Source organism: Acipenser ruthenus, chromosome 10 (genome assembly GCF_902713425.1).
Source record: "Acipenser ruthenus chromosome 10, fAciRut3.2 maternal haplotype, whole genome shotgun sequence".
NCBI lineage: Eukaryota > Metazoa > Chordata > Actinopteri > Acipenseriformes > Acipenseridae > Acipenser > Acipenser ruthenus.
Genome location: NC_081198.1, coordinates 30,507,970 through 30,652,148, shown reverse-complemented (window position 1 = coordinate 30,652,148; position 144,179 = coordinate 30,507,970). Strand labels below are relative to the sequence as shown.

Sequence of the window (144,179 nt, the reverse complement as noted above, 5' to 3'; positions counted from 1 at the left end):
CCTTTTTTTTATAGCTTCACCACATTTCTGAGTCAACATAAACTCCTAGGTCTTTTTCATAGATTCCTTCTTCAATTTCAGTGTCTCCCAGATGGTATTTGTAATGGACATTTTTATTGCCTGCGTGCAGTACCTTACACCGTGGTGGTGTGGTGTGTATAGGAGCTTGCTTGTCGGTGTTCACAAGTGTAGGAAAAAAAAAGAGAAAAGAAAGGTAGTGTAAACAGGTGTGGTTTTGTTTTGTTTGAGAGTTTTGTTTTGTCACAGGTAAACAGCTTAGCTGTCCTGTTTACAGTTAGGTTCCAGACCTGTGTGTTAGTTATTGCTCAGAAAAGAGCTAGGTGTTTAGTTTGTGTTTTGTTTTGTTTGTTTATTAAAAGTAGCGCGTCAGCTCAGTTAAAAATCCATTTCCTGAGTCCTGGGTGTGTTTTAAAGGGGAACGAACTGCGGAGAGGTGCAATTCTGTTACATAGGATAATCTTACATAGATTTCAAAACTGCTGCATTCACGATTCACACGCACTGTCCTCATAGGGGATAACGTGATCACGCCCTGTTCGGCCAAATCTATAACAAACGTTGTTATGGATGTTTGCATTTTATTGCCATCAGTAGCTCCATCCACAATAATTCTGAATGTTTTCATTTCAAACTGAAGCATTGAACTTGTGTTTTTGTGGTATGGCAATTTTGTTTGGCATAATTATTTACATACCACAGTTTTCTCGTCCGGTTCCTCAAAATACTTCCAAATATGGCTTCCTTTGTTTAGATATGCCATTTTAAATATAGAACATACTGAGAAAAAAAAAAACGCTTGTCATTAACGTTATTTAACCGTGGAATTGATACCATACCACGCCTACTACAGGCATAAACACACACAGTGCACCAATGAAGTGCTAGATCGACCAAGAATAAAACCCGCCCCAGTGTCAATCTCTCTGTTGTACCAATTAGAAAAGCTACTTGGAGGCAAATGCCAAACCCCTTCCTTTTTATAATATCTACCCTTACTGTGGCACGAGCACTCACATACACAACAGACTATTGATGGTAAATTACTGAAATGAATGCATAAAAAAATGTGTTTGGTGACATTTGTCACATGGCCAGTTATATGTCTAGCATATTATTAAACGTTTTACCACTTCTTTAGAGTTTATACGTTTAAATGTTTAAAATTCCCATCCCTACTTACTATACAGTTATTACTGTAGATTAGGATGAGCAGAGGACCTAATACTGATCCCTGTGGTACTCCACTAGTTATCTATAATAGAAAAACGACCTATTATTAAAAAAAAAACAAGTAATTTTAATGAGTATTCTACACATAAATGAATGCAATATACCAACTATGTCAAATATTGAAGTAGGTTATATATTTATAGTTTACTGGTTATTTAAAGTTTGCAGCAACAATAATAACACTACTATGACTACAACTACGACTAACAATAATGAGCTTGTTATGTGAATGTTGGGTAGAGAGTCGTTCAATTTACTTCAAAACAAATTATATGTTTATTTTGTAAAACAAACAAAAAAGAAAATGACCATATATAGCATTTACATTAATAAAGAATTTATTGATAAAGAATATTATACAGCAATATTTCAAGCATTCACGGTGTTAGTTTTTTTCCTTTGCTGTGGAGAGTGGCTCCTGCAGGAATAATTTAATATGTTGCCTTGTTTTATTACATTTTTTGGTGGCGGTGAAATTTAGATTTTTGCTGCCTCATCCACAATATTACCGCCTTCTAAAGCGTTCCTTTTTCTATTCTTTAATTATCCAAGTTCTCTGTATATTTCCTGCCTTAAAAGTAATCTATTTCTTGCGCTGAAAAAAAAAACCCTTCTCTCACAGCAAAAGTAAAGGCTCTGAAAACTGAAAGGCTGTCTGTCTAAAGCCATATCCACACTGGACGCAAACGATGCAAGCAAATAATTTAGAAGTCACTGCAGTCAAATGGGAGTATCCACACCAGCAGCGAGTGACCTGTTTCTATTTTTTTTTTTTTTTTTTTTGATGCACGGCTAGAATGAAACTGACCAATCAGATGCAAGGTTAACACCCTTGACCCACGTCAAACACGCCTCAAAACACGTCACTCCTGAAAACAAGTCAATCATGGACAACGAAAAGTCAATTTATGAGGTGATTATTATATGATTGCAAATTGAACGACTACAACGACACCCAGAAGAAAGACAATGCCTGGGTGGCTTGCAGGTGGTGCATTTAGCAGCACCAAGACATTTTCTTTCCGATTTATGTAAGTTGTATAAAAATAGGTTTATTAATAAGCAAAAACCCGCACCCGAATCGCAAACCCGACCCGCTTTTGCAGGACTCTAGTTTGCGTAGCAGAGTGCAGTGATTATGCTGTGACTTGTGTAAACCACGTTAAACTCTTGAAGGAGCTGGAGTCTCCTGGTTTTTCAGGTTGCTGTTGCTGTTCTTCAGCTGAACACTAGCAAATCTGAACTCCTTCTAGTAGGATCTAAAACTCAACTTAAGAATCTCAATGTAGCTGCCCTGAACCTCGGAAACTGTCTGGTGCTGCCTTCCCCCACCGTACGAAGCCTTGGTGTACTTCTTGACAGCAACCTCTCTTTTGATTCCCAAATCTCCTCCGTGGTCAAATCTTCCTTCTACCATCTTCAAAACATCTCTAAAGTCTGTCCCTACCTTTCCCTCCCAGATGCGGAGATACTTTGTCATGCATTTGTCTCCTCTCGACTCGACTACTGCAACTCTCTATATGGTGGTCTCCCGGCACGCACCATAAACCGACTGTAGCTAGTTCAGAATGCTGCTGCCAGGATCTATACCAGATGTAAAAAACGTGATCACATCACCCTTCGTCTTGCCCAGCTGCACTGGCTACCTGTAAAGTTCAGGATTATTTTCAAAACTCTCCTGCTCACCTACAATGCCCTTCATCACACAGGTCCCGAGTACTTCCTCAGCTTGCTGACCCGCTATGTCCCTGCCCGCAAGTTGAGGTCCTCTGACTCTGGCCTGCTTGTTATCCCCAAGCAAAAGTGCACCACACTTGGAGAACACTCGTTTAACTTCATGGCTCCGACTCTTTGGAACTCTCTCCCAGCTTTGGTGTGTGATGCTCCCTCCGTCGCTCGCTTTAAATCAACTCTCAAGACCCACCTGTTCTCTCTTGCTTTTCATGCTCTTTAAGCCTGATATCTGCTATTAGCTGCTGTGTTGCTGCAACTATTTCATGTATTATGCTACTATCATGTATTATGCATTTTCCACTGTATTTAATGTATTATGCATTTTTTTTTACTGTTTATCATGTATTATGCATTTCTCTGTATTTAAAGTATTATGGATTTTCTTGTTGTTACTGCATCTTGTAAAGCGCTCTGGGATGGTGGTCCACTATGAAAGGCGCTATATAAAATAAAGACTGATTGATTGATTGATTGATTGAATATTGCAGATGCCTTGCCTTGTGATAAGATGTGATTTCATTATTTTTAATTTCATGTAGAAATAAAAAACAGCGACTCGTGTTTAGGAATAAAAAAAAAGAGCAATTGACTCCTATTTTAAATTATGTATTTAACATTTAATCATAATGTGATGTGATTTCATTCTTTTTCTTGTCATTTAGAAACAATGTGTGCTGAAGATCGTCTCAAATGCCTCTCGTTTAATTGGGACAGCCGCTTATTCGGGATATTTTTACTTCTCCCGAGGTGTCCCGATAAAGCACTGATTGTACAGGCCAATTAAATATGCTTTTTTCAGATTCTTGGTTATTATTTTCTGTGATGCTCATTTAAGCAATATGACACTGAAGGGGTGTGATTAACATGGAATAATCACACCCCTAAAGACATTATGCTTTCAAATCAAAAACATATATTTTAAAATGTATATTTTGTTTGTTTTATTTTCTCAATGTGTGAATGTACCTAAATGCAGCTGTTTACCCTCTGTTGCTAGCACTGTGGTGGAGAAACAGAAATGTTACCTTTTACTTTCAATATTTCTTGCTCATCATCCACTTCATACAGGATAAATAATATCGGAGCATAGAATAGTTGAGACATTATACTAAAACAATAAATACTGTGAGCAGAGAGATTTCAAAGCTTAGCATAACTACATGTAGCTTGTACTTGTCTTTCTAGATCTAAATTGTGTTACTGTCCCACTGTAGCAGCAATTTGTAGTAGCCTAGCAAAGCCATTCAGTGTGCTAGAATCGATCATGAAATTGAAGGAGTCCCCTTTCATATCTTGGCTGCAGTGTTTATATTATAAGTACAATGCAGTCGTCCGAATGGTGCTGTTCTGACTCACAGCCACTCAATACGTCCCTCTCCTGTGTCAATCTCAGATAATAAAAGTCAGGAATGTATACAGTGTCGCCTAACATGTGCAAAGCAAAGCACAGACCTTTAGGATTAAAAAAAAAACACATCATTGCTTTAAAGTGACAGAATACACCAGACCTAGAGCAAGAATGTATATTTTAAAAGTGTGCTTAACCCCAACCTGTAAGACAAATGCTATACGCCTATACTCTACTTTACATTAGTGGCAACACATCTTTCTTGATTAAGCTAACAACAGTATTTTTAATCTTGGCATATCGTTAAAGTACTAAAACATATATTTTTTTATTTGTCAAGTTTATGAAGGAATTAGTGATTTCTTTAGATATGCAAATATCAACAAGAACACCTATTTCTTACCATTTCCACATACCCCTGCACCTGAAGAAGAGATGTTTAATGTCTTGAAAGTCAGTGCTTGTAAATCACTGTTGGCTCTTATTAATGCAATATTAAACCTGGGTGCTATGAAGCAGTAAGACCGGAACGATAAAGAATTGCACTATTTCAAAGTGCAGGGAAAGCTCTGGCTGAAAGCGGTATAGACAGCACAGTAATTCTCATTCTAGATATGTTTAAAAATTTAACAAGCTTTGCTGAATGAGAATGTCAGCAGTCAGGGTAAGTGGTGTCTAAATTTCAATTTCACAATCTAAATGAATCATGTTATGGGCTACAGCCTCTAATTCTGGATCTGATTCTACTTTATCCCAGCACAGACAGTCAGCAGCAGTGGTTCTGCCAGCAGCCAACTTTTGTGCATTGGTTATTATCTTTCTTTCTTTATTTTATATAGCGCCTTTCATAGTGGACCACCATCACAAAGCGCTTTACAAGATGCAGTAACAACAAGAAAATCTTAATACTTTAAATACAGAGAAATGCATAATACATGATATACAGAAAAAAAAAAAGCATAATACATTAAATACAGTGGAAAATGCATAATACATGATAGTAGCATAATACATGAAATAGTAGCGACAACACAGCAGCTAATAGGAGATATCAGACTTAAAAAGCAAGAGAGAACAGGTGGGTCTTGAGAGTTGATTTAAAGCGAGCGACGGAGGGAGCATCACGCACCAAAGCTGGGAGAGAGTTCCAGAGTCAGAGCCATGAAGCTAAACGAGCATTCTCCAAGTGTGGTGCACTTTTGCTTGGGGATAAGAAGCAGGCCAGTCGGAGGACCTCAGCTTGCGGGCAGGGACATAGCAGGTCAGCAGGTTGAGGTGGTACTCGGCACCTGTGTGATGAAGGGCATTGTAGGAAATATATTAGAATTGCCCTATTATATTGTTGTTAAAATATTTAATCCAACAGTTAATCCAATACTTAGAGAGAAAAGTTGTGTTTGCTACTGCAACAGAATCCAGAACCAGTCAGAGAGATTGCAAACACCAAGAGATGGTAAGGGAAGAATTATAAAAAAAAGAAAGACATTTTAAACGAATTAGTAATTTATGTTAATATAGCACAAACAGAAATTATGGTGTCTACAGTAGGCCGTGGATCATCTACATTTCTTACTGGGGAGGCAGTGTATTGTTTGGCTCCATTCGTTTTACTTTTAAAATAAAATAAAGATACCAGCACCTTTGTTGGCCCTTGTGGCCCAGTAGTTTTTTTTTTTTTTTCCGTTTAGATAAACACATTCTAGCTGTTGTCACGGAGATAACCACGATACAATTTCATTTTCTTTAGATAATCTATCCTTGCATCATATTAGAAAACAAATACAATTTTCTAAAAATGAATCTGAAATTCTGGGATCTTGTTTTTTCCAGGAGACCCCTCAGTTATCTCCATGCTGAACACAGGAGATCTCTTTAATTTCATTACGCTGGTTTGTTTGTCAATGAGAATGCTACATTTTTTTGTAATGCTATTATGATGTGCTAGATTGTTAAATGATCTTGGCAAGGTTCCTCAGAAACTGAGAGACAGCAGCTCCTGTAGTTTGGGGACAATCAAGTATTATGTCATCACTGGGGGGGGGGGGGGGGGGTATTAACACTCTGATGATATGGGGGGGGGGGGGGGCTGAAGCTAGCTTTGATGGCGTTATCAAAATAATTAAATTATAAAATGTAATTGTTTTATTGTTTCACTTTCTACATATTTAAAAACATTGGTTTAAAATCATATGCAAGATTTATTCAGTACTGTACTGTTTGTAATACTATTTACATATGAAATGTAAAAAAAGTGAAATACAGTTAATTTTTAACTCTATAATCATTTAAACATGTGCCATCCTGTGTATTGAATCATCTTATATATTTTTTCTTTTTATTACCTTATACATCTCTGTAAACCAGCACAATGTAAAATCCAGCACAATATTTGAAAATTGGCCAAAACATCATTTGTAAAACATATTTAACAATTTCCAGTGCACACCGTAGTGTACCCCTAATAGTGGAAATTCCACCTGGCTGGTGACTTTATTAAACTTGCCAAATATCCATGAGGACTGAAAAAACTGCTGATGAAAAACACATACAATGGGTTAATAAACAGATATAAAAGACAATATAATTCAATTGCAGAGGGTTTAAAGTATGTTGTTTCAACATACATACCTACAGAATAAGCCCTAATGACCCCTTAAAAATAATGACATTGATTTGCTATGCTTCTGCATACGCTTGCAGTTTGCTCCTGAGGTATTAAAATAAAAGCAAATCATTTCAGGATCTTCAGAACGCTCAGGGTCTAATTCCCAGGGTGCCCTCAAAGTGACGATTCATCAAACATGATAGACTTATAATTGGAAGCAAAGTGCCAGTGCTTCCTTCACCGACATATCGGTGTGCACAGTATAAAGATTCCTATGGAGTAATTGTGTGCGCTATAAATAGCTTCTGTAAGGAATTGGCGATCAGGATATTGTGCTTGCTATTTTTCCCAAACCTGTGTGTTGGTATGAGGGTGGAGAGTAGGAAAATATTTAGATACTTTATTGGGATGCTATAAGTTATATAAAAGAGTAAGTAGCTTCGAATTAAATTTAATTCGAAGTTTTGTTTTTTATTGTACACTGCCCCCATACCTTTTGTTTCTGTTTACATTCATTCTGAGGAGATTTTATTGCAATAAATCAATCCTGTGTTTTTTATTTTTTAATTTATTTTTGATGTCCTGTGTAAAGTGTTTTTGGCTATGAATTAAGGAGCTACTCTTCTATTCTAGAGACCTGCCATAGACATACAGTGGTAGCCATGGCCAGCTCTTCGCGAAAGTGTCGCAGTGAATCAGCTGCCCTTCATTAGTCCTTCTACCAGGTGGCAAAAGAAAGCAGAAAATGCATTAAACAAAACAGCAGGGAGCGCTGTGGATTTAAAGACTAAGCTTTAAAGACAATCGTGCATTTTGTCAGAGAGCAGCTAAACTGTACATGGTTTGGAGTTATGCTCTGACATTAATTGATTGTTCACACTCGTTCAAATATCATATGGGAGATACTAAAATTGAAGAAGGAATCTATGAAAAAGACCTAGGAGTTTATGTTGACTCAGAAATGTCGTCATCTAGACAATGTGGGGAAGCTATAAAAAAAGGCCAACAGGATGCTTGGATATATTGTGAGAAGTGTTGAATTTAAATCAAGGGAAGTAATGTTAAAACTTTACAATGCGTTAGTAAGAACTCACCTAGAATATTGTGTTCAGTTCTGGTCACCTTGTTACAAAAAGGATATTGCTGCTCTAGAAAGAGTGCAAAGAAGAGCAACCAGAATTATCCCGGGTTTAAAAGGCATGTCGTATGCAGACAGGCTAAAAGAATTGAATCTGTTCAGTCTTGAACAAAGAAGACTATGCGGCAATCTGATTCAAACATTCAAAATCCTAAAAGGTATAGACAATGTCAACCCAGGGGACTACTTTGACCTGAAAAAAGAAACAAGGACCAGGGGTCACAAATGGAGATTAGATAAAGGGGCATTCAGAACGAAACTAGGAGGCACTTTTTTACACGGAGAATTGTGAGGGTCTGGAACCAACTCCCCAGTAATGTTGTTGAAGGTGACACCCTGGGATCCTTCAAGAAGCTGCTTGATGAGATTCTGGGATCAATAAGCTACTAACAATCAAACGAGCAAGATGGGCTGAATGGCCTCCTCTCGTTTGTAAACTTTCTTATGTTCTTCTTATGTTCTTAAATCTGCAGCGTCCTTATTCATGTACATATGTATGTTACAAAAACTGTTTAAGTACTTTTACATAGAGCTAACAAATTAATTCTGTTAAATCTTACCTCATATGTATAAGGAGATATTCCTAAATAAAACATTTACTCCACAGAGTAAATTACTCTGCAATTCAATTATATTATTATTTTTATTTGTTTAATAATCCAGTGTATGTGTTCTCCAAGCTGTATAAAACATAGCTAGGGGTTTCTCTTTCTGTATTCATGGTCACATTTAGTAGCATGGGGAATTAGTCATTAATATCACATTACCAATATGCAGTCCCAATAGGATTTAGCTTTTCTGGGTTTCATTGTTAAACATGCACATTTAAAATTAAAGGAAACTGTGTAAAGCTTAACAAAATAAATTGCTCGCTGCCAGCAATAATTTCTGAAATTTATCTATTTCAAGCCATTAATTAATTATTAATTTGATATGAGAAGTATGTTTGTTCTAATTCTAACACGGATTAGAAAAACAAATATGTTCCTATCTCTCATTTGCAGAACAGCATTTTTGTTTTCCAGACTTGTGTTTTTCTTTTGACTCAAGTGAAACCCACTTATCCTGTCACAAAACTACAAGTGATTATAATTAATGGATTACCTCTCTCCAATGACCTCCCAAAATATGAAGCAAACCAGGTCGTAAACTAACTTCATTGATGTTTGTGAAGCATAGTTTGAGAGGAGGATAGCCCCAGCGATACCTCACTCTTATTAGTGTATAAATTCCCTGATTTACAGCCAGCCTCTTGTGTTTGCACTAGCATCAGTCTCCTAACTCCCCCTTCTCCATCCTTTACAGCTCCCTTTAGATTAACATGGGGGTCTCTGAATCGCTATAAAAATAAATAAGAGAATGACCAGCAGGCATTTGTAATCTTATGGAACGTTTGTTATATTGCCATGAAATTATCAATGCAACTGTAGCCTTTGAATTAGAATTTTGCAGACGTACATTATATGACAGCTGACATCTACTGTAGATTTTATTTGAATTATACAACTGAAATCTTGGTATAGAAAACGGCATATTAGATATTACAATAAAGTTTTCTTAGGTGATTGTGGATTTGCTTTTAACACCTGTGTCTTACCCACACAAGAACAAGGACACACAGCGATGCACTAAGAATGTGATCGAGGTCATTGACATGGAATTTGCCTAAACGTATTTAATGTTGTCAGACTTTATGTACAATGTACACTTTCACCTTCACACGTTTGTATGCATAGGAAATGTTCTTATAGTACTGTAAGTGTTCGGTGGCTAATCATGTTGGAATTTATTTAACGCGGAGGCCAAAGAGTAAACAGAAAATGCATGATAAGAGGAATTCACCAAACAATTAATTATAAACAAATTGTGTATTGGGTTGGGGAGTTCTATTGTAATTTTAAAAGCTTAATAAATATATAATGAAGTGTTCATACATGCGATACATGTATAATAACTAACAACTACAAACACCAATGACACCTGAAACGTATGCAATTGTACATACTAAAATACAGACAAAAGTTGATGTCATCATAAGAAAATAAATTCCAACCAATATACATAGATGTCTTACGATATTATTTTCTTTTTAACCAAAAAAAGATTTCAAAATGCACATTAAAAGAGTTGTATATAGTAAGCTGTGGCAAAATATCTTCCCGAATGAGGGTAAATGACTAATGGGGTTTCATTTTTTTTTTTTAATCCATGCCGTCCGATTCTTACACGCCAGATAATCGTAAATCAGCATTTTATATGTGAAGTGTTCTACATAAATGTACATTCTGCATGACAAAATGCACAATTTTAAATGAAGTTTACAAATTATACACAAAATAGATATTCCCATTATTTATTTCCATTTGGCTGCTGCTCGCTGGTGGGAGAGCCGTCTCCCTGCACGCTAGTAGTTTCCATAGCAGTGAATTATGCTTCATCCATTAATGTTCTTGATCTCGTTAACATGAATTTTGATTAATGAGTTCCCCTTATCAAGGCATTGAGACAGGAAGTGATGTATGTGACCTGCGACAATTAAGCTTTTTAATGAGATATGCTTTCATTAACCCTTTGCGGTCCTATGTCTGTCCAGCTGCCTGTTACTGAATCAGCGCACAGAGAACACAGACATTTGCAGAGCTTTTTTGAGATGTTATAGTAATAAAATAATGACTTGGATCGCATTATTGAGGAGTTTGGTGATAAAACGAGTGATCAGGAGATGATCGATCGGTATGTATGACTATTATTATTATTATTATTATTATTTATTTCTTAGCATATGTGAAAGCTATAGCGAATGAAAGGGTGGGGCGGGGCTGGAGATGCCTAGTGAGTGCTTTGTTGATATGCAGGTCCTTTTAAACCCGTTTGACTGTGGAAAAAAAATACTTTTAAACAACGCGTCTAAAATTAACTGCGCGTGTGAAAATAAATTGGACCTGACGCGCCTGACACGCACTTAATAAATGGACTGCAAAGGGTTAACAACCTCATCGACTCAATTTCAAAGCATTAACGGATTGATTTAATTAACGCATTTCGTTTGAAAATCACTTGCTACTAAATCTCTCGTTACTATACCACGAGTTCGATACAGTAACACTGGTTTTTGAAAATCCTGCTCATATTGTCTTGATCTTCTGAACTTTCTTTTAGCTTGATTATTTGCCTTGTCCTGTTTCTCTGGCATCTCTGAATTCCTCAGTAAGGGTTTCTATAGTCGATTCAAAAGAGGTATTTGTCAACTAACACATTTACTGTTTTAAAATATGAGCTAATGTCCTGAACTACAGTTTTATATGCATGCTGTAAAATTCTGAAATGGAAAGAAAAAGGAAGATCAGGCATGCACTCCTATTTATCTCTTCATATTAAACCGCACCCTCCATCCGCCTTCACCAATCCCAGCCATGCCATCCGAACCCCAATCTCCCGCCAGCATTCCAGGAGTACAAATGCGTGTCCCGGATAGGTGAACCCAGACAGACTGGCAACCAACACCCACCCCCCTGCTAGTTAGTGGCATGACACAGCAAAACAAAAGAGAAACAAACGGGACAGTCAATAAATCCTGCAACGATGGAATTGCCAGATCGTTACAATACTGTAGCGTTGAGCATGCTGTAGGTTCTACTAGGATGCAGTGCAGCTGGGACAGCCCCAAAGGTGCAACATTTAAATAAGCAACTAATCTTTAATAAAGTTTTATAATATATATTTTTAAAGCTGGCTACTCTTTATTATAATCACTATTCGTAATTGTATTAACATTAATGCAGTCACTTAAATGATTTAAATGAGAAAGTAAGGACGCGGAGGATTTAAAAGCCCATTTAATTGTTTCACAGCCAAACCCTGTAAATTAAACTGACTGTACTATTATTATTACAGTATTGTTATTACAGTATACCTTTTATTTATATCACGGTCTGGTTTTACTAGTAGAACACCCTTAGTGCTTTTAATCTGCGATTATTGAAACACTTTAATTTGTTTCTGAAATAAAAGGTATACTGTATTAACAATACTATAATAATAATAATAATAATAATAATAATAATAATAAAATCAGTTTAATTGACAGTGTTTTGCTAAACCACTAAATGGGCTTTTAAATCCTCCAAGTCTCCAGACACATTTGCACAGAATCGTAGTCATCCCACCACATTTTGGTGTTCTGCAATACTTGCTTGTCCAAGCATTCCAATCTGGGTGTATCCTGCACAAGAGTGTTTCCAAGGAGTTTCCAAGAATAGAACATTCATTAGATGGTTAACACCCTGCTCTAAGAAACCCCAATGGAAAACAAATTCCTTTTTACAGTGAATAACTATTTAATTATTATAACTGGGTGTCCTTTATTTGGGGTCATTCTTTTCTTTTCCTTTGGTTAGCAACCGGTTTCCAGTAGTGTAGTAGAAGGTATTAAGCGTACACCTGAGACGAGTACGGACAAGTACGGATCCCTGGGAATACTTACCTGGAGAAGCATACTTAACCTCAACGCTCCAAAGAAGCTCAGGACTGAGAGTCTGACAAGCCCTCACCATAGGAATTCCTGTTACTGTGGTATAATTACCAGTCACCCTCACCCTACTGTTTGTCGTGTGTTGTACTTCTTTTTACCTGGTGAAGGCTAGCTTCAGCAGGGCTAGACAGGGAAAAAGAACAACAGTTTATTTAGTGCCCAATGGGCAGGTTTTTGTTTTGATTTATTGTTTTCAATTGCCAAACTGAACTGTGAAATAAATCAAATTTACCTTTGGTTCAGTACTTCTGGTGTTCCGACTCCTCTCTGCGAAGGCAAAAATTTGGCCACCTGTGGCAATGTGCCCCGCCCCTGTGTGCATTTCTGTGTTGTATGTTGCGTGTAGTGTGTTAATGTTGGTGTATAGAGATGGCTGCACGGGATATAAATGGGTGTGTGCAGCACGAGTTATTTAAAATGTATAATTGTATTTAGGCACGGGATTGCACATCACTTCACGTGCATTTAAAGTATTTAATATGTGAGCACAAGGTTGCACGTAATTAATTCACGTGCTGGGATTCAAGTGAATAATTAATTAGTAATTGAATCCCAGCACAACAGTATATATATAGACACATTTCACTCACTCGGGGTTGAGTGTTCGGTGAGTGGAGAACGGGATTGGAGACGGAGGTAAAGAGAAGAATAAGAATAATAATAGTAATAATAGTTATTATTATTATTTATTTCTTAGCAGACGCCCTTATCCAGGGCGACTTACAATTGTTACAAGATATCACATTATACATTATTTCACATTATACAGATATCACATTATTTTTACATACAATTACCCATTTATACAGTTTTTTTTTTTTTTTACTGGAGCAATCTAGGTAAAGTACCTTGCTCAAGGGTACAACAGCAGTGTCCCCCACTGGGGATTGAACCCACAACCCTCCGGTCAAGAGTCCAGAGCCCTAACCACTACTCCACACTGCTGCCCAGTTAAAGTATCTGCTCACCGTGTTTGTTCGTTTGTCTGTTTACTGTTTAGTCCGTTTTTGTTTATATATTTATTTTGGCGTAAGTGCCTGTGGCAAAGTGGTAATGAAGTGCAGGTGAGTGCAGTGCAGAATAATCACACAGACAGACGTTGGTACAGGTGCAAGGGTGTTTATTTAATTTAATAAATGTCCAGAGCCTCAAGGCAAAACCTGTAAATAATAATAGTGCTGGAAGTGATACAGCGGCGTGTATCACTTCTAATTGTAATCCTACGGGTTTGACCCGCAACCCCAAAGTCCCGTTCCGACACCCACACTAAACACGAACACAAAGCCAGTGCGTGATACAAGTGTTAAAAGGTGCAAACACAGAGACAGTTCCGAAAGTGAGACAGGTGAGTGGTGAAGTCCGGGTTTTCGCTGGCCTGCGGCTGCAGCTCCGGATCGTGCTCAGTAATCTTAGTGAGACAACAACACACAAGACACACAGTGTTAGGACACAGACACAAAACACTCACGGTCGCTTTCACGTTTCGGGCTCCTTCTCGGTTATATGTTTTAACCATATGCAAAGGAACAGATCACTCAAGCCATGCCCCCTATTTATACCCTCGCCCATGACCCCGAGGTTAACGAGCGCATCCGCTCCTCCAGTCCTCGGATGCCACGCCGCTTACCGTCTGGGTCACTGAGCTCGGGTGCCATGGCTCCGCCCCCTTCCGAACTGACCGACTTCCATCTACCCTACGGAATAAATTGTCGTGCCATTTCATTAAGGGTACAGAAGACTGGCTCTACCTCCGCTACGCTCCCCTGCCTCCCGAGCCCGCTCCTTCTCCACCCTTGCTCCGCAGTGGTGGAACGACCTTCCTACAGATGTCAGGACTGCCCAGTCCCTGACCACATTCCGGCGCCTCCTTAAGACTCACCTCTTCAAACAGCACCTGTAGAACTCCTCTGTTGTATCCTGGGACACTATCACCCTTCATTTAAATATGCTTTATTTTGCTCTTATCTGCCCCCTATTTTACTGCATTTAATCCTGTACCTCAGAATATTGTAATCTCCCAAGTGTTTAATCTGTAGTATTTTGTACTTAATCATATCCTGATGTAACTATCACTACTTAATCATATCCTGATGTAACTTTCACTATTATCTGCTGTATTATTGAATTGTGGTTTGTCACACTTGAGAATTATTGTATTTCTTGTTCTTATTGTATGACTTATATTGTAACACTTGAATGTATTTGTATTTGCTTGCGATTGTAAGTCGCCCTGGATAAGGGCGTCTGCTAAGAAATAAATAATAATAATAATAATACTCTGTTCCTCGTATACCGTGCTCTCACAGGTCGAGAGGGAGATCTAACACTAAGACTCATTCGATCTTTGTCACAGTGCCGTGTCCTGTTTTGTGTTCTGTCTGTTTAAACCTTTTATTTCGTTTAATAAATGCTGAGTGCCACCATTGCACTTAGCATTACTCACCACCAACGTCTGTCTGTGTGTTTCTTCCGGGTCTGACGTGTCACCACTCAGACAGCCTTGTGACACCACCACACACCAAATACAGAACACATCATTCACTATATATACTGTATATATATATACTGTATATAGTCTGAAGCATATTAAGTCATTAAATCTAAATTTATCTATTTAATCAGTTTATATAGAATGTGTTGTTGTGTACAGGTTCAGAGTATATCTTTGTTTTGCCAATGACATTCTGAGTGCTAGATCTGTAAGTGTAGTTGCTGCTAATAGGTTGCAATGGGGACATGACATAATTTGGTTTGGGAATGCCGTTACGCACCATCATGAGCTCCTCAGCACTTTATAAAAGATAGTGATATAAAAGAAGACATACATCTTTTCAAAACATCTAATTTAATAACCACATTTCTTTATTGAACTATTTTAAAATAAAAATCACAGGAGCAATTTTTGCAATACATATTGTAGAAATGTTTGTTTGTATGCTATAAATGGCAGCTGTTCCTGCTCCTTGTTTCTATAAAATTTACATTGCAAATGTGGAGTTAGTAAAGGAATCTCAGACTTCAAGATGTGGGTCAAAAAATCCTGCCTTGAAAGAATTGAGAAAGCTTGGGTCAGAACAGCAAAGGATTCTGAAATGTCGCAGTTTAATTCAAGGGAGAATTACTAGACAGGTGGCACATTAATGAAGTAAGAAGGTTCCAAATTAGTTACAGATTACCCAGTAACAAAAATAACCATTTATTGCTTGAGGGGTTTATTGAAAATTACATCTGTAAATGGGCACATCCATCACCGGGGAAGACATGCCCATCGCTGATTCATTATTATTATAATTTATTTCTTAGCAGACACCCTTGTAGCAAATCCCATGCTACATAATGTGGGTGTAAGTCTCACCCACCTGTCCCTTTAATTAGGGTCAGTAGCCTGGCCAGGTTAAAACTTAATTTCCCTTAGTTCCTTGCAACCACCCTCTGTTCATCCTCTCTCCCCATTGGCTCATTCAGATTTCCACCCCTCCAATCTCAGAGCTCCTTAGTAGCCAGCACTTGTATTAAAGCTGGCTAATCAGGCCTGAGGGAGACTCCCTTTCTCAGAGGAGTCCATTAACCTACAGCATTTTCTTTACTTAAATTTCAGTGAATCCATTACCATCCTTAGATAATTCCAGTGCATCCGTTCATTTTCTTTTGTTACTGCACTTTGTCTAAACTCCTCTTATTGTTTTCACTGTTACTTGTTTAAGTTTAGCTGTTTTTCTAGGTCTGTTTAGTGTTTGTTGCTTTATGTGTGACAGCCTCAATTTTTTCCTGATCCTCCTGATTTTTTCCAAACAACTGTTCACCATTCAACTCAACACTACTGGACAGTCTCAACAATTTCAACATACTCAATGTTTTCAACCTTCTACAGTCACCATCATTTTGGGACACTTTGCTGGACTGCCTTATTTGTGGGTGAGATCATTTCTTTTTTGTTTGGATTTTTTCTACTTTAATTTGCTACTTTGGTTCCTGTATTTTTTCTGTTACTTTGTTATTTTGTTACTTTGTATGGATTTCAATTACCCTGCTATTACTGGACTTGTTGGGCCTACCTGTCATTCTCCCACCATTGCCACAGAGACTGTTAAATGTAATTGTTTCCACAAGACACTGTTTTCATCCGTATCTATTTATTCATCTTTTGTCTATCTGTGTGGGTTGTGTTTGTGAGTGTGGGTTTATTGGAAACCCTCCGGACACCATTCATTTCTACTTTGTGAATCTGTTTAGCCTTCTGTTTGTCCCTACATACTTATCTATACCATCTTATTTCTTACCTGTTACCTGCAATTATTTGAATTCCTGTCTTATCATTATTCTTTTAATTCAGTTGTTCATTTTTTCATTTGTTGACATTATTGTTCACAATAATAAACCGATTGTTCGTGAAATTGACACCTCTGACGTCCCTGCTTTTGCTGTCTGTCACTCTTGCTGACTTATTTAGCTATAGGAATAGGGCCAGTAGTATCTCCTTAGGGAGGACAGTGCAACTGCTTCTCAGTTGTGCAGCGTGATCGTTACACCTTTACCCAGGGCGACTTACAGTTGTATACAAAATAAAATACATATCAAGAATTACAGTACAATTAAGAGCAATATACAAAATACACTGACTTCAGTCCTAATAAGAGCAAATACAAAACACAGTATGATTTGATATCGGGGCAGTTCAAGGGCAGATACCAGTGTCGATAGTTACATCAGGGTTAGATATGAGTGCAAGTGAAATGCAAAATACTACAGATTGGATTAAGTGCAGGATTAAATACAGAAAATAGGGAGCAGACAACTGCAAGTTAAAGTGTATTAAAGGCAGAGTGCTATATAGTCCTGAAGGGAAGAGTTGAGTTTTACAGGTGTTGTCTGAAGAAGTGTGTCTTGAGGAGGTGCCGGAAAGTGGTCAGGAACTGGGCAGTCCTGACACCCATAGGAAGGTCGTTCCACCACTGCGGGACGAGAGTGGAGAAGGAGCGGGCTCTGAAGGCTGGGGAGCGTAGAGGAGGTACAGCCAGTCTTCTAGTGCAGACGGAGCGGAGAGGTCGGTGGGGGTGTAGGGGGAGATGAAGGTCTGGAGGTAGCTGGGTGCAGTCTGGTCAAGGCATCGGTAGGCTAGTACAAGAGTCTTGAACTGGATGCGAGCGGTGATCAGGAGCCATAATGCCTTTATAAATATGTGCAGACATCAATGTGAGGAAGAAAACAACAACACTCAAACCTGTGCCCTGCAGCATCTCACAATCCAGCCTTTCAACACATATGTACAAGTCTGTGGGGTAGCCCTCTATTGAAAGCAGTTCAATTATCTGGGGTTTGGCTCTGCTATCCTCATCTTCTGGCACTAGTTTCCAGCTGGCAATTGGAAGTCTACTACAGCTCATAATTGAAGTTGGGACCCTGCTTAATTGGATCCCTACGTTGTAGTCTATTTTTGTTTTGTGTCACTAGTTATGCACCTGTTTGGTTTACTATTGGTCGTTACAGTTAACCCAGCGTTTTTTAACTTTTTTTGGTCCCTTGCTAGAGAGGTTTCACTGTATATCTGTATCACCAATGGACATCACAAGGTTAAATAGATTTACCACCCTAACTATTTTGTAATCATTAAAACAGGTAGATAAATGGGACTTACCTCTTCGCCAGACTACTGACAACTTCCCCCTACTCTAGAATGTTGCTGACTTTTTACAGGGTAATGGCATTATAATGTCACGTCTCTAGGGATTCAGTCTTTACGAGCAATGATGTCACTGCACAGAGATGACATTTCATTCAGTCAATAGCAATGTGCTGCAGTCAGATTTGTCAATCTTCTTGGTTTTCTTCATTCCATCTATTCAGTGCATTTCATAAACCTGCAAATGAAAAATGTGATTGTATTTAGGGTAGGGATCATTGTGATGTTTTGTGATTGTGATCTTTTGGGTTGATTCAGATTTCCGATTTGCCATATGTATGCTCAGCAGATATCAATTGTTTACATTTTTTAATCCTTAATGACCAACGTGGAAGTCCTTAACTATCCTATTTCTATATCGCTGTCATGATTTCATGAATTCCTGAGACACCTGATGGATAGAGGCCTCGCTGTTTCATCTATTAAAGTCTATTTATCTGCAATCTCTAGCTTCCTGCCAGGATGGGCTGGTGTATCAGCAGAATCCCATCCACTAGTGAGTAGGTTCTTCAAGGGGCTCCTACATCTGAGTGTCTCTTGTACTGAGGCGTCTCATGCATCCTCCATTTGAGCCTATGGCATCAGTCGATATGAAACACCTCACTTTGAAAATGGCTTTGCTGACTGGGATTATATTGGCTTGCCGTGTCAGTGAACTGCAGGCTCTAGTCATTGATCAGCCATACATGCAGGTTTTTTTTTTTTTTTTTTTTTTTTTTTTTTAAATTTAGTCGTTGCCAATTAGTTTTTTTTATTATTTTCTCCCCAATTTGAAATGTCCAATTATTTTTTTATTTTTTATTATGCTCAGCTCACCGCTACCACCCCTGCGCTGACTCGGGAGGGGCGAAGATGAACACACGCTGTCCTCCGAAGCGTGTGCCGTCAGTCGCCCGCTTCTTTACACACTGCGAACTCACCATGCAGCCGCCTCAGAGCTACAGCGTCGGTTAGGACAACACAGCTCTGGGCAGCTTACAGGCAAGCCCGCAGGCGCCCGGCCAGACTACAGGGGTCGCTGGTGCGCGGTGAGCCGAGGACACCCTGGCCGACCTAACCTTCCCTCCCCCCCGGGCGACACTCGGCCAATTGAGCGCCGCCCCCTGGAAGCTCCCGTCCATGGTCGGCTGTGGAATAGCCTGGACTCGAACTCGCGACGTCCAGGCTATAGAGCGCATCCTGCACTCTAGCGAGTGCCTTTACTGGATGCGCCACTCGGGAGCCCCATACATGCAGTTTTTTAATAACAGGATCGTCTGCTGACCTAATCCTTCTTTTCTTCCTAAAGTGGTCTCAGAGTTTCACAAGCAATAATCATACCAGAATTTTATCCTCCACTTCATCAGTCAGAGGAGGATAAGACATTGCATCTGCTGGATGTCAGACGGGTGCTATAGATCTACATATCCAGGACCAAATCCCTTTGGAATAGTGGTCAGTTGTTCATGTCATTTTCCCCTCTCCTTAAGGGCAGGGGCAAATGACATGAAGTGACAAAACAGACGATAGCAGCATGGCTTAAGGACTGTATCAAGCTCTGTTACGAACTTGAATGAAGACTGCTAGTGAAGCACGTCCAGGCTCATTCTCTCAGGGGCGTGGCTACTTCCTGGGCAAATATTAGGAATGTTCCTATTGCTGATATTTGTTTAGCAGCAACTTGGTCTTCCTTTCACACTTCCATGAAACACTATAACTTGGATGTTTCCACCTCTCACCAGTTTGCTCACACGGTCTTATCCATTGTAGAAGATAAGTCTTAAACAGCATTCACATTTCTCCTTTTCACCTCCTTTTACCTGTATTTTCCAGTTCGGAGTGGACTCCAAACCTGCCTTCCCACCCACCTTCCCCCACGTTTTTTTAGTGTAAAGATAAAATACAGGACATTTGACCCTTCTGTGTCATTTCCCTTTGTATTACTGGGTGGGAGTGGTGTTATGATGCATGGATATAAAAGACCTGAGCGGTTTGTCCATGTTTTTTTCCTAGCCAGACAGCGGAAAGGTTCTAATGTTGTGTGGAGTCCACTCCAAACTGGAAGAAACAACTGTATGTCGCCCTGGGTAAGGGTGTCTGCTAAGAAATAAATAATAAACCCATTTACATGTAAATTCCGTCATATATAAAAAAAATGATTTCCATTACACGAGAGTAGATGTTAAAACTTCATGCTGATTTGAACTCGGCTCTCGCCAAGATAAGCACCAACTAAGACGTAGCTTTACAGTAAACTAATGTGATCCATATGCGTCTCCATCCATTTACGTTTCCTTCCATATGATGATGTAGATATCCTTCTGTCTGGTGTTAATGGCTGAAGTGTAATGCTGGCTCCAGGGATCAGCTTATTTTGCCTCCCTGGCGCATCAGCACACACAACGGCTGCGATGCTGGCTCCGGGGATCAACCAAAGTGCGGCCTCCCCAGCGCATCAGCATGACAACCGTCTGGATTGAGCTAAGTAGGGTACATCTCTGGGGTTTTCAAGTGGGCACCTTCCATCCTCAGTGTTTCGTCGACTAGCCCACGACACCTCAAGAGGGCTCGACGGTGATTCTGGCGTCCCAGCATCACCCCCCTCCGTCCCCCACTCAACTCAGCCCAGCTTACTTACCTGTCCCCAGCCAGAATCTTTCCGTCTCAACCACAGCCAGCTGCTGCTCCTTTCTGCTGCTTCAGATAAGTTCTTCACTGTGCGACGCAACTCTTGGCCACTGAATCCGACGTCTCTGAGAAACCGGGTTGTAGAGTGTGCCACAAATCCTCGACAACCCACTTCCACTGGGTAAACCCGAACTCTCCATCCTCGCTGTTCCGCTTCAGTGGCTAGTTGAGCATACCGCAGTTTCTTCCTCTCATACGCCTCATCTACAGCATCCTCCCATGGCACTGTTAACTCTACCAGGTGAACAAGGCGTGCTGATCCAGACCACAAGACAATATCTGGTTGAAGGTTAGTGGTGGCAATCTCAGGTGGAAAAATAAGCCGTTGAACAACATCTGCCAGCATTTTCCAGTCTCTAGCAGCTTCCAGTTGTCCTGGGCGAGAATTGGTTTTAACACCTTTTCTTGGTGGTTGCTCTCCTGGGCGGAGGAATGTTGTCTTTTGTGTGTAATGTTTTGATGGGACAGGTGACAACTTATTGGTCATGTTACGCTTGTCTTCCAATGCTAAGGCCAAACATCGCAGCACCTGGTCATGGCGCCAAGTAAACCGTCCTTGGCTAAGAGCCACCTTACATCCTGTCAAAATGTGCCTTAATGTTGCAGGTGATGAACACAAAGGACATGAGGGATCCTCTCCTACCCAGAGGTTTAGGTTCTGTGGTGATGGGAGAACATCATATGTTGACCTGATGAGGAAACTGATCCTGCTCTGTTCCATTGACCATAGGTCTTTCCAGCCAATCTTGCGTTGTTCCACACTCTCCCATCTCATCCATTCTCCCTGCTTGGCCTGGGAAATGGCCTTTATACACCTCATCCTCTCCTCCTGCTTTTGCACCTCGTTGACTACCAGCTTCCTCCTTTGAGCTGGGGCCGCCTTGTGCCATGTAGGAGGAGATGAACTGAAACCAAGACCCCCTCTTCCATGCTGAACTTGCCCCATGATATCACCAATTCGAAGGGCAGCCTTTGCATCTTCCACAGCTTTCTTTGCCGCCCACTTTCTTCCAGTTTTCAACACAGGTGCTGCCTCCCTTACGCATTTATCGCGTGACTCTACTAAAGTCATTTCCAGTCTGACCTTGGCGCACTTAAACTCCTCGGTTATAGCAGAGACTGGTAGCTGCAGTATTCCTTTACCATAAAGTCCCACTCTGCTGAGGCAGCGTGGAACTCCCAACCATTTCCTGATGTATGAACTGATTAAAGCTTCCAGCTTCTCTACTGTTGTCAAAGAAACCTCGTACACAGTCAGTGGCCACAGCAACCTCGGCAGTAGACCAAACTGAAAGCACCAGAGTTTTAGTTTACCTGGTAGAGCGCAGCTGTCTATGCTCTTCAACCCTTCCACTGCTTGTTGTCTAACTTCTCCCACACAAACTGTGTCCTTTAGATCCCCGTCGTACCATCTCCCAAGACTCTTCACTGGCTTCTCAGACACTGTTGGTATTGCCTCACCATTAATGAAGAATGTTTTATCTACTACTTTGCCTTTAATTATAGAGATGCTCCTTGATTTAGTGGGCTTGAATTGCATTCGTGCCCATTCAATGTTATTGGTTAATTTGCCCAATAATCGATTAGTGCAGGCTACTGTTGTAGTCATGGTTGTCATGTCATCCATGTATGCTCGAATTGGTGGTAGTCGCATTCCAGAAGCCAAGCGCTCTCCTCCTACTACCCATTTTGATGCCCTAATGATTACTTCCATTGCCATGGTAAAAGCCAGTGGAGAAATGGTGCATCCTGCCATTATTCCAACCTCTAGGCATTGCCATGTAGTGCTGAATTCTGAAGTTGAAAAACTGAATTGCAAATCTCCAAAATAGGCTTTCACTAAATTTGTTATTGTCATCGGTACACTGAAAAAATCAAATGCTGCCCAAAGTAGTTCATGTGGCACTGAACCATATGCATTAGCCAAATCCAGGAATGTCACATGGAGCTCCTTCCTCTCCTTTTTAGCTGATTGAATTTGTTGCCAGATCACATTGATGTGTATATATATATATATATATACTGTATATTAGAGGTCAGCACGGGTAGAAGATACGGAACAAAGTACCCGCCATGAAAGACCTGGGTATCCAGGTATTTTTTTCGGGTAATGATTAAAAATAAATACACACATATATTAATGTTTTAAGTGTGTGATACATATTTAAATACTATATAGTACACATACATTTAGAAAAAAGAGTGGGTGAGACAGCATCACCCCCCAACCCTAGGTGAAGCTATTGCTTTGGAAGCGTACGAAGATGCTGTGGACATTGCAACCCCGGAGCCCTCTCCTGCCCCAAAACCTACTATCACCATGGCCTTCAGTAACAAGCTTACGCCTAAAAGGGAAAATCCGGCTCCAAAACCATGACCAAGACCAGCAGGACAAACCCTTCTTGTCCCCTTCATCGACACCTTTTGGGCCCCATTTGTTTTATGTGTAGGGAGCCAGGACACATCATACGGGACTGCCCCATGATGGAGTGCAACATTGCAGCACGATCCTGGGCTCAGGCAGAAGGTAAGCAAATGGGTAATTGTTAGGAGGGCCCTTATTTATTAAGTACAAGTTGAACACCGGAGCACCCACGTGTTAGTGGACTCAGGACATGTGCAAACATTAATTCGGAAAAGTCTTGACATTACCCTTCACTAGGATTACGTGAGCGAGACAGAAGTCTCTTTTGCTTTTTATTGAAAAAATACAGTTGGAAGTGAACTTTTAAAAAGTATATATTGCAAATGAACTGCACTTGAAACCTGTGTATTCCATTCTGATCACTGGCATTTAAACTACAAAGCAAGGCGTCCTCAACATCATGACATTGAGCTAATCAGAAACATTGACGACTTGCATCCACAGTTTGTCGTTGATAGGCCTGTACAATTGTATCACTATTTTCAAAATGGTTCAGAAAGTGCTCGCAGGAATGTTGAAATCTGCAGCAGCATCTTTCTATTTCTTGTGTGGTGGTGCATCATCCACCGCTTTCAACACTTCCACTTTTGTCTGCAAGGACAGTGCATGTTTTTGTGCTGCTTCATGGAAATGGCATTGATGTGTGAGCACTATGGCAATTGACTGTGTATTAGCTTGAGTTCTGTGTAATTTTTTTGGTGTTTCCCATGAAATTCAGTATCCCCTGAGCCTGAACAATAATTACACATGTTTTACTGTCTTGACATGGCTTAAATGAAACTAGCTATTTTGTTTCTGGTTAAATTAGTTTTATGTCTACAGTAAATGAATTATAACCTACCTGATCTATTCAAGTCAATTAAACAGTGATGGAATTACAACTGTTGTTTAAACCATTAAAACAAGTGGAGTTAATGAAAAGGTGATGAAACAGAGATTACACAATCTGAGTGTCTTTAGTGTAGAAATGTCATCGAAAGTAAGTAAAATGCCAGGATAAGTATTTTATTATTTAAATGGTGGTGTTATTTTTGATAATTGTTTCATTTTTCTTCATATTTAATATTTCATTATGTACACTCCAGCATGTGTATATGCGCCTGTTTCTATACCATTGTTGGTACAGTCACGTGTCTCACCTCACCCTAGGTGCTACCATTCCAAAGAACTGTGCAACGCATAAATAAATCTGTGCATCTGAATGGTGTGGTCAAGTGCAACAGCTGTGTGCCTCCAGTCTGTCAGTGGATAACCCACACCACTTTCACACTCATTTAGTACCAGATACCATGTTTTGAAATGAATATACATGTTTGCTGTAACATGTTTCTTTCAAAACTGCACATTTGAAACCTATATAATCAATGGATGTGCAAGGCGGAGAAATGTTATGCAACTATTTTGTTAGCTATAATTACTTTAATGGTGTAATTATTTGTCCAGACAGTGTATATCCTACAACTAGGCATGGCAGGTTGGCTACAGAATTGATTACCAGCTGCACAGTATGGGAAACATTCATAGCTAGTGGACGTTTTGCAGTACCTGAATTTAAAGCCTTATCAAAGCCGCTGAAGATTAAGTCAACATATTAGCGGTGCAGGTCTATAAACAATTGATTCCTTTACATAGCAAGCAAACTCTCACATCAGCTGTCTGCCGGAGTGGAACGAGCTGTGGTGCATTTTGCTTAGCAAAGCTACAGAGTTCCAGGTGTTTGTTCTTAGTGAAAGTAAAAACCCAAGTAATATATCTCAGCTTCCCAAGGACCAAAAATGTAATTACAGTTTTAAAAGATTAACAACCCCGCCACACCGATTTGTATTGATTGCTGCTCACACACATTTAACTTGTATGACAGATAATAAGTTTAAGAAAACGCAGGCATGCAGAGAAGGGGAAGCAGGTAAGAAGATTGCCTTCCATGTGGTGAAATAGGTGAGCTGTGAGGTTTAATTGCCTCATTCCCTTACTGTTGAAACAGCTATTTGTGGAGCTAGGTGGTATGGATTTCTTGATATGCATAGCTGGCATAGTTTTTTATACAGTTACTTCTTTTTTTTAACCAATTTAAAGGCTCTATTAATTACTTTTTCAAATAAAAATACACAATTCACAGTATAAATATACACAGAAAGAGCAGTTAAAAGGTAAATGATGGCCATATCTTATTTTTTAAATATAATGCCTAATTCTTTCCCACAATCATTTTGTTTCATTTTCTCAACCATTAAAATACAGAGGGGTATATTTTCCTCCATTCTTTAAGTATCTCCTAATTAATAAAATAAAAAAACAAACACTTGGAAGTGCTGAAGAGAACTTGGATTCCATTACTTTTTTGTTTGGTTCTACTTCTGTAAAATTAACCAGTGTTCTACCGCTTTTAAAAAATATGAGTTAAAGACTAAAGGGAACATTTTTTTAAAATGGCCCAAAGTATCTCTATATCCAGTCTAACTCTATAGCTAACCTTTATAGGTAGGTGGGGGGAGGTATCTGGAGTTAATATGCGAAAGGTACTCTGATGTGTAGATTGTTCATAGCCTAGCCTAGACATACCATTTTGGGCTACAGTTATAGCGTTGTAAACCATTGGTCTTTATAAGGTACGATGGCTTTGCCACATTTCCCAACATTTCTCACTTTCCTTTAAATAGGGTACATCCATTGTGTCCCCTAACAATTCTAATTCTATTGTTAGCAATAATTTCACAAGGAGCGTCATACTGGCTCTGGTGCTCCCATGGGTTAGGGAGGCAAAATTGGTATTGACTGTTTCTCCTCATCGCACTACAGTAGACCTTACTGGCCAGGTGCCTAGTGAGCTCAAAGCGGGCACCTGGAGGGCTGTCCTCTAGGGACTGGTAGCTCCTAGGTGTAAAGAAATAATGGACACCGAGATGTGGTGGGGAGTTCTGCAGTGAGGGAACATAAATGGACATTCTAAATTGGGGAGAAAAACAGGGGTAACATAAATGGGAACAATCAATTTATTTATGAAATAAAAATGCTTTACGGCTCACAAACTGTGTTACAAGTATAAGGACTGCCCTTATACTTTCATGGTAATTTTTTTTCAACTGGCAGAAGAGTCTGTGCATCTCCTGCTCTCTGCCATTGTGCATGATTCAAAGCAATCACTCCATCTCTCATCAGCAGCAACAAGCATGCTGGCAGTTTTGTAACCGTGGAAATCCCCTAAATGTCACTTGACTTCATTCAAAGAAGATTTTAACACTAGAATGGCCAAGGCGGTCATTTTGAACGTTTTTGGAATTTAAATTTAAATTGCTGTGTGTGTTTTAACCCTTTTCAGTCAATTTATTATGTGCTCGTCAGGTCTAATTTATTTTCACACGCGCAGTTAATTTTAGACGCGCTGTTTAAAAGTATTTTTTTTCCACAGTCAAACGGGCTTAAAAGGCCCTGCATATCAACAAAGCACTTACTAGGCATCTCCAGCCCCGCCCCACCCTTTCGTTCGCTATAGCTTTCACATATGCTAAGAAATAAATAATAATAATAATAATAATAATAATAAAAATAATAGTTGTACATACCGATCAATCATCTCCTGATCACTTGTTTTATCACCAAATGCCTCAATAATGCGATCCAAGTCATTATTTTATTACTATAACATCTGAAAAAAGCTCTGCAAATGTCCGTGATATTCTCTGAGCGCTGATGCAGTCACAGCCAGCTTGTTTCCTTATGGCCTCCATTATCAGATGGCAGGGGCAAGTATGACTATTCATAAGATACGCCCTTTTTTTTCGGCTTGTCTCGGCTCCTGTCACTCCCACTCGGCCAATGAATGGTTTTCTCTGCTTTTTCCGGAGAAAAAACGACTAAAAAATAGTTTTTTGCGTCTTTTTGATGAAAAGGGTCAGGGACAGGGACCTGATAGGAATAATTGCAAAACCGCAAAGGGTTAAGATAAGGAGCTATGCTTTCCTGACTTTAAGTAAATATATGTACTAATTCATCTGACAAAGAAATAATCATGTAGCTGCAGAAAATTTGCAAAATAAAATACTGTCATACCTATTACGACCAGGCCCGGTCAAATTGACTGATAAATGTTATAACTATTAACCCTTTGTGGTCCTATGTCGGACCTGGTCCGACATTGCAATTTTCCTTTTCCGGTCCAATGACGGATACTGTCCGACATCATCAAAAAGGCGTAAAAAACAGTTTTTTTCTCTGGAAAAAGCCGAGAAAACCATTCAATGGCCAAGTGAGACCGATAGGAGCCGAGAGAAGCTGAAAAAAAGGGGCGTATCTCATGAATTCAGATAGCCACATAGATAACACAGACATAAACAAACAAGATAGCTGCTTCTGCATCCAGCGCTCAAAGAATATCACAGACATTTGCAGAGCTTTCTTTTAGATGTTATAGTAATAAAATAATGCCTTGGATCGCATATGTAACTGAGATGGATTTGCCAGTGAGCAGGAAGATGATGGGAAATGTAGTTCTGAGAGGTCCATGCAGGTACATGGGAAGCCATCTTGAGGCAGGGAATGCAATTTAAAAGTTTAAAAAAGTAATCAAAATGTTATATATATATATATATATATATATATATATATATATATATATATATATATATATATATATATATATAATATAAAACAATACACACACCTTACGTAAACAGTTGTAGCAACACATGTAATACTCTAAAATAAAAAGGTCCTCATGTACCCTTTAATCTTCCTATTCTACACCCACAAGTATCAACTACTCACATTATTGGCCCATGTGTCTCATCTCCAGTTGCTCAGGGCTTGAGTGAGAAGGGGTGATCTAATGCAATTCTATGCAAATAACAGCACTCTGTATGGATTATATTTTTCAATCAAAGAAATGTATCACTTTGCAAACCCAATGAACAGTGAAAAGAGAGTTTTTAAGTGTTGACACAGAAAAAAGTACAACGGCGAAAGCACCGAAAACAAACCTAAACCAAGAATGATACAAACTCATTACAGTTTTACCGCATACAAATTAATCCAAGAATGTGCTGCTACCAATTCACAAATTAAAATCCAATTCTCTGATCTAAAAGCGATTACTCACATAACAGAACACATTCGTCAAGTCTTCTGTTACATGAGAAAAACACATTGAAAACAGCCCAATAACCTTCGATTAAGAGAGCACAAATATGCAGTTCTAACTGAGCGATCTGAATTACAATCACGTCTAAAAGTCTAATCCTATTTGAAACAAGTCATATTTTTATCAATGTGTAATACTCATACTCAGAAAAATCATTATACTCATTACGGATACCAATATTATATTTGTTACTCGGCACACCCCTAGTAATGAGTATGCTGTTACAATATAGCACTTCCTGACACAAATTATTTAAAATAATACTTTATAAATAGTTTTACTTTAACTTAATTTATGCATCTTTTTTTAAGTTTAAACATCAGAAAGTACTTTAAATGAGACCTCTGGTTACTCTGTACCTGTATCCTTGTTCGATTTCTGTCCTCTAAATACAGTACTTGGCCAATCTTACCTCGCTACTGTCAGTACTGTACTACTTAAAATTCACAGCACATGGTATTCCACTACAATTTGTATACCAGTTGATTTTGTATCCTGACCAAAGCCCCAACAACCATAAAAAAACACTGATGTATAGTCCAGAAATATATAGAAGAAAAAGGTAATGTAGGTACACCAAAATGTGAATAATTGATCAATTATTTTTGATTTTGCACCTTTCGATACACAGCAGTTTTCCTTTTTAAAATGTTATATATATATATATATATATAATATATATATATATATATATATATATATATATATATATATATATATATATATATATATAGTGGTAACGTGACTGGCGGTCAAGACTGGTCAGCAGCAGAAATAGTAAACCAGATACGGAATTTCAGTTTAAAGAGCCTTGGCGCACTTTATTTCACAGACAAAATAAACAAAACACAGAAACAAAACAAAAGCCTAACTCCTTCTTTGGAGTGCTAACTAAACTTTTCCCATACGAGCTAAACTATCAGCCATTTACCGGTTACAAAAACAAGTTACACCCAGTACACATAATATTCACAGTACCTTTCTTCAGGTCTCTTCACAGGCCTCCACACAGACTTTTAGACCTGGTCTTATACCTGCCTGCTTAATTACAGGCAGGTGTTTCTCATATATATATATATATATATATATATATATATATATATATATATATATATATATATATATATATATATATATATATATATAAATATGGACTGAAGAGAAGGGCTATAGTAGAAATGTATTGACCCAAGGGAAGACAGTTGTTACCGACGGGGGGCTATGATGCTCGAAGTCACAGGCTGAGGGCATTGCACCCTGGAGGGGCATTTCATTTTCCGCTATGGCTGAGTCTGCAGTACATATTTAATATATGAATCAGTCAAGAAAATAAGTGAGGCAAGGTTGGATAGTAAATACAACGTGAAATATTTTGTTTAAATATAGCTGATACAGCATACGTAAATAAATATTGACTTATATATTTAGTTTAAATATAGCTGATACAGTAAATAAATAAATAAATGACAAATAAATAACAGAATGTTTTTAAAGTTAATACCGTATAGATAGCAACATTTTTCTCCGTCTCTGTCTGGTTTACTGACTGCTGCATAATCCAGTTTGATAAGTTAGCATTTTTTCAAATATAATATTCAAATTCAAGATGTTTACCTGGGATATAAATCCAAATGAGCTGGAATACATATGACAGTAATACAATCTGTCACGCTGTGAGAACCCTCAAGTTATCCATGCATTAAATACAGTACAACCGGAAAGGCCCTACTGTTGATGCCAATGTCTATCAACTGGATGGTAATAGGGTTGTTATTTGTGGTTCTTTAGCAGTCATTTCTCCAGTCGCTGGAGCAGCTGGTGCTAATGGGCTCAAACCACATTTACTCTCCACTGACTTACATAAGAGAAAGAAATATACTTTTTTTACAGTATTGCTGGTTATTTTTTTATCATTTAAAGATGCGCTTTCTCATAGAACAAGCCGTAACTAAAACACAATATCATAATTCCAAAGTCACTAGTGACTTTTCATTACAGAGCCATTCTCACATAATACATAAAATGCAATTACCACTGAGGAGTGCAGATAGGGTCATGATTACTATGGAACATATATAGGGACTCATATATGCTCTATTCAAAAATTGCTTGAGATTGTCTGAGAGTAATACAACAACTGTAACTGTATTAAACTAGTAAGAGTGTTGCAGGTGTGGAATGGGTGGAGGCTGAGTCGTTGGGATCCTTTAAGAGCCAGACAGACATTTAATTTACTTATGTAATTTGTCACATTCTCATTGCTAATTCAAGGTGGCTTACTCTCGACTGCATTATTATTTTCGTTTTAGCCATTTTGGTAGCACACTGGCATTAAAATAGTCTTATAATTATTTTATTCTACCTTAAACCTAATTGAGAAACTTAGATTAAATCCTACATGAAATCCACCTTTAATACCCCTACCATGCTGGGATATGTTGTAAAGCAAATTGAACAAACAGCGTGTTTTTCAAACTCCCACACTATGTATCCTGCAGTATATGTTGTCCTTATTTTTTGATGGCCTGCCAGCAAGGTATTGCAATCTTGAATATTTTAAAGGTTGAAGCACAAGGAAAATAACATATTACATCGAATAGGCTACAAACCCATTGCATGTTTGTACGACAGTATTTCAAACAGACCAGTTTTATGGACCCTTCCTTATCTAGACAGGTGTCTGGTTGTACTACAACCCCCAGTCAATACAACCACAAAAGATAAACTGTTCCCAACAATATTTACCAATGATACAGCAGTAAAGTACTCTGTGTGGATCCCTTGTTCTTATATGGCAGAAATATTATGCTTATGTTCAGTTGGTTTAGTATAAATCTTACACCCATTTCTCATATCTGTTTGAAGATGGTTGGGTTTACACTACAAGAAAAATATGTTCTAAGAATTAAGTCTACATTTACTGTAGTTTGAGGCTGGCTGTATTAGGCACTTAACCCAGTGTTTGGATAAATGACTGACATTGCACTAAATACTTCATTCATGCTTCTGGCATCTCCCAATCCTCATAAGCAGCTTTGGTAAATCTGTTTAATAAGAACTTTCTTTATCTGGCTGTCTAGAATTGTGATCACAAACCGAACAAGAATTGTACATTCTGGTATCTGTGGCCATTTATTAGATTTATGTCATTTGCAAGGAACTGTGGGAAAGGTATGTCAGCATCCTTAACACAAAGAAACATTTGTGAAAATATTTCTATAACTCACATATGAGAACCCCTTTAATTATCCTGTCTATAGATGTCATCCCGTTCATACAACATGCAACATCTTTTTAAAATGTTTCTAACAGTAGTTCTTGAGTACAATCGTTATGTAATTTTATAATAAGGTAATACTGTATCTCATGTGTAGTGGGTCTCTAATGGATTGAGAACCAGAAATGGGTAGCTTCTCTTTGTAGTCCTCTCACCCAATCTGCACAAGATAACATGTCCTATAAAAATAAGAGATACTCTGCACACAGCACATTACTATGAGGTAGAGACTGAGGCTCAAACCTGGTCTTTAGGTTCAGTGACCAGCTGCTGAGTTCCAGAGTTTAATCCAGGGCTCTCCAAACCTGGTCCTGGAGAGCCCCAACTCTGCATGTTTTCTAGGTGTCATTACATCATCAGTGGCTAAAGATCTGGAACACCTGTCTTCACTAAGTAAGCTAATAAATGATCAATTAAGTAATTGAGAGATCGGTTGAAATGAAAACCAGAAAACAACTGTAGCTCTCCAGGACCAGGGTTGGAGACCCCTGATCTAATCCATGGCCCATTGCCAGTCATGAGCAGCACAGTATGGGACGTATTTCTAATTAATGACCAGCAGAGGTCAGAGTCTTCACCTATTGGCTTCCACTTTAAGGGGAATCTTAACTAGCTGAAGAATTTAAGAATCTGTGGAACAAACACAAATGGAGGTAGGAAACTGTTTTCTATTTATAATAAGGTGTTTACATATCCTCATTTAAATTGTGGACTCTTATGTACTTGATGTCTGTCTATCTATCTACATGGTGTTTCATTCATAACTAAAACTTTCAATAGTGGTACACTTTAGTATTTAATGACATATGTTTGGACTATAAGTCTGTGTTAATGTCTTTTAGCTGTTTATCATTGAATTCTACAAAGGTTCTTTTAGTTCTTTTTAGTTCTTTGAAATATCTGCATGTTGAACGCGATAACTACTCTCTGTGTCTGAATATACTTATTTTTTAAACCCAAAGTAAAAAAAATAAGGCGGCCCTATTTATTTCCAGGGTAACAGGAAAGTGTAGTGTGTCCTAACAAACCTGTTCAAGGTCATTCTGTAAAAACATTTTTGGAAAAGATGGAGTGTCTGTGTAGAGTGAACAATGCGGGTCACTGTACTCGGCTTCATAAAATAAATTGATTTTTGAAACGGAAGGAGAGACAGTCTAAAGTTTAAAGCATTCATTTTCTGAACCTTTCTTTAAATGACCTGCATTGTTTGGTCTATTTTACTTTTCTATGGCCATCACTTCATCATTTCCAAATCTGTTCAAAGGATATTTATCCCCATTTTTCACTGTACTGTAATAAGTAGGGGTCTACTTAAATAGCGGTAAATTTACATATTTTTTCGGGGGTAGGTTATATGAATTAGGATTTTGCAGACATTTCGTGGACCTGTATAAACATTAAATAAACCTAAGTAGACAATACTTCAGAGCACTATAAAAGCCTAAAAATAGTGGTATTTGCTTCCTTACTAAAACAGAGTGCTGTCATTTGTTAACCCTTTGTGGTCCTATTTCGGACCTGGTTTGACATTGCAGTTTTCCTTTTCTGGTCCAATGTTGGACCCTGTCCGACATCATCAAAAAGACGCAAAAAACAAGTCTCTAGTCGTTTTTTCTCCGGAAAAATCAGAGAAAACCATGCAATGGCCGAGTGAGATCGATAGGAGCCGAGAGATGCCGAAAAAAAAGGGGGGCATATCTCATGAATACAGCTAGCCCCGGCATCACATAGATAACACGGACATAAACAAACAAGATAGCTGCTTCTGCATCCAGCGCTCAAAGAACATCACAGACATTTGCAGAGCTTTTTTTTTAGATGTTATAGTAATAAAATAATGGATCACATTATTGAGGAGTTTGGTGATAAAACGAATGATCAGGAGATGATTTATCGGTATGCACTACTATCAAGAGGTATGTGAAAAAAACAGCGAACGAGGGGTGGGGCAGGGCTGGAGATGTAGTACTGAGTGTCCTGTTGATATGCAGTGCCTTTTAAACCTGTTTTACTGTGAAGAAAAATACTTTTAAACAGCTCGTCTAAAATAAACTGCGCGTGTGAAAATAAATTGGACCTGACGCGCCTGAGACGCGCTGAATAAATGGACCGCAAAGGGTTAAAGACAGGCATGCAACATCCCCCAGCAGTTGCTGCCGACATTCTCTGTCTGGTGTGGACTTGCCCATACATTGAGACTGCACATTCCTCATGCACTGGATTAGTTGGAAGTGTAAGGCAAAGTTATACAGATGTGGAAATCGATTAGAAACAGTCCCAAAACTCAGTTACCCAAGGGCATCGAGCATACTTTAATAAAGGCAATATATGCAGCACTTTGTGGTCATGTTATTTGACCCATCAAATAATTAATTTTATTAGTACCGAGTCAAAACAAAGAAAACGTGCCTATTCGAGTCTAAACTTCTAACTGCGTTTAAAAAGTAAGCAGCAGGTTGTGCTAGATTGTACCTGTAGTACAGATTTAACTTGGCTATAACCGACAGGAATACTTTTAGTCTACGCTGACTTTCCAGTTTGTTTTCTGAAAGTTGTTTATTTTATGTTCTGTTCAGCAGCCTCTGTAGTAGCCTTTCGTTTAATGTGTGATTCTGAAGCAAAATAGCGATTGATTGATTTTCTCCAAAGACACATTACAAGATGTGCAAAAAAATTATTTGCATGTACAGTTTCTTTGGGAAATATCTTGACAGATCATCAGCCGAAATATACTTTGCTTTTTTTGCTTTGTCATCCATTTCTGGCATTTTACCGCTAAAGCTGAAAACTAGACTGTAGCAACCTAAATCAAAACAATGCAGCACTGACTTTGTCCCACCCACTACTGTACAGTACAGCAGGTCACAGAAAAGCCAGTACAGATGCACTGATAGGCTGATTAAAACATCATTGTCATTTGAATAGTAAACAAGAACGTTAACCGCTTTGGAGTATTTTTTTCTGTAAATGTTATTTGTCTAAGGACGTTTCATTTTTTTTTTGGCCTAAGTGCAATACACACAGGATGATGAAGGAGTACAAAAAAAAGCCTATCTACAGAAGGAAGATAGTTTGCGTCACTTGCTTTGTGCAGTAGTTCATTTAAATGGTTTATTTTTTCCTCTCCGTACTTGTCCGGTATGCATTGGCCCCTCAAAGAGGTGAATTTTGCGGTGACCCCTCAATTTCCTGATTTCTGTGAAATCGTGATTCATGTAGACCCCTAGTAATAAGACATTACTTATTTCACTTAGTAAAGTCAAACGCTGTAATATCACTGTAATTACACATTATTTATATTGTCACACAACGGGCCCTGACACTGCCCCACCCACACAGAAAAAAAGTAAAAGCAGAAGACATTCTTGACCAGGAGGCACAACCCTGGTGCTTTCATTCAAACCAGCATCAAGAAAATAGTAAGTGCAGGCGACATCCCCATGATTTCATTTGAGCGGGCTGCATTACAGTGCTTTAGACCTGGAGAGCATGGGTCTATACTCCACCTACCAGGCTTATTCTTTCCATTTGTATTGAATCCTACATAGACCCACTTGTGCAATATTGCCAAATTTATGGACACACTTTATTATGTGGTTATTAAACAATATAATCTTTCATATTCATCACATCTCATACTGAAGTTGTTTAAATATGGCACTCACAAAAAAAATGGATGCAAAATGTTACCTAAAAACTAGCAAAATTGCACAAGTGGACCCTCAAAGGATTTGATACGCATACAGTGCCTTGCGAAAGTATTCGGCCCCCTTGAACTTTGCGACCTTTTGCCACATTTCAGGCTTCAAACATAAAGATATGAAACTGTAATTTTTTGTGAAGAATCAACAACAAGTGGGACACAATCATGAAGTGGAACGAAATTTATTGGATATTTCAAACATTTTTAACAAATAAAAAACTGAAAAATTGGGCGTGCAAAATTATTCAGCCCCCTTAAGTTAATACTTTGTAGCGCCACCTTTTGCTGCGATTACAGCTGTAAGTCGCTTGGGGTATGTCTCTATCAGTTTTGCACATCGAGAGACTGAAATTTTTGCCCATTCCTCCTTGCAAAACAGCTCGAGCTCAGTGAGGTTGGATGGAGAGCATTTGTGAACAGCAGTTTTCAGTTCTTTCCACAGATTCTCGATTGGATTCAGGTCTGGACTTGGCCATTCTAACACCTGGATATGTTTATTTGTGAACCATTCCATTGTAGATTTTGCTTTATGTTTTGGATCATTGTCTTGTTGGAAGACAAATCTCCGTCCCAGTCTCAGGTCTTTTGCAGACTCCATCAGGTTTTCTTCCAGAATGGTCCTGTATTTGGCTCCATCCATCTTCCCATCAATTTTAACCATCTTACCTGTCCCTGCTGAAGAAAAGCAGGCCCAAACCATGATGCTGCCACCACCATGTTTGACAGTGGGGATGGTGTGTTCAGGGTGATGAGCTGTGTTGCTTTTACGCCAAACATAACGTTTTGCATTGTTGCCAAAAAGTTCGATTTTGGTTTCATCTGACCAGAGCATCTTCTTCCACATGTTTGGTGTGTCTCCCATGTGGCTTGTGGCAAACTGTAAACGACACTTTTTATGTATATCTTTAAGAAATGGCTTTCTTCTTGCCACTCTTCCATAAAGGCCAGATTTGTGCAGTATACGACTGATTGTTGTCCTATGGACAGAGTCTCCCACCTCAGCTGTAGATCTCTGCAGTTCATCCAGAGTGATCATGGGCCTCTTGGCTGCATCTCTGATCAGTCTTCTCCTTGTATGAGCTGAAAGTTTAGAGGGACGGCCAGGTCTTGGTAGATTTGCAGTGGTCTGATACTCCTTCCATTTCAATATTATCGCTTGCACAGTGCTCCTTGGGATGTTTAAAGCTTGGGAAATCTTTTTGTATCCAAATCCGGCTTTAAACTTCTCCACAACAGTATCTCGGACCTGCCTGGTGTGTTCCTTGTTCTTCATGATGCTCTCTGCGCTTTAAACGGACCTCTGAGACTATCACAGTGCAGGTGCATTTATACGGAGACTTGATTACACACAGGTGGATTCTATTTATCATCATTAGTCATTTAGGTCAACATTGGATCATTCAGAGATCCTCACTGAACTTCTGGAGAGAGTTTGCTGCACTGAAAGTAAAGGGGCTGAATAATTTTGCACGCCCAATTTTTCAGTTTTTTATTTGTTAAAGTTTGAAATATCCAATAAATTTCGTTCCACTTCATGATTGTGTCCCACTTGTTGTTGATTCTTCACAAAAAATTACAGTTTCATATCTTTATGTTTGAAGCCTGAAATGTGGCAAAAGGTCGCAAAGTTCAAGGGGGCCGAATACTTTCGCAAGGCACTGTATAAAACATAACGTGTCAGTAAATAAGTTAATCTCTGCAAATATACACTATGGTAGTTCGGTTAAAGATGAAATAACTTCCATAGTTAACAGAAGTTGACTTGAACACTGTGCTTTAGACTAGGCCATGTTGTCTTCTTAAATTTCTGTTTTATTTGATCTATCCGAACTTGGCTTGAGTCACGAATTTGGATTCTGTCTTTCTAGTGGTCATATGAGGTTATTACACATGTCAATTTATTCAAACAAATGGTCTCCCTTAGTTCATTTCTTTCCCCACAAGTAAATCCATCCTCATTTTACTATGTTTTGCCTTTTTTGCAGACTTTGTGACTGCCAAAATATCCTCAGAGATGTACATACTGTTTCGCTGTCCAGAAATAATTTCAATGTTGCTGAAGCAACTGGAACAGCTGTGGCAATACCCTAGACTTCTCATAAAGTTCTGCCCTGTAAGGTAGTCACTGTTGTTTTCCTGCATTTTCAAACTTGGCTGGCTTTGTTACCCTGACTCCCAATACAGGAAGGAGGGATACACTACAACAGAGTGAATGGACTGTTGGACAGTGCCATACGCAACACCTAAAATGAGAGGCATCTGTCTGTTTTCAAAGTCACAGATATTTGTCATAATAGTTTTTTTTATATTATTGTTTTGCCCAGGATGTAAAATGAAACCCAATAAATCACAGAGCATGCCCTGATATGATTCATATGTGGAGCAGTTTGGATCGAGCAGGGCTTATTAGCGCTGTCTCCAATGCAATGAAAAGGTGAGTTATTGTAATGGAAACACGTCCTCTTCCTGAGGCAATTCATAAGAGTATCAAAAGTATCAAGAATCTCAGTATGAAACAGCATACATTTTACACCACGGCATACATTCCTACCTCGTCTCCCTTTTTAAATAACAATTTGTCATTTAAGATCTAAATAAAACATTTTCTGGACTTATCCCAGGACTTAAAGAAATGAGCTACAAAACTAGGTTAAAGGAACTAAATCTGTTTAGCCCAGAAGAGAGAAGAATTAAGGGGGACTTCATTTCATTCTTTAAAACCTTAAAAGGAGTTGACAAAGGCCCTGTCCACACTACATAACCGATCTGGAGAAACGTACTCGAAACCGTTCTAATTAATCCAGCTCAAAGCATCCACACAGAAGTACCATTTCATGTTTAGTCAGGATTAATGTGTCCACACACTATTGGAATAGTTTGGGTACAATTCCTAGCAGCGCAATGAACAGTGGAAATTAATACGATAGTATCCCACCATGCACTGTATTTTATTTTAAAATTTACCCCATATTAACAGAGGTCCATATTGCTAAAAAGAAATAAAACAAGTATTTTGGAAAAAGTAAAAGCAAACACACACACAAGTAGGGCTTGAAGTTTTCGGGTTTTATTTTTTAATCAGGTGACATCCCTTTAAACAAACTGAGCTGATTCTGTTTCATAATTAAACTCAGAAAAAGCTGGTAATTACAAAACAATCTTTGTTTTTACCTTCATATCTTGCCTGAGCCTAAATCTGGTCCCCCTAATTTAACGCTGTGCTTTTGTTATTTTTCCCACTAGTTTAACAGAGATGTCCTGACAGATTTTTTTTAAGCATAAAAATGAATACCTAGTGCGGTGTGTACACTGATAGCAAGTCCTTCCGGCACCTGTTCTGAGTATTTCGCCAAACATACAACAAAGCATTTTGGGATATTTGTACGGTATTACAGCATCCACCCTTCTGAAAAACCTCAACCTGATGCGATCTAATTAGAACCGGACATAGTGTGGACAGGGCCAAAGTCAACCCTAGTTTTAAGCTCTGCACGGAAACCAGGACTAGAGGACATACAGTAGTTAGAAATTAATTTGGACAGAGGGGAGGAGTGTTGAGAGTATGGAAGGGGTTACCTAGCCATGTTGTTGATGCTTTGAGATCAATCATCCACAAAGAACCGGACAAGCATGGATGAGCTGAATAGCCTCCTTTTGTTCATAAATGTTCTTATGTTCTGTTGCTTCAAGTTCAAGTTATTTATCCTAGATAAAGACTAGTGAGATCTGGACAATGCAGGACACCAGCAGAAGATACAACATTTATCTGTAGGCATAGTAGACATACATTTAACAATAATACATTTAAAAAAAAAAAAAAAAAAAACCCAAAACATTTATAACGACTATTGATAGAATCATGCAAAATGAAACAGGTAGATTATTGCTTAGTCATAGAATCATGCAAAATGAAACAGGTAGATAGTTGCAAGTAGGAGATTGGCTTGACACAAGGTCGTCTTGAATTGAGCAATTCATAATCACAGAGTCAAAACGTAAGCACTAAGTGACACCATCGATTAACACTGTGGCAGCAGAAGTATATTGTGTTGGAAACAGTGCAAGATGTTATTTAAATGGGTAAAAGCTTGTGTGAATTCCACTACCAGTTATCTCCATCGGGTAATTACAGTGGAAGATAACAGTTGTATTACATTACAAAATGATTGAGTTATATTATCTGTATCCTGTTCGCTCCTCTGTAGGGAACTCATTCTAAATTGTGTTAGTCACACTGCTATGGGTGTTGTTTTAAGTATTCACAGATATTATAGCCAGCCAGTAACATGCTTAGATTTTCTCAGAGTAGGACTTAGAAACTTTCTTTAACCTAATCTAGTACGAGATAAAAATGAAAATACATTTTTGCTATGACAAAACTACACATTTTAGACCCATGTAGATATGGAAGTCTAAAATGATTTTGGTAATTTCCCACTGGTTAACCAATGCCAGACCATAAGGCACCACAGCCAAACAAAGTACACATTATCATTGTCAGACTATGACTTTTCAGAACATGGCAATACACCACAACCAGTATAAACACTCAGGCTTCACACACAGGATTGTGGGTCATCAATCAATCAATCTTTATTTTATATAATGCCTTTCACAGTGGACCACCGTCACGGGATATCATGGGGCTATGTGGAGCACGAGTGATTTAAAATGTATATTTGTAATATGTATTTAGGCACGGGGATTGCACAATCACTTCACGTGCAGATAAAATGTTTATTAATATGTGAGCACGGGGAATGCACAAATTAGTTCACGTTCTGGGATTCAAGTAAATAATTAGTAATTGAATCCTGGCACAACTGTACATATAGGTGCACGTTTCACTCACTCGGGTTGTGTGTTCGGTGAGGAGAGAACGGCAGAGAGAGGAGAGAATTTAAAATAATAATTTGTAACAATTGCTATTGCGTTCTGGTAGGACCAGCACCATACTTGTTTGTTTATTTCTACTCACCATGTTTGTCTGTCTAGGTTCGTTTAGCCATTGTGCCCTTTATTTTGAGTGTTTTGCTTTGTTCAACCTTTTATTTTATTTGCAATAAACCGGTGCAAGCAAGCACCTTCACCATTTCACCTTGCAGTACTGTGTGTTTCTTCTGGGTCTGACATCACCACTACAAGCTATCCTGTGACAGGGTGCCACTGAAAGAATTGTACAATCTCAGAAGTTGTGAACCCCACACTTATGCATTTCCAGCTCAATCGAAACACAACTGGAAACTGGAAACAGGAAACAGTACTGGCTTCTGCCTATCAAGAGCAGGAACGCCTGCAGCTTTTCTCAGTTGAGCAAAGGTCACAGGGTTATTTTTCCCCTAAAACATTTTTTTTTTCTTCCAGATTTATTATTCAGTTCTTTATAATTGTACTCAAAATGACCACAAGGGGCCACTGTTGTTCAAATTATGCAGAGCTCTGAAGATTCTAGCCAAGCAACCAGGAAAGTGCATGATGAGACTGCTTGTCTGTTAAATCTAACTGGGACCAGCAGCCTGGGCTTTTAGCACAACAACTGTCAATATTTGCCATTTTTATTCATCTAAAAACTGCATAGTGCAGCCCGAATCAATCCAACGGCAGACACATGTCTTAAAGGGGCCAGGCGGATCAAATATATTTTGAAATGGGTATTAACAGAATAGAAAATGACATTTAAAGCATGTATATCTGAGATACAGTAATTAGACATAGCTACCCAGACATCAGGAACTCTTAAATTCCCAGGAGCTGAAATATCCATCTAATGAAAGGAATGCTAGCCAAGGGTTAAAATCCTCATACGCATAAGCAGTATTATCACTGGTACCTTTTTATTCCTATTGCAGATCTTTGGGTTCTTTGCTTTTTTAAAAAAATTTCAGTTTGCACAGGTATTCCAAAGACAATGCTATAGGTATCCTTTCTGTTAGTGGGTGAGGGAGCAGTTCAGTCTTCATGCCACAAACCTGCCCTGGACTGGAGGGACCACCCTTTCTCTTGGAAAGTGAGGTAGTATTTCCATTATTAAAGAACACCAACTTAAGACCATTATTTGGGCCTTGTGTATTACGAGACTTTACATCACTGCCCTACCTCTCACTCTGCTGAAGGTATGGTAACTCTGAAACTCAATTCCATGCTGAACGTTGGCATTAGCCAGCCAAGCCATTTTAAAAGATGTGACTACTTAGATATCGGGGCCTAAACTGAATCTGCAACCTCAGAGCTTTTATCCACCAATCAGGAAGCACCACTGCAGGGCAGAACCACATGACAGAAGACCACAGAACACTGAGATAGTACGCCCTGCTTTAAAAAGAAAAACAGAAAGAAATCAAAAACACCAACAGGTAAATAAAAACTCATAAGTGGAGGGATACCTAAAGAGAACAGCTTCATATAAAAAAAATAGAAATGAAATATTATGCTGATGTCTGTGCTACAGCAAAATAAAAGGGCAACACTCATGCCTTGCAGCAATAGCACTCTGAAGCCAAATTCCATGGTTTGTATGTGGGTCTCTTTGGGGAGAAATTACAATTTTTATGAGTCACACAAACATCAAACTTCGCCTGAAAACAAACATCTGGCAGATTGTTATGTTGCCAAATGTGCCTTCAAGCTAATCAAGGGAAATAAAAACAAAAACAGAAAAACATCAACCCTGTTTTTTATAACTGTTGCCTGTTAACTGTAAAAGCAATTATTATTGTATATACGTGAACACTGGGGGCAAAGGGGCTTGTTAATTTGTTCCATGGAGCGTAATTTGTGTCTGCTACTGTCAGATTGTATTCTTCATATTCCAATGGAACAGCTAACATTACTAAGCATGATTTGTTTTAGTCACCCTTGTCGGTACTCACTATGTGGCTAAGTCGTTCTTGGCATGTCTTATATTTTTCAAATGTAATGTTGTAACTAGCATTGTGGACAAAAAACACTTGTCCATTTCTGACCCAATTGCAGTCTCATTTAGATTCTACTGGGTTATTTCAAGTACATTGACCTAACAAAACAATTCTAGTAAATCTCACCCAATATGTATTACCATCACTTCTTAGATCTCCCACTTTCCTGTATGAAAGATGTACACATTATATATTTCATTTGATTTTTTTTTCTACTGCTATTAGTATTTGAAAATTGGCGAACGTCAACGCACTGTTTTCAATGCTGCACGTCCCAGAAGCTTCATGCATTGGCAGGCCTTCCCAGCACCAATGGCTGCTTTTCCTATGACTGGATTTACTGTGATGTACTTTGATTGTAATCATGCGAGATCAAGCTATGCGGATTAAAATGGAGACGCTGCTGGATACAGTAACGCCAGATTTTCCAGCAGTCTGTTTAATCCAGTTAATCGTGTTAAATGTTTAAAACACATTTTACAAATCGTCATTCTTACAATGTAATTCGAAAACGGCATCCAATATCTGTATTTTCTAACTGCACTAAGTGTTGTTGCAATGTTATAATAATTAAAGGTTAATGGGTATATCGTTTTTATAAACATTCTCTTTCTATAATGTTTACTGGTGGTTCCAAGTTGGGGGTCCTCTTTGGCACACCTAGTAAAGAGTTTGTGGTGTGATTAATCATTTTAGCGTGGTTTGAATGCCATTGGCACCAAATTGCTTGGCATGGGGAGCATTGTATTGGAATAGGCACCCAGTGAATGCACAAGGAGGCTAGGTTCAGCAAAAAGAGACATTTGGCTTGACTCCTGATAGTTAAACTGATTTCAGCAATGATGCGACATCCAAGCCAGGCATTTTTAATAAAAAAAAAAAAGATCTGTTCCCTTTATAATGTGAAAAGGGTTTTGGGGGCTCCTGAGTGGCACATCCAGTAAAAGGCACTCCACCTGGAGTGCAGGATGCATCCTATAGCTTGGAGGTTGCTAGTTCGAATCCAGGCTATGTCACTGCCAACCGTGGCTGGGAGTTCCCAGGGAGCGGCGCATAATTGGTCAAGCGCTGCCCCGGCGTGGAGGGTTTAGGTTGGCCAGGGTGCCCTCAGCTCACTGTGCACCAACGACCCCTGTAGTCTGGCCGGGCGCCTGCGGACTTGCCTGTAAGCTGCCCGAGAGCTGCGTGGTCCTCCAATGCTGTAGCTCTTGGGTGGCTGCATGGTGAGTCCGCAGAGTGAAAAAAAGCGGTCGCCTGACGGCACACGCTTCGGAGGACGGCGTGTGTTCGTCTTCACCCTCCCGAGTCAGCGTAGGGGTGGTAGCGGTGAGCTGAGCATAATAAAATAATTGGCCATTCCAAATTGGGAGAAAATAATAAAACATAATTGGCAACGACTAAATTTATATAAAAAAAAATGTAGAATAGAAACAAAAAATGCAGGCATTCATAAAAAAAAAATACTGGAAAATTATGTTAAGTATAGCTTTGTAGTCCAATAGGCCCTTGTGACAGGAATGGCTGAGGGTCTGACATCACGGCAGAAGAAGGGACCACAACAACAAAAAGGTATTGTGCATTGGCGCGGGCGCCGTTTTATTTAAAGCAACCAAAAAAATAAATAAAATATTCAAACAGAAAACACTCGCTCACAGAGCAAAATAAATAATTAAACAAAAAGAAATCACTAACACAAAAACACAGGTCAGGCTGGGCAGATCGCCGTCACTGTTCCTGTTTACTGTTAAATTTCAATTTCTCTCCTCTCGTTCTCCCGTTCCTCCTGTCGAACACCCACACAAAACACCCACACCGATCTAGAGAGCTGCAGGCTTTTTATAAACAGGTGACCATCTCCCGATTAGCAACAAATTAAATCGCCTAATTAATTCGGGAGATGGCCACCTTCTGCACGAGTTTTACTTATTTACTCCTGGCAGAGGACGAGCACTGATCTCGCCTCTGCCAGGACACGTTTTAAAAAATAAACAAAACACGGCGCTACGCCGTCATAAATATAATACAATAAAACTAAATAAATAATACAAAACACTCTGCACAGGGGCGGAGGGGGAGACCCCGATCTAAAAATAAATAAACAATGTACAGGGCTGCTCGCCCTGTTACATATCCCCCTCCTTGTGCGAAGCACACATGGCCCCAACGGCCACCTCCCCCCTCAGTCTCAATGTCCTCGGAGAGGGGGAAGCAAGTTGCTTCTGGGGGGTGGCCATGGTGGAATCTCCAGCACCCCCCAATTCTTTGTGGCCGGCAGCTCCCTCTTCTGGGGCTCCCTCCACACTCTGTCCTGCCGCGAAATTGCGGCTGGGGGAGCTGGTCTCCTGACCTTCCCCCTCCTCTTCATGGCCAGCAGTTCCCCTCCGTGGGGCTCTGACCACCCAAACTCCTGCCGCGAAAGTGCGGCTGGGGGAGCTGGTCTCCTGACCTCCCCCCCTTTCTTGATGGCCGGCAGCTCCCCTCCGTGGGGCTCCGACCACAGTGTAGGGACCCCAGGTGAAGCAGGATCCCTGGCGACCCCAGGCGACGGCAGCGGACCCTCGGGAGGCGACGGCAGCGGACCCTCGGGAGGCGACGGCAGCGGACCCTCGGGAGGCGACGGCAGCGGACCCTCGGGAGGCGACGCAGGACCGGCAGCAACCCTAGGAGACGCAAGGGAGACACAGGCGACCCAAGGCGATGCTGACGGCGGGAGGGGAGCCCCTGGCCATGAAGGCGGCAGCAGGAGCTCCACTTCTCCCAATGGTGGTGGTGGTGGAGGTAGAGGCAGCTCCTGCTCCTCTCCTCTTGACAGTAAAGGCGGCAGGGGCTCCTCCTCTTCTGGCGGCCAAGGCGGCAGGGCTTCCTCCCCTTCAGGCGGCCAAGGCGGCAGGGCTTCCTCCCCTTCAGGCGGCCAAGGCGGCAGGGCTTCCTCCCCTTCAGGCGGCCAAGGCGGCAGGGCTTCCTCCCCTTCAGGCTGCGAAGGCGGCAGGGCTTCCTCCCCTTCAGGCTGCGAAGGCGGCAGGGCTTCCTCACCTTCAGGCTGCGAAGGCGGCAGGGCTTCCTCCCCTTCAGGCTGCGAAGGCGGCAGGGGCTCCTCCCCTTCTGACAGCCAAGGCGGCTCCTCCCCTTCTGGCAGCCAAGGCGGCTCCTCCCCTTCTGGCAGCCAAGGCGGCAGGGGCGCCTCCCCTTCTGGCTGCAACAGGGAAACCAGCAGGCATGTTCCCTCTGCTGGCAGTGGTGGAAGCGGAACCAGCAGGCATGCTCCCTCTGCTGGTGGTGGTGGTGGTGGGAGCGACATGTCGTCCTCCCACGGAGACGGAGGTGGAACCAGCAGGAATGCTCCCTCTGCTGGTGGAGGTGGGAGCGGCTCATAGTCCTCCCACGGAGACGGAGGTGGAACCAGCAGGAATGCTCCCTCTGCTGGTGGAGGTGGGAGCGGCTCATAGTCCTCCCACGGCGGTGGAGGTGGAACCAGCAGGTATGCTCCCTCTGCTGGTGGAGGTGGGAGCGGCTCACAGTCCTCCCACGGAGACGGAGGTGGAACCAGCAGGTATGCTCCCTCTGCTGGTGGAGGTGGGACCAGCAGGAACTCTCCCTCTGCTGGCGGAGGTGGGAGCGGCTCACAGTCCTCCCACGGAGACGGAGGTGGAACCAGCAGGTATGCTCCCTCTGCTGGTGGAGGTGGGAGCGGCTCACAGTCCTCCCACGGAGACGGAGGTAGCACCAGCAGGAATTCTCCCTCTGCTGGCAGGTACCTGGGCTGTGGACCTTCGGCCTTCCCCTTCTTGGGCCGTGGACGCACCGACTCCCCCCTCTTGGGCCGTGGACGCACCGACTCCCCCCTCTTGGGTCGTGGACGCACTGACTCCCCCCTCTTGGGCCGTGGACGCACCGACTCCTCCCTTTTAGGCGCAGGACGTTCGGGCTCCTCCCTTTTAGGCGCAGGACGTTCGGGCTCCTCCCTTTTAGGCGCAGGACGTTCGGGCTCCTCCCTTTTAGGCGCAGGACGTTCGGGCTCCTCCCTTTTAGGCGCAGGACGTTCAGGTTCCTCCCACTCCAGGTCCGTGTCTTTGAAGACCTCCAGGCAGTGGTGCTCCTCATGCCCGTATCTCATGCAGTTGGTGCACCACTCCTCTTCCCCTCGTTCCACTTCTCCTCTCTGCCTCCTCCTCCTCCTCCTCACCTCTGTCTGTGTCCCCTCCTCCTGCCATATGGGGAAGGTGCCAGGGGAAATGTGCCATGGCTCCCCACAGTTAAAACACCACTCCTCCCCCAACAGGCAGGTAAGGCAGACTTGCTGTGGCTGTTGCTGCTGCAGCGGCTGCTGTCCCCTCATCCTCCTTCTTCCTCCCATCTTCCTTCCTCCCATCCTCCTCTTCACTCTCCTTTTCTCCACACACAAAAACGAAAAAAAACGAAAAAACCTGCAGTACCCTCTTCTGCCTGCGTCCTGGAGGCGCTGCAATCCCACGCAGGACACCACGTGTGACAGGAATGGCTGAGGGTCTGACGTCACGGCAGAAGAAGGGACCACAACAACAAAAAGGTATTGTGCATTGGCGCGGGCGCCGTTTTATTTAAAGCAACCAAAAAAATAAATAAAATATTCAAACAGAAAACACTCGCTCACAGAGCAAAATAAATAATTAAACAAAAAGAAATCACTAACACAAAAACACAGGTCAGGCTGGGCAGATCGCCGTCACTGTTCCTGTTTACTGTTAAATTTCAATTTCTCTCCTCTCGTTCTCCCGTTCCTCCTGTCGAACACCCACACAAAACACCCACACCGATCTAGAGAGCTGCAGGCTTTTTATAAACAGGTGACCATCTCCCGATTAGCAACAAATTAAATCGCCTAATTAATTCGGGAGATGGCCACCTTCTGCACGAGTTTTACTTATTTACTCCTGGCAGAGGACGAGCACTGATCTCGCCTCTGCCAGGACACGTTTTAAAAAATAAACAAAACACGGCGCTACGCCGTCATAAATATAATACAATAAAACTAAATAAATAATACAAAACACTCTGCACAGGGGCGGAGGGGGAGACCCCGATCTAAAAATAAATAAACAATGTACAGGGCTGCTCGCCCTGTTACAGCCCTGTAATAGTTTTTTTTTTTAAATCAATCTGATCCTCTGTTTTATCTCTTTATCCAGTATTGTCATAAACTATATTCTTTGTCTAAAGATTATTTTCCGTAGTTCTTGCTCCTCGTCGTTCAATATAGCAGCAATGAGTCACAGACCCTTTTCAGCGCAGCAAAATATATCAATCAAATGCATGTACAGAAAATGATAGGCATAGCGGTATTCAAGTGGTGGTTTGCAAATACTAATTATAAAATTAGATTAGAGCAACTTAAATAATGAATCAATCTGAAAAAATCAACGTAGGGTGTGGCACAGATTTAAATTAAGTACACGTTAGTTGTTAAAGGAAAGAGTGAGGTAACTAAAAAAAAAAAACATGATAATGAATCATTTTAGGCTGTTAATCTAACTAATAAATGAACGCTTGTGTAATCAAAAAAACAGAACCAGTTAAACTCCTGTAGGGCTCTCTCAATGTTAATCATATTTGCTGTCCTGCCCATCATAACTGAATTTGACTTGCAGTTGGGAGATGCGGCATAAATATGTTAGCCTTTAGGCGTAATTCGGGGGATGACGTAGAGGGCTCTCTCTCGCTTTGCGCTGCTTTTTTCTTATCCTATATCCTTTTCTCTAGCCTGTCTTACCTTCCCTCCGTGGCGTCCTGCCCGAGGTATGACACAGGCCCGGTTTTTGGGATGGAACCACATAACAGTCTCGCGTTTTGATTGGTCCATGTCTGTCACATGAATATTTCGTCACACGAGTGGAAAAGCTTGCAGGCATTTTTAACATTGTGATCAGAGACAGAGTGATCTGCTTTCCACAACCTTTCCATTAAAATATAATGTGGTATTACGCTGTACTAATATAACAAACTATGGGTGATTACTTTATATGAATTATCATGTTATGCACGAATGTAAGAATTGGCTTTCTGTGGTGGTGTACTTTTTTCTTTCAAGTAGCATATATCTATAATTGTTTTTGCGATATATTTTAATATAAAATGTATACACTATTGCAGTTTTGTTAGAGGATACATTAGTTTATCTCTAATGTAATCACAGTTTTACATACAGACTGCCCCTGTTTTCATTTACGTCACAAATTCTGGGCCGCTTTGCTTTTCAGATAATGTCCGAAATTCTGGGCCACTTTGGTCTTTAGATAACGTCCCAAATTCTGGGCCGCTTTGGTCTTTAGATAACGTCCCAAATTCTGGGCCGCTTTGGTCTTTAGATAACGTCCCAAATTCTGGGCCGATTTGGTTTGCAAATAACGTCCCAAATTCTGGGCCACTTTGGTCTTTAGATAACGTCCCAAATTCTGGGCCGCTTTGGTCTTTAGATAACGTCCCAAATTCTGGGCCGATTTGGTTTGCAAATAACGTCCCAAATTCTGGGCCCCTTTGGTTTTTAGATAACGTCCCAAATTCTGGGCCGCTCTGATAACATCCCAATTTCTGGGCTGCTCTGGTTTTTAGATAACGTCCCGAATTCTGCATTTTCGAATTCAGGCCAGTTTTTGAGATATTCTGCTTAGCTGACAGCCGAGTTTCTAAGTCATGCATGCACAGTTTACCATAAACTGGACCGTTAATTCATTTAAGAGTAACCCTTAGTACATGAATCAAAGTTAATGTATTTTTTACTCTCCCCAGAAAACATTTAGGAACATGGTATACCAAAAAAACAAAAGGACATCTCATTTGCTTATGTAATGTCCATCAATATATAGTGAGGCGTAGGGGTTTATCAGAACAACTTCAAATAAATCCTGTTGTATTGTATTAGTCAATATTTCCCTTATCTATTCCTGATAGCTTATACTGTAGGTCAGGGGTATTCAACCGTTTTTTGAATACCCCTTCTATCTGGAGGTTTCAGCTCGAGTACCCCTTTACAATTTTCGCTCAACTGAATAGTACCTCAGTTACAATAAAATGGAGAATAATCTGATGACCCCCCCCTGTTTATTTAATAAATTTGGGTGACAAACTGCTGGTTTAGGACAGAACAACAAACAGTAGGCTTAATTCTTAAAACTTTTAACTACAAGTATTTGGATGCACAGAATTAAAAAGACAAGTATTGGGTTAGCACACCTATTTTTTTGTAACTTTGACGGCCTTTTTTAAATTGACAGCCTTTTGTAAAAGTGAAGGCCTTTTGATACCCAGCATACACTGCAATACCCAGCAAAGTTATACACTGATATTCTGATAGCACAGCAATTCAAATGAAGTTTGTAATTGGTTGTGTTCCTCAAATACACAATAAAAAGTGATATTTATAGGGTATACAGTTATACAGCGATACAGTGGTTTCCGACATCTAAGAACAGGTACTGCGAGCATCTGGATTCATACCCAGAGGTACTCTGTAGCCTCCTAGGACATTCACAGCTTGTTTGACACCCTCTTGTAGTTGCCTGTTTCTGCATATAAAGCAAAATGCTGTTTGTCAGTCTCTCTTTTTTCTTATAAATCAGTCTTTGCAGGAATCATTCCAAAAACACTTGAATCAGTTAGGGACTACCAGTCTGACACTACAGGCCTTTAAATTGCACTATCAATTTGCAATAGGGTATATAATGCTTTTTTCGCCTCTGCTCGCTTTTGGTGCAAAACTATGCTCCGATACACTCAAGCTGATACTGTGATCACAAAACACTTGGAATGGACTTAAATTGGTGCTTCTGTTGCATAAATACACTATAAAATGTGCACATTTCACGTCTTATATATAATGGACATTTTTTGTATGTATTTTGCTATAGGATATCGCGGTCGGGGGGGGGGGGGGGGGGGGGGAGTCCTCCTGTTGTACCCCATGAGTCCACAAATCCTGGGCCAACAAACTCGCTAGTACTCTCTTTAGATGCACAACAGTCTTAGCTAAAGAAAATGGGTTCCTTTGAGTTCATACGACCCACGACCTTACCCTGATGGTGTTTTTATAATGGGATTTGCCATAGGGAAGGGGGTGGTCTCTTATCGTACCCGTATCTCCACGACCCCTGGGCCAACGAACTCAGAAGGGCACTCTTTGCATGCACAAGATTCTTAGCTAAAGAAAGACATTGGCCACGGGTTCATACTCCACCCCAGCGCCAGATGGTGGGCATTGTCCCAAAGGGGTTTTATAATGGGATTTCCCATAGACATTTTTCAGGGTGCTATATCTCGGGTTCCGGGGGTCCCCGAGACTTGAAAATCGGAACGGAGGTCCACCTCAGGGCCCCTTTCGAGCCCTCCAAGCGACGTGTCCCCAGCTAGAAAGGACACCAGTTTAGACTTTTTTTGCCAACCTGGAGCTCAAAAGCTATTGGAAATGCAACCTTGACCTGCCATCGTGCTGAAAATGTGTAAATTTGTTGAAAATGTACCATTTGAAAACGGATGGTACCCTGTGAAAGAGGGCCCTCAGACATGACCCTAGGAAGTTCAACCCAGTTTCTAGGCCCCAGGGGCATGGAGATATTACCCCGAAAAGGGTAGTTTTTGGACATTTTTGACAGGGCGTATCTCGGGTTCTGTGGGGGTTAGGAACTTGATTTTTTTTTGCGGTGGGGCCCCATGGGGCCCCGCACAAGGAGTCACCATTTTCATGGTTCAGATGCCAGGACGGCTTGGCAAAGTGAATTTTTCCATCATGACATGAGTTTTTGGATGAACCACCACACCGTTTTAGGGGGTGGTTTGGGGTGCTCCCCTGAGTCTATATCACTTTGAATGGTGGTTCTACGAGCTCGGGTTCGAGAGATATGCCTGAAATGTGTTTTTCAACCCTGCCATAGACATGAGTGAGGCTGAACACCCTGAACGCCCTGAAAATATTTTTTGCAAAGAATTGCTACGAAACTGGGCATATTACATTCAGGCTGGTCTAGAACCCTTCGAACGGTGGTTGTAGGTGCTCTGGTTCGAGATATGTGTTTTTTTTAACACTGCCATAGACATGAATGGGGCTGAATACCCGAAAATATATTTTGCAAAGAATTGCTACGGTGTGCATGTAGGGATTGCATGGTGGTGTGTGCGTGCAGGGGTTGCATATTGGTGTGTGCGTGTAGGGGTTGCATGGTGGTGTGTGCATGTAGGGGTTGCATGGTGGTGTGTGTGTGCAGGGGTCTTATGGTGGTGTGTGCGTGCAGGGGTCACATGGTGGGTGTATACATGTAGGGGTTGCATGGTGGTGTGTGCGTGCAGGGGTTGCATGGTGGGTGTATGCATGCCGGGGTTGCATGGTGGTACACATGTGTGGAGGGGAATTGGAGTGCAGGTTTTGCGCAAAAGAGGGGAGGAGAAAAGACTGGGAAGGGTAGGGTAAAAGAAAAATTACTATTTTATTTTCACTGTCTAAATTTATTTTCACTGTCAACTCCCAGTCTCCTTACCTTCACTTTATGATTTTATTTTGTGATTATTTAATTATTGTCAAATAAACGGCCTTCATCTACTCACAGTTGCAGTCTCATTTCTGTCCAAAAAGAACCTGAAACACTACAATATATTGATGGACGTTACATAAGAAAATGAGATGTCCTTTTTTCGGAATACCATGTTCCTTCCCAAAAATGTGTTTTAATATTAGTCTTTAATAAAGGAAAACGACTGCTTTAATTAATTTTCATGTATCTATTTCAGTGCAATGTAGTTTCTTCATGTAATAAGAAATACATTTTTTTTTTAACATTTATATTTGTTTTTTCATAAAAACGCCTTAACTCTCAAATACCTATTTCCACCAGACTCAGCAGCTCTCTGCTCTCTACAGCAGGCCACTGCACACTACTGACAGCATTCCATCGTTTACTCTCTCAGATCTCTGCCCGTTCAGCAGATCTTGCCTCTACTGTTAATATCTCCTCATTACAGCAAATCTCAGCTCCCTCTTCAGATCTGCTCACTATTGCAGAATGCAAAAGTTGCTTTAGTTTACTGTTTAAATCTGCAACTGCTCTCCTCCAGAGCTTCCAACGCTCCAGCTTTACTCCAATACCTGGATTTAAAAAATATATGTAATACATACGGCGCACTTGACTTCCTCAGCAATTTAGTCATGTCTGCTCATCCTCTCAGATACTACAAGCTTTAATACATGGTACGAGACTGGAAATCTGTTTTGATTTAGGAATTAAGGAGTTCCACTATTTGGAGAATGACCGGAGTTGTGAAACCCAAATCTCTGATTTATGAGTTCACCTTTTCCACTCCAAACAGACATAATGGTAGCAAACCGCTGATCAATCCCGTATTAACTAACACAGGATGGTCGGCATCTCATCTCTCTGCCTTCGTTTTTAGAAACAACTCGGCAGTCAATTTCATATATTTTTCAGCTCCAGCTGCCACCTCAGCCCTCATCAAACTCTGCAACACCAACATCTGCTGTTCAACTAAATACAACACTCTCCAACCTTCTGCAATCTGCTCATCACTACATGGCCACACCCTTAGCCCCAGCGACCAAATCTTCATTTACCACTGGATGGAAAACATTTACAACTTTCTGTACTCAAAACAAAATACATTCCATTCCGATTTAATGAGCAACGGATTCTAAGCCTCCATCGCCCATGCAAGGGATTCTCTTCACTTAGCCCCCACTACCGTTAAAGCCTACATCTCTGGAATTCAGTATTTCTGCCGCCTCATCTCCGTCCCTTCTCCAACACTCCTATCCATCCCATCAGTTTGCTTGACACTCTGAGAGATCCTCAAGAGCCCCCCCCCCCCACTCCCTCCTGGCTCCCTATATCAATAGACATCCTTCACTGTGTCTAACTGCTCTTGTGAAGCACTTCTGCAGGACTCCTGAAGGAACAGAGTGCACCCTGTGAACTTACCGTGACAACACCAGTTGATTTACCGGTTTAAAAAAAAAAAAAAAAGCAAGTTACCAGGACATCAAGGGGAATACAATGGATAGACTTGGAGCGTTAAGCCATTTCAAACATGAGGTCTTGTGAACCATTCCGTGCACCCAGATACTGGACTTTGGGCAGCTGTAGTAATTTTACTACAGAATACTACACCTTGCAGTAAAAAAAAAAAAAAGTTAACCATGCCCAGTGTTAAACATGGTGGAGGTTGTGTGATGGTCCGCAAGTTTCACAGCCCGGTCCCAGAAGCAGACCTCAACCCCCGGCAAGTTCCTCCTTTCAATCAGCTGGTGTTCCACTAAACTCCACACTCTCCAACCTCCTCCAGTCGGTCTGCAGCTTCAGGGCGAATTGCCTTCGCCCCTTCCACTAGCTCTTCTTATTCTACTGCCTGGTCTTCCTTCACCACATTCTGTGCCCAGATTCGTATCTCTCTCACCGCATATAACCTTCAGCACCTCCTTGCCTTTATGTCAGACCTCATGCTATCCCTTAACCTGGCCCCTTCCTCCATCAGGAATTATCTCTCAGGTATCCAGCACCAGTTCCTCCTCCTTTCAATCCCGGAGGTCTGTCTGAGAGTCTTGCATCCTCCTCTCCATCAAAACAACCAATCTCATCGGCATCTCCAGTTTCCCAGCTATCAACCTGCGGCACTTTGACCTCACTCAAGTCCCCGGAAATAACTTCCTCTTATTCATCAGGACTTCAAAAACAGACAGTTACATCAAGATCCAGAAGTTCCGCAACCTGGTCCCAGGACAGACCCCAACCCTCGTCTCGTACCACACTTCAGCAAGACAATATTCAACTCAATAACTCTCCTCCTTCAATCAGCACGTGGATTCATGGAGAATGCTCTAGCCCCATCTACCCATTCCTCCTACTAGACTGCCTGGTCTTCATTTACTCACTTTTGCGAGCAAAAACGGATCTCTCATACCTCTTACAACCTACAGCACCTCCTCGCCTTCATCACTCACCTCAGGCTGTCTCTACGTTTAGCCCCCTCCTCTATTTAGATGCTACCTAGCGGGCATTCAGTATCAATTTCGCCTTCAATCTATCTCCTTTCATCCGTTCTAGAGATGGCAGATCTCTAGAGAGAACGCTCAGAGGCATGGAGAAAAGCCTGCTCCCCTCCTCTCCATCAAGTTAACCAATCTCTACAGACCTTCTCCTTTGTCTCATCACTGCTCTCCGGCAAGGATGCTTCAACCTATTCGACAACATCATCATGGAAAACCTGTGCCTGCCCGCCGCCTTTGGATTTCTCCGCTGTGCAGAATTCTGAACTCTATCAACTTCCAGCTTCCCAGCTCACCACAGCTCACCAAGCACTTGTTAGCTTTCTCGTGTCTTCCTCTCTAGAGGATGCTGCCTGACCCGACGAGAAGGGAAACCTCTTTGTCTACCCTATCTCGTCCTGCTATCAGTATCTAACCTCAATGTTACTAAGCACCATTTCCAAACTCCAGCCTTCAATCTCGCCATCCCTCTCAAACTCGCCTCACTTTTAAACTCTCAAATCTCTCGCCCCTCTCAAGCCTCCTAAGCAACCGGAGAAATCCTCTCATCTTGTCTCATTCTCAATATCTCGCTCCAAATTTCGCCTCCTCTCAAGCCCTCGTAGGCAACCAGTGAAATGAATATCAAGAGCCCCAGTTGTAGAATAAATGCTGCCTTGACTCTCTATAGGACTCACCTTTATGGGAAAACTAGGGTATCAACTCAGCTAGTCCAATCTGGTAATAGAAGTAGGAAGAATATTTGTCATGTTCTTCTTGTTCTTTGTGAAGAAAGATACAGTAAATGAAGACAAATATTGATGGAACTTAGTGTGCTTGTAGAGAGTGAGTTCAATCGTTTGAACTGTAGCATTTTTTATTTTTATTTCATTTTTATTGAATGTTTTATTACCACTGTGGTCACTGAAACATTATTAAGCTAAGATTGGATCAAATAAATTCAACATTTGGGATATGATATCTGTAAAGGGGGCAATTGAGTACAAAAAAATATATTATTGAAACAAGAACTACTGTGTTAGCAACATGCATAAAAAGGGAAGGAGCTGGGAGGACGGGGGTGTTGGCCCAATTTTACCTTTTTTGTAGATATCACATCTTTATAGTGCTCATCCCTTTATTATAACATGTTTTTGTGCATATACATTGAGAAGTCTTAATGAATGCCTGTTGTGTTATGTACATCTTTTCACACTCAGGGATGTCATCTGCATTATAATATGAGGGAGTGTGCGTAAGGAAGGAGCTGTTGCTGCCACAATCTGAGCTGTAGCTCCATCCTCCACCTCCTCAACCTTCACTTTACAGGCAGGCAGGCAGGCCCCTGATGAGACTGTATGGCTTTGTCATAGTCCACCCCGCTGCCCTGACCTCATTACATCAATTCCTCTTTTAGAGTGGTGGCTTCTTTCTCCTCTTGAGATGCGTGACTAGCAGCCAAAACTATAAGCATTGACATCACCCGTACCCCAAATAAGCAACCTCCACCCAGACCCTGAATGATTGTTTCAAATAAGAATTTCACAGTCTTGTATATTTCATTGTTTTATTTAGTTGTTTTTGTTGTAACATGTTTTGCTGTCAGGGTGTCTCTGTGTCTCAGTGGGCAAATAATGAATAATTTACTTCAAATAAATAATTAATGTATAACAGATATTTTTAATTTAACAAAAGACAGGTTTCCTAAGAAAAGCAGTCTGTTTTGAAATGTAAAGGTCAAAGTCAGTGAGATCCATCCCTGCATGGCTGTAAATATGAACATGAAAAAGATCATCATGGCCTACATCCATTATAACATAAGAACATAAGAAAGTTTACAAACGAGAGGAGGCCAGCCGGCCCATCTTGCTGGTTGTTAGTAGCTTATTGATCCCAGAATCTCATCAAGCAGCTTCTTGAAGGATCCCAAGGTGTCAACTTCAACAACTTTACTGGGGAAGGTTGTGTGCACCTGTACAAATGTTTGACACACAGACAGACTGACAGATGACTCCATACACCCCAAGATTCTTCTACTCTGACTAAATGTTGTTCTTAAGTAACAGGGCCAGTAGGTGGTACCAAAGTAAACTAAATTTCTTTAACAATAAAAGTTGTTTTTTGAATGCAGATCTGACAAAAGTCCCTCCCTCTTTAGATACACACGAATAGAACACAAACATATTTCCATCACTATTGACTAAGCACTTTAAAAATCCCTGCAGATTCAGATATACTTACATTTTTACATATATTTAGAGAACCTTGCTCCAGTAAGTGTAAGGGCTTGCAGTGTAGTGAAATCACGTGTCTCGCAAACCAGGATAAATGCTACAGCTTTTAATGCAAAAACGCAGATATTAAAATGCCTGTTTCAACCACAGGGGTCAGGATTTGTTCCCATAGGGCGCCACTGTAATGAATTGGCATCTCAGCCCTTTGAATTGAATGGAGAGACACTGGCTAGACGCGAACCTCATGGTTAAAAAAAGAACACGTTACCATTCAACTAAAGAGCAAGCTCTGGTGTCGAGAGGTAAGTACATATTTGATGTTTGTATTGTTACCTCATTAGCCGCTAGGAGGAGATCCATTAGATAATTCTTTAGCACAGGATATTGATATCTAATAAACCATCTCTTACACACCTGACAAGGGTTTCCTGAACTCCAAACTTGATTTTAATTATTCAAATTGGGCTTTAAATAAAACAGTCCTAAATAAAACATTCCTTAAAACAATCTTTAACATTTTGTAAAGAGGGTCCAAGGAATGACCCTTTTTTTCAACAAGATTGCATGGCAGCATCACATACAGGCTTTTGACATTGCACAAACTCCCCAAACAAAGGCATACAAAATAGCTTCTGTAGTGTTTTATCATATCCTTATATATAAATGAACACTATCAAATCGGTATCCTTAACCCTGTATAAAAAAAGCTGAAGGTATTTTAAAGCTTTATAAATCTTAATAAAGCTTTAAAAATCATTTTAAAGCTTTATTAAGCTTGCTTAATGTCACCCCGCTATTACTATCACATTGAAGGGTCCCGGACAGAATATAATGAGAGTGAATTGGGACAAGCTGCTGATAATATTACTTTGGTTATTATCACACTCCAGTTAATAACACTCACATTTATAGGCCTTACAACTGATTTTATACCCCACTTTGAGAAATAAGCATAAGCTTATAAGCATTAAGCATACAATTCAAAGGTTTCCACTTGAGTACGTTGCTGTACAGTATTGTTTTAATGTTTATTTTGCCAGGTTATTGATCCACTGATTTTATCAATATCAATTACAATAGTGCGCAGGAAGGAAAGCTTTCAGAGCTCATCCAAGCCAGAGGAACAGGAAGCATGGAATCCTGAAAGGAAGATGTAGCTGAAAAGGAGGCAGAGGGGAGGGAAGGGCGAAAGAAACATCACCACCGAAGGATCGAGGTAGGTCCCAGCTTTAAGTGACTGGGGTAAACCGTTGGGGGAAAGAAGAGGGTCTGTTGCCTGGCCTCTAGAATAGCGGCACGCTTTTAATTAAACCATTTTGCCTACTTTGAAGCATTATCAGGCTATTTATTGAACAAAAGAGGTTTTAATGGGAAATAAGTGTCCCTGACCACTAGGTTGGGATACCACAGCACTTGATGGCTTTCTTTTAGTCATTTGAACATATTTCATTTTCAAATATATGTATTTAGTAATCAAGGGGTCTAAATGGGGTAAAACTGGCAACAAATGCTCCACACCACGGCATCTCAGGTTTTAATGTTTTTGGTAGGGCAAACATGACAAATGCCTGCAAGCAAGAGCTCTGCCAGTTACAGAGAAAAATGTAAAAGCATCAGACTTATTAGGTATTATAAGTCATGCATCATAAGCAATATCATACATTACATCAATTAGGATGTTTACTGTTAAATTGGGCATCCATGCCCTGTTGACTAGCTACACCACACTTCAAAATGATCTGAATTTGTTCCTCTTTGCTTATTTCAAACTAGGAAAGAAGTCAACCAGTATCACCAATTATGCCTGTGATGCCTGACTTATGGGACACCCTGCTTATTAAAATTGCATTTGCAGCTACAGTATATCAGTCTTTTAAAGGGTAAAGAAACCCAGCGCTCCTAAATTCTCAAGTGTCACTTAAATGTGCATTCTGATTACATAATATGCAACTGATAATGTGTGTTCACGGAGTAGCAAGGGTTTAAAAAGATATTTGGTACAGAGAGCTGGATTCCCCTGGAGGATCTGTGTAAAACAGACATATGGTAGTTTGTCACTTTTTTGTACAGTTACATGTACCAAATTCTGAAGGGCATTGGGCCCCTATCCTTTATCCTTACCTTCTATGTCGGTTATCCTGCTGTCAGTTTGTCATGCATATTATATTTAGTTTGTTTGCATTTATTCCACCAAACTGTACAACATTAAACCTGTGCCCTGGGCTTGAGAAAGAAAACTCCCCCATTGTACTTACTTTGACTAGGGATCTCCCTCAATGGGTTTTCAGTATTGGTAAGCCAATCCAATGTGGTTTACAGGCCCAATGGGCCACTCCCAGGAAGCAGGAGTGGTTTAAACATGTATTTGAAAAGTAGCCAAAGATAATAAATAACAAAAACATTATAATTCTAATCCTAATAAGAGAAAGTGGAAGCCCTTGTTCTCACTCCTTGACTGGCAGATATTTAGAAAACATTAACTCTGAATTTTGTCACATCAAATTAACAGCAACATGCGCCACTTGCCATCTGCAACTCCTCAAATGATTTGAGAATAATGATTTAATTCCCTGGGGAATTCTGCAACAAAATGTCATAAATTGTGTGGCAAAAAGGGCAATTTCTGCGGTATTTCTGCAGTGTTTTTACACATAAGATAACCTCAAGAGTTATACACTTTTACATATCAAAGTGTCATATAACAAATTGGAATTCTTTTTGTGATAGTATTTCTAATGTTCAGAGTGAGTACATTGATTTAAACTTCAAGTGTACTGAAACAAATGTCAAAAAACAAAATCAGTATGGTAAAACGTACTTTATTCTTCATAAGATTCACATAAAAGCAGCATCTATTAACAAAACTGTAAACCCATCACTAAACAAATATGAATTCTTACAGTGAAACATTCTCAAATGTATATTCTTTAGATTTACTTTAAAACTTATAGAGACAATTTGTATCAATTAAATTAGGCAATGTGATCATTTAAGGAAATTAAATTATGACTGAAAGGAAGCATTGACCCTTTGCGGTCCATTTATTCAGCACATCTCAGGCCTGTCAGGTCCAATTTATTTTCACACGCGCAGTTTATTTTAAATGCGCTGTTTAAAAGTATTTTTTTTCACAGTAAAACAGATTTGAAAGGCACTGCATATCAACAGGACACTCAGTACTGCATCTCCAGCCCCGCCCCACCCCTTGTTCGCTGTATTTATCACATACCTCTTCATAGTCATGTGCGTATAGATGAATCTCCTGATCACTCGATTTATCACCAAACTCCTCAATAATGCGATCCAAGTCATTATTTTATTACTATAACATGTAGATGTTATTACTATAACATCTTTGAGTGCTGGATGCAGAAGCATCTATCTTGTTTGTTTATGTCCGTGTTATCTATGTGGTGTCGGGGCTATTCATGAGATACGCCTTTTTTTTAATTTTTTTTTTTTCGGCTTCTCTGGGCTCCTATCAGTCTCACTCGGGCATTGAATGGTTTTCTTGGCTTTTTCCGCAGAAAAAAAACCGACTAGAGACCTGTTTTTTACGTCTTTTTGATGATGTCGGACAGGGTCTGACATTGGACAGGAAAGGGAAAATTGCAATGTTGGACCAGGTCCGACATAGGACCGCAAAGGGTTAAAAAAGTTGGCAACAATAGTTAACTGTATCAACTCTTTTTATTCTAGTTCATCAGCATTATAAAGATTACCCCAAATAAAATTAAATTTGTAACTTTAAAATAAAACATACTATAAATACTGTATACATAAATCATAATCTGAATTCACTCATATCCAAGGGTGACTCCCTCCTCATTGTTGTCTGCCAAACCACAATCAACCCTCAGATTGTGATAGGGAAAGAGACAGAAAAAGTGCTTTCAGGGACTTCATGGAAAGTGAACAACGCCTGCAGTTTGTAAAAGGAGAGACTTCTCTCAGAATCTGCAGAATTTGTTACTGCATTCCTGTAGGTCTTGGCAAAGCTTGCCAATTTTGGCACCCTTTGTTGTGCAGAACTTGGAGCTGCTGTTTCCTGGCATGTCTGGAGAAACTGTGGCACTAGTTGGTAACCTGAAGTAGAAACTCCTCCATTGGTACACCGTCATCAAAACCTGGGATTGCAGAGTAAACCCAGGATTGCAGAGTAATCAGCTTTGTTGTGGCTCAGCAGTGGCAATATATTTGGCTCAAACAACCGGCATGCTGTTCATGTGTCGGATACTTTTCAAGCTTTTCTGAAGCAAAGGTGAAGCTTTCCTTAAACAGGCTAAGAATATAATTTTTCTTCTGCAAACTGACATTCTCAAAGGTAAGGAAATAGTGTGAATAACTTTCCTGATTCAGTTGAATATGGGTAGTGAAGAAGACTTGCAAATCCTCCAAAATGTCAAAAGCTTGAGTTGCACAGGGCTTTCGACTCTGAAAGTATTGGTTTAGACTCTTGCCACACTTGTCACTGATGAATTTCAACTGCAGTTGAATCAGGTTATGTGTGTTATCATCCTGCATCATGTGAAATGCATTGATGACAGAATCTGGGGGACATGAACTGATTTCTTTTTCTTTAGCAAGGAATTCATATAGACATTCAAACCAGGATGCAACAAACCAGGCATTCCATCTGGTACCTGTCGGATCTGGTGGCATGGGCACTGGATGCCATTATTTTGTACCTTCATCTCAGCCAGGAATCTGGCCTTCCTTGCACCTGCATGATAGAACATGCATTTAAAGCAATTCACAAATTGACTTCTTTGAATGGTTTCTTGAATGCTGATCCAATCAAGACCATGATATGAGCCAGGCAGGTGATGTGAACTGCATTTGGGAATACGTTGGACAGGACACTTTTGAAGGCTTTGATCATGTACTGTGCATTGTCTGTGTCTATAGTTATCACATCATTGAAGTGAATTCCATAATCCTGCACTAGCCCTAAAACAGCCTGAGACACTGGTATTGTTGGTCTTCTCCAAAAAAAATGCAATCTGCAAGATCAGCAGACAGTCTACCCTGCTCATTTGTTTCAAGTGGAGTAAAAAGAATGTTCAGCACAAACCTGCCTTTATCATCACTAATCTATAATTGCAAACTTTTTCCCAGACAACTTTTCCTTAAGTTTTTCTTTTTCATTTTCATAGGTGTCTGGCAGGCAGGTGTCTTGAAGTTGATAGCTACCAGGGATGGCCCCTCCATTTTGGACATGTTCCTGAAGAAACTTTCTGACTAAGGGGTCTGTCTTGGAAAGTGGGCACCTGTCATTTTTTCAACCACTCTTGACAAATCTAAAAAACAAATGAAAAACACAATTTTATAAAAGTAAAAAATAAAAACCTAACCAAACTCGATATATACATACAGTATGAGAAAAAAAAGCTGGGAATAGAAACTGATTTTCATCAAGTTTAGAGGATTTTTTCTGAGCACGCAGCAAGTAGGCTTAGTATTAACTCGTAATATTTAATTTAGCCTATATTATAGCACTCTAAACTTACGGTGTCACTGGAAATAATATCACTTGCTATGCAAGCCAGTCTCTACTATTTCTTGCCAAGCTCATTTGTTGAACTGGGGAGGGCTGAGAGTGAATCTCTACTGCCACTAAGTTCCATCTTATCACTGAAAGTCTGCGGCAGACCGATATTTAACTGATTCCACGAGAGACAAGCGATTCCGCGGAAAGTTCTGTGTCCGCGGAATCGCGGAATTCCCCAGGGAGTGATGACTTGGTAAAATAAACGCTTGTTGTTTTCTAAAATACTTTCTTTGGAAGCAAGAACCAAGCAAGCAATATGCTTTTTTTTCTCTATGCAACACTGGTAGCCGTTTGCCAATTTCCACACAACTCTGAGCTGCTCAGCTACTTAGAATGACCTTGTTGCTTTTTCATCTAGACTACAGCTTTTTAAATGTAAGGCTTGTGCTCCCAGGACATACAGAACAACTGTCCTGATAGAGGCTGCCAAAATCCAGGAAATTTTGTCACTCTGCGATAAAGCCTATGCAACACTCAAACTGCTTGAACACAGGGAAATAATTATTTGCTTTAAAAGTAAGCAAATGTAAACAAGATTAATTAGGCTACAAAACACAGTGTTGCTATGTGGTTTACTATAAGCCATCTCCACGCAAAGCTTTAAAAAAAATACAAAACAAATGGTAAAAGTACAGTAACCTGCAACTGATGGCTTCTTTCTTAACTCTAGAAGTCCCTGCCTCTGCTTTCTTAATATCTCTGTAACAGTACTTTGCACTCTTTCTTGATGTTGCCAACAGCCGATTAAGAAGCTTGGTTTAAATATTGCTTTGACTTTTTTAAACAAACGACTGGTAAGCATTGCGTTTATGAAGCTTGCTTTGTTTAATTCAAATGCATTTAAAAGCTACAACAACACACTGCCAATATCTGCAACCGTGCACTCCATCATATAAAAAAGAGTAAAATACAAAGCTTTCTTAACTGGTGTATTGAAACGTCACTGCTACACACAGCTGACTGACACACGCTCACAGCCCATCTCTCTTAAAGGGTATGGAAGGCCATCTGGTTCAAAAACGTGTTCTGTTAGTAGTACACGTTTCAAATAAATTACTATTTGTAGTACTGCAATACACTACGCATTCTATTTTGTTAACTACACATACTATTTTTACTACACATACAGATTTGGGCCAATCAGTTCTTTAGAAATGAAATAAGAGCCAATGAATTTAAAGAAAATAGTATGTGTACTAAATGATCCAATGAAAAGTCACCTCACATTTTCCATGCTCTTCCAAAAGTGATCAGGGAATCTGTTCCTTTGAATATTTTTAAAAGCCGTCTCAAAACACACTTGTACATTACGATTGAGCTATGAGTTTAGATCCGACTGTGAGATTTTTTTTTCTTTTGTTTTATACTTTTCAGCTGAAAAAATAAATCGTGTTTATTGTTTATAGTCAACCTTTAGGAATTTCTAGTCACATACGTTCTCACAAGCATTTTGTTTGTCTCATATACAGATACTTTTGGGATATTTTCATCTGTGCTACTGGACGACACAGAAGGCTCTGCCCATCAGCTGAAATAAAAACTGTTGTATGCTATATGCTAGTGCTTGTTCTGATTTGTCCCGAGATCCACCGAAAATCTTTTGCGATCCACCCGTGGATCACGATCCACATATTGGCCAACGCTGTGCAGAAGTCATTCACAGTTGTATTTAAAGAATCGTTGAAGAAATAATTCCTTTGGAAAGATTTTTTATTTTTTATTTTGCTATACAACAACACTTACATAGACTAGAAACATCTTAATTGCAAGCGTAAACTGCACTGTAGCCATCTGTAAATAAAACAGGAACAATGCTCTCAATGTAGTTTTCAATCCATACAGGACTCTTACATGTGTTTGAATTCACTGTTGGCTCTTGATGCAACTGCAATAGAGGCGTTAACAGCAGATTTTCTGCACAATCTTCCATAAATTCATCCAAAATCAACGCGAGTGTTCTCTCTCTGTAACACACCATTCAATAAGAGCTAACTTATGTTACGTAGTCCCGCAGCAGAGCGCTCTGCCTACTGAATGCAGCCCTGAACTGCGTTTCCATCATCTTAATCAACCATTACAGCTACGTACTTGGCTTCCTGTACTTCTGCTTTTATTTGTTCTGAATCTTGTTAGAGGTATTGACAAGCGATTGTTTAACATGCTGTCGTAGTCAGAAATCAGAGAAAATAATTCCACATAATGACCTCTATTTGAGGAATTGGTGCCTTCATCTCCCTCTGAATGCCAGTTCTTGCTTGCAGAGGTAAACAACAGAATCAATCAAGTGTTTAAGAACCTCATGATTTTTTCTTACTTGCTCATTGTGATATATTGTATCCCCATCCAGATGTTTGAGTGTAAAAGTGGCTTGCATTATATTGCATTCATTTATCTGAAGAAATACTGCATTTTTTTTTAAACAAACGTGGTAGTTTTTCCATGATGGTAATGTTATCTATTGTATTATAGGAAAAAAAAAGGTTTGGTACTTTATGCAAGTACAAGCTTGGTCTCTTGCAAAGTAACCTATTATCTCTTACATTGATAGATCATCACCTGTTAAACCATTTGTTCCAGACCTCTTGTACATTTTAAACCCAATCTTGGTAATATCTTTGTTGTAAGTGTGCTGCACGTACCTCAGACACGTCCATTCCGTTGTTGTACCAATCCACCTGTCCACACTTGATCTGTTCCGAGTCATGTCACAACTGTTTCGTATCGATACAGTTATACAAAATCGACACAATGACGACTGACTAGAGTCCACACAGTGGCTTTAAATTGATGGTAAAACTGGCACAAACCAAACTGTATGATACATTAATATAACAGTACTAGGGTCAGTTGGGCCCTGTTTTTACCAAGTCAGCTAGGGGTTCTAAATTGAAACAGGTACATTACATTAATTTAAAACACTGTTTCTCATTAATCTTAATGTCAAACAAAATCAATTTAAATCATTTAAATTATTATGCACATTTTTTGCGATTTAATTCCCTAAAACAAACGCCTAGGCCCTACAGTATTGACCTATTTAACCAGCAGTGGAAAGGTCTAGAAGGAGCCCAGCTATATTTTAAGGCAGGGTGCAGTTCCTATAGTTCTGCAGGAATGCAAGACATATGTTACTGTCTTTACAATCTTTCTGAATAGCCAGCATTTTACTGATGTTATTCAACCTATGCAGGAACCTCTATTCAAATATGTAATGCAAAGATAAGCATTCATACTGCCAGTAATAACTTTGTGTAATAACATGTTACATCAGATTTTCTATATACATGATGGAATTGTTTAAAATTGCTTACAACCTGTACAAGCACTCAGAAACACTTCATCTTATACAACTGTGTAATATTTGCGTTTTGATACTTCAGTTGTTGTCAACCATACATTACTGCTGTAATGCAGCAGTTTCATTCAGCCAATTAATTCGTTTCTCCACAGATTATTTTTTTTAATATAATAAATGCATTAAGAGCTTATTGATATAGTTATCAAAGGAGTTCTAAACAAGCAAGGCACTAGCAACATAATCACTGTCCCTTTTGTGTAAAAAATTATTTGGGTTCTTATTTGTAATACACAGATATTTAAAAAGCAACACTGTACTGGTACTAAATCATTTAATGTGCTGCAGTTCTAACTCACTCCAGTGAGCAGCAATCCGACCTACAGCATGTTCTAGATATTAATTTATCACATTGTATTTGAAATATCTGCATACCGAATTTGAAACAATGGTTATCTCTCCTTTTAAAGTGCCCCATATGGTATTAAAATATTTCTTACATGTTTTAGAAAGCTTAGGTCCACGAGTGACTCCTGTCAGTAATCGGTAAAATACCACTGGGGAAAAATAAAGGCCTTCCTGTCCTTTGTTTACATTCTTGTTTTGCTTCCCGGAACTACAGTACAGTTTGTACAGGATATTCATAAACTCTTACTGTGCATGTAGTAGCAGGACTGTTACCAGAGTATTGAATATTTACACAATTAAAAATTCTTCCCCTGTTAATACTATTTAACATAGTTAAGATTTTTTATACTTCCCATACCATACTCCACTATTCTTTCACTGCAGTTTATCTATATGTTTCCAACACTTTGCTATGCTTTTCGCACATCTTCCGCCAGTGAACTTGTATAAAGGGAGCATGTATGTTTAGTTCACAGTGTAAGAAGTAAGAAAGTCATTTCAGGTGGGAGGAATTGCACTTGCATGCCTGCCGCTCAAGCTACCTTTAGGGAATGTAAACACAATTTAAAGGCCAGCGAGGTCTGGTTGCCAATGAAGCAGAGTGCTTAGAAGGAAATATGTGGTAGAATGTCGTAAACAATCGCCCAGAAATCAGTTTAGTATTAAACTGAACAATATTGAGGGACACTGCAGCTGTTAGGACAGGAAGTATCTCAAAGAAGTTATTTTCATAGGGACTGGAAAACAAAACATGTTTAATAGACACATAGAACATAAACCTGGCTTCTTAACAGTGTTTATTTGTTTTAACAACAAGCCAAAAGATTGTTTGAAATGTCTTTTCTCTGCCTTTAAAAGCCAACAAGCCCTGATACGTTAGGTGATATGTTATAGCTATACTGCTTACATTTGTAACTACCAAAGTTTTACATATATCCTTATCTTTAATTCGACTAACATTCTCACAAGTTCCTTATTGATTTGCTGCTGATGTTTTTGTAAGTATTCCCTGGTAAACTATGGTAGTATTGCAAACCATGACAGTTTCTTGGACACTCATAGTATAACAATGACTGTGCATTGCAGTGTTCTGAAACCCCCTTGTCTGACAATGAAAATATGTATGAGCTGAACAATTGACTGTCGTGCCATATACCAAACATGGTGTAGCACGGTTGAAACATGATACATATATATATGGGTGTTACAGGTAATAAAGCACATCTGATCTCTCTGGCGGGGTCATATTACCTGTAACACAGGAAATAAATACCTAAAGCAATTAGGGACTCGTAGCAATGTTGTTATGTTAAAGAATTGGTTAATACAAACCTTGAAATCACATTAAAATACAAAATAATTTTCTTAAATATTGAACAAGAACCTAGACTTTTCTCAGCTACAAGCATTTGAAAACCCCATATATATTTGACACTTCTATAAAAAACTGTTTAAACAATAGATTTGGGTGTATTTGGCTTATTTCCATCTTTTAAACCCTTAAAAACTGATAACAGGAAATAATTATGTTTTGACCATAAAACACTTGCATATTGAACCCAATGATGGCTGTGTGTCCATTCTGAAAATTCCAGCAAATGTTTGTGAGCCTGAGAGACTACTAAGAGTTGGTGATTTAGCATAAACATGAATGTGTTTATTATTATTATTTTTTTTTTTTTTTACTGAATATGCAACTGGTATATAAAACCTAAAACCACTGGTTCTAAAATACGATCGTGCTGTAAAACTGAAATTGGCTTGAACATGGTTTGGCAGGTGCCGTATACCAAGAAGACTGCCAATGGTTAACCAAATGAGGGTAGACCTTGTTAATAGTAAAATAAAAAAAAATTAAAATACAAAAAAAACACATGCAGTTATAAAAATTGATATTAAGTGAGCCAGCACAGCTACCATCTCGGAAGATGGCAATTGCTGGAATTCTCAACAAGGATTGAGAGATGTGATCTTTGAGAACTGTAGAATGCTGAATACCGTTGGGGTATCTTTAATTCCAGCTCTTTAATTCTAAATAACAGCTTGTCTAACCACCCTTGAAGGGGAGGTGATAGGAAAGCATGTTTTTCTCTACGTGTTTTGTTATACGGTTCCAGAAACACAGAATGGGAAGAGAGTGCTTGTGATTCTTCTCAAATGAAGTATTCCTTCTTGCTCTCGTCCACAGCCTCTTGAAGGGAGGGATCACACTTCAGGGCTGCGTCTGCGTTCTCTGCGAATTCGGTGCCTTTGGCCTCGTTGGTGTGGTAGGTGCCCTTGTGTTGGTACAGGTATCGCATAATCACCACCAGCAGACAAATCAGGACCAACACTACAGCACCGATGACACCTGAAAGAAACACAAAGAGTAGCCTCTGAGTTTATACTGCAGATCTATGAGGTTTTGTAAGGGTTTTATAGTGTTGTTGTGTGAGCAATGCCCCAGATACAATGGGTTTGATTCTCAAAGTTATTTTAGTCCAGATCTCCATTAGCACTCTATTTGATCCAGACAAAATGTTCACTGGTACATTTCTCTTTAAAAGTTAAATTTTTTAACCCCTGAATTAAAAGAGATTATCAACACTATTCTTTGAGAAATCAAATGACTCAAGTGTACTATGTCCCCAAAATATGAAAAGACTGTGTAAAGCAAGTGTTTCCATGTGGACGTGATTGGAATGGTCTACTGGAAAGTATAAGAAATGAGCAAACAGAAATTCAGAAGCACAGACTGTGTAATATTTAAGTGTTGATGTTTGATTTGCTGCTTTTATATTGTCAGTGTAAATGTATTTGAGTGATGTCACAGGATTTTCTTTCAGAAAGCAATTGTGTGAATACAAATTTGGAGTTAAACGCTTTTAGAATATGCCCCTATGGAACTTATTTCCAAAGCTTTTAAGTCTTTGCGTAACTGCTTTTTTTTAAAAAGCAGAAAAACATGCGGAAGGTATATTTGTATGTGGACTAGTTTATGTTGTAATAATAAAATACCTTATTTGAATTCAAGTCATGTAGAACCCATCTTGATCGAAATAATGAGACTAGACAAATGCTTCTAGTGAATACAAAGGAACAGTTTTATTAGAAATAAAACTAAATAAAGGAAAAATTTAAGGTGAAACCACTAAACTAAAGAATTAACTATACTAAACAGTACAGAAAACAAAGTTTAAACAACGACACCCCACTCTCACTGGTTGATTAGTGATCCAAAGCAATCTATTGGAGATTCCCTTAAAGGTTACAACTGCATTCCTAACAGCTATTTAAGATGAAGGTTAGTCTTAACAGGGGTATCGTTAGTAACACAAATATTTACTTTCTTTAATATTTGATAATCAAAGCATCGTTAAATCAGTCTCATATATATAGTTGTGGTTCAGAAGGCAGTTCTCACTCTTGTGAGATAAAGACGCACTTTGCATCCAGACAACCTATTGAGAATTATCTGTTATCAAGACAGCTAAATTTGGATTCTAGCCTTAAACACAGAATGATAATTATCTTGTAAAACCCACACCAATTCATATAAATCACATACATACAGTTACTATAGTGTTCATTAACTTCAAATCATGAATTAAAAGCAATAATACTTTTCTTACATTCTACCTAAAACAAAACAAAATATTACTTTAAGGTCCGCTTCTTCTCGAGTTCATAAGAGGATTCAAACACTACTCATTGAATACTTAACGGACATTCGCTGCCTCCTCCAGCTTATCCGTGTCTTCAACAACACAGGTGCTCAAAGACTCTCCGCTGGCAAGGACAGGTCCAAGTTCCGGGATCTGCCTTCCTTGCATTTCGTCTCCACTTCAGGGTACGAAAGAAATGTCTTTGCAAAGAACAAGAGTCATTAACTATTTAGGTATTCCACTGAAACAGCAATTCCTCCGCCAATATGTGCACTCATCGTTCAGTTACATCTGGGATATTTCACTGCAAAACTCCAGCACTGCTAGCTCAATAAATTTGAATATCTTTCAATTTATGTCGACTTCAAATGTTCATCCAACTCTTTCTCTGGTGATCAATCGGGGCTAAGTTAGAGATTTGATTATAAGTACTTTTAGGATTTTAGACGTCTTACGCAGTGGACTCCCACACCAAGGCAAACACTAGAATAGTTATCTCGTATTAGTGTCCAAAAACGGTATCTCTGTTCTAGCTGGTCGCAGGCTGGATCTCCAGATCTCCAGGTCACAGTTCAAAGACTGGTTTGTGTATCAGAACCTTGGATTAAATGTCGGGAGCCCTGTTTGAGTGTCGTGCTCATGCTTTAATAATCTTCTCTTTACCCTTGTGATTGGATAGTTTGTCTATTTTGGGCGGTGCCTGAATCCATGTGGAATGCTTCCCATTGGTTGTTCTCATTCCGATGCGGCCCCTTGTTCTCAATTGGTCTGCTGTTTCGCTCCCTGTCGGCTGCATTTATGAGATGGACTGTTTCCTGTCCTAGGTGTCAAAGCACGCAAAACTGTCTGCCTTGTACCCTCTGCAAAATACTGATGGTATCAAGTGACTCATTCAGCTGATGGTGGAGATAAGCCACTTGTCCAGTATTTAGTTTCCAACTCTTTTAAAAGCATTCTTTGTCAGTAGGGGATTTTGTGACCAGAAACCAGTAGACACAGAGAATGGCTTAGGACCCCCCTTTGTATATTTCAATTCTGTTAATTTCATACACAGAATGATAGTATGACCCACTCTGACACTACATATAGTAAAACAATACCAGGTATCTGAATATTGATGTGGCAATTTCTCCTTAAAAAAATAGAAGCTAATTAGGAAAACAGGAAATACATTATTTAAAGATTTATTTAAAGATATATTTTTTTGTAGTGTGTCTTATTATTTTAACCCAGATTTTCTCCCCAATTTGTAATGTCCAATTATTTTCCCCCTCACAGCAGCAATTCCCCACACAGCTCAGGAGAACTGAAGGTTCAGTGGGTGTGCTCCGACCCCATTACACCCAGGAACTCGAAAACAGATGTCAGCAAGCTACTGACCTCTGGAGGACAAAGGCCAGCCCTGCAGGTGACTGCTTTTGAGCTCACGGAGCGCCTGGCTAGCGAGGGTTGACTGTACAGCAAAGACCGGGAACTTTGCATAGCCAGGACAGGGACCTGCACTGTATGAGTCAACCTGCATACCACACTGCTGTGCTTTAACCAGGTGAGCCATGCTGGGACCCCTATTTAAAAGAGAGATTTAGTAATGTTTTGTGTGCATTAAACTTTCAGCAGTCTAGAACAGACTGATTATTTACCTCCAATGATTGCTGCATCTGTTCCATCTTCATTCTCTCCAACACCTGCAAGAGACGAAAACATAAACACAGTTGGTAAGACATTGCCAAGGTCTTTAATGAGACAAACTGGAGTGCTTTTCTTTTCTTTCTGCTAATTGGAAAACAGAACCACTTTAAAAGCACCTGTCTGCTCAGTTGGCAAGGCTGAAACATGATATGAGTTTCCTTTACAAATACTGTCCAATTTGGGTTTTTAAAAAGCCACAAATTAAATAATAATATTTTTTGCCAGGTTGGTAAGTTAGCTCCCTTGAGAAATTACAGTTGCTGGAGGCAACAAAAGTAGGTAACATAAACCTGGTCAAACTATTGCTGTCATTAGCCCAATAATCCAGATAGATTGTTTTGTTTTGATGAGGAAGTCATCTTTGAACAACAAGGGGAATAAAAAAAAAAAAAAAAAAAAAAAACTTTGCCTGCATCGAAACAGCCTTTATTGAAACTGTAAAAAGAATGCAATGTGACATAGACTTCTGTACTTTTATAGGTTTCGACAATTATTATTATTTATTTCTTAGCAGACGCCCTTATCCAGGGCGACTTACAATTGTTACAAGATATCACATTATTTTTACATACAATTACCCATTTATACAGTTGGGTTTTTACTGAAGCAATCTAGGTAAAGTACCTTGCTCAAGGGTACAACAGCAGTGTCCCCCACTGGGGATTGAACCCACAACCCTCCGGTCAAGAGTCCAGAGCCCTAACCACTACACTGCTGCAATTCACTTATAATTCACTTATAGCCCTGAAAAAACCTTTCCCTACTACACTAAATTATTAATCATATAATATTTGCTTTGGGAGAAAAGCCACGTCTGCAACCAGTAGCTGGCACACACTAGGTAACTAAAAGCATTTGTGCTATAACTCTATAGGCCCATTTCCCGTGAGGAAAAAAATAACTGTATTGGATCTTAATGAAAATGTTCTAATGAGAGAAATCTAGTTATATTAAAGTTTTAAGTCTATGTCAGCCTTCCTAGCACAGAGACTAAAGAGCTTTCTGCTGTGCTAAGAGCCAGGCTTTGCTTAGAAGAGTAGACAAACATTTTTTTTTTAATATTGCTCAACAATGGGAGAGAGTTCATTAAAATTCATTGTAAAAAAACATGAAATGAGAACTAAGACAGGACAGTTTCTTTTTTTTGTCCATCACTGTTGCTATTCATCCACTATGTATAAAATAAATTCAGCATGGAGAATCCGCTATGAATGAATGATTTATTGATTGCAATTTCGGCCTCCCAGCGTGTGACTGGGAGGCCGAAACAAAAGAAGCGACATGGGAGAATAATACACAGAGCCTTTATGCGCTTGCTGATGACATGTTGGTTAGGGGTGGATTCTCCTTGCCGAAAAGCTTACAATTCTGTCTAACAAAATAATTACATACATCTTACGAATTTTGCACTTCCATTACCTACATACAGTACCGTAGGTCTGAAATGGACAGTTTTGAATGAAACACTTATAACAAACATGTATTTCCATTTTTAAAACTATTTTCACTGCTTTTTGTTTTGTTATACTGTACTTGCACTTCCTGGGTCATTCGACCTTAGCAGGGTCTTCTGGGTCATGGCATGTTACTGGCTGAAAGCATGTCAGTCAATAACAAGAGCGGCAACACTATCTAAAAGCATTACCATCAAACAGAGGTACATTTAACCAGGTGTAGTACCAGATGTCATGTTTTAAAATAAAATAAAAAAAAACACACAGAGTAAAATGTGTCTCTTTTGAGAGATATAAAATGAAGTGCACAACAGGTAAGATTACTGGAATCATTTTGTTCGCTACAATTACTTTAAACTTCTTTTTGCAAGATTTATCATTTTGGAATGTGAAGGTGAAGTATATCACTTGCAATGCTATGTACTCAAACAGTGGTATACCAGGCTACAATCCAGTTAGCGTCAGGCTGGGACATTCTGGGTGTTCGGTTTTTCAAAAGCTAACCTTTTAATGCTGGTTGTAAAGAAATGAGAAAATGCTAGTTTTCTACAGTTAGAGCTTCAGTTTCATAATGTATAAAGTGGGAAGGCTTTATATTAATTTGTATTATTCATTAATCTAGTTGTCACATTTAGAAAAGTCTTATTAAATATTGAGGTGCTCATGAATGGACCAAACTACAGTGTACTCCTTTTATAAGAATCACATCCGTCACAGATGATTTGATTCTTATAAGCAGTGTGGAGTAGTGGTTAGGGCTCTGGACTCTTGACCGGAGGGTCGTGGGTTCAGTTCCTGGCCATAGTATGCACACTACATGTATTTTTAGTTATAATTTTATGTGCACGATAATGTTCAAAATGTACCCAAACAGGCAGGAAACTAATGGATCTAAGTGCAGGTGTACAGTTTTGTCAGCTTTTTTTTTTTTTATAACAAAGGCACTTAGTAAATGCTCCTACAGATCGATCAATCATCTGTTCGCACCTCGTTACTGAGTGATTACTGAGTGACTACTGTACTGTGTGCTGAGAAACTGACACTCTGACAGCACCAGACGGGATTACAGAGAAGAAATTCTGTCAGCTGTGTCACCTTGCTGACCACGGACCTCCACGTGTTTATTTTATTGTTCATTACATGTGTTGTAATGAACAATAAAATGGTGGCTGGTTTGTGGAGTTGGGGGTTACAGCCTGTGAGTGATTAAATAACTGAATTTCTAGCTACAGCAATTAATGTACTCATGTACACACGCAGTCTTCACTAAAGTCCCAATTTAAAGACAGTATGTTTCCCTGTAGCCCTCAGGTTGAAATTGTTAGCTAGGTGGCTACATTTTGTTTTTAAAATTAGCAGTGGGAGAAAACCTCTTCAGCAAGTACAGTAGAATCTGCCAGAACTGACTGACGCTGAATCTACTTTGGTTACTAATGAGAGCATAAACAATACAAAAGAAAAACGGGGAAACACAGATCTTTTCAAGAAAGCTGGGGGATTTTGTGTAAATGGATTGAATATGTGAAGGATCGCCTTCTAGTCTGTCAGAGCCGCCAGTGACTATTTTTTACTTTCAAACGCTGCAATAACAGTTCTGATTGTGAAGCATACACACTACAATTTGAAAGAACAGGTGATTTATTTGCACTATGTGGGACCTTATTTTTCCCATTGGTGCTTGAGCCCTGGAGCACCCATGAAGTTGCCACCTATGCACCTATTATCAGTGATTAAAGCCTGGTTTCCAAACAAACTAAATATCGCTCTCTTTAAGGTGCACACTATGATTGTCGCCCTTTAGTAAATACGGTGTGAATAAAGCTAATCTCATTATTCAGAGCAGGGTGCCTCATTTAAATCATTCATTACCATACAAATCACATATTCATTCTGATTACCATAATGTGGCACAATAAAATCAGTGTGCTTCATACAATGCCACTATTTCACACGAAAATGAATACAATTGCAATAGTAAATACAGAAATAATCAACGTGCACACTAATTGCAATTATGGTGCGCCATAATGTTTAGTGCAATCTATATTCAAACTACTTGTTTAAGGAATCGATTCCCACATCCGCATGTAAACCAGGTTTAATGAGACTGAAGTGCATAGAATCAGAAGCATTGTTTAACATGTAAACACAACACATTTGACTCAAAACAACAAATTCCTTGTGCATAAAAACATAGTAAATTAGGAAGAATGGAAAGTAGTGTTCTGTTTTATCCACCATTGCTGTCTCCAAATTACTTTACAACCACCATCTCTACACTTGAGATGTGTAAACAACTGAAAAGTCAACAATAACTGTAGGTTGGGGGTAAACGGAACACTACTTTGTATTTTAGAAATTCTGCAGGGAACTCTTTATTTGATAATGGCCCAGCATTTGTCCATTCTTATGGTAGAAGCTGACAGGAAAGAAGGCCTTGAAGGTGGGGGAAATGTCACTCTCCAGGAGAAATGATCAAGGACGTGCAAGACTATCTAAAAGCAAGGCCAGTAAACAGAGATTATAATATCATGTTTTACAATGAAAATATGTATCTGTTTTGCAAAAACATACTTTCTAAGATAAGAAACATATTTGAGTCCTATATGTGGAAAATGTATGAATTATTTAGTTAGCTAGAAGCACTTCATGCGGGGCGGCTTTCTTATACCAACAAGATCAGCAGACTACCAGTCTTTCTGTTTACAGACATTTAGTCAGCACAATAAGGACTGTGTGTGCCTGAGAGCGGAACATGTGCTCTGCTGTGCTCCCAGAACTGCAGCAGCACTAAATCACACATAGGTCAGGACTGTTACTTCCCCTGAAGGACACAAGCCGGCCTCATTCTACACAGTTCTAACAGTAAGAACATAAGAACATAAGAAAGTTTACAAACGAGAGGAGGCCATTCAGCCCATCTTGCTCGTTTGGTTGTTGGCAGCTTATTGATCCCAGAATCTCATCAAGCAGCTTCTTGAAGGTTCCCAGGGTGTCAGCTTCAACAACATTACTGGGGAGTTGGTTCCAGACCCTCACAATTCTCTGTGTAAAAAAGTGCCTCCTATTTTCTCTTCAGAATGCCCCTTTATCTAATCTCCATTTACTGAGCACTGTAGCTGAACTCCTGACATTTCGAAGACAAGGGTCTGTAAAGATGATATAAAAAGTCTTCTCACATTTCTTATGGTCTAATGTTTTGGCAGCTGCTGAGGGTATCATAGTAGTTTTTGTGAAAATAAATCTTAAACTGTCCAGATCCTGTTAACACAGGAAGCGAGTGTTTTAAGAATAAAAGTGAGCACAATTTTCTTTCTGGTGCTACCTCATAATAAGATCAGCTGAATATGTATATAAAATACACTGGCTTTCTGTATCACAAAGGTCTCTTTGTCAGGTAAGAAGTAGAAACCGAGGTAATGAAAGTTCAGTTTCATTACCTCAGTTCAATTTAGCCGAAAGCATAATTATTTTAAATTCAGCTGCTCCTAGTAAAATGCGTCTTTGTTTCAAAATACTCTGTATGACAAAGGCCATCAAAATTGCAATGACAAGTTTCTTTTTTTGTATTCTTAAAGTATATAATCAGTTTGGGTTTTTGACATTTTTTGTTTTTGTTTGATTTATTGTAAAGTGCTTTGATGGGTTCCATCATGTTATTTTATTCTTTTTATGGTTTTTATTGTTAAGTGCCTAGGGATCACTTGTGATGAAAGGTGCTATATAAGTGTACATATTATTATTATTATTATTATTATTATTATTATTATTACATATCCAATAGATTGTTGAAAGTTAGTCTAAAGATCTAGGTTCCTTAGAAATAAATGTTATATTACAATTAATAAGTTGTATTCTACACAGTATACACAACAGTTTTAATTTCGACACAATCTGTCAGTTACTATATGTTTCATACTTTATACCGTCACACTGTATTGGTGTTGCCTGTCGTGTACGGTGTATGGCAGTCTTTAGTCTGTAAAATTAAATAGTAGCAGCACAACAATGTCTCTGATGTTATGATTGTTTTCGTAAATCATTTAAATTGCACTCTAAACACTAGATGGCGTGGCATACATTTTTTAGTCTATTGAAATGTGAACCAAAAATCACAAAAAGTCAGCTTCTGACAATTGTATCCCAGGAGTTAGAGATGAGAACAGTGACACATGAACAGGGGTGGGCAATTCCGGTCCTGGAGGGCCGGTGTCCCTCCTGGCTTTTGTTCCAACTGTGCTCTAAATTACTTTTTAGACCAATAATTGGTAATAATTGGTCCAATTAAGTAATTTAGGGAAAAGTTGGAACAAAAGCCACCGGCCCTCTAAGACCGGAATTGCCCACCCCTGCACTAGAACCTATGAGGACAATCGATAGCACACACTTTTTTTGTCAAAATGGAATCCTTGACATAAGCCCATAAGAAGCAGACAGAGAGAAGTTGCAGCAAGTCTCTGATTTATTGTGAAATATCCAGGATCTTTTGGTCATACATAACTCTAGGCAGGTTAGTTTCAGGCACACACATACCACTTCCACGTTACTGGATTGTGAATACAATTACCTCCACCTAACCCTCACACTTCATCCCTAATGCCTGTCTCGCTCTGTCCTGCTCCAACTTAGTTTCTACTCTGTTGGGGAAGGAGATACGTTCACAAGAGGGGAGTGGTTTCAACAATAACACCTTAAAGTAATTGTTTCTAATGCAAATATTCCCAAAACTAAAACTCCAGGTTAATTGAACCTGGGAAGTGCAAGACCGTCTAAAAGCATCGCTGCAAACAGAGATTTCATGTTTTAAAATGAAAATACTTTTCTCAAACATGTGTTTCTTTCAAAATTGCACATTTGAGACCTATATAATGAATGGATGTTCGAGGCAGAGGAAATGTATGGAACTATTTTATGAGAACAATTACTTTAAATGCACAGCACAAATTTAGAATGCAATGTATTGTGTAATAACTAAATGCTGCATCCAATCAGTTTGTCAGGATGGACAGTAGATAAGATGTAGTAGATTAGGAAAGAGGGTTGCTAGTAGCAGCTGGGTTTGCAGGTGTTTCCGTTTCCTGCACAATGTTTTATGCAGAACGTGTTAGCTGGTGTTTCAGATTTATTTTTCAAGCACTGCACTGTTTGGGTTAAATCCCATCTTTTCTGCTGATTAAACACATGAGCCGCAGGGAGCAAGGTAGCATTGACAGTGGTGTTTTAGCGAGACAATCGAGCCTTCTCATTTGGTGACCTCAGTTCAAATCTAGCCTCTCAAGTGAAATGCATTTATTTTAACTGTAACAAAAATGAATTAAGATCTTGATTGAAGTTTTTAAAATTTTAAAAGGAGTTGACAAAGTTAACCCAAACCAGACTTGAAGCGCAACATAGAAACCAGGACAGAGGATACCGTTGGAAATTAGTGATATACTGAGGAGAAGGTAGGAGACACTTATTTACCTAGCATTGTTGTTGATGCTGAATCACTGGGATCCTTTAAGACCCGACTAGAAACCGGACTAGCAGTGATTGGCCAAGCAGTTTATAGGAAGGGGGAGGAATAATAACAGAGTCTGGATTACAGGCACTCCTAATCAACACCAGCAGGCTTTCTTGGTTTGAGCATTGCCCCATTGCGTTAACAAACAGGTCAAACACATTTAACTATCAGAGGGGAAAAACATATAATTCAACAAAAATATTTATTAGACATCTAAGACGTGCATACATAAGAGTGTCGGAATTAAAACAGAGAAACTGAAAGGAAGGATTTAATACAGACCTTTTTCTCTTATCAGTACCTGTCATGTTTTTCAGTTTCAGTGACACCTGCTTTGTGGTATATGAAAAACAAATAAGAAAGCAAATTGTACTGAATGAATTGCCTGCTGTCTCCAAGTTTATTTATATAACAAGGATATCAGTAACATACACCCCCTGCCACAGCTGTAATTTCAAAATGAGACCTATCGCTATGATGAAAAAGTTGATGACCATGATATTTATCAAGAGTAAGTAAATAATAATATAGAATAATGGCTATGTAATGTTTAATTGCACATTGATAAGTTCTCCAGATATGTGACATTCAGACAGATAGACAGACAGACACTTCCATATATCCCCAGAATCTGACATTCTCAATAAACTTATGTTAAATAATGTTAATACCAAGTTTCATAACTATTGGATTAGTAGTTCTTGAGATATATGTAAAAATGTAAGTATGACATACAGATGGACAAACAAAGACCTCCAATTATCCCCAGAATCTGACATTCTCAATACATTTTAAAAAATAAGGTTAATATCAATTTCCAAGACAATTGGATGAGGAAAAAGCTGTGTGACATACAACTGTCCACTATACCCACTTTCCAGGGGATTTGAGCCCCTCTGGGGGGATAATGAAATTGCTGTGGTAGTAAACTAAGCTGAAGCATCTACAAATTTAATAACCCTGGTAGACGAATAACTTCAGCCAGACTAACCTTATGTTATCATCCAGAAAACATTGTTGTTTTCTGAAACTTGGTGTCTCCACGTGCCTGTCCCTCTTCCCTGCTTCCACTCATGTGTGACACTGTTCCTGGAAATGCTTAATACAACTGATGGCAAGGGCTAGATGTCTCAAGTTTTTTGATGACATAATGGGGTTGTTTTGTTTCTCACTGTTAACTTTACACTCTGAAAAGCTCAAAAGCTTTTCTCAAACAAAACAGCCCTAATTACTGCTTACCAGTGCTCTATATTTTGAACCATCCCTAAATGTGTATATACCACAGTGATCCTTAATTAAAAATTAACGCTTTAATAAAATAAATAATTTTTTTATTCCAATTGAAGATGAGGGCTTCTTATTTTTCTGGAAACCTTTAAATATTTACTACACTTGGTAGTTGACTGTATGCCCTTCATAGAAATTAATTATTTGATGATTGTCTACAGCTCTTTTCTGTAGAACTGTACTTAAAACTTGGCTCGTTCTGAAGGCTCGTTCTTGAGCTGAGATTTGATGTCCTCCATGGATAACAATAGCGAAGTCATTGTATTTTATCTTGCTCTTAATTAATACTTGTACTGTGATTCTTGAAATGTATTTTTGTTTACGACTGTAAGTCGCCCTAGATAAGGGCATCTGCTAAGAAATAAATAATAATAATAATAATAATAATAATAATAATAATAATAATAAAATAATAATAATAATAATAATAATAATATATCCTGGGTTTCAGAACTTCCCTTTTTTTAGGCATATCAGATTACCTGGTACTAGGAGTTTGAATGCTCAGGCACCTTATAAATTTGCTCATAACTCATCACACTTATCACAATATGAATAAGTCACTCCCCCAGTCGGTAGGTTTACTAGTGTACTATAAAGAGAAAATTGGGTTGCTTGTGGGATCTGAGGATGCAATCACTGGTCTCAGGTCCTGCACATTCCTCATTCCTCCCTCATTTCAAACACAAACCTAATGCACAAGATGTCATCTTCATTTCCTTGAATGAGGCTTTAGCTGGTAGAGAAAATACATATTGATGTGTGGCTGGCTACATACAATAATAAATGCAATACTGATAAATCAGGATATTATTTCAAATGGCCTTATCAGGGTTTTCCCCTCAGGCCTAAGATCTGAGAATTTAATATAACAATGGGCCTCTGATGTTGTCTCCAGAAACCCTTGTTTGCCGAGCTGTATTGTTCCTAGCTGTTCTTATACAAGTTTACCATGGTATTTTTGCACTTTTACCATGCTTTCTCCATGGTAATACCATGCATTAACCATAATTTACCCTGGTTTACCATGTTAATAAATACGCTTTACCATACCTCACTGTTCTTTACATTGCTTTGCTATGCTTTACCATGCTTTCACTATGCTTTATTACGCTTTGCTATGCTTTACCATGCTTTCACTATGCTTTATTACGCTTTGCTATGCTTTTACTTTGGTAAACTTTTATAAGGGTACTTTGGCACGATACTCTGTTTTATCAAGTGAACTGTTACAGGACATGTGTTTCTGCCAAACTTTATTACACACGGTTCAAACTATTTGGCAGGCCACAATGTGATTTGCTTTTCTTTTGAAAAGCTGTTGGTAATAAAAACAGTTTGCAGGGAAGAATGCATGGATAAGACCCTGTTGATATTGTGGTGGTGTGTTATTCTGCAGTTGCAAGGTATGCAGTTACCATAGTAAAAACTTATTTTAGAGGGTAAAATGAGGAATATACAAAATACATTTCATTGATTGACTTGATTGATTTGTTGTTATGTGTCTAGGACAGCCCTGGAAACGTGACCCTGGTATCAGTAAATCTATAGGCTATAAATAAATATTGTTTTTGATACAACTTACACATTTGTTTAGATGATTCATATTTCAGTTCAGGACACAGCATTTGAAATAAATAGTATTTATTTGATGATTATGGAGTATGGTACAAGATAACACATTTGGCCTCAAACTCATTTGGATGTAATTGAAAAAAGCTGGTAATTGGGGACAAAGAGGTGTAAATGATAGGCCAATTTATTTTTTGACTGAAAGGCGTCATGATGTTTTATGGGGGCAGTCCTTCCTCCTAAACTGAAGTTAAAATGATAGTGAAGAAGGGATGTGAGTGGGGTAAAACAGGGAACACATATAATTATTCATCCATCCCGATATGAATAGTGTATTTAAAATGTGCTACGCCCTTTGTTTATTCCAAACTAGAGGATTCTAAAGCACAGTGGTACAGTAAGTTTACACTTTTGACAAGTGGGATTATGATAAACTAGAATTTATGGAAGTGCAAAGAAAGTACTGCCAAGATGGGAGAACAGCATTTGCATGTAAACAGAGCAACTCCCAATGTGAACACTTGCTTCCTGTCATTGTTGTCTCTTGAGGGCTTGCTGATTGAACTTTCTTACACTAATGAGCTAAACAGAGTACACATCCTATGGCTTTGCACTAACACTTGTTAGGTATCAAAAAAGCTAAATACTTCTTGGTTCAAATACTTTTAAAAATGATTTTCAAGTTGCAGTTAAACTCTTAAGGTCTGTTTCTTTTGAATTTGAAACGGCATGCATTATTGGCCTCATCCGATCAATTCCTCTTTTGCTTTCTTCTCCCCCTGAGATGCGTGACTAGCAGCCAAAACTATAAGCACTGACATCACCTGTACCCCAAACAAGCAACCACCACCCAGACACTGATTTAGAAAGTTTAGCTTGAGTTTAATTATGCAGCAAATGGTGGGTTAAAGTTTGTTTCACATAGATAATAATTAAAACAAAAATATATATCTTAAATGTACTTCTTGATCATCAGTCTATAGGCTACAGCGGGGGTGTCAAACTTGTTTCGTATAGCGGGCCTGACCCGATACCCTGGCGCATAGCGCGGGCCGATGACAGTTATAAAAATATAAATATCATATTTAACAAAAATTATCATACATATTTACATTCCCCTGAATAGCACACTGTGACGGGGAGCCCCGCCCCTATATATATTGTGCGCTATTTTTGTGATTTATTTTGTATTATTATTATTATTATTATTATTAATAATATATATAGTGTTTTGTGCGGACAACGAAAGCCAATATTATTTGTTATTGTTTTGTCTTTTTAAAACCTTGTGAGGATGCGTGACTGATCAGCTACTGATTATTTAACTAGCTGACAGTCACGCATCACGCATATTAACTTCGTGCAGAAGGTGGCCATATCCCGAATTAAGTGATTAATTGTTGCTAATCGGGAGATGGTCACCTTTATATAAACCTGCAGCTCTCTACCCTCGGGGAGAGTGTACAGAGGAGAGCATGGGAGAGCACAGGAGAGCGAGCAAGGAGAGAGAAAGTAATACATAAACAACTGCTAAGCGTGCTGGTTTTTACACCAGCACAATACTTATTTGTTTACTTCTGTTTGCTTGGCCAACGCGCCTTTTTGTTTAGAGTGTTTGTTTAAATCTTTCGTTTGTTTATTATTTAATAAAACACTGAGCGCCGTTTTTGCCCCGCTACTTCCTGAGTCTGTGTTTCTGGTTCTGACGTAACCTCTGAAAGCTATCCTGTTCACACACACATATTGATTATTTCACTCACCGTAAACCTCTTAGAACATGTGTAAACATGCCTCCAGCGAGTTCCTTCGCATGAGGAACACAAATTGTCATGTTGCTGTGATTGCTGTCAATCGACAACCACGTGGGTGAGACAGCAGTACGTCAGCTGGTTCGAGTTGACACCAGTAATACCAGAAAAAGGTTTTCAGTTCTGATTTGTAAGTTCCGTAGTGTCATCATGTCATTATCCGTGAAGAGAAAGGTGGACCAAGAGTGTCATGTGTTTCAAGAGAAATAGGTAATTTCATATTTCTTTGCGGACACGAATGGAAAGCCAACGTGCTTAATTTGTAAGCAACATGTTGCTGTTATGAAAAAATACAACATTAAAAGACATTATGAAGCAAACCATGGTAAGAAATATGATAAATATACAGGAAATTTCATTGAAGATAAATACTCTGAATTGGCACAGTCATTGAAAAAGCAGCAATCAGTGTTTACTAATGCTTGTAACATAAGTGATGCTGCTGTTTAGGTGACCTATGTGATTCCCCACGAAATAGCTGTTTCTTCAAAACCATTTTCTGCTGAAGACTTTTTGAAGAAATGCATGCTAAAAGCAGCTGGAGTAGTGTGTCCTGAGAAGCAGCAAGCTTTCCCTGTTATTAATATCAACAAATCTAAATTTCGTTCTCAACTAACTGACACACACCTTAACTCAATACTCAAGATATCCTCAGCCCAGTCATTTGCTCCAGATGTTGATGCGCTGGTTCAAGCAAAGGTCCCAGGTATCAGGAAGCAGCAGTAGCAGTCACTAATATTCTTTATCTTTTGTGAGTGTTAAATAAAAAAAATGAATCTATTTATGTTTTGTGATTTTTTTTTTGCTAACTTTTTTTACCTGTATCCTACAGAATAAAAAATATATATTCTGTGATATTCCGGTGGCCATATTTGTTTGACATGCCTGGGCTACAGCATACATTAGCTTGTCCAAAAAAAGTGTGTTAAAAACGGTAAATCTGTCAAACTGATAATGAAAAGTAAAAACTTAGGTAGCCGACTGTGAGGAACCTCAACTTATTATTATTATTATTATTATTATTATTATTATTAAATAGATCAGAACGTTAAAGCTTTGTGAATAGGGTGCCTTATATCAAATGTAATCATTTTTAAGCAATCTAGACAAGCACACTTGTATTTTCCGCTAGCAGAAATATAGGCACTGCAAACTAATGAATCATAACACAGCTTTCTGATAATAGACAACCAGTGGGATACATTACAATAAATCACTGTCTGCTCTGATTCTGAAAAATTCATACAGCTCTCAGAGGAAGATAAAATAAAACTGGGAAGAGGGAATACAAAAGCAGATTTTGGAGTCAAAACTGACAAAAGGTATTGAACATGAAGCTGTCACCTACCAGAAAAACTGCCAAAATGTATATTTAAAAAAAAAACAAAAAACAAAAAAAAAACAAGCATACCTGTGCTTCCTTACACAGGTGGAAAAAGAATGTATTTCAGGTCAGTACACATCCTCAGTAAAATTCACTATCTTAAACACAAAAAAGAAGAGTTAGTGAAATACCATTTTTGCCTGTCCCTTATACTGTATCTAATGCAATCATATCCTTCATTCAATATAAGCCCCACAGTGAGTTCTGCACAATGTGTGGGTTTGGAAATGGAGCTAATGAAACGCAAAGCTTCAACCAGTAACTTCACTTAGTCAGCACTTCCTCTGTAATAGCCCTTAAATAATAAATCAATGAAAATACAGCCTTGTAACTTATCTATCACAGAGTTGGAGGCTGCAGTTGGGTTTGGGATCTTGAACCGCCCATCACACTGGGGAAATACAAGATGTATCAGGTCATATTAACTCAGCTGCTGGAGAACATGTTATACAAGTTAATCCAGCATGGCCATTTTGGGTCGTAGCCCTAAAGCTCTGGTTGTCCACACAGGCGATAAACCTTGACATGTTGTGATCAAGGCTACCCCCTTTAAACATGCAAAGGTCTCCATTTAGTATACTTCTGTAAAGTACATACATATACTGTACTCATCATTTCTATTTTTTAAATTCTGTATAAGTGCAGTAGTTAGAAACTTAGCACTGTTGCTTTAGCATCACTTGAGCCTAGGAGTTACCCAACCACAGAGTTGGCTTTGTGTTAGTTTGGAGAGTGTCAGATGGCACTCTAGCCATTTGTAAACTCCTGGAGCATATAAATGCCTCCTAGCACGCACTCCTAGCATGCACTCTGACTACCCCCCTCCCCCATCAGTTGTTGCTCTAACATTATAATATTCTATTTAAAATTGCTTCTGGGCTTGTTAACATGAAATAATGTTTAAAAGTCTATATTGTGTTCAGATAAAGAAACTGAAGATGTTGAACTGCCACAAGCTAGGAGTCGTCTTAGTTTCATGGGTGTTGAATGGAGAAAGCGAACCTATAAACAGAGGAACAGGGAAGCACAGGGATGCATAGGCAGGCCTTTTAGAAAATCTGTTAACTATAAACTAACATTGAGCAGCTGACAATGTGACGGTCAGATGGTACTAGTTGACCAGTGGCCATATTCTGTGCTGGAACATCACCTTGCTGTAATCCTAGAACACTTGGCATTGCAGGTGTATTTTCTATCCTTGACATTGCATCTGTAGTTACGCTCAGCTTTATTATGTGTTCTGCTGGCATAAGCTAGAACTTCTTCTCTTCCATCAGTGGTTTCCTGCGCAAGTATGGCTACACCTACACTGCTTGCATCAGTATATATTGTGAAAGGAAGGGAAAAATCAGGATGTCCAAGGACAGGTGGTGTAAAGGTTGGTTTATACTTCTCTTGCAGACAAAAGCCACATGTCAGCTGCAGACACTTCTACGGGTGCGCCAGAAGGACTGAAGCACCCCCGAGTTCGCAGACTTTTTGGTGCAGCAAAGTTGTCATAGCTGTCGGTCATATTTTTAGCCAGTCTGCATTATTACCGGTGTCGACTTCTGACTAGGGTTGTTGTTCATGTTTATTGGGTTCTTCAAAAACTTGCTCTATCGCACTTCACTGGCTTGCGACCATGCGAGAAATGTTGGATTTCTTCAACATCATCCGACCCTGTGCGTTTTGCAGTCACAGACACACAAGAAAAGGCCATATGACTTTTCAAAAAGGACGCAACTCGCGGCAGTGCAGATGATGTCATTCCGACCGTTGGAGACCACTAACTGAGACCAAAAATGGGGTCGCAGTCGGAAGTATAAACCAGCCTTTACTAAACATTCTTTTAAATCATTGAATGCTTTGTTACAGATTTCTGCCCATTTCCATTTTACCCCCTTTTTCTTGAAAGCATATAATGGCTCAGCTATCGTGGAGAAGTGGGGTATGTACATGTGATACCAACCAACGAGTCCCAAGAAGCATTGTAATTGTTTCAAGTTAGTTGGTACAGGAAACTCGTCAACCACTGTGATCTTCTCAGGATCCGCAGTAAGGCCTTGGCTTGATATTATATGTCCTAAATACCGAGTCTGGCAAAAACTGCACTTCTTTAAATTCAAGATAAGACTGGCTGTTTGTAATTTTTTTAAGACAGACAAGATATCAAGCAAATGTTGTTCAATACTTTCAGAAAAAATAATTGTGTCATCAATGTAAATAGCAATTTTTTTCTTTTAACTCTGCCAAAGCTGTTTCCATTAATCTTTGGAATGTTGATGGGGCATTTTTAAGCCCAAAAAGCATAACTCTAAATTGGTACAGTCCTTGTTTAGTTACAAAGCAGTTTTTTCTTTACAGACTTGATCCATTTCAATTTGCCAGTATTCTGAATTTAAGTCTAGCGTTGTGAACAATTTTGCTCCTTGCAAAGATTCTAGCAATTCAGCAATAGTTCGAATTGGGTAAGCGTCTTTGACAGTTTTTGCATTTCACTGTTTATAATAAACACAGAAGCGCTTAGTTCCATTCTTTTTTTGGAACAATCACAACAGGTGCAGACCAAGGTGACTGTGAAGGTTCAACGATACCATCTGAGAGCATCTCCTGTATTTTTTCTTTTGATGTTAAGCCTGCTCTGTAAGGCCTTGACTTTGCAGGTTTTTCCATACCTGTATTAATGTCATGCTTTACTAATGAGGTGCGTCCCAGAGCATTAGTACAAACATCAGGAAACAATTTAAGAACATCTACTAATTGCTTTCTATGTCCAACAGGTACAGTTATATCTTGCAAGTCACTCTCTCCTATGACACTCAGCTCTGCTTCATTATAGATGGGACATTCACTCTCCTGTAAACATGAAGGTGGCACGCATAGAGACAGAGGGTTTGAGAAAGGTTGTAACTCTGACTCAGATTGTGGACACAAAGTAGCATTACCTGGTTGGAAGGGGAACTCTTGACTCCATCCAGCACTCTTCACATAATACATTTGCTTTTCCACAACCACCTGTATTCCTGTCATAGCAAGGTCTAAACCCAACACAACAGTAAAAGTTAATTTGGGTATTATGACTGTGGGTAGTATCCACTTCTCACCATGCAATTCATATAACACAGACGTTATGCCCAAAGGTTGAATTATTGTTCCATTGGCAAGATACAATGGTTCCTTATTCCAATCTGATACATCATTAGTTACATTTATTCTTTCCCAAAGTTCTTGACTCATAAGTGAATAAGTGGACCGTGTATCTAGTATTGCCTTACCTATCCATTGCTGTATTGTTACAGGTATGATCAGTTGTTGCAGTACTATGGGCTCAGTTGCTTCAACATTCAATTTATGTGCTCTAGACCCAGTTTTCTTACTTCCGAGGAGGTGTGTGGGTCGAGAACTCACACCCCCTCCACAGTGTTTCCCTGGAAGGCAGTGGTTGCCACAACAGACTTTTTTTTGAGCCTGAAGAATGACCTTTTCCGTCTTGTGAAAAAAAAAATTCCATTCACTTTCCAGAAACATTCTCACTATCTTTCCTTTTATTTTGTTCAGTCTCTGATTGTTTGTCCTAAAACTTGGGAACAAATTTTGGACACTCATAGGGTCGATGTTTTCCCCCACAGCGCCAACATTGAATATACAGGTCAGCAGCACCAGATTTTGAAAGTTTTGAACTACTTTCTTTTTTCTGTTCTGTACTGACCCGTGTTCTTTCCTGTGCATTTGTTTTCCTGTACTGCAGCTGGACTTTATGATCAGCTTCCAGCTGGCTTCCCAAATGTACAATTTCATCTACACTTTTCATACGGCTGCGCAGCTGACTGGTCAAAAATGGATTAGCTTGCTTGATAATTAATTTCACTATTTTCCATTCAGCTATTGCAGGTTGCACCTCTTGCACAGAGCTTGATAACAAAATACAAAGTCCCTTATTGGTTCATTAGGTTTTTGCTTCCTTGTATGCACTCTCTCTGCCAACTCATCCTTGTAATCCTCTGAAAGAAATGCTCCCAGAAACTGTTTCTCAAAATCCTCCACATTTTTTATCCAATAATGAGCAATCTCCCACCAATCTTGTGCAGTACCACATAGAACATTACTCAATGTAGCTACAATCTCAACATCAGTCAACAGCTGCAATGCAAGAAAATCTTTACATTTAACTATGTATTGTATGGGATCCTGCTCATCCTGTGCTCTACGAAACATAGAAAAAGACAATTTAATTTTTGACTTTACCACTACATCAGGTACCTTCATTTGAGGGTCTGATTCAAGCCCAGTTACATCAACAGCAGCAGATTTCAAGTCTGGAACAGTCTGGCTTTTAATATTAACAACAGTCTCAAATTGTTCTTTAAAATCATTTACTTCATCTGACAATTTCTGTTGTTTAATACAAAACTTTTGCATAGAAACTTAATTTTCCTTTTCTTTATCCGCAATTTCCTTCTGAACTTCATGACGCACATGTAATATATAGGATTTACTGTCTGCTAATTCCTTATGCATTTCCAATTGCTTTCCTATGGCTTTCCTTAACATCCTGTTTTAGTCCCATCAACTCTAACATTATCTGTTGGTGAATATCGGTTTTAAAAAACTGCAGTTGGCCTTTAGTTTCAACAGCAATTTTCACTTGAAAACAAGTTAATGTTTCTTAAAATGTTCCCCTCCTGTGTTTCCACAAGTTGCTGAATAGATTGAAACATCTTTGCTTGCTCAACTTTAAAGGTCTGTTTAGTCAAAAGTAACTATGTAGTAATCTGTTCCATTCTACTATCAGTCTTGGTTAATCGCTTAGCAAAACCCTCCTGCAGCTCTTTTTTACAACTATTAATAGCATTCAACAAAACTTGCACATCACTATTACTTAAGCCGGTTGTAGGCAACTGCTCTGTTTGGGACGGTATATTTACAGAAACAACATCAACAGCTGACTGCTCCAATACCATAACATCACCAGCAAGAACAGTAGCAGCTTGCATTCTAGTATCTGATAACATAATATCAATGCCAGCATTACTGCTAGTACTTCCACTTCAAAATGTAAATCCTGCATTCGTTTTACTGTCTTTGGAGCTTTAACCGTTCTAGTTCTCAAAACAATAGGTGTTCTCTTTAAACTTGGCAATAATAACTCAATGTATTCAGTTTATCAGTCCCTTCGTGGTCGCCAATATGTGACGGACAGGTCTAGTGTCCAGCGCAGAATCTGGCCACTGGCCAACTAGTACGGTCTGAAGCATTTATCTATGGTTTAGCAACCCAGCTTTCTTTGGCTGAAAAGACTGCCTATACTTACATTTTGTTCTTTTAAAATTATTTATTCGAAAATGCTCAACGCCATGCACAACCATTCTCTAATTAGGTCATTTATATATAGTTCCCAGCACAACACTCTTGACACCCACAATCAAAATGGATACAGGAGATAATTGGTAGCAAAAGGTTCCATCGTGAGTGGAGACTCAGGCACGTAATTCTTTAGTCAGTTCAGACAATTTAGCTGAAAAGGTAACTCTAGAGGCACCCAAGTTTGACTTAGAGGGCAAAGTTTTACTGAAACTTTAATAAAAGTGCATTAAATTGAAACTGCAGATTGTAAACAAGACTTTAGCTGAACTACTGTTACTGCCAGACTTTCAGTGCACAATAATCACTTTTTAGTATAAAACATGTCATTTTCAAACTACAAAGCACACCATCTTAACCTATTAAGAAGAATTTATGTTTGTTATATTCAGGCTGCAGGCTGTATACCTGGTCAGGGTTGCCAATTTTAAATTTTATTCAAAAACACACACACACACACACAGTGCCTGGTACAAATGATAGAGGGATTTAAATTGCAACTAATAAAGACAAAATATTTATAACAATCAACACCAACAATTACACTGGAACAAAATAATCCCGCGAAGGAGTGAAATGCAATGTACTCTATTTTCTAGACAATTAAAACAAACTAGACTTTATTGTAGTAAAAAATAATAATAACACTATATAACACAATTTTTGTTCCTGGGTAGTAAGTGTTATTTCCTAATTGCTTATGCCTCAAAAGTATAGAAAATGGCTATTATTCCCCACAAACTTTGCTTTTATGACCAGGACAGTGATATTTTGAAATTTACCTATTTCCAATGAGAAAACAGGCGAATTTGTGTCATTTCGTTCACATAAAGTCAGAAAAAAACAACATATGAATCCAAATTAACATGTATTTATACTAAAGTAATACAAAAATGACTACAAAAGATTTAGAAGGGAGTAGTTTTTCGAGATTTACGATTATACTGTAAATCACTTTCACGAATCAGCCCCCAAATGTAGTCTCCCGTCATGTTCTCGTTATACTGTCCTTGGTAGCGGCGTTCAAAGTACAGTATATCCTGGTGGAAGCGCTCGCCTTGCTCCTCTGAGTACACTCCCATGTTCTCCTTGAATTTATCAAGATGAGCATCAAGGATATGGACTTTGAGGGACATCCTACAGCCCATTGTGCCGTAGTTCTTCACCAGAGTCTCAACCAGCTCCACATAGTTTTCGGCCTTGTGATTGCCCAGGAAGCCCCGAACCACTGCGACAAAGCTGTTCCAAGCCGCTTTCTCCTTACTAGTGAGCTTCTTGGGGAATTCATTGCACTCCAATCCCGCCTGTGGTAGTGCGCCTTGGTGTCCCTGCTGTCCCAAAGGCAAAGATAGCAGGGAAACTTGGTAAAACCGCCTTGGAGACCCATCAGGAATGCCACCATTTTGAAGTCTCCTATGACCTCCCAGCCGTACTCATCATACTTCAAGGCGTCCAGCAAGGTCTTGATGCTGTTGTAATCCTCTTTGAGGTGCACCGAGTGAGCCAGGGGAAGAGACGGGTACTTGTTACCATTATGGAGCAGCTATTTATATTACTGGAAAGTTCTAGAAAGTTCTAGAAGTTACTCCAAGTTTACAGCACTGAATCTATCTGGAATGTTCTGGAAAATAGGTAAATTTCAAAATATCACTGTCCTGGTCACAAAAGCAAAGTTTGTGGTGAATAATAGCCATTTTCTATACTTTTGAGGCATAAGCAATTAGGAAATAACACTTACTACCCAGGAACCAAAAAAAAAAAAAATAATTGTTACACGGTGTAATAATACGTGACATTTCACAGAGCATCTAAATATTTTGAGGAAGTAATTTAATGTGGTAATCTACTTATATTCATACAACAACTTTTTTTACAGTGATATACACTTAAGACATGAGAAATGTTTTATTCAAATATATCTTTATTAATTTAATTATATATATATATATATATATATATATATATATATATATATATATATATATATATGTATATATATTCTGTATATATATATACACTGTATTATCAACTGATTCTTTTTTCTTCTTTTTTTTTATAAAGAACATAAAGTTGAGAGATCACAGAACCAGAGGGCTTGCTACACAACGCAGGCATCGCCTCCTTCTCTATTTGGCTGCTAGCAACATCTATCTTTACAGTGATTTCCTGAAAATAATTGAATGGCAGCATATATTAAACTATGTACCTATCAAAAGCTGAAATTGTGCTGCTCATCATGGTGACATCAATTTGTCCAGCTCTTTTTTTGTTTTACAAAGAGAAATTGATAATTAGGCACAGCACAGAGACAGTGGTCGCCTTTCGGCGATGTTGGCACTGAGTGTTAATGGGCAATGTGTGTCCGGTTTTCAGTGTACTAGAAAACCGAACAGCATGTTTAAAAACCGGACAGTTGGCAACCCTAGTCTTAGCATTCTAATAAGCTTGTTGTTGTGAACAAGGTGAAATACCACATTTATTCAATGTGGTATTTCTTATTGATACATTTCTTACCCTGGTTACACTTGGGAGTGCTATACTTAGAAACAACATACTGCATTAGAGAGCTCTATTGAGGCCACAGTGCTATTTTACTCTCTTAGAAAACAAACATGATGTTATGACTGAAACAGCAAATGATATACAATGAAGATCTGAACAATAAGAAGAATTGTCAGATTTGCACATACTCTTTATTTTTATATATATATATATATATATATATATATATATATATATATATATATATATATATATATATATATATATACTCTAAGCACACTCTTAATTCACACACATTCAGGAGGACATAAAGATGTTTCAGACTCCTGTAAGTGTATCGTTCATGCACTGGGCTTGCAATGTATCCAGATGACTTTTAATAATCAAGAAACTCACACAGACTCATTCGATTTGAAGTTTTAATGAATCAGGAGTAGTATCAGTACTCCTTCGGTTTATTAAATACTTAAAAATGGATTGAGTAGTTACAGACTACATCGAATCCAAACTGACAGGCAATCTGGGCAGTCCAGTAGCTTAACAGGTATAATATATCTACATTAATGATTTAGATTCTGGTATAGTAAGCAAACTCGTTAAATTTGCAGACGACACAAAAATAGGAGGAGTGGCAAACACTGTTGAAGCAGCAAAGGTCATTCAAAATGATGTAGACAGCATTTAGAATTGGGCAGACACATGGCAAATGAGATTTAATAGAGAAAAGTGTAAAGTATTGCATGCGGGCAATAAAAATGTGCATTATAAATATCATATGGGAGATCGTGAAATTGAAGAAGGGAACTATGAAAAAGACCTAGGAGTTTATGTTGACTCAGAAATGTCTTCATCTAGACAATGTGGGGAAGCTATAAAAAGGGCTAACAAGATGCTCAGATATATTGTGAGAAGTGTTGAATTTAAATCAAGGGAAGTAATGTTAAAACTCTACAATGCATTAGTAAGACCTCACCTAGAATATTGTGTTCAGTTCTGGTCACCTCGTTACAAAAAGGATATTGCTGCTCTAGAAAGAGTGCAAAGAAGAGCAACCAGAATTATCCCAGGTTTAAAAGGCATGTCGTATGCAGACAGGCTAAAAGAATTGAATCTATTCAGTCTTGAACAAAGAAGACTACGCGGCGATCTGATTCAAGCATTCAAAATCCTAAAAGGTATAGACAATGTCAACCCAGGGGACTTCTTTGACTTGAAAAAAGAAAAAAGGACCAGGGGTCACAAATGGAGATTAGATAAAGGGGCATTCAGAACAGAAAATAGGAGTCACTTTTTTACACAGAGAATTGTGAGGGTCTGGAACCAACTCCCCAGTAATGTTGTTGAAGCTGACACCCTGGGATCCTTCAAGAAGCTGCTTGATGAGATTCTGGGATCAATAAGCTACTAACAACCAAACGAGCAAGATGGGCTGAATGGCCTCCTCTCGTTTGTAAACTTTCTTATGTTCTTATGTTCTTATGTTCTAATAGCATTAATACTTCAATACGTTTATGGTTATAACATGTTTTGCCCTTAAGCTAAAAAACGCACACCGCTAAATCCTAGAACATCCAATATATATCGCTCTCTTAGACTAAAACAGATACCTTATAGCAATGCATCAATATAAAAGAGATATAGATTCAAAACAGTTCTTACCTTCCAAAATATATTGGAAGTGTAGAATATAATGTAAGGACAGAAACTGTCTTCAAAGGCAAAGACTTCTAAATACGTCACCAACAGCAATCAGCTCGATCAGAGAGATCTTCAGAGCATGGATCACATCAGCTTGTAGTTAGCAAGTTGAGTGATACTTGACTAGGGTTTTACCTTGGTTTTTATAGAGCTTTTGTCTCGCTTCTTATGACAGAAGTCTCAATTAAGTCTTAAACATTAATCAGCCTTAACAGCTCTTGTCCCTCAAGTCAATAACATTCCCAAAACACCTGGCAACTCCCTCCCTCCCTCATTAGTAGAAAAGTCTTCTGTAAGCATTTTCTCAGACGTATGGCATAACATGGTCCTATGCTATGGCTCCCCCTCACTTGTTTTTACCAGGTCTTCATTAGTTTCTATGATTTAATGAGTCCATATAGTTCACCACTGAGTCCCCTTTAGATTATAAGCCTTGGCACCAGTAGCTCAGACACAGGTGTTTTTTGATCAGCGTGACCCCAACCTAGCTCCCTTTTTACTCAGACTTACAAAGATACAATAATATTTTTACTGTTATAACAGAATAAACAGGAATATAGAATGCTCTAACATAACTATAGGTTAATACAGAGCATATTATAACTTCTTGTATGAAGGGTGTTTTTTAACAGTTTATTTAGTATTTCTGCTGGCTTTATATTCTTTAAAACACAGTACAGTTAGTACAACACTTTAACACACATGCAGTTTCACAAATGTTCAATTTGCATCCCAAAGATCAGCCTGCTTCCAGTAGCTGTCACAGTTGTGGGTCAGTTCCACTCCCAGTGAGTCTGTCAAAGCCACCACAGGTGTGTCTTTAAAAGCCTGATACCTGCAAAAACTTAAATCTTGTTAGCAGAGCTTCCATCTCTACATTCCCATTCCCATCATCAGTGGGAAGACTTCAAATAAATTGAACTGTTTCTATCAAAGAGACATCTATCTCTGCCACATATACCTTTCACTCAAAAAAGGTGAAGACATGTTTTAGATTAATTCCTGACAGAATACATCAGTTAACTGTGCTGTTTCATATCTTCCTGCATATCCAGTCACTCTTTAGTGTTGGTTTGAGGAGAGTATAGGCCAGCTGCTTCTTGTAGGGTTAACATTTTCGGTGAAGAACTCTAACAGCTGGAGTATATGGAGTTTGTTTGCACATTGCTTAAGTGAAATTAAATAAGGCTGGCTGACAGCAGCTCTTCTGTAATAGTCTAAGCTCCCGGGAGCTCTAGTTTAACCCCAGCCAGCATGTGCATTATTCATTACAGAATGGCTCTAAACGCGTCAGCTCTTACAGAACGACACAGCACATTAAGCAGCTGCAAAACTGATTGGGGCCCAACCCAAGTTGAAATTTCCCAGTGGAGAATCATGGATCTACTGCCAGATACCCAGTGAAAAACAGACATTTTCTGTCAGGAAAGAATTCACTAAAGCCTGTCTCGTGGACATCTTCCAATGAACCATAGAATGTACTATATTGGCAACATTATCTCACAGTTTAAGTTTACTGATCATAAAAGTTATATTGCACATTAGGTGAGAAGCTGAGGAGCTCTCTTAAACAAAGGGACTTTGTCTTTTCTATACCCATGGTACATTTTGTAGTACATTTTACAGCAGCGCATGATTTTTCTTTTTAATGTGCAAAATGTAGTACCCCTGCATTTCTTTGAAAAATGTTATGGGGCCTTTTATGTCCTTGTGACAAAGAGAGAAAGAATCTAAGCTGTAAATCTCCCTCCCGACCAGAAAGGGCGCTGTGTAAGGTGAGCGGTACACAAAAGGAATCCCTTGTGATTGGCTACGGGACAGGCAGCGATTGGACAAACCAAAACGCCGAGCTGATTGCAGGGAGGAGTTGGCTAGTACAAAGGGGACGCAGCTGCGTGAGTATGGCCCCTTGCGCTGTGATGTTGTGATCAGCCGGAGAGTGTTTTGTTTGTTTTGTCTTGCAGAGGAGTAAGGAGGAGAGAAGCCAGCTCACATCACAACTCACAGCCTCACTGCACAGCACAGCACAGCACGGACACTCGCACCACTTCCACCTGAACCACAGAGCACAGTTTCGTGCACAGAGGATTGTGGTTATCAGAGTGTTGTTTTTGTTTGGGACTGCAAGCCGGACATGTTTTGGATTCCCCTAAACCATGCTGGTATAGGGGCCACTTGTTTTCTTTTTTTGTATAATAACTTTAAATAAACATGGACAGTTTTGGGAGTATCCAGCTTATTGTGTGTTATTTGTTCTTCACCACTCACCACCCTGTCACAGTCCTAAAATAAAACTATTAACTATTAACTATTAAGAAATCTTGAGTAATTGAGATTTCTTGCCTGATTTATTATTAGTTTTTAGGGTAGCAGTGTGGAGTAGTGGTTAGGGCTCTGGACTCTTGACCGGAGGGTTGTGGGTTCAATCCCAAATGGGGGACACTGCTGCTGTACCCTTGAGCAAGGTACTTTACCTAGATTGCTCCAGTAAAAACCTGACTGTATAAATGGGTAATTGTATGTAAAAATAATGTATACAAATTAAAATAAGGTAATTGTATGTAAAAATAATGTGATTGATATCTTGTAACAATTGTAAGTCGTCCTGGATAAGGGCGTCTGCTAAGAAATAAATAATAATAGTTTTAATTTAGAATATGAGTGGTTTTTAAAGTTATATATGATTAAAGCCCAGTGAAAATATTTTTTATTATCTTTTGTATTGTTTAGTTTTATCCACAAATGAGCCTCTTTCAATAATAGTATGTTAGTTAGGTTAGCCAAAATGTAACAGGAAAAAAAAAAAAAAAAAGATGAATTACAGCACTGGCTAAACTCCACTGACTCCTCAACAAGGGGGAATTGTAGAACAACATATATTGATGTCTGACCAAAAAAAAACTTTCAAAGCACAATCAAACAAACCAAAGGTACAAATCCTGTCCGCCACTTCCTTTAGGGCTGTGTTTACAGTATGCTTACAGTGGAGCCGTTCCAAGGTACTGTGCTCATATTGCGTTCACACTTTGTACCTGTTTTCCTTTTAAATTCATTGATTTCCTAACTGTTTTTTGGTGGTATAACAAATTTGTCTTTACGGATGACCTTTTTTAGTACATTGGAGGAGCAGACAGGACATCTTTGATGATAGTGTCATGGCAAATTTTGATCACTGAGATTTTTATAATAATTCACATTATTATACAGTCTAACTTCACTATAACGAACCCCCTTTATCGACCCAAGCAGCAAGAACCATTTTTTTCAATGGAAATTAGCCCTATAACGATCACTTTTATAAAATCTACCCGGATAAAACGATCTTGGTAGTAACTGACACTGAACTTTCTCCAGTGTGAATGTGCTGTTCTCTCAGTGAAAACAAAGACCTTGGTAGGCTAAGATAAGGCTGATTCATAGATAACCTATTGTAGTGCGAATCATGTGTTACGTATGCAGCGTATTCATTTCTAAATAATACAGTACTTTATTTAAAGATTATGCGTGATACATTACATGAATAGTGACGCGACTTCCCCTTACAAAATGTGGCATGACAGTGGCACACCCGACAGCACTGATCAGAGCACGTCTGTCAACAGCTACTGTATGGAAACTTAAAGTGATTGCAGCAACAAAATCATTATTTGCACTTCTGTTCATTATTTGCATTACTGTTCAAATGTGGAGTTTTGAAAGAAACACATGTTATAATTAAACATGTATTTATTATTTTAAAACATGACATCTAATACTACACACTGTTTGAAAGCCATACTTTCAGACAGTGATGCACTTCCTCGGTCATTTAACCTGGTTGAAATTGTCCCCGCCCCATCAACTGATTCTTTCCTGTCATTAACCAACTAGCTGCCTCTTCTACTGATTGACAAGCTTTCAGCCTTAAACATGCTTTGAACCAGACACTGCTGATGTGAAATGACCTAGGAAGTGCAGGTGTAATAGATTTCCATGAGTTTATTATTCACACATGAATAGAAAATAAACTTGCATTTGCCTTGTGTCTTACCACACCAGAGGGGTGGTACATTTTAGGGCTATAGGACATCAAGCATCTATGTATGTGGGTAATATTGGCACAAGTAGAAGTTAACAGTTTACATGATGAAAGTCTTGATATACTGCTTTATTATTCATAATCCAGCTATATTTATTTTCTAATCATTACCAGCCTCTCTTTACTTCATTGCCATTTTCATTGAAAAGAGGTCCATGAAAAAAATACCATAAAGTGGCTGAGGTACTGAAGGTGGCCGATTGTGATGTCACAGTTTTTAATTGACTTTGCAGTCTAAGAGGAGCCTCAGGTATGATTTTTTTTTTTTTAAGCAAGTGACATCAACTGTACTGATACTGAGAATACAACAAAACTCAATATGGTTCAGTTAATGTTATAAATTAGGGTTCTCTGTGAATAAAGTATGCAGAATGTGCACTGAGATTGGCTGATCCTCAGCACCCTGTCATGTGTTATTGCTTATAATAAATATGTCTGGGACAGTACAAAGGGAGCCAAACCGACCTGAACTAAACCACAGTAGATGATTAATTAATTACTGTAAAATGGACCCATATTCATAGGAAGCCAAATCCACATGGCTGATTCTGAGAACAATCCTATCTCTATTAACCTGACTTCCATAGATAAGGTCTAGTATTAAGCCCAGCATGCATGACAATGACAGCTCCAGGGCAGGCAGCAGAGGCAGGTGAAACAACCCCTCTGCAATTAATCTCTGGGCCAAAACAATATGAACAGCCCCCACCCTATCCCCTTTCTGTTTCCAACACTGCATTTCATCAAACAAAGAGTCCTGTCTTTGTGATGTCTGCCTGGGGTCACATCTTCCTGTGGTTTTGAAATGGTAATGGAAACTCTATTCATATCTCTGAAAACATCTGTCCAGGCTCTTTCTGTCTTTATTATTCTCCCTGCACAGCCCTTACAAATACAGGATAACTGGTCTGCTAATTGGAAGGGAATCTTGTCACAAGATCAGCTAACTTGTTTTTCAGTCAAATTCAGATTGGACACGGTTAAGAATATAAGCTTTGCTGTTGCCAATTCCTGTCTCAATGTTTTATCAGGCCAGGAGTCCAGTTTGACAAGTTTCTAGAGGCTTTACATCATGTCTGTAGGGACATATTGTAGAAACAATTAGAAAAGCAATTTGAAAGTTCATGCTTCATATGACCATTATCATTACCAGGATATTTTCTCACAGGGAATGTTAGTTGGTAGTTTGCAGTTATATTTTTTCATAATCATTAAACATTTGGTTAGCTGTAAATCTGAGTTTATATATTAAACATTTCAACTTTTGTGCAAACGGTAGTTTACCGTTTAAACTATCAGACCAATTTTTTTATGGAAAAGTTGTATTTAGTATTTATTGTTATCTTTATATTTTACTTTTGTAATAAATCATTGTTATCATTTTCCAGAAATATCCAAGTTTTCAAGCAGCTTATTTACAAAGTATGTTTTCAGCAGCTTTGTTGTTTTGACCTCATGTCTCTTTCCCATGTGTTTTTTTTATATCTGTATTTTTTGTGGTATTTCAGCTGTTATTCTGTCTCACACCTAGCACAGTTAGCAACCCCTATCTTAAAAACAGCAATTTACTTTCTTAATAACAACCCCACCCCACCTCCACCCCCCTCTAAATGATACTATCAGTATCATGAAATAGGAAATCACCATAACTTTATAAAATGAGAAAGAAAGTTGTGTTTGTGTGTGTGTGTGTGTGTGTGTGTGTGTGTGTGTGTGTGTGTAATCAGTAAGATCCTCTGCATCGGGCATTACCAGGCATTATGGACCAAACTGTCCATAATGTCTGATAATGACCAATGTGGAGGGCCTTATTGCTTTTCTACTTATTGTGAATGGGAGAGAAGAAATCTGAGCTGCAAATCTACCTCCCGACCAAGAAGGGCGTTAAGTAAGGTTGGTGGTACACCTTCACAAGGATGGGCCGACTTGATGGTAGGACAGAACCGGAAGTTGGCCATCTTGGAAAAAGGCAGTTATCAGCTGTGTTGCGTTCAGCGACTGGATAGAGCAGGGCGCCGCACTGATCACAAGGAGGAGTTTAGTAGTACAAAGGGGAGTATGGTCCTTTACACTGAAACGTTAATTCAGCATGGAGAATCTGCCATGGATGAGATTTATTGATTGCAATTTAGATGGTTTAATGAACTGTGATGGGCGCTCAGGGCCTGATTGCTGTGATGGGCGCTCAGGGCCCGAGTGAATAATACATTTGGTCGGAGGCCTCGTCCATGGGTGTGCAAAGACTACCTGCATAGGGCCGGCTGGAAAAAACCAGAACGGTTACATCGCGGCTAGGAAGTGGCTATAAGCCACCCCCCACCAAAAGACAAGGCCACCAAACCATGAATGAAAAATAATAATGATTAACACACCTCACAGTGGCACATGCCACTTACCTTCCAAATATTGAAAAAATAATGCAAATGAAAGCTGAGACATGGCCCAGCCTCTCCAGCCTGACCACGCACCCTTCAGAACTAAATACAAACTGCTCAGTACTCAGGTAAGGAAAAACCTCCTACTCATATATTTTTAATTTTTTAGGGGGAAACCTCAAGAAATCTGTGACTGAGGGTAGCCCTTCCTCCAGGCCCTAAGCGGTCGACTCCCGTCATGGCCGCCCAGCGCTTGACTGAGCAGCCGAAACAAAAGAAGTGACATGAGAGAATAACACACGGAGCCTTTATGCGCTTGCTGATGATGTGTTGGTTAGAGGCGGATTCTCCTGCAGAAAAGCAACCAAGTTTACCGATTTTATATTATACTAATGGCTTGCAAGTAAAGCAGGAATTTTTATCACTCTCTTTGGTAGGATCTAGTCCAGTTCGTGGATAAAGATAGAAAGCTGGAGGATTCTTCATACAGTCTCAATCGGATTGAGGTCTGGGCTTTGACTGGGCCATTCTAAGACATTCAGGTTCTTGTTTTTAAACCACTCCAGTGTAGCTTTGGCTGTGTGTTTAGGGTCATTGTCCTGCTGCAAGGTGAACCTCCGCCCCAGTCCCAGGTCTCTTGCAGACTGAAACAGGTTTTCCTCAAGAATTTCCCGGTATTTGGCTCCATCCATCTTGCCCTCAATCCTGACCAGTTTCCCAATCCCTGCCGATGAAAAGCATCCCCATAACATGATGCTGCCCTCATCGCACAGCACTTCACAGTACAGCGCACGCACCACAAACCCTGGAAAAGAAGAGCACATTTTCGTGCACGGAGGACTGTGGTTATTGGAGTGTGTTTTTGTTGCTTTTGTTTTAGCTGGATGCTGCTGAGTTTTGCCCCATTACCATCGCTGGTACTGGGGCTTATTATTTATTTATTATTATTATAATTATTATTATTATTACTTATTTTTCCAAGTGGATTTATTTTATGGTCTTTTTGTTTGTTAATTATTAAAACCTTTTTGTTTTTGGGAGAATTCAGTCTGGACATTCACTTTCTACTGCACCACACCATTTAGCCTGTCACAGGCAGTTTGGATCATCGGGACACTCATACATTTAATCTTATTTTGATATGTTGTAAATAAAATATTACCAATTTAAATGACTCAGCGTGCACAGTAAATCTAACATGGACTTCCACATACACAATGAGCTGATCTTTGTGCATTAAAAAGCTTTTTAAAGGTTTTTGTTTCAGATATCTTTAAGTTAGGTTAAAACTAATAAAATACATTTTGGTTTTGTCCCTGTTTCAATCCAAAAAATAAACACCCTTGTAGTAGTAGTAGGTTTTTCAGTTTGTCCAACAGTACTCCTCTCTGTACTACTTTAGTTTTTACAATGTTGGTTGGCTTCTCGGAGGGGCTCTGTGATAAAGAGAGAAAGAGTTGATGTTGTAAATCTCCCTCCCGATCGCAAAGGACGCTGTGTAAGGACGGTGGTACGCTGCCTTCTAGATGGACTGCCTGGACGGTAGGCGGAAACTGGAAGGTGACCATATTAGGGGGAGCGCGTAGTTGCATGTACCCGGAAAGACTCTGTTGCAATCAGCTGCAGGACGGCCCTCTATTGGAGAAACCATGGCAACGGATTGATTGCGGGGAGGGCTTTGTGGGTATAAAGGGGAAGCAGCTGTGTCAATACTCCGCCTTGCGCTGACAAACGTAAACAGACGGCCGGAGCCTGTATTGTTTTATTACGTGTGTTTTGTGTTGCAGAGGAGCAGTGAGCACCGCAGAGCTGTAGCTACAGAACCAGCAGAGTAGGAGTGAGCCGCGGACCGGCAAAATATATATAGCACTGGGGATGGTGTAGATGGCTTTAATTTTAAATTAAATTATCGCTGGAGCCCCGCCATCCCTGTCATTACAAATTAAGGACTGGTGAGCAACAATACAGCTCAGCAAACAGGGTAATACTAATTATTATCACTGATTACCAGTTTTATCCAGACAGAAACACAGATCTGACCCGTGTGTTCTGAAGTATAGGCTATTCAATGGCTCCCTATTCAGTGAAATGGAACGGTTGAAAGCAACGCTGCCAAGCACTGACGTCAGACAGAACTGATGTCAGACCGTTATGTTTATGGTTCAATTTCGGTAAAACCAGGACCACCCCGAAAATATAAATACCCCAGTGCACATCTACACTCATGGGACTACGTGTATGCCAAGTGTGGTTCCTTAATTGGCAGTACTTTTTGAGATACAGGTGTATACAAAAGCATCTTAAATTTCAATTTTTTTTTTTAAACAGCTGTTTTTATTGCCACTCTGTATCTCAAAAAGTATTTCACCAAATGCTACCCCGTTCAGAGGGTTTGTTTTGCCTGTCAATCCGACCACACACACCAATTTTCATGCATATCGATGGGGATTTACCCCCCTTTTGAGCTGGTTGTAAAATCCGACTTTAAACAGAACCTTCGTTCAAACCTTTATTTATAAAACATTTATAAAACATTAATAAGCAGCACCTTAATATAACGTGTTACCGTGAATCCATTAATAAAGGAAAGGTCAATTGTTAGCAAGAGCTGAGCTGTAGGTATATCTTCCAAAAGAGTCCCCTCTGATCCTGCCGTTAATGACGTACAGAACTAAACCTTGACAGAGATTAACAAGTTTTGCCAAAGCAATGTATAACAAACATTACAAAACATTAAATGTTACTAAACATAACTAAAACATTTCCCTATCTAACATCTTTCACCCTCCCTTTATCCCTCTCTTCTTCCTTCCCTCACCCTCTTCCCTTCCTTTAGTCTCACTCTCCCTTTCTCCCTCTTCCCTTTCTCTATCTCTTCTTCCTTCCTCTTTCTTGCTTCCCTTTCTCCCTTCCTCTCCTTCCCTCTTTTGCCCTCCCTTTCTCCCTCTCGTCTCCCTTCCTCTCCTTCCCTCTTTCACCCTTTCTCCCTTAATCTCTTTCCATCCTTCTCCCACCATCCTTCCCTCTCAAATACATAAGCCTGATACCAGCTTCCGCAAGAGATCAGGCTCTTTTGTACAGCGGTATTGGTGCTATGCTTCAGAGCGGGAAGTCCCGGGTTTGCGTCCCATCTCCGCCCGTGCGAAACCCCTGCCTGCAGGAACTGCGGTTCGCCACAGTATGCTGCTGATCAAGCTTGAACTGCACGTTTTATTGTGTTGGTTGTATTTGTAATTTCTAAATTATTAACCCTAGTAAATTTTGGTGATGGTCTCAATGGGTACATTACCTGGTTAAATAAATAAAGATGAACCCGCTTTATATCATCATTGCCGTGCAGGCGTGATATGAAGCGAGTCATGATATAAACCGGGTTTCATGTTTGCCTATGACGGCACATTAAAGTGCGAGACAAAAAAGAAAGAAAACTAATGGTAAAGAGCAGTGTTTTAATACTGTACAGAGTTGGTTTCAGAGTTGAAGTGTTAACATGTTGGTGTTGTTTTGGTGTTGGTGTTAACTAGACACCACCCAGTGTCTAGTTAACTAAATTACCTATGTTAAATTCAAGTGTTGCATCCAACCAACATGCAAGAGTGTTAAATGAATGCGTAATACGACCCCTTTTCGTTGGTGAAGTTTCCACGTGAAGACACTTTTATATACCTCGCTTGCGAAGAGAACCAAGTCTCCAATTTGGTAAGGGTTTGCATTTTTACATCATAATCTTTCTCTTTTGACTATATTGTTTAGTTTGGAGGATTGTTTTCACTCGTTTTAATATTCGGTTATTACGTTGAAGATGCTGCCATATTATATACTAGCCAGCTAATACCGAGGCAAGAAGAAAAAAATATTTCTGTATACAAAAAGTATTTTATACTATATATTGTATATAAGTATTTTCTACTGAGATTCGTAAGGTTCGAGGATAGTCTTAACTCGTTTTAATATCTGGGCTTCTATGAGGGTCAGCTTTTTTTTGTATCCCGACTGACGCCATTTTGTTTTCCCTGCCCACATGCTTGAATGGAAGAGGGTTGACAAATAAGACCCCCAATTTAGTAAGATTTTGGGTATTTTTATTATAACTTTATTGGTAGCTATGACTTTAAGCGCTAGCTAATGTTAACTTTAGTGTATATTGTTAAAGGCTTTTCGATACTATACTACAGGATAGTTGGGAAATTCAATTGAATCATTTTTTTTTTTTCGTTTAGACATCATTTTTCTTCCCAGCATGCAGCTTGCACAGTCATGAGTTCCACCCCATTTTCTTTTTCATACCCACATGCTTCACTTAAACTAAGGAAAGCTGACGAAAGCCAAATGAATTAATTCGGTAAGAGTTCACATTTAAAATAAGTGTTTATAAGGTAGCTATATTGTTGACTTAAACACATGCTGCCGACAGGCTCTAATTTTTTAAAAATGACTTCAGGAATGTTTTTCGCCCCTCTGTTTGCCTGTGTGTGCACTGCAGCTTAGCATGGCATTAGATGCCGTCTGCCTGAGAAAAAACTAATGAGTAAAAAGAATGTTTTGAAAATATTTCTGGTGAAGGCGAAAGTAAATATGAGATCTTGTCAATGTTGTTATTATTATTATTATTATTATTATTATTATTATTATTATTATTATTATTATTATTATTATTGTTTTATATGTAATATGTTTTCTTCGTTTCTGTGTTTGTAAACGATGGATAGTTATTTAACTGTAGTCATTATTTTTTATTAGTATGTAGCTGTATTAGACCTATTTTTTTCACATGTTTCTTATTTTTTAAATTTATTTTTTATAAAAGTAATAATAAAAATGCTCAGCATCGTGTGATATATTGAGACCTATACACATAAATTATTAATTTTTAGTCACAAATGGCATTATATTTCCAGCTTCCTTCAGGTTTACTTTCTACAACTGCCATTTCGGCTTTTATGCACATTTTTGTTTTATTACAAAACCGTGTGCAACTGTACAAGATATTTCAATTCTGATTAAAAATTGCAATCCTCTTAAAATTGTACATCTAATATACACTCTAAGTTTTGTTCTATGTCATTTGGATAAATATGCAAATTTGCACGTTTTAGAAATAGTATTATTAATATTTCATATCTCAATTTTTTTTTTAGATGTTGCTTATGAGACAAAATCTATAAAACACCCTGCAACAAAACAAATTATGTTGTTGGAAAGGTCTACTACCTTTTTGTTGATATATTGGGTTTTAATTTATGATTTATGGTTATCAAACTACAAGCCCTGAAATAGAAAGTTGTTAAAGGCATGTAAAAAAAAAGGCTTCACCCACAGCTATAGGGTTAAACAGATTATGCTATAAGTTATTGTTAGCTAGAGGATAGTGTTAAAAGCTATGGCTAACAATAGCTAGGTTGTTAGCTAACATTGATGGTCACATAGACAGTATAAAGAGTAATGTTAGCTAACATTGATGGTCACATAGACAGTATAAAGAGTAATGTTAGCTAACATTGATGGTCACATAGACAGTATAAAGAGTAATGTTAGCTAACATTGATGGTCACATAGACATTATGAAGAGTAATGTTAGCTAACATTGATGGACACATAGACAGTATGAAGAGTAATGTTAGCTAACATTGATGGTCTCGTAGACAGTTTAAAGAGTAATGTTAGCTAATGTTAAGTTAGTTGGGTTACATACTAGCAGGCTATTTGGGGAAATTATAGCAAGTTTTAGTAAGTTACATAAAACAAGCAGAGAATGTTTGAGCTAGGTCACCATTCTGCTAGGTAGCTAGCCACCTACCTAAGGTTAGCTCAACCCAGAATCATTAGTGATCGTTCAGTAGTTCAGGACAAACACCAATCACAAAATGTTTTAGTACAAATATTTATTGTAGAGAATGCAGAGTATGCGATTTAACAGAAAAGTATGCTGTATATACACATTCATTTGGCATCAAACCTAACTTGGTTTGAGGGTTCGCTGCCTGGCCAACTGGACAAGGCTGAGACCCCCATTTGATAAAACATAAAAACTGTTATTAAGAAAGGTGGAGATGGGGAGGTGGTGGGTTACGATGAAATCAAAACGCAACTGAGAGATAAGTGAAGAGGGTATTTATAGTGCTAACAATTTAAATTAGCTAATGTGTAAATTGGAATGATTCAATTTGGTGATGCGGAGATTGGTGTCTGACCCTCCTCCCGAACTTTAATTATAAATTTCATTTCAGTAGTTCAGGACAAACACCAATCACAAAATGTTTTAGTACAAATATTTATTGTAGAGAATGCAGAGTATGCGATTTAACAGAAAAGTATGCTGTATATACACATTCATTTGGCATCAAACCTAACTTGGTTTGAGGGTTCGCTGCCTGGCCAACTGGACAAGGCTGAGACCCCCAAAAAGAACAAGCCGGTCTCAATGCCACAATTAGAATTGAATATAGCCCACTTGAAGGTTTAGCCAACCTTTAACAAATGATCATCAGCACGCAGGAGAGGAAAACAAAACCCATTTTTGGGAAATAAACCTCTGGGAATCCATGGCTGATTTGATTGCCCTTCCTCCAGGCAGGCTACTAACACTTAAGAGCACATTTCTGTAAAAGCATTTTTAGGCTCCATAATATTTGTTATAATGTAAACTTGGTAAGCACTGGAGGATCAACAACCTAACCGTTTGATAAGAGAGTCTGGAACTCAGTGGGAAAAAGCTGCTACGATTCTGAAGGAAGGACCGGAAAACTGCTCAGCTGCGAATCCGGACCTGGAAATAAATCAGATGAAAAGGTGAAAGAAGAACAAATGTTGGGTGACGATTGTTCAGTTTTTGTTATTAAACAGCGGGCCTGAGGGTGATGCACCCTGAGAAAGATGGACAAGAGAGAAAGGGGTCATATGGGCCAACATGGGAGTTTAATTTATAAACAAAATTGAAAAGCTTTCTCTAATCTTCCTGGTCCGTTTTACTTCTTTTGAGCAGGAAGGAAAGGGTATCAGATGAGGGGATTGCTAGGTCAGAGATTAAGGGGTGAATCTGGGGGTTGAATTTGAGAGCGATGTAGACTCCCAGCACCTATGGGAACCCAAGAAGGCTAAGAGAAAGAGCTTTAAAGGTTTTATCTAAAACAGGTAGGAGTAGCTGGAGCAGATGAGAGGTACCAAGAGAGTACGTTGATGGCAATAGGTAGGCAAGCAGGAGGAGAAAGAGATTCTGATAGTTGAAGCCCTTTCAGGATTAGTGAAATTTGTGAGTTGCAGAGTGTAGAGCTGGGACACTGAAATTAAGTTGAGTTTGTAGAAAAACTTGATGCCGGAAATTCAAATCTTATAGCTCTGTTCTTAAGGGACATAAAATAGGATGACGCTACGGGCACTGAAAATGATGGAAAGGAATGTTGAATGCAAAGTGAAATTTTAAAGCAATTCCAGGATGACCAGTACATTTGCAGTGAGCGGGGAGTGATGCTGAGAAGAGTTGTTTCTTGAGCCTGCAGAAATCAGGGAATGCAACAGGTGGCTCACATGAATGTCAGGTCTGAAAAATGAGGAATCTGAGTTTGCAGGAGGTCGTCTTCGGAAGCCAATGCTCTGAATCTCTGCATTTGGAAACAAGAAAGAGAATCGATTATATTCAGGTGGCCGAGAATGTGTTGAGCTCTGAAAATGAACTGATGAGTAACAGATAAACAGGTAATCCTTCTGAATATTCTCATTATATGGTGGGAGAATGAACGATCTTGTTAAAGATTTAGACTGTAGGTGAATTGTGAGTGGAGAAGAATGGATTTTGAGCCCAGGAAGACCCCCAAAAGGAGTGCGTCTACAGCAAATGGACACATTTTGCGCAATGACAAGGAGTGATCAGTTATAGGAATAATGCTGAATTCGTTGGGCCATGGAGCAGAAAACCAATTTTCCCTTGTAGTATCCTCCAAAGCCAAGAGAGGGAGCTGCATCTTTGAACGGCTGAATGTCTTTGTGCAGCAGGAGACAGTTGTCGTAAAAGAAAGTACTGCCATTCCTTTCTTTTAGTAGGAGCTCCCACAGGCGGAGTTCCTTGCGGAAAAAAAAAAGAACCAAACCATGAGTATGACATCATTGAGGGAATCGACAGAAAGGATCAAATAGAGAGAAGGTAGGAGATAAAAGCTCTGCCTCGAGGATTTATCCATATTGCAACGCATATGACATGGTTTATTTAAATTTCCAGAAAGCTTTTGACAAAGTCCCACATAAAAGATTAATTTCTCAAACTGAACGCAGTAGGGATTCGAGGAAATGCATGCACATGGATTAGGGAGTAGTTAACATGTAGAAAACAGAAGGCCTCCAGAGTATGCAGTATTGTGGCCCTGACTGATATTCAAAGAAATGGGAACGGTTTTGAAAGTGTTTCAATAAACTGCCGATAAGCTGAAAGAAAAGCACCTCACAGAGAAGAGACCACTATGGGGTCGTGATTGACGCCCATGGTGGCCAGGGAGGTCACTGCAGGGGCCTGCTGAATGCCTGCAGTGAGGGGAGGGTAACCTAAAAGGTTACATTTGGAAGACCGCGGAGGTAAGGAATAGAAGGGGGCTGTTGGGCCCTGTTGAAGCGCGCAGCTGGAAGAAAACCGTTTGACAGAGAAGGGAGCACTATGGGGGCCTGCTGGACGCCCATAGTGGCCAGCGAGGTCACTGCAGGGGCCTGCTGGACGCCTGCAGAGAGGGGAGGTAACCAGAAAGGTTACAGTTGAAGATGAAGGGAGCACTATGGGGGCCTGCTGGACGCCCATAGTGGCCAGCGAGGTCACTGCAGGGGCCTGCAGTGATGGGGGGTGGGGAACGCGGGAGCAGCCGCTCCCAACTGTAATTACTGATTAGAGGAGACATCAAAATGGAGCAAGGTAACCAGTGGTGTACTACAGGGATCAGTATTAGGTCCTCTGCTATTCCTAATCTACATAATGATTTAGATTATGGCATAGTAAGCAGACTTGTTAAATTTGCACACAACACAAAAATTAGGTGGAGTGGCAAACACTGTCGCAGCAGCGAAGGTCATTCAAAATGATCTAAACAGCATTCAGAACTGGGCAAGCACATGGCAAATGACATTTAATAGAGAAGTGTAAAGTACTGCACACAGGCAAGAAATGTGCATTATAAATATCATATGGAAGATATTGAAATTGAAGGAATCTTTGAAAAAAAAAAAACCTAGGAGTTTATGTCGACTCAGATATGTCTTCATCTAGACAATGTTGGGAAGCTGTAAAAAAGCCAACAAGATGCTCGGATATATTGTGAAAAGTTTTGAATTTAAAATCAAGGGAAGTAATGTTAAAAATGTACAATGCATTAGTAAGACCTCACCTAGAATACTGTGTTCAGTTCTGGACACTTCATTAAAAAAAAAAAAGGATATTGCTGCTCCAGAAAGAGTGCAAAGAACAGCGACCAGAATTGTCCCGGATTTAAAAGACATGTCGTATGCAGACAGGCCAAAAGAAAAGAAGCTATTCAGACTTGAACAAAGACTACGCGGTGATCTGATTAAAGCATTCAAAATCCTAAAAGTTATTGACAAAGTCAACCCAGGAGACTTTTTGAACCAGGACCAGGGGTCACAAATGGAAATTAGACAAAGGGGCATTCACTCCAATGATCATGAGGTAATTCTACTCAAGATGAGAGAAACCTTTGACCACTGACAGCGCATCATCCATGACTATGAGAAGTGTACCAGTGTACTAAGTGTCTTCCCTCGATTCCTCGACACCAAGGGACTGGTAAGTGTTTGTATTGGCTGCAGTAGGCTTGATGGTTGTCCAACCATGTGATTTGATTGAGGTATTTTCTCTGGGGAATTTAAATTGTAGCTTTGTGGATTGTCTTATTTACACTTGGATCCTTCAAGACTTTTCCTTGCTCTTCGGCTCTGAGACGGCAGCGAAGTTTTTTGGAAAAATGGAGTTCCAGCTTCAAAGACAAAGTTATCAAGGTGGTGAGGACCCTTACAGCTACACCTTTTCTACTGAAGCTGCTGAAATCTGTTGCCAAGAAAGATGGAGACTTGGATCCAGGTATTCCTGAAACAGTCATATGTTCATGACCAATAAGTTGCCACCTGTTCCATCAAAACATTACATTCCTCCACCCAGGAGAGTAATCACCAAGAAAAGGTGTTAAAACCATTCCTCGCCAGGACAACTGGAAGCTGCGAGAGACTGGAAAATGCTGGCAGATGTTGGTCAACGGCTTATTTTTCTACCTGAGATTGCCACCACTAACCTTCGACCAGATATTGTCTTGTGGTCTGGATCAGCATGCCTTGTTCACCTGGTAGAGTTAACAGTGCCATGGGAGGATGCTGTAGATGAGGCGTATGAGAGGAAGAAACTGCGGTATGCTCAACTAGCCACTGAAGCGGAACAGCAAGGATGGAGAGTCCGGGTTTACCCAGTGGAGGTGGGTTGTCGAGGATTTGTGGCACACTCTACAACCCGGTTTCTCAGAGACGTTGGATTCAGTGGCCAAGAGTTGTGTCGCACAGTGAAGAACTTATCTGAAGCAGCAGAGAGGAGCAGCAACTGACTGTGGTTGAGACGGAAAGATTCTGGCTGGGGATCTCAAGCACAGAAGAAAGAAAGAAACACTGATGTATGGGCAAGTAAGCTGGGCTGAGTTGAGTGGGGGATGGAGGGGGGTGATGCTAGGACGCCAGAATCACCGTCAAGCTCTCTTGAGGTGTCGTGGGCTAGTCGACGAAACACAGAGGATGGAAGGTGCCCACTTGAAGACCCCAGAGATGTACCCTACTTAGCTCAATCCAGACGGTTGTCATGCTGATGCGCTGGGGATACCGCACTGTGGTTGATCCCCGGAGCCAGCATCGCAGCCGTTGTGTGTGCTGATGCGCTAGGGAGGCAATAAGCTGATTCCTGGAGCCAGCATTACACTTCAGTCATCAACACCAGACAGAAGGATATCTACATCATCATATGGAAGGAAGCACAAATGGATGGAGACACAGATGGATCACATTAGTTTACGGTAAAGCTACATCTTAGTTGGTGCTTATCTTGGCGAGAGCCGAGTGCAGATTAGCATGAAGTTTTATCTACTCTCGTGTAATGGAATTCATATCATACCTGTCTGAATTAAAAATGAAATCTTAAAAGCTGGCAGTAATATTTTACAGAATGTATGAAAACATCAGTGAGATTGATACAGCACAACAGGAGTAGTAGTTTTGTGTTATGTTTTTGCAGAGTGGGACAGTGATATGGCCACCCTGCTACTTTTGCTGCATCTTCTTGCATCCCAACCAGCTGGAAGGAAGAGGGCCTCAGTATTTGTGATGCGGTGGATCATTTGGTGGAATTTCGTAAGGTTTGTTCTGGGTCTCATATTGTTTGACAAATAGTTAATATATTTGTCAATTTAGTGTCATGTATATGGCATAATGTTCTTATGCTGATAACAGTGTGGTTGACCATTTTGAATTGCTGTCATTGTGGTTTCTAGTCATGCTGAAGTTTGGACGACCACCTCGCTGAGATTGAAGGAAACAATCAACCATACCTCCTGGTTACTGGGATGACAAAAGCTGATCTGCAATGTTTTTACATTGTGTTTTTACATACCTTGTCAGACAAGCACAGCACTTGCAGCCCTTGATGAGCTCTTTAACCCTTTGCAGTCCATTTATTAAGAGCGTGTCAGGCGCGTCAGGTCCAATTTATTTTCACACGTGCAGTTAATTTTAGACGCGCTGTTTAAAAGTATTTTTTTTTCCACAGTCAAATGGTTTTAACCCTTTGCAGTCCATTTATTAATTGCGTGTCAGGTCCAATTTATTTTCACACACCCAGCCCCGCCCCACCCTTTCGTTCGCTTTCACATATGCTAAGAAATAAATAATAATAATAATAATAATAGTCGTACATACCGATCAATCATCTCTTGATCACTCGTTTTATCACCAAACGCCTCAATAATGTGATCCAAGTCATTATTTTATTACTATAACATCTCAAAAAAGCTCTGCAAATGTCCGTGATTTTCTCTGAGCGCTGATTCAGCAGCAGCCAGCTTGTTTCCTTATGGCCGCCGTTATCTGATGCCAGGGGCAAGTATGACTATTCATGAGATACGCCCAGGTCCGACATAGAACCGCAAAGGGTTAAGGCTCATTTTGTGTTCGGTGTGAAATACGATGAATCTCTTTGTAGCCTGTTCACATTTGTTCAGACAACAGTATACAATATAGACGTAGGTAGAACCAAGGAAAGTCCCAAGGTCAAGGAATTGAGAGCAAAGCTGTTGAACAAATGTTAAATATAACATAATCTCAAAATGTATAGATGTTTCATTTGTAAGTCATTACATCAAACAAGTACACAATTGTTTCGGCATATTAAATTAAGTCATGGGATGTATTCAGGTAATAAATTAAGACTAAATTGTGCTCAAGAGGGATGTGGCTTACCGTTTTGCAGCTATTCTGGTTTTAGACAGCTAAATAATATTCATAATAATGATGAGGATAATGGTGCATCATATAGTGAAGGGTACCCGGCGTCTACTGAGCCAAGACTCCCTGAGATTCCTTTAGATACAACATGCATTCCAAACAGAATCATCCCATGAGCCACAAAGTCCTACAACTGCAGCTCAAAGCCAAGAAATGTGTGCATCCATTCTAGCCAAATTACTGGGAAGTGGTGTACCAAATACTGTAGTTCTCTCCATGGTAAAAAATCTAGAAGAATATGTCAGTGATTTGCAATCAAACCTAAAGGACCAAGTATAGAGCTTAGTTCCCTCAGACAATCCTAGCAGATCATCTTTAGAGGACATGTTTGAAAATATAAAAAATCATTTTAGCAATTTGAATTCTGATAGCAAATTTAAGAAATATTTCAGTAAGAAATGGGGTGTAGTACAGCCTATTGAGTTGTGTTTAGGAGTTAGGTTCGACACAAAGAGGAATAGACGCATGCAAACATATGAGCAAGTCCCAGTTAATGATAAATTCATTTATGTTCCCATATTGAAGACTCTACAGTTCATTTTTAAAAATGCAGATATATGCGATTTTATACAGTCATGTGCCCAAAGCGACAAGCTTGAGGATTTCTGATGGGAGTTTTTTTTAAAGCCACCCATTGTTTTCCATTCACAAATTTGCCTTACATATTCAGTTGTATTACGATGATTTTGAAACTGCCAATCCACTGGATTCCAAGCAGGGTATACACAAAGTTGGTTGTCTGTATTTCAAACTTCAAAACCTCCCTCCAAAGGTGAATTCCAGTCTCATGAATATACTAATTTAATTTCACTATCTAATCTAATTTCGTTGTTTCATTCACAAGACGCCAAAAAGTATGGGATCGATGCCATATTGAAACCTTTAGTGGAAGATCTGAGAGTCTTAGAGACTATTGGTATAAAAGTTCCTTTTTCAGAAGGTCCTATACATGGTACACTTGCACAAATTACTAGTGACAACTTGGGCATGCACAGTATTCTTGGCTTCGTAGAGACCTACAGTGCAAATTATTTCTGCAGGCTATGTTTGATTGTAAGGTTTCAGCACAATCAGTTTTTTCTGAGTTTGACATTACGAACACAAGTGTTGAATGAGCAGCATTATGCCAATCTGTTGGAAGATCCTATGGCAACATCTTCATTTGGAATCAAGCACAACAGTATACTTAATATGTTGTTTTATTTCAGCATATAATGCTTTTGACATTATGCATGACATTTTAGAGGGGGTCGGTCAATACGAAGTCAAACTGGTGTTTGAATACTTGATCAAAAACTTTATCTCAAAGGAAAGCCTTCTCAATAGGATTTATGTCTTTAACTATGGCTATTTGAACAAAAACAATAGGCCAACAAAGATAAACTTGGACCATGCAGGAAATGGGATTGGATTAAATGCTACTCAAACTTTGTTTGATCACAAACATACCTTTAATATTTGGTGACATTATACCTGAGAGGAACAGATATTGGAACTTATTACTTTTATTATTGAATATTGTCAATGTAGTGTTTTCCCCCTCCATTACAGAGGGTATGACAGTGTATTTGAAACACCTCATTCAAGAGCATCATGGACTGTTCAAAGAATTGTATCCCTCCAAGAATTTGATTCCGAAGCATCATTTCATGCTCCATTATCCCAGGTGCATACGCAAGATTGGACCTTTGCTCCATGTCTGGACCATGAGGTTCGAGGCCAAACATACATTTTTAAAGAATTGTGTAAAGAATTTTAAGAATTTGACCATATCGCTTCCAAAAAAACACCAGATTCATGTAGCTAATCATTGGGAGTGCATGAACTTAAAATCTATTGAATCTGGTCCAATTAAGATGCATGTGCTAAGTTCTCTAGAACATTTTGAAGATATTTCTGAAAACCTTCAAATCAATGCACACACTAAAGTCAGTCACACAACATGGGTGAAATGCTCTGGGGTTGAATACCGTATTGGCCTTGTTGTCTGCACAGATGTTGTAGAAGAAATGCCAGTGTTCAGCAAAATAATTACTATAGTTTTACACAAGGAGCAAGTTTTCTTTGTTTTGGTTGAATTGTTGAATCTTGGTTGTCATGCTTTTCAAGTCAGTGAAAAAAAAACAAGGAAGATATTGGTTTTGAAAAAGGAGAGCTTAGATATTTCAAACCTTTTGATATTCAAATGTCATATGGATGTGATTCATTCCTATATGTTGTCACAGAGGGCTGCCTCATTTGAGACAAGTGGTGTTAAACAATCTTTTTTTTTTTTTTTAGTGGCTAATACCATGTCGCTCCTTTTCCTATTTATATAGGCCCTTAATGGGGAATTGCATTGTTTAAATAAAAACTGAACATTGACTGAATTTACCTGAGGTGTATTTATTTATTTACTGAAAAGTTAATTGTGAAATTAACTTAATCCAATGAAATTAGATTTTCTTTTTTAACAAAGGACCACTAGCTTTTACTACACAGTATCAGTGCTACACATACACACATTTCTGATCATCCAGAGTGTATAGAAGCAAATCCTGTGGTAACGCTAGTTATCGTTCGATTGTTAAAGAATTATTTTCCAACAACCACAGTGTTGGGAACCCAACAATGTAAAGTGTTATTGTTTGATTTTTGTCACTTTCAGAGTGATAATTTTCAACGGCAAACATGTTGGGAAACCAGCACTGCACTACACAGTATTGTTTTCAGAGTTATGATTTTCAACACCAAAGGTGTTGGGAAACCAACACTACACAGTGTTATTGTTTGTCACTTTCAGAGTGTTATTTTCCAACACCCTCAGTGTTGGGAACCCAACACTACACAGTGTTATTGTCTGATTGATTATCACTCTCAGAGTTTATTTTCCAACACCCACAGTGTTGGGAACCCAACACTACACAGTGTTATTGTTTGTCACTTTCAGAGTGTTATTTTCAAACACCCTCAGTGTTGGGAACCCAACACTACACAGTGTTATTGTCTGATTGATTATCACTCTCAGAGTTTATTTTCCAACACCCACAGTGTTGGGAACCCAACACTACACAGTGTTATTGTTTGTCACTTTCAGAGTGTTATTTTCCAACACCCTCAGTGTTGGGAACCCAACACTACACAGTGTTATTGTCTGATTGATTATCACTCTCAGAGTTTATTTTCCAACACCCACAGTGTTGGGAACCCAACACTACACAGTGTTATTGGCTGATTGATTTACACAATGTTAACTAATACAAAGATACAATGTTATCTTTGTATTAGTCAACCACGGTCTTGTTTTCACTGAGAGAATAACCCACTTGACGATGTCAGTCAGTACTGAGATCGTTGTATCCCGGTCAATCTTGTATGTGATCGTTCATTTAGGGCAAATTTGCATTGAAAAAATCAGTTCTTGCTGTTGGGATCGTTAAAAACGGGTGTTTGTTATAGAAGGGTTTGTTATAGTGAAGTTAGCCTATATATATATATATATATATATATATATATATATATATATATATATATATATATATATATACACACTGTATATATATTAACGTTAGATTTAAACATACTGATTGACATTCCGAATAGAATCTGAAAAGTACTTCTACAGTGACACTAACTAATACCACTGTTGGCACATCTCAGAGTATGGGCTGTTTTCTAAGGAATAAGCAACTCACAGGTATCCTATGTAAGCAGTTGGTGGCAGATAAATACATATGCAAAAATACCACAATCATTTACAGCAGTAAAAGAGCTCTAAACCAAATAATTTTAAAAGCTCCTAAATATATTCTGTGTAAGAATACAATTATTATTATTTGTTTATTTAGCAGTCGCCTTTATCCAAGGCAACTTACAGAGACTAGGGTGTGTGAACTATGCATCAGCTGCAGAGTCACTTACAATTATGTCTCACCCGAAAGACAGAGCACAAATAGGTTAAGTGACTTGCTCATGGTCACACAATGAGACAGTGGCTGAGGGGGTATTTGAACTGGGGACCTCTTGGTTACAAGCTCTTTTCCTTAACCACTGGACCACACAGCCTGAGATGAATGAACAGTAAGGCTTATAATATTAATTCATTTTATTGATACATTTGCAGTATAATTTAGCAATTCCCAATGCTTATACATACCTGAAGGGTTAATTTTGAGGAGTGCACAAAATAATGCTAAAGTTTTACATTTCTTTTTAGATTTGGTATGTAAGGTACGTTTTCTACTTTTCTCATTATGTTTCAATTCCAAGCCTAACAATCATATACAGTATAACAGGACATTTTGGCTGGTTTTAAATTCGGCGGATTTGCTACCTTGGTAGATTTTCATGGTTTCTGAATTGCCGTTTTTCACTTAACACGTTAACAAGGAAAAATGCCACAGTTTTGTATTTCTACTTTTAATTTCAAAAAAATTCAAATACATCTTCACTGAATTAAATCTGTCTTCTAAAACAATATCTCATTTACAGTAACTCGTTATAGCATCTACAGTGTCACTGCAGCAACTTGGATAAGAACAAAGAAGGCCTTCTAAAAATGAGTTACAGCATTATTATTGTATAGTTCTTAATTTTAAGATACCCGTAACTGGAAAGGATTAGTAGCTGCAGTACACTTTAACGATAGACACTTGCTAACTCAGTTTTAAAAAGTAGCTCTGGTTCACTAACATAACACAGTAGAATGATCACAATATCATTTAGTAATTGCAGGACAGTACTGCCACGTGTGAGAACTTTATCAATAAAGCCGAAACAAAAATGCTTTAAATTTAAAGCTAGTTAATAGACTAGCAAGCACTGGCAAAATCAACTCATTTTTATACGGTGCAGATCTAATTTATTTTAAAAAAAAATGAGAGGGACATTGTGATACCTGCACAGTGGGTGTCTTAATAGTAGTATCTACAACGATTTGACAGTAACAATCCAAAGCAAATTTGCTTTTGTTACAGACTTTCTAACAAGTCTGGAATAAACAATTTTGGCTTACATTACTTAATTAACCCCTTGTAAAAAAAATTAACACAAAACTGCTTAACATAAAAAAAAGAACAGTCGTACAGGTACCACAGTAACAGGCACAGTTTATACTGCCTCGGAGTTCCTGATCGCATCATAAATTCCAGATTTTCTAAATCCATTGATGTAAATGTCCGGTCTGCTTTTCATTTTTTCAAGAAAATTGGATTCATCACATTCTCATATTCACTTTGACATCCGACACATTATGCCACACTCTGACTGGTGGAAGAATTATTGGCGATCCAATCAAAACCGCCAATAAAGCCAAAATAAATTCCCGCCAAAATGTCCCATTATATGGTATCAGAACTCCAATTAAACTCTGCTTTGACTGAAACTACAACAGGAGAAAAGTGAAAGCCTTTGGGTGTTTTCTGGGTTTTCTCCACCAGAAATGGTAATGTGGTAGTCATGGTGCTAGAGACCTGTACAAAAGAATCAACTGGATTGTGGTGATACACTGACCTGAAACCCTTGGATATTTTCATTGTCATAAGCTCTATCAAAAGAAACATACCCTCAGCATTTTCATTATGGAACAGGAACTGGTTTAGCCAGTGAACATACACCACTTCCCATGGAGCTCCACCACAAGATAGAAACCCTAGCAGCCCTGGGTAAAAGGGACATTCCCTCTAAGAGGGAGGGGGATGTGTGCTATTTTCTGGTTGCACATCACAAAATAATTAAATATGAATTCAGCATGGCTGTGGTGTCATACCAAGCATGCTCTGGCTATGGTTAACCATTGTACAGGACTAAATCAAGCCTGAGCATGTTCATGGTAAGGTTTAGATTTAGGTTTAAATTTAGGGTACACAATGATATCTGGGCTATACATAATTAGAGTTGGAGTCAATTGTTTACAGTTTTAGGGGCTGCTTTCCTCCTGGTAAGTGCCCCTTGTTGGTTTAGTTTCTCCCTACATTTTTCAAACAAGAACACACCAAGCAGATTTTTTTGGTAGAGGAAGAAATGTCAAGTTTATTGCTACAAACAGACACCACAGCACTTCCACAAGCATTGCAAACATTATGCTAGATTGATAACACTCATGTGTTAATTCACTTAACTCTGGCAGCATAGCCCCCACACAACACTATCATGTCTCAGTGACTGCAGATGAGAAGAGTGCTGGTAATCTCCAAGTAGAATTCCAGCCTTCAAACGTGCAAGCCAACACCTCTTCACAACTACCACAGTCTAAGTGGCTTACTGGCTGTGTACCCAGGGCCCTATTGGAATGCACTATTTTTAGTTAACTCATTCAGTCCAATTGTTTAGAATCCTATAAAGTCCTTAAAAAAGTTTTCCATTAAAAGCAAGTAGGAAGTACAATAAATGGATAAGAACTTATATGTAAATAATAGTTTCAGTTAATGAGGATATTTTATGCCAAAATGAAAAATAAATAAATGAATGCATAAATAAATATAGAAACAAATAATACATGTGGAATGTTTGTATACTAATCTTGGGGTGTATGGTTGTCTGCCCAACTGTCACACTTACAGTATACTGTACATTTAATTTAGCTGTAGGATCCCGTCAAATTCTGATGAAACTTGCGACGAAAATTTTTAACACAATACGTTGAGTGTATCTTAATATGGAGTGTATGGAGGCTGTCTGTCTGTCCAACTTCCTCAAGCATAAAAATGTCATTCTTCAGTTAAGAAGAGTATTGAAATCTAGGGGTATAGGGAGGCAAGCTGTTTGCATGTCTGACTCTCTATCCATATGTCAGTTTGTATGTATATCTAGAGAATCACTGATATCTGTTATAAAATGGCTTGCATAAATTAAGCAATGTGATTGGCTGAACAAGATCACATGATTGTGCAATAAGAATTGTCTCACTGGTGATTACCATAGACCAACGAAATATCACTACATCTTAATAATAATAATAATAATAATAATAATAATAATAATAATAATAATAATAATACATAAACACATAATAATAATATGTTTTTAATGACTGGTTGAAACAAAACCAAAAAAATATTAGCCTGGATGTTAAACCTGTGCCAAGTGTTCAATTGAATAAAGTTTTTATGCCACAGTTAGAAACACTGAAGGAAATTAATATTTTTACGTCTGAATTAATTGCTGTCTGAATGGTGTTTTCTGTGGGTGGAAATGTCAACATAATATTGAGAATTACAGAAAATCTGGCAAAGATACAGCCCACCACCACCCTCCGATATCAGAAACAGATTTAAATAATATTAAAATCTCTCCTGCTCTCTCTGATTACACAACCATTGGGCTGGTTCGATATACTATATTACTACATTACTATTTTGCTTGGCAGAAACAGGAAGGGCTACACAATGTGACACAGATTAATGAGCATACAAAAAAACAAAGATATCAATTATATCAGTTTTCTGAGTGGAAAGATAAATAATATATAATAATAAAAACATTTTATTTAAATATGGGGTGTATGGAGGCTGTCTGGGGTGAAATGACCTAGGAGGTAAAACAGTAACAGACTTCCTGGAAGGCAAGGAAAGCAACCTGAGGACATTCTTTAAAATGTGTAGTACCAGATATTTTAAAATGAAAATACAAGTTTACTATAACATTTGTTTCTTTCCAAACTGCACATTTTAAACCTATAGGCGAAAGAAAGTGCATGACAGCAAAGATTTATACAATTATTTTGCTAGCTACAACCACTTTCAAAAGAAAACAAACTGCTCCATTAACTTTGTAGGAAATTACCTTAGAGCAATCAGTAAAACTCTGAACCACTTAAAACCAATTAAAACGAATCAGTTATCATGTATCATAAAAAATAAAATACATCAAAACAATCATTCCAAGGAAGTAACAACCTTACACTGAACATCTTAACACACATTCACAGCAAAGTGATATATTCATTTTAATGTCATTTAGCATTCAATAAACCAGAAAGACTGTACGTTTCATGTTTACTCAAGGCACTGTGCGCCTTTTTCCTGATACAATATTTGTTTATTTTGTTTATTTAGCAGACGCCTTTCTCCAAGGCGACTTACAGAGACTAGGGGGTGTGAACTATGCATCAGCTGCAGAGTCACTTACGACTACGTCTCACCCGAAAGACGGAGCACAAGGAGGTTAAGTGACTTGCTCAGGGTCACACAATGAGTCAGTGGCTGAGGTGGGATTTGAACCGGGGACCTCCTGGTTACAAGTCCTTTTCTTTAACCATTGGATCCCCTTGCCCCATTGTAAACCATTATATCTGAAGCATTTAGGATACAGCTGTACTGTATTGTGGATTAGGCTGAGACATTTGAGCATCCTTGAATAGCCAATTACTTGTTTAACATTTCACAGTTCAGTTGCTGTACAATTTAAGTCACTGGTAAAGTGATAGCACTAAAATTGTTCTGTACTAAAGGGAAATAATAGCCAGGTCCCTATTTTTCAGTACAAGATTCACTTTTAAAGCAGGGCTGGGGTTAAATTCACCCGTTTAACTCTTGTTTAATTTCAATAAATATATTTCTTAACCTTTTCCTAATAGGTTTTGGAATAAACTGCTTAAGTTGTCAAAGTTCCTGTGAAATGGTTAACCATGGTAACATTGTTGACCATGATTGTTTCCTAACCACTCATGGTTTAACAACAACAGACGGTCTAAAAGATTTTCTGTTTTGATTAAATCACAAAAGTTTGTAATTCACTGATTCTGGACTCAACCATTTCACGAAAGGCTGTTTTATAAAATATATATTCAGTTAAAGCTGTTCCTGAGTTCATTTGTGTGATTTATAATAAGTTAATATGTCGTGTGTAGATAAAAAGTGATGTAATTTCTCTCAGCTTTGCTTTGCGGTCCTCTCACCCAAAAAAGCACAAGATAACAATAGTATACAATAAGAGACACCACACACAACGTATTAACTTATATGAAATGTCAAATACTATTCATCCTAAATAGCTACTTATAGATTTCTGCACCACAGGTACTCCATGATCTGAGGACAATTGTCCTAACAAACTGGAAATTATGTCCTGTCATTTAAAGAATGATTAAACAATATGGGATCCTTTGATTGATTTATACTGCAATATACCAAGCATGGTCTGACAATGGTTAACCCAGGCAAAGCATGACTTGTTAAAAGTTCATGTGTTACACTGAAAAACCAATGCACACACATACAGAGGGTCTTCATACTCACGCAATAATTGCACAGTATCTCAAAAATTATCGTGTTCACCAAGACAAACAGACAGACAGACAAATATGACCACCTCATAAGGGTCTCAATTTTTTTGGATAAAGTGCATGGTGTAACATGATATAAAAACGATGCATATATCTGGGCAGGGTTTGGGACAGACCCTTTCTATCCCTGCTCTGGGCTGTCACAGGAAATCAGACGATTTAGGCCTCTACAACACAGATACTACCATCTATTTCCCAACAGCTGTAGATACAGTACAGTACAGCCCTATTTAAATAGCTCCTGCTTCTCATCCCCTGGCCTTACTGGTGAGGCTCCAGCTTCTAGAGATGAGACAAGTAGAGCCTCAGGCAGTCACTGGGGAACTGAGCATTCCTTCTATCACTGTAACTAACTTTAAACTGTAGCATTTAGCATGAAGCAGCTTGGTCAAACAACGAGAGAGAGAGAGAGTCAGAGAGTTTCTCTTTTGCAAAGGCAAATTAAAAATAAAACACAACTATCCTGTGCTAAACGTAATAGGACCTCCACCTGAGCCACCCTTACACTTGCATTCTAATAGTTGCACATTTGGAACCAGGTGGGGTCCTATTAAAAGTGACAAAAGTAACTGTACAGTACTCTCATCAAACTTATTGTTGAGACAGGATAAATAGCCTTCACATGAGTCAAAGTGAAATAAAGAAAGTGAGAATACTGTGTTGTGCTACTGCGAGAAATCACATGTTTAAGGCTTAGTTATCAAACCTATACAGCGTATTGTAAAATGCAGAAATCTACTTGTAATTTCTATTGTAATCATTTGCATTCTGTATAAGAGCAGTAAGACACTGAGCACCGTCGCTTTAGGAGCATCATTTAAGCCTCGTGTGAGCTGGCCATATTGCTTGGTGATTAGAGAAGAAGGTTGGGTTATGGTTATGGTTATGGTTATGGACCGGATGTACTTAGGCTCTGGGAATGAACATGTGTAAAAGTTTATTTTTCACTGAACTAAATATCCAAAAATGTGTTGCAAGGAGAAAGTGAATGTGTAGGGAAGCAGAACTAGGATACAGGCAGTATGTGTGAACTGCAACAACTCAATCATCATTTCATGTTAAAACCTGTTAAGAATGGCTACAATATATATGGTTATGTAATATACACAGCTGCCTTTTGTATGACCCACAAACAATAGTTATGGGTTGGCCTATCTTAGGAAACAGGATGGAAAGGCATACTGTTTTTACAGTCACTAGAAACTAAACTGCCCCTTATCTCTCTGCACTGATGTCTTCTTAAAAACCTGGAAAAAGGAGCTTGTAAGTTTTTATACAGCCCAAAGCTGAAGGCCCTTTTCAAATAAAGCAGCCAATATTAAAGTGTCTTGGCAACTTCTATTCTGAATAGTGAGTTTGAAGAGGTTTTGTATAAAGCGTGCCTGGTTATCGGTTGAACTTTGTCCTATATTGAAAATGTGAGGCTTAGGTGGGGTCCTAATATTGTCCGCAAGAAATGAATTCCTGGAGGCAATCTGGAGGCAATCCGAATTTCCACTGTATTTTTATTACATTATTATTATTATTATTATTATTATTATTATTATTATTATTATTATTATTATTATTATTATTATTATCGTAAATGTTTACATCTGTATAACTACAGCCTTTACAGCCTTATTATTTACCCTTGTAAGATAATTAGCCAGCAAGTGCCACCTGAAAATAATAAACAGAAATCGACTTTGATTCAGAAAAGTTGGACAAAACAACCAGCAAAATCGACAGATCAAAATAGCGTCCCTATTTCCAATTATTATTATTATAACAATGATACCGTCATTGAAAATCCTCAAAGGAATTACAGCCTTTTTATGTACAGTTGGATGTTCATTATTATTAGTAGTTGTTACCATTCAAAACTACAACTTGCGTAATACTGTAGTCGGACCAGCAATACACACAGTACTGTTACTATAGAGTGTACAAAATGTTTTAGGTCCCCCCTTATAGCATTTCTTCCAAACTCCACCTTATTTTTACTGTAGACATCATTCCACAAAACAAACACAGCATGGCAAAGGAACACCTCATCCTTGAAATATTATTTTGCAATGCTAGCAGTAAAACAGTGAAGGTGTTACTCTGTTTACTGTAAGAGTCAGCATTGAAACTGTGCTCGCTATCACCACCAGAGTTCAGCTGTCAGTCCCTATCTTGACACACAAGACCACAAGCAGCTTCTTGTGACGACGTTTCTCAACAACAGAGTTCCCATAGCAGGGATATAGCTCCTTTATATGAAGAAGGGTGACTTGTACTTACCAGGGGTCATAGTTGTATTATCATTTTCAGCCATATTGCAGTTTGACAGGGTCCCTGTATTCCTAGTATATCTGGTGTCTAATGGAGCTCCTCGGCCACGGAAAGGGAGATTGAATGGGACAGCTGCTTTGGGGGGGAGAAAAGGAAGGCTTTGATACCCCTGGAGGGGAAAGTCTTGTAGTCAGGATATTCTGTGGTGCAGTCTCACGCTCTACAAGTGGAAAAGGAAGCAAGCACATGTGTCATTCTCTCACTCTCTGTCTCTTACTCACTTCAGAAGCCCACATGAGGAGGGGCCTAACTTAATTTAAAGGTTACAGTACCCCATGCAGGATCGAGTCTTAGAAGTTGTGTATGAATTGAATAGAAGTTGTTACCTTGTAAACATCTAAAGCCAAGTTAAAATAAAATACGAATATAAAAATAATGGCCAAGTTAAGCAAGACACACAATTGAGACTACATTTAGAGTGGTCGATTATTTTACCCTGATTTTCTCCCCAGTTTAGAATGTCCCACTATGTAACACAATTTTTGTTCCTGGGTAGTAAGTGTTATTTCCTAATTACTTATGCCTCAAAAGTATAGAAAATGGCTATTATTCCCCACAAACTTTGCTTTTGTGACCAGGACAGTGATATTTTGAAATGTACCTATTTCCAATGAGAAAATGGGCGAATTTGTGTCTTTTCGTTCACATAAAGTCAGAAAAAAACAACATATGAATCCAAATTAACATGTATTTATACTAAAGTAATACAAAAATGACTACAAAAGATTTAGAAGTGAGTAGTTTTTCGAGATTTACGATTATACTGTAAATCACTTTCATGAATCAGCCCCCAAATGTAGTCTCCCAACATGTTCTCGTTGTACTGTCCTTGGTAGCGGCGTTCAAAGTCCAGTATATCCTGGTGGACGCGCTCGCCTTGCTCCTCTGAGTACGCTCCCATGTTCTCCTTGAATTTATCAAGATGAGCATCAAGGATATGGACTTTGAGGGACATCCTACAGCCCATTGTGCCGTAGTTCTTCACCAGAGTCTCAACCAGCTCCACATAGTTTTTGGCCTTGTGATTGCCCAGGAAGCCCCAAACCACTGCGACAAAGCTGTTCCAAGCCGCTTTCTCCTTACTAGTGAGCTTCTTGGGGAATTCATTGCACTCCAGGATCTTCTTTATCTGTGGTCCGACGAAGACACCGGCTTTGACCTTTGCCTCAGACAGCTTAGGGAAGAAGTCTTGAAGGTACTTGAAGGCTGCCGACTCCTTATCTAGAGCTCTGACAAATTGTTTCATAAGGCCCAATTTGATGTGCAGTGGTGGCATCAGCACCTTCCGGGGGTCCACCAGTGGCTCCCACTTGACATTGTTCCTCCCCACAGTGAACTCGGTCCGCTGTGGCCAGTCCCTCCTGTGGTAGTTCGCCTTGGTGTCCCTGCTGTCCCAAAGGCAAAGATAGCAGGGAAACTTGGTAAAACTGCCTTGGAGACCCATCAGGAATGCCACCATTTTGAAGTCTCCTATGACCTCCCAGCCGTACTCATCATACTTCAAGGCGTCCAGCAAGGTCTTGATGCTGTTGTAATCCTCTTTGAGGTGCACCGAGTGAGCCAGGGGAAGAGACGGGTACTTGTTACCATTATGGAGCAGCTATTTATATTACTGGAAAGTTCTAGAAAGTTCTAGAAGTTACTCCAAGTTTACTCAGCACTGAATCTATCTGGAATGTTCTGGAAAATAGGTACATTTCAAAATATCACTGTCCTGGTCACAAAAGCAAAGTTTGTGGTGAATAATAGCCATTTTCTATACTTTTGAGGCATAAGCAATTAAGAAATAACACTTACTACCCAGGAACAAAAAAAAATAAAAAAAAATTGTTACACGGTGTTACGATTCCTCACTGCAGCAACCCCACACGAGTTCAAGAGAACTTAAGATCAGTGGACGTCCTCTGATCCCACAGCTAAGTCAGTATTAGACCCAGGAGCTTGACAGTGGATGTCTGGAAGCCAACTGCCAAGCAACTAGAGGTTGCTGTAGCGCTGTGAGGTGACTGCAGATTATGCCACCCTAACCTGCAGGACCACCAGAGCAAATGCAAAAATATTGGAGACTTTGCGCAACCAGGACACAAAACTGCGCTCCCCTGACTGTGTGACTCACCTTGCACACCACATGGTTGTGCATTTAGCAAGTATAGCCACTTTGGGACCCCAATGGCGATATCTACCATAATGTTCAGTATGCATAAGGTCACTGTAGGTTTTCTCTACCTTTATTCTAACTTGGCTGGAATAAGTACAGTGTATAAAACACCATTTGTGCTATACTAGAGCTTGAAGATGTCAACCAGGAGATTGTCTTTCTGGCTCATGCATGAAATGACATAAGGTTAAGCTTAGCCTTGGAAGGGCTGCTTTGTAGGGGCAGTCAGATAACTTACCAGTTTGACAACTACATAGAGATTACACTGTGGGGATGCCAAAGTTTTATATCATAAATAAGTTTAGGCCAATTTCAGAAAGCTTTTACATAATTTGTCTCCTGAAAATATATGCATATGTTTCACACACATCATTAAATTGATATTTGGAAATTATCTTTGATATTGTGTGTGGGTTTAGATGAGGACCAAAAGTCTTATATTTATTCTGAGTGTTTATAAAGTAATGAGGCACACTGGGATGTGTGTCGTTATGCGCTTTTTGAAGCAGTGATAACCCACAACAACACACACCCTAGCATGCCATGTTGTGATTTTAAAAGCAACAAACAAAAATAGGTTAAGTGAACCGTGGTGATGTCCTGAGATATCGCCACAGCCATGAAGTCAATTAGTCCATTAAAAGGAACAGGAGGACAATTCCTGCCATTGTATAACTAAGATTTTAATTCAAATATCTTTTAACTGGGAAAAGTTTTGTTAGTAAAATATATTTTTTATTTGACTTATCATAGAGAATGTTATATACAAATTAAAATGTATTTCCTGAATGCTTTTACCCCAAAATAACTTAATTGAAATTAGCCCTATTTATGTGGTCTCATTTACACAACTTGTCTAAGTTGAGACTGAGACAACTTGTCAACCAAAACTACTGTAATTTAATTACACATATGAACACCAGTGCCATATGTTGCATATCTAATGAACAATGAATGAATAAACACTCAACAATAATGCTTCATGTGTAGGTTGTCTCTTATTGTTAAGAGATACACGTAATTTTGAAAGTAAAGCTGTACAACATGATTTCTGTTGTAACTCACAAAAGACGACTCAGGGACTACTAATTAACATGGAAAAAGAGCTGATGTTTTTAATTGATGACACACACAAGATAGTGTACTGAAATTCAGATTTTACAAAACAAATACCAAACATCTAAGTAATGTCATTGCAAGTCTCCTAAGCACAACTCCTAAGTTGTTTGTTTCTCAGTTTTGTACTGTTGCATTTTTATCTTTAAAAAATAGAAGTTAGCTAATTAAAGACTGCAGTAAACGCTTTGAAAATAAGGCCCATACTACCAAAACGAAGCAACACGTGACCAGAATGTTTCTTTTTTTTTTTTTTTAAAGAGACCACACCTCTTTTGTTTCACACTCTTACAAGCTTTAATACTTCCATACTTTTATTGTTAGCGCTTTAGAAAAGGCATGACAAGACCTACTACCAAAGGCACTGACATGTTAAGAAAAGCTTCCTTTTCATGACAGTCACGGGGGGGTTAATACTTCAAAACCAAGCTCTGTGTCTGACTACAGAGCGTCAAGATAGGCCCTATATGCTACAGATATTATTATTAAGATACATTGTGTACATTTTACAATTACAAAATCATTTAAAATAAACATACACAATTCATTTAACAGTGCTAGAATGTAGAACAGATATTAACACCAATAAACAGGTAGATATATGAATAAAATACAACTAACCTGTTAAAATAAAGTGCACATTTTTTGAGGTAATTTCATTATTCTTCAGTTTTTCTGAAACTAACTGCCAGAAGGAACATTCAGTTTTAAAAGCAGTCTTAAAATTCTAGAACCTCCCTGATGTCCAGTGAGTCTTGCAGAAGTGTGTGTGTGTGTGATGTACTTCATCATTGTTCATGGCAGCCATCTTTGAACAGGTCATGTGACTAGGGGAAGCCCAGACTGTGTACATTTTTCACTTTTTAGAAAAAGATGTGCAATACACTACACTACACTATGTACAATACACTACACTAGTGCTACATTAACTAAGAGTAGTTTTTGTTATCTCACATTATACATAGTTACAGAATGGTATTACAGGTATCATTAAATAATTAACTGACCTGGAAGGAGGTAAAATTGTTTCGTTTTAGGGTATAGGGAAGAGGGCCCTCCATTAAATGTGCAGTTTTCCCATGGTTATGCTCTGCATTAATCCTGTTTAATATGCATACCTTTCTGGACTTTACATTTCTTACTTATGCTTAACCATGTTGTCCCTGTCCCTAGTCATGCTGTGACTAGGGAATTATAAGGGCAGGAACTCAAGGACCAGGTTTGTGCATAACAGTTTTAAATTATCATTATGTTTTTCTCTTTTAATACTTGGTGTGCATAGCATGCATTCAAATGCTTGCATACCAGATACAAGTACATATGGTAAACATGTTGTGCATTTAATATACAGGACTGGTCTTATCCCATATAAAAGATTACCACAATAAAAAGCATAGCAAAGTATAATAAAGCATAGTGAAAGCCTGGTAAAACACATATAAGCATAGTATGAGAGAGGTATGATAAAGCATATTAAAGCCATAGAAAACCACGGTAAAGCAAGGTAAATGCATAATATAACCATGGGAAAAGAAGGCACTACTTTAGGTTAAGAAATAGGATGTCTGTTACACTTGTACTTCCTGGGTAGTTTCACCTCCGCAGTGTCTTCTGGGTCAAACTTGTTGAAAGCATGTCAGTCAACAGGGGAAGCGGCTCAACATTTGGTGTCATTTTAACTACAATTATATAATATATTCTATGCCGAGCAAAAACAAAAATCGGGTTAGATAATGACAGGCAGGAAGCCCTTGAAGTGGTAGGAACAATTTCACCATCCGGAAAGCATGGCTTGCAAGCAAAAACACATAGTCCCAGATATCATGTTTAAAGATGAAAATACATGTTTAGTATACTGTGTTTCTTTCCAAACTGCACATGTGAGACAGTTACAAAGAATAGAAGTGCACAGCAGGTAAGATTCATAGAAACGTTTTGTTAGCTACAATCACTTCAAAAGGAGAGTTCTGGAGCTGTCAGGCTCTGTGTGTTGCATCAGTGGAATGGTATCATGTCAAAGCATGGTCACCCTTTGATAAGCAAGCAGCTGTACAATCTTTTTAACATTGGCTTATCTATGCAAACCTGAAACATGCCTTCTCTTTATTCGACTGAACAATGAGGAGTTTTTTTTCAAGAATTAAAACAACTGCATTCAATACATGCTTTCTGCTTATTCATTCTGTATACTGTACTATAGAGAGTATTTATAAATCTAAAGGCAGCAGCGTTTGTTAGTTGATTTATTGCTGCTGGGCAATGCTTTGGTTCATTAACTCATTTTTCTTTTTATAAAAATAAAACACTAATTTATAATTAATGAGGATCTTGCTTTATTTTAGTTACACATCAAAAACTTGGGAATCGAGGGCAGTGAATCAGTGAACTCTGTAAGATGAAAATCCTGTATTTCTTCTATTAACTGAAAATTAAAATAATATAATTACAGATTTAACTAAGGTCTTGTGAGGAGGAGGTGTGAGGGGAAAGGCTTGAGTGTTAAACCCCTGAATACATGCCTAACCAAACAGTTGAAGGGGTGAACTGAAAGGATAACACCACTTAAAACATTCACGGAAAGGAAGAGGAAATTCCCCCTTAAATATTAAAATGAAGGTAATTTTATGGAGTAAATCAAGGGCATCAACAAGGCATTAACCAACTTAGTGAACTATCAAACCATGAAACAATGGGATAGCTGTATATGTCATCCATCATTGCAAATTGTCACATTCTGCAGATAACATATACTCTACATTGCTATACCGGTACAAGAACATCAGAAATTAAAACTCCCTGAATTAATAAATAAAACTATTTCCCTGTATTTAGGAAAGAACTGAAATGTAAAACTTGTGCTACAAACTTGGAAATGTGTCATATAAATATTTCATTTTTAACCTGCCTTTCAGGAAAAACAAGTTTGGGGTTGGCTGTCCCTGGATGTGATGTGTGGTTAAACTATGCCATCTATGCCATTTCTTGTCTTCCTGTCTTCCAAACATGTGGGTAAACATGGCCAATAACATACTTGATACTTTGAGTAAGAAGCCCCTATCAACATAAACAGGATATATTGTAAGTATTGTATATTATTTCAGGTCATGCATTCATTTCCTCACAACAAACGTGTTGTTTGACACTGAAGTAGAATGTGTTATTCATTGTGTTCCTGACCATGGGAGCTCTGCCTGAGGGAAAAGATCATGAGACTAAGGGAAAAGGCAGATTTATGCAATGCATTGTACAGCTTTATTTTAATTACATTACCTTTTAGAGAGGACATGCATGTTTCCTGTTTCTGGGAATGCTAAATATTTTTTTGGCAAACCCACAGTAAAGGTGCTTATTTACACTTAATACACCAAAACACTTACAATATAAGCAACAGAACTAAAGCAAACTATGGAAAACTTTATCTTATGGAAAAAATAGAAACAAAACAAGAATGTGTCATTTTCAGGGAATACGGTTGTATCTGTAGCATACGGGTTAAAGGGCATTACATTTTTAATAATTACAGTAACTGTCTTCAAGAAAATATTTGTTTAATATATATTATTCTACGTATTACAGTCCAATTGTGTTCCCAGTAAAGCTAAGTACCTTTCACTTATTCCAGTATTGAAGACGGTAAGTAATATAAATCAAATCACAGTACTGTAGTTACTCCTGCCAAGTTAGAATTATGGTTGGAGCAACTACTACGACCCTCTATAAAGCACCGAACTTTATAGGAAAACTATTGTCACAACCCAATAGTAGAATGTCAGTCTATGTTTATGTATAGACCTAGGACTCGAACACCACAAAACAAGATAATACCGTGTTGATAGATATGTAGAAATAAGCAGTCAAAAAGTGGAAAGGAGCTTTTTGTTCTTTCTGTTCTCCTTGTTAATCAAAAACATATAATAAATGAAGACAGGTCTTCATGGGTATTGGCATCCTTATAGTGATTGAGATGAACTACGGAGTGCAATTTGAACTCTTAAACTATTACCCACTCCCCTATGTTTTTTGATTGATTGTTTTATTACCACAATGGCCATAGGGGGTTATTAAACAACGTTTCAATACAATAATAAAACACAGATTTGGGAAGTTAGCCTGGTCTAGTAGTCTGTAGTTTTGGCTCACACAGAGGCATGGATCCAGATTCCAGGACAGTCTTCATTTACAAAAGGTAAACGCTACCTAATAAGAAGTGATTTCTGACCAAAACATTTCCCAGTTAGAATAAAGCAATCAATTTTGTAGTATACTGTCTATCTGATGCCTCCATTCTTAATTGGCTTTTGTGTACATGTGATGTATTCAGTCAGACAGTATACAGCAGCAAAAGTTTAAAGGCAGTAACACATTAAAACTATAATATACTGTATAAAACATATCCGTACTATATATCCTAACTTCACTATATATATACCTACAGTTTTAGGATAATAATTTAAAAAATAAAAAATGTGGATATTTTATTTAACATCATGTAGTCAAAGAAATGATATTACAAGTCTCCCATAAACCATACAGTAGTATTTCGTGTTAGATTTGCAGATGTCACATTTTTTAATTGTTGTCAGTTTTTCGTTAAGTATAAGGAAAACTACAAAGCAGTATGTAATTCAATAAGTGAACTTAACATTATTCAGCAGGTTTTAATTGATTTTATAAAGTAAAATGTGTTCATTCTATAGGGTGATACAAAACTTTTGGCCATAACTGTATATATATATAACCCCCTGCCATGAAGAAATGCAAACAACAAAGAGTTACTCACCAAGTTTTCCAGAGCTAATCAAAAGCCTGCTTTCCACAAATACAATCCCTTTTGAACTTTAAAAGGAGGGATTTAAAGTAGAGTAGTGCTCTGTACAACTCTTCATTCAGGTGACAGCCTTGCTATGTGCTAGAACTGTGTGCTGTTTATTGGGGTGGGTAGCACCGTTTTGGTTCCCTGTGAACTTTCAGCTTATCCTCTGGATAATTATTTGGTCTGTTAGGCCAATAGCTCAATGTGCCTCTCCCCTTTCATGCAAATTAGTCATAGCTGCTGCAGCTGACAGCCCAAGGGAGGGAGTGAGAGAGAGAGAGAAAGGGGAAGGTCTGTGTGCTCCAGCAGAAGTGTGCTGTTGAAGGACGGTTGATACTAGTGTAATCACACAAAAGGAGCAGGGCCAGGTGGAATTCGATCAGGTGAGACTATAGACAAGTAAACAAATGTTACCACCAGGATGTTGATAAAACACTTTCGTCTGTTGACTTTATAGTTTTACCATTATAGTTTTATGATTAAGTGTTTAGAGTTATGGATGAACACATTTAAAAGATCTGGAAGTATTAAACAGACAGGGGCATATTCATCAAACATTTACCACCATGTGAATGTTATATTTCCCATAACTTGACTTTTGTGCTCACTGGCAGATTGGCAGAGATACCTTTTCAACATGTAAAACATTTATAAGACACTAACAGCCCGATTTTCAGAAGGGGCACAGGGAAAAACAACACCTTTGCGACACCAGAAACGTGTCAAACTGTATTTTCAAAAGTCGTAAAAGTCAGTGGAGCAATGGAATTTTAAGGTTTGCGCTTTTTGAAAATACACTCACATTACAGCTTGTTAAGCAACTGAAATTGTTAATTGGTTCTATTTTGCAAATAACGCCTTATTTTCAAAAGGTGCAAAACATTGACGTGCCCACTAAGTAATATAGTTACTAATTAAGACATGACTCCTCCCGTGTCGAACTCTGTCAAAGTTTTCAACAATGGAGGATATAGAAGCATTATTGAGTCTCAGAGTGCAGCAAGAGAGAGAAGGGAGGAGAAGACAACCTTACCCTCATCCCAGGATAGTAAGACGGCAACTAACATTTTTAGATCTAACTCCTATGCAGGTTCTGCGTAGATATAGATTAGATACCAGAACAGTAACAGAGTTGTGTGATATGTTGAACGGTGAGTTAGAATCGACAACAGCCCGAAGTCACACAATACCCGTACCAGTAAAGGTTACAGCAGCTCTACATTTCTATGCGACAGGAGCCATCCAGATGACAGCTGGTGATAGATCAGGCATCAGTCAATCGTCAAGATACTGACTGATGTCACAAATGCACTACAGTATATCAAATTCCCAAAAGGTTTGGCAGAACAACATAATACCAAACATGCTTTCTATCAATTGGCTGGCATCCCTAATGTATCAGGTGCTATAGATTGCACACATGTTGCATTATGCCCAGATTCGTATAATGAACCTGCATTCCGAAACAGAAAGCACTATCATTCTATAAAACTGCAGATTGTATGTGATGCCCATTGTATCATCACCGATGTAGTTGCCAAGTACCCTGGTGGATGCCACGATTCATTCATTCTACAGAACAGTGGTTTATTTAGAAAATGTGAACAGGGGCTTCTAAGAGGAGGCTGGCTTTTAGGTAAGCTGTATTTGTCAGGGTGTCCTCTGAATAATATATTGCACTTGAAGTTGTTTTAATATCTTACTAAAAGTATGTTTGCAGGTGACCGCGCATACCCATTAAAACCATGGCTGATTACCCCTATTTTAAATCCAGACACAGATCCAGAAACAAAATACAACAATGCTCACATTTCTAACACCATTGAGAGGTGTTTTGGGATTCTGAAAAAATAGATTTCGATGTCTACATAAATCTATTGATGAGCTACATTATAACCCTGCTAAGGTATGCAAGATCATTGTGGTGTGTTGCATACTGCACAATATTGACATTCAGCATGGTCTGGAGCTTGCTCTGGATCACGGAGAGGAAATGTTACCAGGGAACACAGATGACAATGATGAAATCCTACACAACCCTGTGCCACAGGCAAGGCAGATACGTCAACAGATCATCCATGAATTCTTCACTACGTAGTAAGTATGATCATTTACCTTAGTTACGTATATGTAAATAAAAATGATTGATATATAATCAGTTCTACCAATTAACATATGACCTGGGTTAAACACAGATATGTAACAAATGTTAGTGTTTAACAGTTTTTATTTTGAGTTTTCAGTGACAATACAGAATATTGATTCAATGTATTACAAGCATGTAACATACTGTTCTTATAACCATTTGGTGGTTTCCCTTTCCTTGGTGGTCCTCCGCTATGCCACAGCAAGTGCTTTGCCTTTGCCTCGGGTTTGGATGTAGAAGGATACTGCTGGTGTTCGATGGCAGTTCATACAGCAGAGGTTGTGGTAGTGCAGGACTCTGGTGCAACGGGAGTAGTACAGGGCTCTGGTGCAACAGGGGTAGTGCAGGGCTCTGGTGCAACAGGGGTAGTGCAGGGCTCTGGTGCAACAGGGGTAGTGCAGGGCTCTGGTGCAACAGGGGTAGTGCAGGGCTCTGGTGCAACAGGGGTAGTGCAGGGCTCTGGTGCAACGGAGTTAGTGCAGGGCTCTGGTACAACGGGGTAGTGCAGGGCTCTGGTGCAACGGGGGTAGTGCAGAGCTCTGGTGCAACGGTGTTAGTGCAGGGCTCTGGTACAATGGGGTAGTGCAGGGCTCTGGTGCAACGGGGGTAGTGCAGAGCTCTGGTGCAACGGGGTTAGTGCAGGGCTCTGGTACAACGGGGTAGTGCGGGGCTCTGGTACAACGGGGGTAGTGCAGGGCTCTGGTGCAACGGGGGTAGTGCAGGGCTCTGGTGCAATGGGGTAGTACAGGGCTGTGGTGCAGTTTGTGTGTCAGAAATTTTCTCCATTGGAACATGCGTTATTATGTATTAGCCTAGCACTCTATCAACCCTTGGTTCACATTCCCCGATTCTTGTGCTGTAAATATTTTGTACTATTATTGTATTAGCCCTCTATTGCACAAGTTTTTGTATGAAAAAATATAGAGGTGTACTGTTTGAAGTAGCGTACAGTATCGAAAGGTGGCAAGGGAGAAGCTGCCTAACTGTTTGGTTGAACATGAATGAAGCCCATATAGCAGCAAAACTGCCTACCTGCAGGGTACATCCATTAATCTTTATATTTTTATATAATTATGAACCAACTGTCACTTTGAAAATGTAAATGTTGATGATCCAAAATGTCTAACCATCCAAAATGCAAAATGGAGTATTGGTTCTGGCTGTCTCCACGTGGTACTGAATATTCATGTGCCAACGTGTTGAGATATGTTCATGTGGTTCACAGCTACTGAAGGTAACTCCGTGAATGGAAAATGTATATTACAAACATGTTTAAAAAACATCTCAGGAACACAAATCCTTTCGAAATTCCTAATTCCAAAAATTGATTATAACTACTGTTTTCTTTTTAAATGTTACATAGTTTAACATCTTATAACCATGTGCTGTGTAGAGTCGTGCAGTCAGGGGGGGTGTATATTCATGTCCTGGCTGTGCCAAGTTGCTGATCATGGCAACTCATCCCACGGGAAGTCCAAAATTGGCCCAAGCTGGGGAGGGAAAATGGTCTGAATTGCTTCACATCACTATACGATGAGCGGATACCTGCAGGACTGGCCTTTGCCCTCCAGGGACTGGTAGCCTATCTATATCTGCTGTCGAGCGCCTGGGTGTAAAGAGGCAGTTGGCTTGCTCATGGGATCAGAGGACTTCTTTGAGGCAAAGCTAAGTACAAACATGTACTGTAGAGATGCAAAGATCACATCATCCAAATGAGTGAGATTTGAAACAATTAGGAGTGAGATTTGTGAACAGTCTTTCCTTTATTTTAGGTGTGAGATTGCGATAATTGATGCCAAATAGTATGTAAAAAAATGACTGAAAAGTTGTGGTATATCACTAGGCCTTATTGGTTGCTCAACTATAGAGTGATCTAGGCAGATAATCTAAAACATAGGATATTAATCCCTTTACATTAATTCATTTGACATTTAATTTTCAGAAATAGCAGTAACTCATTATGTTAAAATGATTTTAAGTAGCGTGCTTAAAACTATGGTATTGTTTCACAAGATGATCGAATTGTTATTTCATAGACTTTTATAGCAACATTTACCCATTTTATGGGTGGCACATATGAAATGGGACACTTACATGCCCAGCTTGGTAGAGAATTCTGTAGTTCTCTCCATTTCTCCCTTAATTTATTAGCTGGGCTATACTAATTATTGGCACAGGACGAGCAACAAATTAATCAGTTAAACAATTAAACAATTCAAACAATGATCCTAAAAAACCTTAATCATTTGCTTCACTCAATAGCTATAAAGCATGAAAAAGTATGTATTAATGTATCATAAAATACATGATACTCATCTTAATGCTAGGGGGGATTAAGTTATTATTATTATTAATTTCTTAGCAGACGCCCTTATCAAGGGCTACTTACAATTGTTACAATTATATCACATAGTTTTTTACATACAATTACCCATTTATACAGTTGGGTTTTAACTGGAGCAATCTAGGTAAAGTACCCACTAAAGGGGACAGCAGCAGTGGCCCCACCTGGGATTGAACCCACGACCCTCAGGTCAAGAGTCCAGAGCCCTAACCACTACTCCACACTGTTGCACCTGACAAGGAATAAAAAAGTAACCAGATCTTGGCGTTTGTCTTATAAAATCAGTTTGGTCCGGTAGGTTTAATCAGAGTTGACACTTCCAGTTTCCCAGCTGTTGTTTCTTGCAGCAAAGGTGTAGTGAAAAAAAATTAAGATGACAAATGGTTTTTGATTCAAAAACAATTTATATACAAGAAAGGTATACATCCAATACAAACATATAAGCATGAGATTTAAACTGACTTCGATCAAGGCCTCAGTACAGCTCAGTGCATATATTTGTATTAGAAAGCACGGATATCCATGGAGTCAATTCGAAAGAGATGAAAAGACAAAACATCACAATATTTGATATTTATACCTTTGTAAACAATTGTTGACTCCACTCCCATTTGTCTTTCTTCTGTCCAATGATAGGGGTTTCCACTCTATCATTGTTCACTCCCTCTTTGGGGGAAAGGGGGGTTGCATACCACGTTGTACCTAGCAGGGCACATCCATCTTGTCTTTCAGTTCCCCTCCCCCATCTCACACTATCTCTACTAATCTCCTGCCTTTTGGCATTTAGCTCAGACACCCATTGCTGACTTTGAGTCATGTTAGGCTGTGAAAAAGTACTGGTAGCTGGTTTTGCAGATGGGAAATGAAAGAACTCAAAACTTACCCAATACTGTATAGAAACCTAATATAAAAGCATATGAAAGCAATTGAATTAGTAAGTACATTAAAACGACTATAAAACCACATTCATACACAATTTAAACATAATGATTAAAAACAACTTAACTATAAAAGACACAGACATACACATAATGTAAAACTTATAATTAATAACATAATTAATACCGCAGAAAGCCATCGCTTCAAAGGAAGATCAATTAGATATGAGCAGATCCCACAGGCAAATAAGATGCTGAGATTGAGACTAATACGCACACATGCATACTTATCTAATGTGAACAGTGGTGCATTAGATAACCAAAACACTTAGAGAAGCTCAGTGAAATAATCCACTTCCGCTCAGGAACGCTCTGAGCAATTCTCATCAATTGTATTGATCAAACAGATTCATCCCAAACATGCTGAATTGGACTGAGATCAGGTGTTTGTGGTGGCCATGGAAGATGCCTGAAGTCTCTGTCCTGCTTCTCAAAAAATTCTGGCATGGTGGATGAGTGCATTATGATCTTAGCATTATCATTATCCTGTTTCTCCTCCCTCCGATTAAGGATTGCTACCAGCTCATCTTACCTGCCGGCGTGAACGGCAGTGTGGGTGGCAACATGTGATGCAATCATGTTAAGACATCAGGAAAGGACTCTGGCTGTTATGGGGCTTGTAACAGGGCGAGCAGCCCTGTACATTGTTTATTTATTTTTAGATCGGGGTCTCCCCCTCCGCCCCTGTGCAGTGTGTTTATTTTGTATTACTTTTATTGTATTATTGTATACATGACGGCGAGCGCCGTATGTTATTGTTTTGTTTATTTTTTAAAACGTGTCCTGGCAGAGGCGAGATCGGTGCTCGTCCTCTGCCAGGAGTAATAATTAATAAACCCGTGCAGATTGTGGCCGAGGGGTAATAGGATGATTTACTAATTAGTTAAACCCCTCGGCCATGATATAAAAAGCCTGCAGCTCTCGGCACTCAGGGTGGGTGTTGTAGGTGCGGAGAGAGCGAGATGGAGATTAAAAGCGAAACTAAAAGAAAATAACATACAGGAACAGTGACAGCGACTGCCCAGCCTGACCTGTATGGTCTACTTATTATTTATTGTTGATTTAGTGTTCGTGATTTGTTTTTGTTTACCCTTTTATTTTGCTCTGTGAGCAAGTGTTCTTTTGTTTAAATATTTATTTTATTTTTGGATTCTTTAAATAAAACGGCGCACGCGCCACTGCACCATACCTTTTTGTTTTGTTGTGCCTTCTTCTGCCGTGACGTCAGACCCTCAGCCATTCCTGTCACAGGGCTGTTATGGGGTGTTTCTGTGTTCTTATGTTTTGTCATTTTATTAGTTAGTTACCAGTAGCTGTGTATCTTAAATGTGTATAATTCTTTATTTGCTTTTATATGCCATTTTTCTCCGTATTCTAATTTTCCTTTTTCTATTTTATTTATCCTTCTTATAAGAAACATCTGAAAATGTTTAATTTATTATTTTTATATTTTGTTTAAAAATGTGTTTGGATAAAAGCGTATGCTAAATAATAATAATAATAATAATAATAATAATAATAATAATAATAATAATAATAATAATAATAATAATAATAATCTTGAAAGTAGCCATCGGCATCAGGGTACAGCATTGTAAGATGGACTTGATCCATGCTGATGCTTAAGAAAACTACGCCATTCGTTTGGCCTCCTATCCAGGGAACATACCCCACACCATGGTGATGCCTAATCAGCTTAGGTAGACAGGTCCTAATAAATTCATCAGGTAGTGCATGTTACCAATAAATAACTTAATACAATACATTGGACAAGACACCCCTCCAATTAGCCAATCCCAGCATGAATGCACAGTTTTGATCTCATGTCCTAAGTTCAATTTATTAGCCATCATATAGTAATTTTATAAGGAGCAAGGGCTGCATGGAGGCAGAACCTCAGGAATTGAAAATAGGAGAGAAGCACTTTGTGACTTAGGAAAGTAGTCTCCAGATTGCTATAATTTATTTTTATTATTATTATTTATTTCTTAGCAGACTAATATACGCACTCCCTGAGGTGTGGTATATTATACAATTAACACACACCCTATCCCTATCGAATGATCTTGCTTGTTAAAAATGTAGTGTACAGCATACACTCAGTAACAGTTATTTAGACTGTATTGAAAAGTGCTGCTAATTCATGTTATTACATTTGTCAAAACATTCTCTAAATTAGTTAATGACTTAAAGGCAAAAGGCCTGCAGATGTAAATAGTGTGTGTGGGAATGTAAGATTGGCAGGGATGGAGTTAAATCTGTCCCTGCCAACAATCACAGGTATGTCCATTCCCCAATTAGGTAATCGAGTGCTACTTGGGGAATGGCCACATGTATATAAGGGATGTAAAATCTTTTGTTTGTTGAGTGTGTGTTCTGTGTAATGGACTGTTTAGTGAAGGCCAACGCCCAGCCTGAGCAGTCATATCTGTTTTGTTTAAACGGTTTATTAATGCCCCTGTGCCTTCTTTTCAATGTATTTCTGCTCTGAGTCTCTAGGGGACGCTATCTCACTTATGCTACTATATGTAGCAGGATAGCATCAGGAATGAGACTCAGAGGCTTGGAAAGCTGCAGTAAAAGTGCTGGTGCTCACGTTTATTATACAATAAAATAAAAAAATCAAAGAAACATGGCACAGGGACGTTTAATGTAACACAATTTTTGTTCCTGGTAAATTTCAAAATATCACTGTCCTGGTCACAAAAGCAAAGTTTGTGGGGAATAATAGCCATTTTCTATACTTTTGAGGCATAAGCAATTAGGAAATAACACTTACTACCCAGGAACAAAAAAAAATAAAAAATTTGTTACACAGTGTAAACAGTCTAAACAAAACAGATATGACTGCTCAGGCTGGGAGTTGGCCTTCACTAAACAGTCCATTACACAAAACACACACTGGATGGATTTAACCCCATCCCTGCCAACCTTACATTCCCCCATACACTAAGGTTGGTTATCGGTGTCAGTTTAAGCTTGCCAGGTGAGCCATTTAGAGAACCCTTAGCCCCTTACTGTCTTGAACTTTGAACATTGCCTTGATCATATTCTTCAGCTATTTTTATAGACATAGCTGAAAGGACAGTGTTGGCTTTGGGAAACGTAATGAAGAGATATTAATTAGTGTCCTGCAGAAAGGGTCTTCAGCTTCCATCAATGTATCTAACCTTCAAAGCTACTAGGATGATAACATTTTCCCTTTTTAAATCTATAATTCAGAAGACAGATGTAGAAAGACACATGCTGTGTATAATACTGCTGCTCCAGGAACCTGCGGACAGAGTTAAATAATTTAAATGAGCAGCTGCTGAACTACTTCACATTTCAGTTGCACTCCTCATGAAAAAGGCTGCTAAAAATACAAGAGAGCAGTGCTTCTCAAATAGTGGACTGCGCCACCTGTCAAACTTTCTATGGGGGCACGGCAGGCAATGTGATAATGTTATAGTTAATAAACCACTGTATTATTATTATTATTATTTATTTCTTAGCAGACGCCCTTATCCAGGGCGACTTACAATTGTTACAATATATCACATTATACATTATTTCACACTATACAGATATCACATTATTTTACATACAATTACCCATTTTTACAGTTGGGTTTTTACTGGAGCAATCTAGGTAAAGTACCTTGCTCAAGGGTACAACAGCAGTGTCCCCCACTGGGGATTGAACCCACAACCCTCCGGTCAAGAGTCCAGAGCCCTAACCACTACTCCACACTGCTGTATGCATATAGAGTAGGTCCTCACAATCACATAATAACCACACAGTACCTAAAAGGCTACAAATATTTGTATAAAAAACATGTGTAGGTGTAACCTGATTAGTCAATATGAGGTCCCTAATCTCTGGTAATAGACCTTGAATGTTATCGGTCAAACTATGTCTAATCACAGTTCCAAATCAATCCGCAGGAAAATATGTAAATACAGTATTCATGTATTTTATCTTTTTTTCTGCTTGATGAAGGAAAATCTCTGTTCTAGTACTTGTCCTCTGAACTTTGTCTGTCACTGTAGGCTAATACCCCTTTCACATAGGTGAGTTATGATGGCTCAGAACTGGCACTGATGCAGCATTTCGGTCTGTGTGAATTGCCTACACTGTCATATTTTATGTCGTCTCTGAACCGTCTTGACTCCTGTGTGAAATGCTATACCGGCACTCAAGCGCTATAGTGGCCGTGGATTGAAAGTCAACATCCCATGTGACTGCCGTATACTGGACTTGTATACCAGACATGTTGTGTATTTTTGTCGCTGGTGTTACATGTTTTAATTTTTTTCAAATACAATGGCTGATCAAGAACGAGGTAGTAATAGGAGTCTGGGATAAGTTAAGGGTTGTTAACTTTACGGGCTGACGAGGAGATGAATTCACAAATAGAAGGGACGGTGCATTATGCTGTAATTTATGAGAGAATCACCGTTGCCATGAAAACGATCTGTTGACTGACAGGTTTGAAAGTTGTACTCACATGATCCCTTTGGCTGTGTTAAAGGGTAATGATGGCATTATACCGGTTTAGATTGCGCAATTTCGTGCTGTGTGAATGGGTATTTAAAGAATGTTTTAAACGTCTCTGAGACGGCTCAGTAGTGGTATTTGTGTGTAAAAGTGGCTTAAGTCTGTTTCCTCACTGTCATATACATTCAATCTATCTATTTAAAGTTAGTATAGCAAAATAATAATAATAATAAAATCAAGAATAGTACTTGCTGTCAGCTGCAATCCAGTAACCACGAATAGCAACTAGTCAGTTTGAATGATAAATTGTAGAAATCAAACAGCTGGATGCAGACTGATTACTGTCTTCTTTGGGTTCTATTGCTAGATTTACTCCCACAACTTGTACCACTGAACGTAATTGGACAGAATAGCAATGTTTCAATAAAAAAAGTTATTTCCAATGCAAAATAAATACAATTATGATGTATCTCATTAGGAGGGATCATGAAAGTACGTTAATGAACTTCACAATAATTCACTGACAACATCCCCTGGTGATTCCCTAATAGATTGATTCATTTGAATGTAAATAAAAGGAGGTTCGCTGTGTTGAAATGGGTTTTTAATTGCCTGCAATTTGTTTAAAATTGGACTAATGTTTACTGTCCAGTTTGCAGAGGCTAAGCATGTGGTTCGTGGTAAATAACTGTTGTAGGAACCAAGTGTTGCACAGTGCAGCCCTTCTGGAAGTATTACAAGGAGGTGAGATGTTTTCTTGAATGGTTGGGTCACAACTATTTACTACTGTAGATATTCTGTCATTGTAAAGTGAGGATCAACAGCTGAAATATTTGTTTTAATAATATTAAAGTACTATGGATACTATTGTAACAGTTTTGTATATACAATATTTAAATGTCTGTAATTTAAATGTATTTACAAGTTTTTAGTATGCAACATCGACATTTTTGAGGATGCAACATCGACAATGGATAATTGCAAAGCATATGACATGGTTTATTTAGATTTCCAGAAAACTTTTGACAAAGTCCCGCATAAAAGATTAATTCTCAAACTGAACGCAGTACGGATTCAAGTAAATGCATGCACATGGATTGGGGAGTGGTTAACATGTAGAAAACAGAAAGTACTGATTAGAGGAGAAACCTCAAAATGGAGCGAGGTAACCAGTGGTGTACCACAGGGATCAGTATTAGGTCCTCTGCTATTCCTAATCTACATTAATGATTTAGATTCTGGTATTGTAAGCAAACTTGTTAAATTTGCAGACGACACAAAAATAGGCGGAGTGGCAAGCACTGTTGCAGCAGCAAAGGTCATTCAAAATTATCTAGACAGCATTCAGAACTGGGCAGACACATGGCAAATGACATTTAATAGAGAAAAGTGTAAGGTACTGCACACAGGCAATACAAATGTGTATTATAAATATCATATGGGAGATACTGAAATTGAAGAAGGAATCTATGAAAAAGACCTAATAGTTTATGTTGACTCAGAAATGTCTTCATCCAGACAATGTGGGGAAGCTATAAAAAAGGCCAACAAGATGCTCGGATATATTGTGAAAAGTGTTGAATTTAAATCAAGGGAAGTAATGTTAAAACTTTACAATGCATTAGTAAGACCTCATCTAAGTTGGAGATGTGTGGTCCAGTGGTTGAAGAAAAGGGCTTGTAACCAGGAGTTCCCGGTTCAAATCCCACCTCAGCCACTGACTCACTGTGTGACCCTGAGCAAGTGACTTAACCTCCTTGTGCTCCGTCTTTCTTGTGAGATGTAGTTGTAAGTGACTCTGCAGCTGATGCATAGTTCACACACCCTAGTCTCTGTAAGTCGCCTTGGATAA

General features: G+C 38.9%; 1 protein-coding gene across 2 annotated transcripts; it reads right to left on the bottom strand.

Annotated features, from left to right (window-relative positions):
• Positions 1-66,628: 66,628 nt before the first annotated feature.
• Positions 66,629-132,592, bottom strand: LOC117412557 (glycophorin-C). Of its 2 annotated transcripts, none has more exons than XM_034021027.3 (4): positions 132,388-132,592; positions 124,283-124,493; positions 71,178-71,222; positions 66,629-68,243 (listed from the first exon to the last, which is right to left on the bottom strand). In XM_034021027.3, the coding sequence occupies exons 2-4, from the start codon at positions 124,314-124,316 to the stop codon at positions 68,047-68,049; spliced, it is 276 nt and encodes a 91-aa protein (XP_033876918.3). In that variant the 5' UTR covers positions 124,317-124,493; positions 132,388-132,592; the 3' UTR covers positions 66,629-68,046. The 2 variants fall into 2 exon arrangements, with proteins under 2 accessions (XP_033876918.3, XP_033876927.3); XM_034021036.3 differs by having other exon boundaries at positions 124,283-124,405.
• Positions 132,593-144,179: the final 11,587 nt, after the last annotated feature.

What these genes read in the sequence shown, in the direction of transcription:
- LOC117412557 (XM_034021027.3), bottom strand. Translation starts at nt 124,316, where the DNA reads ATGGCTGAAAATGATAATACAACTATGACCCCTG. An exon ending in TAATACAACTATGACCCCTG is followed by an intron (nt 71,223 to 124,282) that starts GTAAGTACAAGT and finishes CGTCTCTTGCAG; the next exon opens with GTGTTGGAGAGAATGAAGAT. An exon ending in AGATGCAGCAATCATTGGAG is followed by an intron (nt 68,244 to 71,177) that starts GTAAATAATCAG and finishes TGTTTCTTTCAG; the next exon opens with GTGTCATCGGTGCTGTAGTG.